At 47.8% G+C, this 138,312-nt stretch overlaps 9 protein-coding genes across 9 annotated transcripts in view; 4 read left to right on the top strand and 5 right to left on the bottom strand.

The window, feature by feature from the left end:
* Positions 1-13,331, bottom strand: part of DARS2 (aspartyl-tRNA synthetase 2, mitochondrial) — a 13,794-nt gene extending 463 nt beyond the window's left edge. The window contains exons 1-17 of the mRNA XM_062497622.1: positions 13,268-13,331; positions 12,097-12,196; positions 11,271-11,337; positions 10,902-11,003; positions 9,742-9,837; positions 8,990-9,113; positions 7,868-7,914; positions 7,075-7,181; positions 6,247-6,316; positions 5,510-5,689; positions 5,007-5,114; positions 3,811-3,873; positions 3,496-3,648; positions 2,443-2,661; positions 1,408-1,518; positions 1,113-1,188; positions 1-450 (exon numbers count right to left, since the gene is read on the bottom strand). The exon at positions 1-450 is cut by the window's left edge and continues 463 nt beyond it. Of these exons, the coding sequence (XP_062353606.1) occupies positions 263-450; positions 1,113-1,188; positions 1,408-1,518; positions 2,443-2,661; positions 3,496-3,648; positions 3,811-3,873; positions 5,007-5,114; positions 5,510-5,689; positions 6,247-6,316; positions 7,075-7,181; positions 7,868-7,914; positions 8,990-9,113; positions 9,742-9,837; positions 10,902-11,003; positions 11,271-11,337; positions 12,097-12,196; positions 13,268-13,331 (1,875 nt within the window). The 3' untranslated portion in view covers positions 1-262. The remainder of the gene's footprint in view (positions 451-1,112; positions 1,189-1,407; positions 1,519-2,442; positions 2,662-3,495; positions 3,649-3,810; positions 3,874-5,006; positions 5,115-5,509; positions 5,690-6,246; positions 6,317-7,074; positions 7,182-7,867; positions 7,915-8,989; positions 9,114-9,741; positions 9,838-10,901; positions 11,004-11,270; positions 11,338-12,096; positions 12,197-13,267) is intronic.
* Positions 13,332-13,508: 177 nt separating this feature from the next.
* CENPL (centromere protein L) lies at positions 13,509-17,367 on the top strand. The gene is made up of 4 exons (XM_062497465.1): positions 13,509-13,730; positions 13,826-14,077; positions 15,038-15,580; positions 16,463-17,367. The coding sequence occupies exons 1-4, from the start codon at positions 13,509-13,511 to the stop codon at positions 16,532-16,534; spliced, it is 1,089 nt and encodes a 362-aa protein (XP_062353449.1). The 3' UTR covers positions 16,535-17,367.
* Positions 17,368-20,103: 2,736 nt separating this feature from the next.
* Positions 20,104-42,869, bottom strand: KLHL20 (kelch like family member 20). The gene is made up of 11 exons (XM_062497108.1): positions 42,464-42,869; positions 35,455-36,028; positions 31,324-31,482; positions 30,211-30,305; positions 28,908-29,023; positions 27,927-28,110; positions 26,716-26,859; positions 26,366-26,499; positions 25,621-25,829; positions 23,021-23,127; positions 20,104-20,688 (listed from the first exon to the last, which is right to left on the bottom strand). Exons 1-11 carry the CDS (start codon positions 42,484-42,486, stop codon positions 20,604-20,606), a joined length of 1,830 nt encoding a protein of 609 aa, XP_062353092.1. The 5' UTR covers positions 42,487-42,869; the 3' UTR covers positions 20,104-20,603.
* A 7,577-nt stretch (positions 42,870-50,446) lies between these two features.
* On the bottom strand, positions 50,447-69,877 carry UCK2 (uridine-cytidine kinase 2). Its single transcript, XM_062497524.1, has 7 exons — positions 69,779-69,877; positions 59,914-60,073; positions 58,839-58,935; positions 57,882-58,024; positions 53,652-53,749; positions 51,705-51,753; positions 50,447-50,834 (listed from the first exon to the last, which is right to left on the bottom strand). Exons 1-7 carry the CDS (start codon positions 69,875-69,877, stop codon positions 50,695-50,697), a joined length of 786 nt encoding a protein of 261 aa, XP_062353508.1. The 3' UTR covers positions 50,447-50,694.
* A 5,322-nt stretch (positions 69,878-75,199) lies between these two features.
* On the top strand, positions 75,200-92,917 carry TMCO1 (transmembrane and coiled-coil domains 1). Its single transcript, XM_062497381.1, has 7 exons — positions 75,200-75,313; positions 76,062-76,139; positions 79,187-79,246; positions 83,190-83,236; positions 83,843-83,910; positions 87,047-87,191; positions 92,558-92,917. The coding sequence occupies exons 1-7, from the start codon at positions 75,244-75,246 to the stop codon at positions 92,654-92,656; spliced, it is 567 nt and encodes a 188-aa protein (XP_062353365.1). The 5' UTR covers positions 75,200-75,243; the 3' UTR covers positions 92,657-92,917.
* Positions 92,918-92,929: 12 nt separating this feature from the next.
* ALDH9A1 (aldehyde dehydrogenase 9 family member A1) lies at positions 92,930-100,356 on the top strand. The gene is made up of 11 exons (XM_062497380.1): positions 92,930-93,228; positions 93,807-93,952; positions 95,016-95,145; positions 95,423-95,557; positions 96,027-96,223; positions 97,001-97,141; positions 97,860-98,048; positions 98,951-99,038; positions 99,376-99,517; positions 100,021-100,133; positions 100,237-100,356. Exons 1-11 carry the CDS (start codon positions 93,039-93,041, stop codon positions 100,329-100,331), a joined length of 1,566 nt encoding a protein of 521 aa, XP_062353364.1. The 5' UTR covers positions 92,930-93,038; the 3' UTR covers positions 100,332-100,356.
* A 1,032-nt stretch (positions 100,357-101,388) lies between these two features.
* MGST3 (microsomal glutathione S-transferase 3) lies at positions 101,389-106,668 on the bottom strand. Its single transcript, XM_062497383.1, has 6 exons — positions 106,562-106,668; positions 104,211-104,334; positions 103,276-103,349; positions 102,589-102,646; positions 101,825-101,897; positions 101,389-101,525 (listed from the first exon to the last, which is right to left on the bottom strand). The coding sequence occupies exons 2-6, from the start codon at positions 104,325-104,327 to the stop codon at positions 101,404-101,406; spliced, it is 444 nt and encodes a 147-aa protein (XP_062353367.1). The 5' UTR covers positions 104,328-104,334; positions 106,562-106,668; the 3' UTR covers positions 101,389-101,403.
* Positions 106,669-107,517: 849 nt separating this feature from the next.
* LRRC52 (leucine rich repeat containing 52) lies at positions 107,518-110,742 on the bottom strand. Its single transcript, XM_062497765.1, has 2 exons — positions 110,109-110,742; positions 107,518-108,104 (listed from the first exon to the last, which is right to left on the bottom strand). Exons 1-2 carry the CDS (start codon positions 110,725-110,727, stop codon positions 107,857-107,859), a joined length of 867 nt encoding a protein of 288 aa, XP_062353749.1. The 5' UTR covers positions 110,728-110,742; the 3' UTR covers positions 107,518-107,856.
* A 1,264-nt stretch (positions 110,743-112,006) lies between these two features.
* NUF2 (NUF2 component of NDC80 kinetochore complex) lies at positions 112,007-123,377 on the top strand. Its single transcript, XM_062497303.1, has 13 exons — positions 112,007-112,129; positions 113,023-113,097; positions 113,960-114,036; positions 114,189-114,250; positions 115,159-115,256; positions 115,686-115,759; positions 116,842-116,938; positions 117,883-117,945; positions 118,623-118,760; positions 119,638-119,778; positions 120,567-120,742; positions 122,146-122,281; positions 122,517-123,377. Exons 1-13 carry the CDS (start codon positions 112,007-112,009, stop codon positions 122,664-122,666), a joined length of 1,410 nt encoding a protein of 469 aa, XP_062353287.1. The 3' UTR covers positions 122,667-123,377.
* The last annotated feature ends 14,935 nt before the right edge of the window (positions 123,378-138,312 follow it).

The following is a 138,312-nucleotide window of genomic DNA, read 5'->3' as shown; positions in this document are numbered from 1 at the left end:
AACAGTCTCAGTATCCTATGATAAAATTATGGTCTTTTCTATTGGCTTTTTGCATGTCCTTCCTATTACGTCCCAAAGGCGAATTCCCATCAGGAAGAGCCCTTATCTCCTTCCCACTCCATCCTGAAAGTGCCACAGTACAGTGGAGTTGGACTGTCCCCCACCCTGCCACAAGAGCTGATACTTTCTGGACTGAATCCCGGCCTTTAGGAGCTGTAACCACCTCTGGTTGATCAGATCAGTTTACATCACTGGCGCAAAGTCAGTTTTTCTTTGCCTCTTTTTCTTCAAGAGGCCAGGAAACCTGAATGTGATAAGGCTCTAGTTCTTCTGGAGTGACACAGTCTGGAGCATTGCCCATCAGGTCTCGTCCCCTGAAGGATTTTGGAAAGGCAATGACGTCCCGGATACTTGGAGCGTCAACAATGAGAGAGATCAGCCTGTCAAGTCCTACAAGCAGAAAACAAATCACTGAAACACTTGAGTTATGGTTCTTTATTACCTCCCCTGAGTCAGAAAAATCAGAAAGATTGAGGAGGTAATATCACTGAGCTTGAAGAAAAAGAGTCAAACAAATAAGGGAGAAAAAATATTAATCTTAGCTGGTAGCAGAGAAACAGATTTGCCTCGAGAGCAGAAATGTCTACCAAAATAAAGCTTTTCAATATTGCAGGAAGTTCTGTAACACATTAAGGGCTGCAGGACACAGACAGCAAACACAGCAGAACAAAACCTGGGCAGCTGAATGGCAGAACACTGGCAGGGCTCTGCTTTACAGCTCAGAGCTCTGCATCAAGCAGTTTGGAAGGATTACAACTGCTAAGAAGAATGCAAGAGGAACAAAAGCCTGTGGGTAACTGGACGGAAGAAAGCCAAACTGGAAGACCACAGGTTAAAATACCTTTGTTTTTTGTAGGCTTTTTTTATTTTGGTGGGTGTAGGGAGGGTGTTGTTGGTTGGTTGGATTTTTTCCCCCTCTTTCTTTAAACCACAAACTTGCATTGTTCTAGGGAAAAAATCAGACCCTGACATTTTCTGAATTAATGAGTAAAACTGGTGAGGAAGAAGGGAAGTGAGACATACCTGCACCTGCAGAGCTACAGGTCACTTACCTAAAGCAATTCCTCCATGAGGTGGAGCTCCAAATTCCAAAGCCTCAATCAGATGGGAAAGCACCTCAGAATCCTCCTGCAAAATTATATTAAGAGGTGACATTGGACAAGCAATGCTCTTCTTATTAGCATCACAAGATGAAGGTACAATGAAATCATCCATTGCTCAGGGCTAGGAGTTATGTCTCTAAGTGAGAAGCACATGAGTGTCTCTTTCACAATATGCAACTAATATTTCAACTAATTAGTGCTTTTAAATCTCCAAGAGAGCGTTAGAGGCATCTGTAGGTGTTACCTTCAGCACTTTCTCCAGCACAAAACGCTGTTGTTCTGCACTGTGAATTCTGATGGAGCCACCTCCAACCTCACTGCCATTCAGCACAAGGTCGTAGTGCTGGCTACGGACCTGCAGAGAGACAGGGACAGGCACCTTGGTGAGGCTGGGCCACAACTGCACCTAAGAACAACCTGCACAGAGACAGCAAAGACACTGGGAATGAAGCCATGGAACTCTGTAGAACTCCTCTCTCAGGGGTACATTGCAATTCAGGTACCAGTCCTGCTGGACTGCCTCTGACTAATGTGAGAGGAGAACAAATCCTTTTGAAAAGTTAACCAAACCTTGATGGGTCAGAATGTAAAATTTCTGTTTCCTATAAGCTCCTTTTGCTGGGGCACATGTGAATACTTGCTACCTGCAGTAATCAGGAAGCCATCTCTTCCAGACATGTACGTGGACAAGATCACAGAATCACACAATGGTTTGGGCTGGCAGGGACCTTAAAGATCCTCTGCTTCCAACCCTCTGCCATGGGCAAGGACACCTTCCACTATCCCAGGATGCCCCCAAGCCCCATCCAGCCTGTCTTTTAACATTGCCAGGGATGGGTGAGCCACAGCTGCTCTTGGCAATCCGTGCCAGGGCCTGGCAGGGAAGATTTTTTTCCTAATAACAATCAAAGTCTATCCTCTTTCAGTTTAAAAACATTTCCCCTTGTCCTGTCACTGCTTGGCCCTGCAAAATGTCCCTCTCCAGCTCTCTTGTAGCCTCTTTGGGCACTGGAAAGGACTCTAATTTTGCTCCTGAGCCTTCTCTTCTCCAGGACAAACAACCTCAGCTCCTTCAGCCTTTGTTCATAGTAGAAGTGCTCCAACCCTTTGATCATCTTAGCAGCCTCCTCTGGACTCATTCCAAGAGATCTACATCTTCCTTGTGCTGTCAGTCCCATGAAACAATATATCTTTTTACACTAAAGCCAGCTGCTGCTTGCCTGATTTTCCATGGGAGCAGCTGTAAAAGAGCCAGCATGGCAGGCATGAAGTTGGTTACCTTTGTGGGATCAGAATACAGGAGGCTGGCATCCGAAGGATGAGGGGCAGTGAAAGGGTGATGAGCAGATTCCAGTTCAGTGGGATTCTCAGCCTTGGGGAGGAAAAGGGGGAAATCCACCACCCAGAGGAAATGAAAGGCTGTGGGGTCACGGAGTGCCAGCCCAGCTGCCTCCAGGAGGTCGGCACTCAACAACCGCAGGGCTCCTAATGCAGAGCACTGCAACAGAGAAGGGAGAGACATGAGACAGGGTGATTTCACCATCAGAGAAGGAGTATTCCATAAAGGAAGTACCACAGACAGCACCAGCTGTAATGCTTTGTTGCCTTGAACACTTTTGCCTCATATCCTGAAACGTATCACCTTCCTGCCAAGGCATCAGCAGCACCAGGGCTTGACAAGGTATTAAGGAGCTGGACAAGTAAGGAGCTTGAAAGGCCATGTTTTTCCAGCTATTTCATTTTCAGAACTTGCTTAGACTAACCTCCAGCTCCACACATGTAGATTTACTGAGGGAGCATGTGTAAGATCCACACTTTGCAGACAGAGAAACAGAGGCACAGAAGAGAATACAACAAAACATTTTCACTTTGCTACTGAGCAAAGTGTGACACCTTACAATAAAACAATGCTTGGAAGACAGCATCTGCTGGCAAGAACAGAGAGAGGGTAGGGATAGAATCTCCCACCACTGCTGCTAAGAAGTCATGCAGTTATGGGAGACACAATTACCTAGTTGACCTCATTTTCCAATCTGTTTGATGCTTTAAAAATGAAGTTAAGAGAAAAGAAGGCACTGATTTGTTGCAGCAATTTTTATATTTCAGCCTTCATTTCAGTTACAAGCCCTGCCCAGAATTTGACTGGGGGCCATAAAAATAATAGGTACATTTCATGCTTTATTTGCTGTTGCTATAGCTGCTGTTCCAGAGAAACAGAAAATTACACGATGACCTATTTTAATAATAAGAAGAATCAGACTAAGGCCAGATAACATCAAAACCATTATCAGCAACATTCAGCTCACAGAGCCACCCAAGAAATGCCTCCTACCACTTGCTTGTGTCCTCCAGCTGCCAGCAGCACCACGTCATCCTCCTGCATGTTCAGAGCTTGGATAAGCTTTGACTGCTCCTTCTCACCAAGGAACTTGGTAAGCAGAGACTTCAAGCTCCCATCAGGTCTGCGGATAATTTCCATGATTTCCTGGAGAAAGGGAAGGGTATGTTCAGTGCAGTGCTGCCCCCTCTCGCCTTGAAGCATCCCATGCCCAGGCTCTGACTCGGCTATTTAAAACTGCTCTTCCTCTGCCTTTATCACACCTTGTCACTCACCCTTCCCAAAGCCTCAGGAAAGTTCCTGTCTCACCTGGTTAAACTGGGATTTTGCAGACTCTTTCAATGACTCCAAGTCTTTATTTGTAAGATGCCTCTGGGGAAAGAAAAAGAGAAGACACAGCAAAGATCAGCTTGGAAAACTTGACTAGATATCAAATCTACTGAATAAGCTGGTTCCAACTTCTCAATTCTTTTGTTTCTAGCTTAAATTCTTATGAGGGCTGTGGAACAGGCCAGGGTCCTTAGCACTGGGCTGGGTGTCTGCTCTGAGGGCTCCTTTCAGGAAGAGACCCCTCTAGATCTACGTTTTTCCCCTCCTCTCACAGATAAATCTATCTGGTCAGCAGGGTCAAACCACTGCCTGCAGCCTGCAGAAACGAGGTTACACCATCACACTGTGATTGGGGAATGCAGAGCTCAAACTGGAGGAAGGACAGAGGAAAAACAACTGGGCTGACTCCTGCATGCAAACCATGCAGTAAATGAGGACTTGCACCAAGATAGATGCCACTTTTGTGTTGCTCAAACACCTCTGTCCCCTCTCGTAAGAAGCCACTAACTTGCACTCTATAAAAGGAATGAAAGGAAATCCCAAGGGAAACCATGGCCACAAAGCCCTGTTCCCCAAATACAACTCATTATTTAGAGGATTTGATTTTTCCATACTACAAAGATGTCTACAGCCAGAATTAAATCTGTTTCCTTGCCAAAATGCAGGGCTGTGTCTAAAGTCTTCCACATCTATTGTCAGCCTTGGATTTGGTCCATGACATTCTCATTACAAGACACAAATTTTAGTGTCAGTGTTAGCTGGATGCAGCTAAAAGCAAACAGAAGGACATGGAACCACCTGACCCTTCTCTGCCTGTCCCAGAGCTGTGCCATGCCCAGCCCTATTTCAATCTCCCATCACCAGGCACAATTCATCATTGAGATGCACATCAAAAAGGTGATGAAAAGCAAGGTGAAACCCCAAGAGGGTTCCCTATCCTCATGGGATCTCGTAGCTCTATTGCTTTCCTCCTCTTCCTAAGGATAAAATATTCTTCCTGTTGCCATATCATTCCTACACCACTCAGCCCAAGCTGACATGGATTACAACCAATCCCAAATTCCCTTAAGAAACACCAGTAATAGCAAGGAACATTTCCATATCAACAAAGGAATTCAAACTGGCATTTTATTTATTCCACATAAGCCATAAACAGATGTAAGAGCATCACTTACCACTCCCTGAGGGATACAAATGGCTCTGATGGAGCCATGTGGGTAACTGAGGGCATTCTGCACAAAGTGAATGTTTGATCCTCGTAAAACATCACTGATATCCACGATCTGACAAAGGAGAGAGCACAGGTAAAAGCACTGCTAGTAGCAATACAAAGCAAAAATTCCTGCACCTGTCTTAACACCTTCAACACTATTCCCTTTTAGGAGCTTTTGCACTTGAAACAGTCAAGATGCATTGCTCCCTAATGCTACATCACTTCTAAAATAAACTTCTAAAAAAAAACATTTTTCAAAAGTTTTATTAGAACATACATTTTCCACAGACAACTGATCAAATCCTCTCTTCTTCAGCAGACTGCACAAAGCAGCAACAATGGGACAGGCACCCTGGGTAACTTACAGCACTCAAAACTGCAGCCAACCATGTATCCATGATCCAAAGGTTATTAAAAGACTAACTGAGGGGAAAAGCTGCAAGTTTCCAATGGGCAAACCCTCACCTTCATCCCAAAGCGAGTGTCTGGCTTATCAGTCCCATACTCAGCCAGTGCTTCCTCATATGTCATGGAAGGGAAAGGAGTCATAATGGAGCTTTTTTCCTCAGGCCAGGAATGTTGCAGAAGGCCTTCTATGAGCCTCTGGATCCCAGCTTGATCTACAAACGACATCTCTATATCTATCTTAAAACAGAGAATAAGGGGGGAATTCCACATTAGCTACAGGTTGTGCTTTCACGCTGCTACTTGTGAGTACAAAGCCAGCAAAACAAGGAACAACACACAAAATGACATCACAGCACGACTGCATTAGGCTGGGAATGTGCTTAGGATCATCCTCCAGGCTGATGACTCAGGCAACAGCCTCCTCAGAGAGTGAATGAGGTAACAATGACAAGGACACAACCTTGAGTGAACCAGGCTAACTCAGCCTGGGATTTCAAGGCTGAGGAATGGGATGTCTGACCTAGCAAGACAGGAGGAGAATGCATCATCAAAGTAAAATCACTGCTGCAACGAAACTCCCACATCTGCACCTGGGGCACTGCAGCCAGCCAAGGACAGGAACCATGCAGTCATCCCACACCAACTTCCAAGGGCTGTGCTGGTGAAACACACACCAAACAGCTCTGTACTTCCCCAGCAGCACCAGACTAGCACAGACGAAGCCTCCAGAAGGGAAAACAGCTATGAGCCATCTGGGTTGAGGAGCAGGGAGCAAGGCAGCAGGGGCTGCTTACCTGGGTGAATTCTGGCTGCCTGTCAGGCCGTGAACCCTCATCCCGGTAGCAGCGAGCGACCTGGAAGTACCTGCAGTGAGCAATTTAAAGTATCCTGAACTGAGCTGCGGCCGTAGAACTGATCATACAAAAGGTAAGGAAAAATGAAGCAAACCAGAGAATGTTCTGTTCCCACAGCAGATGATCTTTGCTCCCATCCCCTTCAAAAGAATGGAATTTTGAGTGGAAGGAACTCTATCAGCAGCCGTATCCATCTCCAGCCGTATCCTCCAGAGGCACATGGAGACTGCCAGCTGAGCTGTCCCCCAAGGGCAGCACACTCAACTCTTTACTTCACCTTCCACTCCACTCCAGGGCTCTCCAAAACTCTCAGACAAGACCTGGCCTGCAGTTCACCGTGTGAACAGTTGTCTGTCTCCCTGTCCATCCACTTGATTTGGAGAAGCAAGCCCAATTAAAAGCTTTGCACTTGGGCACCCTGACATGCTTTTTTCCTTGTCTCAGGTATGCTCAGCTGCCCAGCTTCACCTCAGTTAGTTGTGTGGGTTACTCCTGGAGCTGCTTTTATCACACATTAGATGTTCTGCCCTTCAGGCAGGCTCTGCTTCACATCAGGTTTACATTTAACACAGCAGTAAAGACTGCAGCTCTGCAGAAGGATACATTTCATCTGACTACAATATAAAGTCCCAAGTATCTGAGGATCCCTCTTCAAGACACAAATCCTTGGCATAAAGTTTTTTTCGGGGAAGTTTCTAGAACTTCACAGATAAAGTAATCAAACCCTAGACAGGACACGCAGAGAACAGGAGTCCAAGAAACACTTACCTGTCCAGGCCTCCAACCATGAGGAGCTGCTTGAACTGCTGAGGACTCTGTGGCAGAGAGTAGAACTTGCCAGCTTCCCTCGAAGGCACAAGGAACTCTTTGGCTCCCTGGCATTAGAAAGAAAATTTACAGAGTTCAGCAAGTAAGTGGCCCCAATTCCTGACAGACCAAACACTGGAAGTGCATGAGGAAAGGACCTATTTTCCCCATTATGAAATCCCACCTGTGAGGAAATGGCTGTTTGTACTTGACACTTAACATTTGTTAACCAACTTGGTCCAAAATATTCCAAAGGAGAATTCTCTACCTTCTTCTCTGAGAGACTAATGCATAACAGACCATCCAAGACTGGGGGTTTAAATGCAAGAACTCCAGGTTAGCTGCATCAACAATTCCTCAGCTACAGCTCTCTTCTCTCTGACTATTTTTGAAGTGAAAGAAAGGAATGTAAGATCAGAAATTAAATTTACTTGAGTATGACCTCTACAATAACCTATTAGTTAAGAGATAAATGCTGAAAAGACAATGCTTCAAAGTTTTTGGGTTCATAATCCCAGGACAGACTTGCATTCAACATGTGATCTACAAGGCAGAAGCTTATTTAGTTCAAAGGTTCAAAACTAGGACAGAAATTATCATCTCTCCCTCTACTTTTTAAGGATCTGTGGATGATATCAGAAGTTCCAGAAGCTGTTATTTAGCCAGGGAAAAGCAACGAAGGCTGAGTGGCAACTGGAAATGATTCAGCCTTGACTGTGCAACAACAGGAGGCCAAAAAGCATCACATACATACCCCTGGGGTTCTTTTAAACAGAGTTGGAGTTTCTACATCCACGAACCCTGGGAAACAAACACAGAATATGCTGAGAGGAGGGAGAACTAACATGACAGAGTAGGCTAGAGTAGGGTTAGTCAGCAAAATAGGTCATCCGGCACACCATGGAGCCTCTCCAAAACCAACACACTTTACTACTTCTAATAATTATTCCTGTAATGACAGATCTAAAGGCTCTGAGCTACTCTGATGTCCTGCCAGAACTGTTGATGACAAATGACTCCAAATATGCTGAAAATGTGTTAATTCTCTATCTATTCTGAACCAGGCACTGATTTTCCTAAGAGCACTTCCTGATTTTAAGAGAAGCAATAGCCCTCAACAAAATCCATCCCTTCAACATGCCTCAACTGGGTGACCAAAAGAGAGCAACTACCTGCTTAGAGTCTTTCCTCATTGGAAACAGCTAATTTGAAACAACTGGATTTCCAAGACCATGCCAAGAGATTTCAATACACTTTGTTCTTCACACCTGACAACATCCCACCGAAGACTCTACCACAAGCACACATATCCTTATTGAGACCAGTTTGGAGTAGCAAGTTGACTAGGAATCTCTGCCAGCACTAGGAAAAAGCAGCAGTGAGAACTGAAATGTTTGTTGCATCCTGTCCTCCCAATGCCTGAAGGGGGAAATTATGCCCTAAGCTTTAGCTTTCATATTTCCCAGATTCTGTACTGCATTAGTGTGCAACTCTGAACTTCATATAAAGCGTCAGCAAGTTCTCCTCACAGCTCAGTCACACAAAACAATCCTTTTCCAGCCCCACAACCAAGGACACCGCTGCAGCTTCAGCCCCAAAAAGTGCAACCAGCAGGGAATTGAGGAGAGCAATCTGGGAAGATGGGACTGCAGAACCTGGAGCTGGAATTTGACAATTAACCCAAATATGGAAATGGACCAAAACTTATACAAGTGTGAAAACTCGTGACCAGGATCCATCTTGGGTGGAGCCACAGCCGGGCTCTTGCACTGCCCAAGGTGAATCCTTTGAAGGGCTTTCAATAAATCCCTACTTTGCTCCTTCACCACTGGCTTCTGGGTAGCCTCTTCAGGCATCACTGCAAGCAGCCCCTCACCGTGGAGATTGCAGAGATACTCGCGCATCCTCATGACCACGCGAGACCTCAGCCGCAGGTTGGACTGCAGCCGGGAGCTGCGCAGGTCCAGGTACCGATACTGCATCCGCAGGGCCTCTGACTTCTGGGGAGGAGAGAGAAGCAGCATCAAGAGACACAATTCAAATTGCATGTGCAGTGAAAAAGGGAGAAGCTAAAAAGGGATGGTGTTCTGTCACCACAGCGCGCCCGTTACCCACAGCCTACGCAAATACGGCGATCACTTGAAATAAAAATCCAAACCGCCCGCAAAAGTTCCCATCCCTGGAAGCGTTCAAGGCCAGGTTGGATGAAACTCTGAGCAACCTGGTGCAGTGGGTGGCATCCCTATCAATGGCAGGGGGTTTGGAACAAGATGATCTTAAAGGTTCCTTCCAAGCCAAACCATTCTGTGATTCCCGGAGTCAAATAAAACAGCCTTATTTCACACTCAAAAAACACCAAATAGGCCCATTTCTTTCACTCTTTCCTCTACCATCAGTTCCTCCAGAAATCTGGAATCATTCAAGCCCTGTTTTCTGCTTAGCTCTAATTGGAAATAAATCCTCCCAGCAAACAAACAGCAGTCCTGTTTTAAATACTATCCTTCCTCCCAAGTGAAGTGGGGAGAACCAGACTCAACTCTCAGATGTTCTGCCATTACCCTGGGCAAATTCCCAATTTAATGAAAAACCACTACTTTGATAAGAAAAAGAAAAGAAAAATAAAGACACCTTGATAAAATCCTTGATTTCGAAAGGCAGCTTCTTGCAGGAGTTTAGGATCTCTGCAGTCTCTGCCTTCACTTCAATATCCCCTGTTGGCATTTTCTAGAAGAAAAAAGCAAGAAAAAAATTAAACTCAAAACAGTTGGTCAAAGGTAATTCACAGATGGTCAAAGAGAAACAAAGAAGCAATGTGATTACTCTCCCTGTCTTCTAACACAGTGCATAAATCAGAGAGCTTATCCCAAGGACAGATTTCTCCCAGATTTCCCTTCTGTTCAGAGAAACACAAGTCACCTCACCAAAGATGGCAGCTTCTTTCCCAAAAGCACATTGGTCTCTAAACACATTAGCCTCAGCAAAACCACAGTGGAGGTTTCAGTGAGCATGAGCAGCAGCAGCCCTTCATTATGAGTCAGAAAAGGCAAATTATGAGGAACTTCTCAGAACTTCCAGCTCTAAACACCAGTTCTCAGTACTGGTCTTCTTTTGACTCTGTCCCAAGGGAGGGCAGGCAGCTCCCTTCATGTAGCACTGAGGCACAGCAAAGTTCACTTGATCCTGCAGGACTCTTGCTATTTACCAGGGGAAAGGACACACAACCTCCCCACAAAACAAGAAATGAATAAAAGAAAAAGGCACTGCTTGAAGCCTGGATTTTAAGTGGACATCTACAAAACAGAGCAAAAAGGAGTTATGATCATAAATACAGTCCTATTTTTAGGCCTGCCAGTTACATGCACAATCCTGAAAGATCAATCTACAGCTGAATACAATGACAGCTGAGGAATGCAGAACACTAGAAAATTATTCAAACCCTGTTTCCTATACAAGGAGACCAGCAAAACCAATATCCAGGTCACCACATGATGTGGAACTTGAAATGACAATTATTTATTTTCAAGCAAAAGAGATTCCCACCACACTCTGAAAGCCTGAAAAAGCCAGCATTATCCTTGCCAAGGGCTGGGATCCAGTTTAATTTGTGGGTAATGTGCTTTGAGATCCTCCTGCTATCTGACACAGCATTTATTTTAGCTCACACTATCTGAAGATGGGCTGCCACACAACCAGAACCCACAGCAATGTTCTGACACCACAGCCCACCATCCAGGGTTGTTTCCTTCAAGGAATACAAGCCCTGAGAGCCCCCCCCACCCCATCCTCACCGGATTCTCCTGCCCCAGGGGCCGAGGGGACACTGTCCCAGTCACTCTCACCACAGACTCTACTGGGGCGTTGGACAGCAGCTCCTTCACGTGGGAATGTGCCTGCAGGGAGAGGACAAAGCCTCACAGAAATTCAAAGAACAAAACAAAGGCACTGTAGCCAAGCACTTCAATTCAAAATCATTCTTAAGGCAAGGGAAACAGCACTGACGTTTCTGTTGCAGTGTCAGGTCAAGGCTCTGACACTTCAATCTACTTGTGAGTCAGAGCACTCAGTTTGACAAAGTCCTTCCTTCTCTCTGTGGCTGCTGAAGCCAAGCTACCAAAGGAAAAATAAAAAACACAGACTCGTGTTTAGGTAGCACTTACCTCATCCTGAGGAATGATGACCTGGGTCAGTCCCTGGAAATCTCTCAAAACCAGAAACAGGCCTTGTCTGATCCATGAAAAGCACAAAAGGAAAAACAGGTTTGTTTGTTTTTTTTCACAAATTCAGCAGTTTCTACTTTTTAAAAGCATATGGCAACTGGCTACACTTTCAGTACCTGGCAACTCATCCCAAAGCACTTCCAAGTACTGACTTATAGACACTTTTCCCACACCTGAAGCTAACCTGAACAATTTATTTCACTTTGTGACCAGCCCCAGACAACATGCAAATAACCAGAAGAGGCAGGGCTTTAACGTGAGCTTTCATGCACACAGAGCAGGGATTCTGGACATGGACATGTGAATTTTCCTGCTGGGAAACACCATTCAGGTAAAAATAATTAAATGAGCAATAAAACTAAAATGCACGTGGAATAAAAACAACAACGAAATCCAATCATAAGTCAAGAAGGGGAACACTTGTCCCATAAAAAGTTCCACATAAACAATCCACACTGCCAGAACAATAAATCTTGATTGCTTCAAGCTGCAGCAGGGACAGATGCCATTGTGCTTTGTCCATCAAAAAACTGCCCAATGTGACATGCTCTGGTGTCTTGAAAAACAAGATCACTGCGATCACATTCCAATAATCCTAACTCCTTTTCCTGGGTCTCCAGCTACAGTTGCTCAAAGATTGCTCAGGACCTCCTAAAACCAAAAAAACCCAATGCAGACCATCCCCGGAGAGCAATGCTGGATGAAATACACCTTAGACTTGGTCTGACAAATAATCATCTCCATTTTTACTATGGTTTGCACTTACCTTTGATATTGAACCCATCCATACAAGGTCACCTTCTGTCCCACATGAGCAGAACGCAGCTCTCCACACGTGTTGGTCCGAGTCACAAAACTATTGAAGTCTTAAATTAAAAAAAAAAAAATATATATATATATATATAAAACCTCTTATTGCTTTTCCAGATGAGACAGAATAAATAATAGTTTTCCCTCCCAATACAATTTATACAGGTACAGAGAAGTTACTTGATATATAGATCTGCACTGAGATACTAAATCATAAACATGAAATGAAGCTAGCCCAAATGTATTTTAAACAGGGATTATTTATGTTTCTCAGTTAAAACTTTTCATAAAGACACTTGAACACAGCCTAGCTGCAAACTGTTGCCCTGCAAATTGCAGGAGCAAGAGAAGCAAAGGTCACAGATCAATCCTGAGGCACGCTGACAATGCCACATCTAAATCTAGAATCATTGAATAGAATCAAGGACCTTAAAGCTCATGTCCTTCCAGCTCCTGCCATGGGCAGGGACACTTTCCACTACGCCAGGCTGTTCAGAGTCCCATCCAGCCCGGCCTTGGACATCTCCAGGGATGGGGCAGCCACAGCTTCTCTCATCATCTGTGCCAGGACCTCAGCACCCTCACGGGCAAGAACTTCTTCCAATATCCAACCCAAACCTGCCCTCCTTCAGTTCAAAACCATTATTCCCCTCGTCCTGCCAAGCGCAGCTCCTGGTGGCAGAACAAGGCTTAATAAACCAGGAATTAAACGCACACGGAGGACACCAAATCCACCATGCAGGCAAAAATCGGACAAAAATCCTGCCTGAAACAACTGGGAAAAGGCCTGAGCCACGGGTACAGAAAGGTCTGCAGACACCCCCGAGTGCCTGTAGTCACTGCCCAAGTTATAGAACCAAGCACACCATTCACAGAGCTTCGGCTTGCGAGGAGAAGCCCGAAGGATACCATTACCCGGACACACAGAAATAACTCTATGAGCCGATCTTACTACCTTCATCGCAGTCTTTGGAATTAAGAGATTTTAGACAAGACACTTCATAAAGCGATACAGGGCAAATAACTTCCCGCAAACATGATGTGAATCGACTGCGTGGACTACCCCGGCCTGTACCCCAGGAGAAAAGGAGCCCAAACCTGGAGGGGGTGAGAGCAGCGCTCCTCACCTGGAGCCGCGCCGGCAGCGGCAGCCCGGTGCAGCGCCCGCACCAGCAGCCGGGGGAGCGCCATGCCCGGGGGAAGCAGCCGCCCCTCCGCCAGAAACGTGGCAGGAGCGCCACAAGCCCGCGGGAAGTGAAAAATAAGAACTCCGGAGGGGGAAAAGGTAATAAACCGCCTCGGCTGCCAACGTTTCCGTTTCCCCCCTCGCCCCCCCCCCCCCCCCCCCCCGGCCCGTCCGCCTCAAAGATGGCGGCGGGGCGCGGCCCCGCGCGGGGGCCGACGGGAGCCATGTTCGAACGGCGCCGGCGGGCCGCGGCCGCCATGGCGGAGGAGGCGCCGGAGGACGGCGCGGTGCGGACCCTGCCCAGCCTCAGGCAGCTCTCCCGAGCTCTGCCCTTCGGACGGAGTCACGGCCGCCTCGGCATCAGCCCCAGGGGCCGCCTCATCGTGCCGACGCCGTGCTCTCAGGTACGGCGGGGCCGCCTCGCCGTCCCCTCCCCGTCCCCTCAGCCGCGTTGAAGCGCGGGCTTCGACCTTATCCCTTCGGCTTTGTTTCCCCCTAGGAGAACGCGGATCCGCAGAAAACAGCGTTCCTGCTACACAAAGCCTGGACGCTGTACAGCGTGACCCCCCTGTACGGTTTCTGCCGCGGCCGCCTCAGGGACTACTCGCGGCTGCTGAGCGCCTTCGTCGCCGCCGAGAAGCAGAAGGGGCTGGCGGTGGAGGTGGGCGTCGAGCTGGACATCAAGGTGGCCCTGTCCAGCCTTGCCGAGCTCCGGGGCAGCGAGCTGGACCAGGCCGCCCTCCTCGTTCAGGTGAGGGAGCTGTTCTTGCTGTGGTCGAACGCTCTGCCTTGAAAGAAAAGCCTGAAATTAAACCCTAGCCGTACTGGAGCATCCACTCTGATTTAATTAAATTGAATCTTGTCTGTCTTTAACTGGAACAGAACATTCGTAATCTTAAGGTGTGCCAGGGGAAGGTTTAGTTTGGACATTAGGAAGAATTTCGTCACAGATAGGATGATTAGACATTGGGACTGGAAGATGGTGGAGTTGCCATCCCTGGAGGTGTTCAAGGAAGGACTGAATTTTAACACGGTTAAAACCCTGGTCTAATGATAGGGTGGTGTTTAGTTACAGGCTGGAGATTTGATGACCTTTGAGGTCTTTTTCAGCCTAATTGATTCTGTGATCCCCTAAGTAAAGCATGCACTAAATAGCATGCTTGAGTTCAACTTTTTAACAGCATCAGAGTACGACTATACAGAGTAATTTCTGTCTGATGTTTTGGTTCGGCAGTCAATTTACTGCCAGGACTTGGATGGCTTATTTATCTTCCTGGATAAAGCTGGCATAATCCCACTTCCTGGCCAGAGTCTGGTCTAATTAGTATTTCTGAAATGCTTTGCCTCAAGTGAAATGTGCAACTGAAATGTCAAGTTCATTGTGGCAATGGTTGTAGGATGTACCGTAGGAGTTTAGCAGCATAAACTCAGATCTCAGGACTGTTTTTAAGGAATTTAAAAGCACTTTTTCTGCTGTTTTCAACAGAATTGCATTCAACTTTAGGGATGTGATGGATAGACTGAATAACTATGTGTTTGACAGAAAACAGCATCGCACGCAGGGTCCTGAGGGGAAAAAAAAAAACAAACAAAAAAACCCTTCTACCAAAAATTTAAAACTTTAAATCAAAATCTGTTTTTAGCCAGTGAAGAAACAAAAAAGCTATACTTGTTCTCTGCAGCATTGAAATGCTTCTTCTCCCCAACCCAGCTCTCTTCGAGGTCAAAAGCTTCCTCCAGGAACTCTGAAGACAAGCTGGTGTGGTCGGGCTGGTTCTGCTCCATGTTTGGAGATGACCTTTCTGAGAATATGCCAGAGAACTTCACCTGCCTGCCCCTGTTCCTGACCCACGGGGCCGAGAGATACACGTCCTTGGTTGGAAGCTGGTTCCAGAAGACTTTTGACTGCTGCTTCCGCCGCCTGGCCATCAGCCCCCTGAACCTCAGCTGGATGGTGGCCATGTGGGCTGGCTGCAAGCTGGACAGAGCTGCCTCTGCTGTGGAACTCGTCTTCTCCATGCCCCGCCTGTCCCAGCCCCTGGATATTTCATATGCCATCCACCCAGAGGATGCCAAAGCTCTGTGGGACACGGTGCAAAAAACGCCAGGAGAGATCACCCAAAGGGAGGTGGATATCTTCATGGATTGCCTTTATGCCCATTTCCACAGGCACTTCAAGATTCACTTGTCAGCTGCGAAGCTCGTGAAGGTTTCCACAGGGGTTGCCTCGGCACACTGTGATGGGATTGTAAAGGTGAGGCCCCCAGGAGCAGGTTGTCCTAATGTTGGCCAAATGAAATAGCTGTACCTGAAGGTCTCACGTTTTGCATGATTTCCTGCAGGGAATTGTTAAACCCTCATAAGTCATACTTAGCTCTGGAGTTGGGGCAGCTGCCAGTACAGTATTTTACTACTACTGTGTTGCAGCAGAAGCTACTTGCCTGGGGCCAGAAATAGGTGTATTAGCTGTGGTATGAAGAGGAAAATGTCTTAGGCCGTTAAAAAAAATCTCCTTTTGGACTTAAAAAAATCCCAACCTTAAAAAAAAATTGACTAGCTTTCTAGTATTGTAGTTACTAAGACACAAGCAGAAGACTCCTTCACGTGTAAGTAACCCTTTTCATAAAGGTGCTGGTCTTTCTACAGAGGTATATCTAATATTCTTCAAACCAGGGAACGTTAATCCTTCAAGCAATACAGTATTTTTTTCTGAGTTTGTGTAGATGCAGTTGTTTAAATTTATCCTATGATGGGCCTCGGCACATTGTGTAAATGCAATTGTTCCAGTTTGCCCCATGATGAGGAGTACATTGCTTGTTTTTATCTGTAATAGCTTAAAACTGTCTGAAACAAGTTTTTCTGTTGGAGGCAAGTACACAAAGATACCGCAGGCTTTCTGAAGGATGCTCTTGTGGAATGTGTGTTATGTAAATTCAGTTATGGCTTTTCATAATGGGATAGAGTTCAAGTTATGTATAATCAGTGTGGGAAAAGTAGAGGTAGCTGAAAAGCAACAACAGAGCAGCTGAACAAACACACAGAACCCGTGGTAGTTTCCTTCCAACCAGGGCTTCGGGATGCAGAAATCTGGCAGCTGCAGTTGTTGCTCTGACAGGCTTTTTTCTCTTTCTTGCAGATTCTACACAGCCAATACCTGCCTGGAGTGCTGATGCTACTGACTGAACTTGCAGTCTCTCAGATACAGTGAGAGCCATTTCAGTAGCTCTTCATACTAAAAAGGCTTTCTGTTTGGACAATATGTGCTGAGAAATCACCAGGAAACTCACTCCTGCAGCGTCTTCTTTCATCTCATTCTGGCTGCCTAAAGTCAGACTGTAACTCCATGCTGTGTACAGCAAAGTCAAGCAGACATCTGGCCCTGAAGAAGAGCTGCAATGCAAACTTGTGACAGCTTCCTGAGCAGCTTTGTTTTCTCAGTCACTCATTTCATTTATGTGCAGATATCAGCTCAGAGACACACAGTGCAAATTCTGGATGCAACGTACTGACAGGTATTTCTGTTGTTTCAAAGTTGGTTTTCACTGGACAGCCTAAGCTACACAGATCTTGACCTCCACTCTTGGTCTAGTCTAAACGCAAAGTTCAGCACACCTGGTAAAGGGTGCATGCTCTACAATCCAGGACAGAAAACTCCAGGTTTTTAACTCCCTTTTTAGCTTGTTAAGAGTACTTGGTAATGGTGATGATGTTTATTTATCTTCCAGTTGGGCATGAGATTGGACACAAGGCACTTAGAGTGTTGGTCCTCTCAGGCAAGTTAATAGATAGGGAAGTGAGGTGTGAATAAGCTTGAGAGTTACTGGGCTTTGTCCTGATGTCTGTAATCTTGGATGTAATCCTGTGGGCCAGAGCCTCTCAGGGTTAGAGCTGTGTGCTGTAATTTGATGTTGGATCCCTCCCTTCTGGAGCAGGTAGGAGTTCAGAGGGACAGTTAAGGAGCAGAAAGTAGCACCTGCTAAGATGTTTTGTATAATAGTACTAAATAAAGAAAGTATTTTCCATTTTCTGTCTTAAGGAAAGACCACCTATGTCTAACTAAATGTATTCTTGCAGGAGGCTCATTTCCAACTACAGCTTACCTCACCACACCACCACTTGGTACTTATTAAATGCATCTTTGAGCAGCAAAATTCCAAGTCTCGTTTCTTGCTTCACACTTGTGCAGCATCTCTAGGAGCTGGTTTGTGCTATGACCTCCTCCTAAACAGGGATGCAAGTTGCCTTTCTTTTCCCAGTGTAAAACTACCTAACATGACATAACTGCATGCCTAGTTCCTAACCTATTTCCAGAGTTAAACAAAGAAACACACACTTGGTTTCAGATTCTTTACTAGTTGAAGATGGATTATTTTTGCATGTTAAGGTTGAAATCTGTTGTAACTTACCCTGGTACAAGCAGCTAAGTGATCTCCTAAAGGTCTTGGCAGCTTAGCAGCTACTTTAACGATCACTTCTGGTGCTAAACTTCCTTTTTTGAGATCTCTCAGACAAAGTTTGTTAGCTGGAGCCAGGAGAGTACTGGACAAAGGAGTACAAGGTCTGGAAATGACTGGCACCTCTATTTGGTTTGGAAATAGGACTGTTATATCCAGGGCTAAATTTTAAATCCATTCCTCTTTCCAACAAATTTGTATGAATCATCTCCAGAAGCCTAAATTCTTATAGCCTCTTTTAACCTCTTCCTTGTGCTGTCCTCATTGATAAATGCAGTTAAGTGAGCAGAGATAAGATTTAGCCAGATAGTACAGATGCTTCCTCCCAGAAAAAGCTGGTTCTGAGTGATGTGAAGGGTAATAAGAAACAGCAGAGTTTTAAGCCTCTCTTACTGCGATTTATCTGGAAAAAAAAAAAGCCCCTCCAGCATCTTTGTCCACATAAACCACAGAAAAACATTCCCCCCCCCCACTTTCAACCCCAAGGAACAAACCAAGAACAGCGTAGAAGAAATTTATTAAGATAGCACTATTTATACAAGTTACTCATGCTAGAAAAAAGCATAAATGATACATGTAAACATTTGTTTACAGAATACTTGTTTTCCTTGTAAAGGTGCAAATGATCTTCATATGTAAACACAAGAATACCGACCTTTAGGGGGAAAGGGGCTTTTAAAAAAGTCTAAAAGTTTTAATGTCCCGTTTATGACTGTAGTGTATTTTTTACTATATTCAAGCACGTTAAAGTCGTCATGAGTTACATGAATCAAACTGTGAAGTTAAAGAACTTTTTCATCTCATGAATTTACAGTCCTCTTTTTCAAAATCAAATTTAGTAAGGTCCACAGTTAGATGAGGTGCAAAAGGCCATTCTTCCATACTCAATAGAAAATACAGTACAAACAGAACTGTTAAGTCTTGAGTTCTTCCCTGCCCTCCCCCCAGTTACTCTCGTCCACAGTTACTCACAGTGCCAGCAAACAGCCCTTCCCCTCCAAACTCTTCAATGAGCCTCACACCTTTCCCTGCTCTACAAAAATCACCCAAAGAGAGGGCACTGTCCACGATGGTCAGGAATTCTACAGACACAGACATGAGGGCAGCTGAGGTGAGGCTGGTCTGAGCTTTTTTTCAGGAGTAAGGAGCTGGCTACGGGTCTGCCCTTCCAGTAAGAACAGGAGTGGGTGCCAGAATTAACAGGTGATACCTGCACCCTGCTTCAGTCAAGAACTGCTACCGAGCAGGCAACAGGAGGAAAAAGGCTTTTAGAAGTGAGCTAGAACTAGCTGGATTTAGGTTCTGTCAGTGGTTGCAGGACTAAGTACCAGTGTGGATGTAGCCAAACTGTATTCCACACCCATCTGCACTATTCCTGATTAACTGTTAGTGGTGGGTCCTTTGTAACAGCTTCCAGCTGGGTGCTGTGTTCTCCCTGTCCACACAAAGTGACAACTACACCCAGCCTAGGGGGGGTCATGTCTGCCAATGGGCCATCAAGGAGTCCCCAAAATATTCCATCATTCCATTGGGAAAGCCCTTGCCCAGGGGGAGGGACTCAACATTCCTACCTGGACTTTGAGGGTCTGTGAGCTGGGGGCTGGGGACTTGGCCACAACCACCACCACTAGAGAAGGACCAGGCCTTTCCACAACACCAGCTCTTCTGACAAGATCTCATCCATTACTCCAACAGGACTGCAACCACCATTTAATCAGGACTGGTTTTAAGACAGTCTTTCTTATTCATTGCATTTATTGTAATCTTTCTATTGAATTGTAACTCGACTTGAAATCTCTCACAAGGTAGTTGTGTGGGGTTAATTCCTCCCGCTGGTTTTCCTTCAAACCAGGATAGGTTCACACACAGGAGAGAGGAGAGAAAAGCTGAACTTTTGTAAATTAAAAAGGCATTGTCTGAAATCCTTTTCCTCTCGCCCTTTTTGGGCACTTCACTGATTCACTGATTCAGAGAGATGAGAGTTCCAGTTCTGAAGATATTCAGGACACCTATCCTCACAGCTCTCCTGCCCTCTAAGAGACCCCAAATCATACCACAACAGTGGGAACCACAGTAGCTGGCAGGACACGGCCCTGCCCAACCCACCAGCTGCTCGAAATACAAGTCACACATATACATATATATAATATATATATATATATATATATATATATATATATATATATATATGCACACACAGAGATGTGTATATAAAAAGCTGGAATCACCGCTGTAAGCGATACAAAGGAAATACATGATACAAATCAAATGAAAAAATAAATATACTCTGTGCACAGAAAAGCTTCTGTGCAAAGGTGGCACCTTGCAGGTCAAGTACTTTTTTTTTTTTTTTGAAGCTCTCTGTAAATAAGGCAAAAGCAATGTTTTCTGTATCATTTTTTCTCCTTCGCCCACCAAACAGCTGCCATATCCACTGCTCCCACAGCAGGAGGAAAAGCAGGAATCCCTCCTCCTGGCCAGACTCTCAGTACAGAGTGTAGGCTCTACATCAGCATCCTTTACGCTACAGTAACTGTTACAGTTTGGTTGATTCAAAAAATGTAGGACTATTTAGAAAAAATACGGACATAAGCAACACTTCTACTTTTGTCCAGTGGTTCCCTGGAGTCTGACAACGTGGTCTCCCGCTGGGCACACTCTCACAGAAGTCAATTTTTATAATTCCATAGAAAGAGTTCACCGGCAAAGAGTTACATTGGATCTAGACCGTGCATACTAGAGCTGCAAAGAGGTCCAGTGTCAACAAGTCTCTTCAGTTTTTTCTAGGAATGGGAAGGCAGGGGACTCCCTCCCTCTGGAAGCTTACCATATATGAGATTCACAGTGTGTCATTTTGATAACCCCCACGCCTCCGCCCAGCCGCCGGTAGTTCATCCCGCCGTACAACCTGCAGAGACAACATTCCAGGGTCACATCCTCCATGGAGACAACATTCCAGGGTCACATCCTCCATGGAGACAACGTTCCGGGGTCACATCCTCCATGGAGACACCAACCCTTGGCAGTTGCCATGGCAAAAACTGAACCATCCCATGTTATCACCACTAATGTCTGCTTAAAGTGCGCCCTGAAGAAGAAGCTGTGGAGCACCCACCTGACATGTTATAAATAACTATACAGTTGTTGGCTTTTGCATTTAGGTGCAAATTATTATTAATCACAACGATTTTGATATAGTACTGTTTGTAACCACTTTTAACTGCTTTAATATAGTCAGCTTTTGTAGCCAATGCACTGGGTAATAGTGTGATAAATATGTTATAGCTTAGGCATTCACAAAATAGTAAAATAGAGACTACTTAATGTCAAATGCTTTTATTTGTGTAACTGTCAATGGTAGGAATAACTCAGAATACTGTGTGAAATAGATATGTTGATTCAATGCACTTGTGGAGTATCTTATCTAAATGATAAGATAACATTGAAAAGAACCAGGAAAATAAACACCAAGAGAAAAAATGCAAGGGATTTACTACCAACCCTCCAGGTTATCAGGAAGTGTCAAACAACAGAACAGAGCCTTGAGAAGAAATAAAATGTATTAATTTCATCTGCAGTATGGCATAGAGACAAATCAAAGGTCCAGCCAAGAAAATAACTCCTGGAACATGTAAACTCACAGGAAGGTTGGAGTATGTATAATCCTCATGAATATGCAATTAACCAATGTAATGAAAAAGTATGTTAAGAAAATTGTTTCAAGCTTACCTGTGTGCCTCTAGCAATTTGCCAAGCACCCCAGTGCTGTGTACAGTCCCTTTTATCCTAATTAAACTTTTAAAAATTTTGAAGAGTGAGCCTTGCTTCTCACATTACACACTTCAAAAGTAAACAGCTGTACTTGCTCATGCCTTTCTCTCAGAACAGAAACTGCTGCTTGTTTTGACACCAAATTTCTGTTACCCAAATAAATACTTCCTGCTCCCTGTCTAGTAATGGGAAAGATAGAAAAAACTTTGTAGGCTGCAGCTGACCTTAGGCTACATTTTGGGTAACACAGGACTAGGCTTAGTCCTCACAATTCAACTAATTTAATTTGTATTTCTAAACCCCTGCATTCAGCTGATCCAACCAAGATAAAACACATCCCAAGCACCATCTGTTGACTGCAATGGTGTCTGCATTTCATAGGGATATCAGGTCCCTATGGACTCCAGCTGCATATTCCCTCTATGCTACTGGAGTCTGCTGTCAGGAACAGGAGAAGCAAGTTCTCCAAACAGCTTTGTTAAAGCCAACCTGCATCAGAATCGTTTCTCAGCCAATCTGCACAAATAAAAAATATCTTCAAGCTACAAAAGAAACAAAAGAAAGGGAAGATCACAGAAGCTGGTCACCTATATTGAGTTCAGTGGGGAAAAAAAACCCCACAAGCTAATAATAGCCTTGAATAACCTCCCAGACTGTGTGAATGCCTGCCAGGCAGTAACTCCTAACTCTGAACTGTCACAGGGACTAGCTGAAACCATTCCACTAAGGAATCTGATCAATGTACTGCTCTCTCCTCAACTGGTTTCCTCAGCAGTTCAAAAGATCCTGTGGATCCACGGCTCACCAAACCAGGGGAAATTCCTCCACGGCTGCTCACGACAGCCATTCTTATCAGTGAAGGGTTAAACTGTTACTAGTAAGAATAAGGACATTAATTTCTTTCTATTCCCCACCATTGCCAGACTACCACAGCAGCAAAAATAGCCACAGGAGCTTGATACTTTATGCTAATTGGGAATAAATACACAATTGTTTTCAACTACAGTTATGACTGGAAAGGCTATCTTTTCCCTCTTTCTTTTTTGCTCAGTGTATATTTTGATCAGCAATTTCATATTATTTGTCTCAGCTTGGTCATTATTCCAGTGGCAGAATTTTGCTGATTTAATAACATCGTGTGCTTGAAGTGTTTCAGCTCCTCCAAAAGGATTCAGAAATCACTGCCTCAGCTTGAAAGCAAGACATGATCAGGCCAAACTACCTGGTGGCTGTGAGTTCCTCCTGCTAAGGACAAGGTTCAGTTTTATCAGGAAGCAGGACAGACTCAGCCCAAAATTAACAGAAGGGGCACACCAGGATATTTTTCAAAATGTTAATTCTTTCTTGCAAGGCAAGAAGCCAGAATGGGAGTATTGTGATGGTTCTACCCCACACAACTTCTCTGTTATGGTGCCTGGGACAGCTCCAGCTGGATTTCACTGTTACACTGTCACACAAATTCAAGTTACCTCCACGTGTTAGCATCTGGATCAAACACCTCAATGGTCTTCAGGTACGTTGTGCCATCAAAGCCCCCCACTGCCATCAGCTGTCCATTCACCACGGCCAGGCCAACCTGCAAAATAGCCATCAGAAAACAGCTGCTTAGTTGGGGTGTCCTGAAAAGAAGGGTTAAAATGAAAATATTAATAAAACTATTTAATAACCAGGTTTGGTGAAAGGCAGTCTGCAGGAGAGGGTTGGGTTTTTTTCTTTAGGGCACAGCACGAATAAAATACCCAAAAAAATGAGACATGGAAAATTAAATATGTATCTCAGAATAGAGAAAGTCTCAAAGAAAAAGCAGAGGGTTCCCCTTATTGTCAGCTACAAGAAGCAGAACCATCTGAATGATGATAAATACATAAGAATCTAAACTTTTTTTATACAAAACTTTTGTTCTGGACTGAAATTCTTCCCCAAGAAGAATATTTACCAGCCCACAACACTTGGTTAAAGTAGCAGAACCACAGGGAAACCCCTGGTACCAAACCTCTCAGGCTGGGGCTTGGACCATCTGTAAGCACCTTGGCCTCCAGATTTTCTATTTAGCCTTTCTGTAGAAGCACAAAATCACTGAAACATCAAAAACATGATCACTTCCAGTAAAAAACATGAAGTATAACAGAGAAAAGGGAAAGTACAAAATGTAAAATGGTCCCTGTTTTGGCTTGGAGGAAGTCACAAGAGCTGCAGATACAGCTGCATGTGTTTAGCAGTTTCTATGGAAAGCAAATACAGAAGCAGCTGATAAAAAGCCAATGTCTAATGAGAAACTAAAGTGGACAGTGTTGGAAAAGTGGACAGCTCACTCTGTGCTTGAAGAACAAAAATAAGTATGTGTTCTCTGCCTCCAAAACCAGTGGTTGTTCAAACTGTGATTCATACCTGCCTCACTGGAACACCAACATACATAGAACTCATCCTGTCTTCACCACATAATCCAATATCTAATGATAAACATCCATATCATTTTTATCTCCCCAGCCACGATGACTACTGAAAACACTGCAGTAATCTGTTGTTCACAAGAGAGCACCACGATCAGCAGTTGCTGTCACTCACAGGATTCAGTGAGGAGAGGCAACAGCCTGAGTGAAAGAAAGCCCAGGATCCCTGTTCCCACACATGCCTCAGGGAATCTGCATCTAAACACATGCTAACCCAGTATCCCAGCTTTTTCCTTTGAGCAAGTGGGTGTTTTCACTTCCTAATTCATCCAGAGAGATCCAGGTACTAATTTGATAGCACTCTTTAATGGTATCTCATACCAAGAACAGCTATGTCACTAAGCTCCTCTGCTTCAGGCTTAGTTGACCCCATATTAGGGCCCAAAAATACTTCAAAACACCCTAAAATTAATCATTTCCCCGTCCTAAACAGCTGCATGTGGTGTGACTTGGCTATCTCTTCACTCTCTAGTCTTGCTAGAGAGCTTTTGTCCAACTTTTCCACTCACACTAAAGAGGTGAGGACGCAGAGGAAGCAGGAGAGCCCCGTGAGAAGACTGACACTTCACTGTGTGCCCTATCCACAACAAGAGTGACAATGCCACCCTGCCCTGTGCCCTCCCCACAAGCAGACTGACACTCTGCCCTGTGCTGTCCCCACATGGTGGCATGGATGAGCCCACCAAGCCCCACCTGATACCTAGAGAGGCTCCCTGGAACAGAGGCTAGACAGTGTTAAAGGAATCAAATGGGAATTGATTAAAAGGCCTTCAAAGGACATGCCTTGGGCAGTACAAGAGCCCAGCTGTGGCTCATCCAAGATGGACCCCAAGTCAGGAGTTTTCACACTTTTATAAGTTTTGGTCCATTTCCATATTGGGGTTAATTGTCCAATTACAGCTTCAGGTTATGAAGCCCCATCCTCCCAGATGGCTCATTTATTAATTCTTATCTATATTACAGTGAGTTCTACAGCACTTCTAGTTAAGAAGCTAGAAATGGCCATGTACCTCTCTCTCTACAAGGCCTTTTAAGGGCCAATCTGTTCAATTAAGAATTAACACCTAAATTATATTTATTTTTAACTCAATAACCAATCACCCGTGACCCGCAATGCAGATTTTTCTATCCAATTAAAGAAGATCCCACTTAGATCCATGACGAAGAAAGTGAAGAAAGAAACCTCCACCCCAAAACCTCTGTCTTGCTATATTCTAAAACCTTAAATTCCAAATCTTCTACCATGTGATATTACACAATTCTATTCAAACTACACACCGGTGATCCCAGTTCTATCACTTGATTTTGGAAGCCTTCCCCAGGGTCAAAAGCTTTCTCCTCAGGTCAAAAGCAGTATTTTCCTAGGGGTCAGTGTCTGTCTGCACAGAAAGTCTAAAATTCATTTTACAGGGTTCCAACAATTGCTCTCCTCAATTCCCTGCTGTTTACACTTTTTGGACCTGAAGCTGCAGCGGTATCCTTGGGCTGGAAAAGGATTGTTTTGTGTGACTGAGCTGTGAGGAAAACTTGCTAACGCTCTATATGAAGTCCAGAGTCACACACCAACACAGTACAGAATCTGGAAAACATAAAAGCTAAACGGAAGGCACGACACTCACCCCGCTCCGCCGGGACGTCATGGCCACCACGGGGGACCACTGGTTGGTGCGTGGGTTGTACCTCTCTGCACTGCTGAGCTCTGTGGTGTCATCCCTGCCTCCCACGGCGTAGATCATGTCCTGGTACACGGCACAGCCCAGGTGCTTCCTCCTCGTGCCCATGGGGGCTATCGTGTGCCAGCGGTTCTCCTGGGGGTTGTAGCGTTCCACTGAGGATGAAGGGAAGGTCTTTGGTCAGCAGGGTTGGCAGGTGGCGAGTAGAGCAGTTTTGGACCCAATTTCCACCCACCAAAAATGCCGTGAACCCATTTGTTCTCTCCTTTCTTCCAAAGAACTCTTGCTAGTCTCTCTTCTGTCTCCAAGATCAATCACACTCAGATCTTTACTCAATGCTACAAACTGACCTGCAGCAGTTTTAGCTTTGGCACTTTCCTTCCTACAGCAAAAACAGCTGCTGAAGGAATTAAAAAAAAAATGCTTGCAACTGCTATGCAAACGATCAAAGCCTTGTATTCAGGACATACTGCCAAATGAAGCGCTGAGAAAGTAAAAATATGACACACAACCAGGCAATGGAGGCTCACAGGTCTAGAGAGTGAGTTATTGTATGGCAAAATAATATTTAAAGAAGAAAAAATCCTCCACAAACTGATCACTAAGATACTCAAAAGTCATCTGGGGACATTACAGGCTCCCAGGACCAGGACAAACGGTGACTGGGATTAAGGGACAGCAAAAGGCATACCAGTATTGAGAGGAGATGTTCCATCAGAGCCTCCCACAGCATAGAGGAAGCCTCCCAGCACAGCCACTGCCACTCCCAGGCGCCTGGTGCTCATGGAAGCCACTCGAGTCCATTTGTTTTCTTTGGGATCATACCTGGCAAAAGAATAAACCGGAGCTGAGTGAAGTGCTGACACCTTCACAAAGAGGCAGGAAGATTTACTTTATTCTACCCCAAAAAAAATCCCTGTAAGATTTGTACAGATCCCATCTCCTCTCCAGCTTGTCTGCATCAGCTACACCCTCAAAGAAATCCTCTTTCTTGCTGTGCCCCATTTATTTTGTTTTTTTTTTTTTGTAATTGAGAAGTACCTCTCCACAATGTTGAGACAAGAGACACCATCCTGGCCACCCACAGCATAGAGGTAACCTCCAAGAACTGCTACTCCAACACTGGTCCTGCAGGTGCTGGTGGGAGCCACATCACTGCTCCACTGATTGGTCTTTGGATCATACCTCGAATAAAAAACAAAAACACACCAAACAGCACAAATTTAGGTCTGCTTCAGACTCTCCCATGCATGGGAGCTCTACTAAGGCTGTGAAAATTGCCTATCCTGAGCTGCAACTGCAACACTACTCTCTGTAAGCTGGATAAAAGGCCTGAAGTGATACAATGCATCCAGTACATGTTATTCCAGGGATGTTCAAACTGCAGGTTGGGGTGAATCAAGCTGAAGATCAAAGGTTCAGGTTCCTGAGAGAGACTGGCTGGCGTGTGGTAGCTTGCAGCAAAGAGCAGCAGCCAGAGTTAACTCTGCTCTGTTCCCTGCTGTTCACACAGGAACTGCTCAGCCAGCACTGGGACTTCCCAGATAAAATAGGGAGGAACAAGATGGACTTGGGAATCCGGAGACAAAGAAATACAGTGCATAGCAAGGAAGTGCAGGACGTGGGAGATACAACTCTAGGGTCATGATTTGGGAGGCTGGGAGCATTCAAGGTGGGAAGAAGGGGAGGCTGGAGGTGGGAGGAGGTATTTGTACAGCTCATTGGGTTTGTTACAGGGCCAAGATTTAGAGTAGCAGGAGAGCTTGAGTCATGTGGCTTTCAGGCATGGGAATTGCCCTATGCAGCTCCCAGAAACAGGAAGCTTGGTAAAACTTATTTGACTTTAATCTTTCACAGGCCTAAAACTGACCTATTTTCCTTCTTCTGTCTATGTGCCAAGGCTCCTTAGTTCTCAAGTTGCCACTTCACAATAAAATTCCAGGATCTTTCCTTAAGCATCTAAGAAATGCTCCCTGTAACCTCACCCTCCTCAACAACACTAAAAACAAACCCACAATTGCAAGGAAGGTTAACCAGGATCACCACTCCTTCCAACAATACACCCAGACCCATCTCCTTATTCCATCCTTTGGCTTGTCCCATTAAGCTGGGGATAAGGTGACACAAAGCATTTTGCACCAGGTGTGTGCCAGGCAGGAGGAAATGGCAAAATGAACTCACTCCTAATGGGCTGCACCCTGGTCTAAACACCCAGAGCTGAAATTCTGCACAGGCACCTTATGAAGACTTACCTTTCCACACTGTTAAGATAAGAAGAGCCGTCGTGGCCTCCCACAGCATAGAGGAGGTCATCCAGGACACTGACTCCAACACCACAGCGCCTCTTGCTCATGGAAGCCACCATCCTCCACTCGTTGGTCTGGGGGTCGTAGCGCTCCACGCTGGAAATCGCGTCCCCGCTGCACCAGCCCCCCACTGCAGCCAAACACCAAAAAGAGGGTCGTAAAAAACACTCTCCGAGCTCACAAACTGCCTGTGCTCCTGGCATAAATCGTCCCACTCAGACTCATCTCTAAGTCACTCCTTCTGAGGTTTGTAACTACAAAATAAAATGAGATTTTCAAGAGCGTGGACTGAAGCTTGGAAATGCTGTGGCATTCAGAGCACCAAAGAAAGCACATAAGAAAGCGTAAGTCAACTCAAACTTTCAAATATTAATGCACAGGTCACGTCAGAAATAGGTTGTGAAGACTTTATGGGAACACCACCACCAGAAAATCCTGCCTGAAGCCTCCTGGCCTAAGCCAGTGGGGAAAATACATAGAATCAGAATATCCTGAGTTGGAAGGATCAAAGTCCAACTCCTGGCCTTGCACAGGATAGTCCCAAGAATCCCACCATGTGCCTGCGAGCGTTGTCCAAACGCTTCTTGAGCTCTGTCAGGCTTGGTGCTGTGACCACCGCCTTGGGGAGGCAGTTCCAGTGCAGACTCTACTGCGGGTGAAGAACCTTCATTTCATATCCAACTTAAGCCTCCCCTGACACAGCTCCAGGCCATTCCCTCGGGTTCTATTGCTGGTTACCAGAGAGCTGAGATCAGTGCCTGCCCCTCCTCTCCCATTCACGAGGAAGCTGTAAACCGTGATGAGCTCTCCTCTCAGTCTCTTCCTCAGGCAGAACAGACCAAGTGACCTCAGCCCTCCTCATACAGCCCCTCTAGAGCCTCCACCATCTCCTGCTGACAGCACACACACACCTGCAGGGACACACACCTGCAAAGAGCACCTCTCCACAGCGGATGGGTTTGCGTGGCCTCGTTCGCGGTCCCTGCATCAGTGGCCGCTCTTGGGGCAGCAGCAGATAGTTTTTGGCTTCATCCACCAGATCCCTGTGCAAGACAGGAAATAATTAACCCCCAGAGCTCAGTTTCAGGAGAAGGAGCGAATCAGAACTGATGGGAAGAGCAGTCAGCACTAGTCAGGCAGCTCAGGTATTCACCAGTCACACCAGAAGAGCATGAACAGCTACGGTTAAACGCACGGTATCACCCAAATACTCCTCGGTTGTTTACAAGCCACTGACACAGTGACAGCAACAAACCAGCACCAGTGCTTGGCCAGAGTTAATAATAGATATAGCTTGCTATAAAAAGATTGATTTAAAAAAAATGACAAGAGATTTATCAGGCTTACTGTGCAGAAAAGAAAAACCCAGCCTGCCTCAAGCTAAAACTTAACTGTCAGTGGTTCTCTTCCCTCAGAAGACAACAGGAGTTGGAAAGCACACAAATACACAATACACACATGACCAATAGATGGAGATAGTACCCTTCTGATGAACATTTTCACCATCAGCTCTGGCCAGCTCACACTGTCCATACATTCATGACTTGCCACCTCGACTAATCCTAATATTCCAAACCCTTGAATAAAACAAAAAACAACAAAAAACCCTCCTTCCCTCTACAAATGTGGAATCCCCCAGGAGGAATGCTTATTCAGGAAGAGAACAATTTAGCCTATGCCCTGAACTTCTTTAAAATATGCATAAGATAAACCATGCACTTTGTGGATGATACAGAGCTCTGTAGAACCAGAAAGGTGAGACTCGTACCATAAGAGGAGGAAATTACAACTTCCCTGCATTATTCTTGTAGGAAAGAGCAGACACTAGTCTCAGATCTCAAAGTGCAGACATTCTACATAGAAAAACTACTTTAGATCCCACTGAGATCATCCTGAAAGCCATGCAAGAGCTAAGCTGCAATAAAAGGCCATGACTAGACAGGAAAAAAAAACAAAAAAGAAAATGAAAATCAATACACCGAAAGGTCTTTCACCAGCAGTCAAACTGCACACTCAAAGTTTGCTATTTCACTGAAAACTTGAAAGAACTAAATCACTTCCAGGGTGCACCAGTGACTATCAAGCAAACAGAAAACAGTTTTTCTTGCTTCTCCTATCCTCCCAGTTGCCAAAGACAAATCTGTGAGGCATCGCCCATTTACCGGTGACAAACGAGCATGGTTTCAGAGGACAGCATAATCCAATTCTGTAAACGGCTGAGGAGATTTACCTGCATTCCTCATCACTCTTAATGAGTGGATCAGAACCCACTGTACCCACAAGAAACTTGGGACTCAGCAGGGGCAGGCGGACGTGCTGCAGGACCTAAAATACAAACCAGAACACCTATGGTGAGACCACAGATACCCAGACAGATGGAAAACAACAGAATTTTAGTTAAATGCAGCTTGTCTCACAGCACATTTGCCTTTTCAATGTCCCAGTTTAGATACTCAGCAGAAAATCAGACTTTAGAAAGGGACAATCCACTGGATCTATTAACAGCTGAAAACCTTTAGAAAATGACAGATGACAAGACATCTGCCTGAACACTAATTAAGTTAGTGGTTTTATCAACCATTTAGCTCTCTTAAACCATCGCAGAGTAAAAGAACAATAAGAAACAACCTGTCTTCCACAAGGGTTTAGAATTTGAAGGCCCAAACACCCATAGACAGAGACAAACAGTTATAAAGGCATTAGAAGCTGCCTTGAGAAGAGCAGCTTTTTCCAGTTTGGTTTGTTTACTTAAAACCATTTTCAAAAGCTTTCCAGTAAATAAAGTTGCATTTAATGTCTCTTTCCAAAGCAGAAACAGCGAGGCAGGCAGATGCTCACCTCTTTTGATCAGCCAGCCTGAGACTTCAGAGGCTTTGGGCTGACAGCTTTGTCAGAATGGGTTCTGCTCCGTGAAATGCCTTGGCTTAGATGAAGCATCACATTCCAACAAAACCATTCTGACAAGCTCCATCGTAACATCATGAGGGCTGAGGCACAAATCAAGCAGCAGAGCTTAAAGAAGCACTGCAAAGCAAGACAAGCCTTGCCTTCTCCACTGTGGTTTTGATATGACTCTCCAAGCAGTGCAGGCAGGTTTGTCTGGACAGACTGCTGGAGAGAGCTCATTTGGCAAGCCCAACCTGCAAATAACCCAACAAATCTCCTAATGAAGGCTCTGGTCAGCCCAGATGAAGGGACAGTGCAAGCCACCTAAGACAGGTGGGAGTCAGAGAGAATTTCGGTGTCTTTATATCATTCACAAGTGCTGTGGCACCACGCTACCGTCCCGCATTCCTCTCCCCCTGGAAAAAGCAGCCTGGAAAGTCACTGTGCCCAAGATTACCTGTGGCAGCTGGGGTCTTCTCTCCTGGATGCTGTACTTCACCCAGGCCATCACGGCGTTGAACACCTGCTCTTCGCTGCGCACGTTTAACTCGTCACTGGATATGATGTCTATGAGCTGGTTGGCAGGAAGCAGCATGAACTCCTCACTCTCCATCACCTGGAAAAGACAGAATCAAAAAGCAAGGGAGTGAGGACAAAGCATCAGAGCCCTTCATCACTCCAGCGCTTCATGGATTGACCCAGTAAAAAGCAAAATCCCCATCAGTAGTAACACACGTGAAGGTTTTCTACACAGGGCAGAAGACAGCCCCCAGCAACACAAGACACTTCTAGATGGGCATGCCTCTTGCACCCTTTAACACTTTTAAAGGGTTAAACCACAGAAGGTACTGTTCAGGTTTCAAAATTCAGGAAAAACAAAGCTCTTCTTCAAAATCAGTCTCCTCGTTTGCCATGTCTAATACATAAAGCAGAAATAAAACCGTAATAAAAATGTGATTAAAAAGCAGCACTAGAGTGCAGAGATTCACAAACAAAGCAAAACAGAGCACAAAAATAAGAGTCTCAGACAAGTTACCAGAGGCACTGCAGAGAACACAGAAAGCCTGATTTGTGGCAGAACAGAAAATATTTCAGGAGACTCATCTGATCCTGCCTCTTTCATTTGCTCTAAATATACACATGGAGTATGCAGTAGTCGAGATGCACTAAAGAGGGAACCAGAGCCTCCAGAGCCCCTAAGGACTGATCTCTTGTGAAAGTCAAGCCACTGACAAACACATTAATTCCTTCAGCATCCAAGATAGCAACCAAGTTTCTCAGGAGGCCTTGGCTGCTGCTGGAGGACTGCTCACACAGCGTGAGTCAGTCAGACTGCCCTGGGAGCTCACACACCACCACAGCTCCTGCACAGACACCAGGTAGATGGGAAAGGTGCAAGAATCAAATTTAAAACTGTAGAAATGGCCTGACTGATAACTGCCAGCTCACCTTCCCTGCAAACACTCCCAGTCTGTAGCCTGCAATTTCCAAAAGGTACAGGGACAAAAAATAACTGAATGCTGGCTTGTCCTTATCATCAGCAGCCACAGTAGAATTGCTTTACTTATTTCAGGTTTTGCAGCATAAATTAAAGAAAACCACTCTTTGACACGATCATCTCAACAGCAGTCAGCTGTGCAGTCCTTTTAATTACCTGAAGAAGTTATTTAAGGGCACTGAACAAATATGCAGGGATTGCCAAGTTACTGACAAGGGAAAATATTGTTAAAAGAGAACTGAGCGGACAATGAGATCAGTTACCAGACTTGGTTCTTGGGCACCCTGAGCTTTTGGGGACAGTAAAGGCCACTACATGGTTGGCCCACACACTCCTTCAGCCTTTAAGTAGGAATTGGGTTGGTCATTAAAGATCTTTATCAGCTTTTTTCCATAGTCTCCCTTCCTCCTACAAAGCTTATGTGTAAACTTTAGTCTGATGGTTTTTAAATGCAGCTTCAGAGTCTGAAAACAGCAGCTGTGGAAATTCCTGAGTTAAAGACACTCATCCATTCTCTCCATTTGACCCCCAGGACACCCAGTTGCACTGATGGCCTCACAAAACTCAAAGCACTCAAAGCACTTCTTTAAACCAAATTATTACTACTGTGCCACTTGTTAGTTTACATAGTAAAACAAATCTTTATTTAAAATGCTTTGGCTTATTTTGGCTTAATTATCAGGACACTCATAATTACCTGACTAATATTAATGATCTGCTTGACTGACTTGCTTAGTGGACAAAAATTGGCTGGATTTCACTTCCTCTGCAGCATTCCTATACATCAGTGCTTTTATAAACAGAGAGAATTCATGTCAGATTATACAATTTTTGTCTGTTGACACAAGCACAAGTTGTCCACCCATAAATATAATTTTTCCCTTCACTCAAATGTTAATAGTTAAAAAAAAACCCCAAAATACAAAGGCTGTTCTTGTACGGTGGAGTTGTTAACAGAACCATTTCACATTACATGCACAAAATCCACTAGGGGTTACAGGCAACAAATTAAATTGGGAGGAATGGAAAAAAAATCGGAAAAACATTTTACCAAGAAGTTAATGATGTAATGCAGCAATACACATAAAAATTAATAGAAGCAGAGGTTAGCACAGCAGAAGACATGAAGCAACTCAAACTGCATTCAGAGTAACTGCATGGGTTGGCCTGGTGCCTGCTGCTTAACATCTCACATTGCCACCCAGGAAATTCCCAGCTCACGTTCCTTTCTGCCAGCTTGGAGGAATGATGCACAGGAAGGCAATTTTTTAATCAGTTTCCAACCTCCACAGTGGAGGATGGTTAAATAGACAAGTGCCTGGCTTCCCCCAGGGATCACCAATCCACTCTCCAGATGGAAAAATACTGCCAGAACAGAACACAATCCCAACCAGCAGCACCACTGACATTGTATGCAGAGAAATACTGGAAGCAAAAGAAGTGATTATTAAGGATGAAGAGCTGCAGAACTCCTGGGGCACTGAAATGGACACCAAAACCTGCCCAGGCCAAAGAAATAGTGCTCTAATCTCAGCCTCTGTTTTCCAGAGGCTGTGTTTAAGTTAAGTCAATTATAATTTGCATAATCTTCGAGGAAGAGTGTTCTCTTCTCTTTTGCCTTCATGTACTTTAGCAGGGATAAGGAAAACAAAGTTGTCTTCAAGGGACTGCAAAAGAAAAGAAGCCTGTAGCAAGCAGCTCTTAACAGCCAGCTGCATGTATTAGTGCTAAAACATTTTAAAACAAAACTGTCAAGCTGTTAAAACGTTATTTGGAAGCTTGTAAGCATGCCCTACTCATGTAATAACAAGATCAGTAAAACAACGAAGCACTGAAAATAAACAACCATCTGGATGGTATCTTGCTGCCCCCCCCCCCCCCCCCCCCCCAAAAAAAGGGAAAAAAAAACAACAGAAGAAGTGCAGAGCAAGCACAGAGCACATGAAGTGGCCAGCTAAAATGTAGAGGTTTGGGAAACCACCAAGTTACACAAAAAACAAACTCATCTTATTTGGATGCAAATTCTATTTGGTTAGAGAAGATGTATTAAATTGCAGCTTTTGGAGGAAACTGATGTTGTGTCTACAGTTAGACACCAAGAATTATCTTCACTGGGTCCAACGGCCATGTTCAGTTGTGTTGCTCCTGCTCAGATTTTTCTTCAGTACTACCTGACTGAAATTAATACAATTCCAATCTGCTTCTTGCATGTCAGAAAAAAAGAAATAGAAGAGAGACAAGGTGCCATCACTCAGAGCACTTCCATACTGCTGCTTCTCTAGGGAAACTAAATTAGCACCAGGAGTTCCAGGAGTTTCTCCCTTTGGAAAGGATCTCCCCGTAAAGATGGTGGCAAGAGATTTTTCTGCAGCAGTTCACTAAAGACCCACTCTTGTCTGACTATTGCTCACATAATCCTTAATTATTATGTTGATCCTTGCCTGAACCAGCTGCTGGCATTTTTTCCCCCAAAAAATAATCTAGGCACAATTAACAAAGGATGAGAAACTTGAGTTTATAAAGGTCAGCTACAATATTACACATCTGAATTACTTTCAGACAGCTTCTGCTGAATAATAGATGCAAAACTCTAGTTCTGCTACAACAAGGGATTTGAAGATTCCCCTGAGGCAGCCTCACACTTCCCCAAACACCCACTTTTCCAATCCCGGAGCGCAACATCAAATTTTTTGGGTTATACTGATGTGTTGTCCTTACTTTTAGCACCTGCCTCCCCTCCAACCATGCAGCATCCAGAATACTTCTGAAAGAGGAGTGGAATGTCAAACCATTGTGCAGGCACGACAGATTCAATGCCAAATCCAACTTCACCCACGACCTTGCCTCCCACATAGCACTTGACCACACATCTTTCAGGGAAGAAATGCTGTGTATCATACACAAACCACTGGTAAAACACAGGCCTGCCAGTCCTCTTCCCCACTTAACATCTGGCACCCATCACCACCAGGACACAGAGCAGCTGTAAAGGCAGAATTTAGAAAAAAGGACCAAACGAGAGCTGCCGAAAGCTCGCGCAGGCCACACCGACGCATTTCACATCACAGCTCCAGCACGCCAGCTCCTTACCTCCTGGAAGTTGTGCTGCGTGAATTTGTCAGCGATCCTCAGCAGTTCACGGCACGAGTGAGTGTCAGCAAAAGCCCGGATGCCCAGGCAATTGGAAGGGTCCAACTGTCTCTTGAGGAACTCGCAGCAGGCCTCCTGGATCTCGGCCAGTTGGAGAAGGCAAGCAGCTGGCAACAAGGTCTGGACATTCCCCTCTTCCACAGTGATCTGCGAGGTGTAGGCGAAGTCGATGAGCAGCTCCATGGCCCGCTCGTCGATGTCCCTGATCACCACCTCCGTCTGCCGCGACTCCGCCAGCTCCCCGGTGAACATGGCTCGGAAGTAGGGGCTGCAGGCCGACAGGATCACCCTGTGGGCGTAGATCTTCTTGGCCCCCACCACCAGCACCACATCGCAGAGCTCCCGGTGCTTCCTCAGCAGGTTGATGACCTCCAGGGTCTGCCGGGGGTGCTTGTCGGAGACGTAGGGCATGCGCGCGGGCTGCGGCACGCCTTCGGGCAGCTTGTTGGGGTCTCCGAGGGTGCAGCGGCTGGTCACGTCCATTCCGGTCTCTCCTGGGCGAGTGCTGGCACACCTGCAGCGCGGCAGATAAATAAAATACAGCACCATGGTCAGGGATCCCAGAGGCTCGCGCCGAGCCGCGCCAGCAGTGCCCTCAAGTCCGCGCCGGGACGTGAAAACAAGCACGTGACCACGTGAAAGAGGAACCCATCTCCAACCAAAGCTTGCTTAGAAGTAAACAAATGCCAACTGGCAGCAGGCTTCTATTTATTGCTATTTTTATACGCTTTCTATGACACATGGCTGTAATATCCAGCTACGCACACATATTTATGAGCTGAACCTCACCGTAGCCTTGTGTGGTAAAGGCACATTATCCCCATTTCACAGAGTGACTCAAAGCACAGATTAGCTGGCTTGCCAGCTGTCAAGGGCTGGAGTTTTTCTTTGACAGATCTGGAGATGGATTTCCATTGCAAAAAGTTCCAGCTCTGTGATTTAACCAAACTTCTCTGTTCTTCTACTTACCTTTTAAAGGTACCTTTTTCTATCTTTTACCTTTTAATGGGGTCATTCATCACTGTAATGTCAGAACACACTAAAGTGTCACACGGACTTCAGGAGCTCAAGATGGCCTGCAGACTACCACAAGCATCTTTCAGGTTCACAGAACACCCATTTTAATCATCACCTCTTCAATTATTTTTGAGTTATAGAGGCTCCTGACTCTAATCCACCCACCCTGACACGTGTCAAAAGAAGGTTAATCCTTCCCAAGAATGGCAGGAGGCAGGCAAAACCAAGCCAAACAGGAAAAAGATAAAACAAGTATCTACCACTATCAACCTACCAAAAAAGAAAGAACAGAAAGTCAGGAGGGTAACTTTAGAAGAGAAGAATCACTTAAGAATACATCAACTAAGTTACTGGCACACAGAGGAAACATAGTATCTTCCCAGTTCCACATGCAATTAAACAAAAAACAGGAAACTGCTGCATCTTCCCACATAAAGGGAAAACCATCACCTAGAGCAATTAAAGAACATTGAGCAAAATATCAGCATATTGATGGTTTATGGCCATTTGAGATGTACTGAAAGACCCAAAACATGCTGGCCACTACCAGTATTTCTCTGGTGCACTGGCATTTGTGAGCTGTCACTACCTCACTGTTCATATTAAAGAGTTAAAAAGAAATCAAGCTTGCCTTTGCAACGGCTCAATGTAATCTGCAGCAAACTTGAAGGAAAGGAAAAAAATAAGCCACATCCTTTCCCCTCATTATTATGTCAAATGCACTTCCTAAGCACTGGGAAACCAGTCTCGTGGCAGCAGTTCAAATTATTCACTTGCATCTTAGCCTGTTTTCCCATTCCCTCCACACCCTCTCCTTGATCATCATATTCAGATGTTTTAGACCATTACCTCTTCCTCCTATCTTAGTTACACAGATCCAGCTGGGGCTCCCCTCTGGATTTTGCTGCTTGCTCTTGCTCAGCCTCTGCACCTTCAATGCCTTGGGTTTCTATCCCTACTCCATCTTTTTTACATCCATCACCCTTCTGCTTTCCTGACACCTCTGAGAAACCCTTCTGCTGTTACACTGCCTCTCACTGTCCTCCACCCACTCCTGTCCCTCACAACCCAATCTCACCTTTGGAGGGTTTGACAATCATTCCCAAAGCTCTGCCAAGTTCCTCACAAACAATGCATAAACTAAACTTCTCTTGCAGCAATACACCGAAACCACAATTAATGGTACCCCTACAAAAACCCCGAGAAACCTCATCTGAAGATTAATTTACCTAATTGGCTTATTTTCACAGTCCTTAGCAGCCAAGGCCAGAAGGTAATTTAATCCCTCTACCAAAAGACAGGGAAAGGTGGTGACAAACATTCCCCTGCAGAGTTTGGCTCTTGCTAAGCATGCTGTCGATTTTATTGTGCATTAAGTGTTTTGAACTATGTCAAATCAACCCTTGGAAGGAAAAAGAAAAAACACAGTAAGAGCTCTTTGAAGACACATGCTAGCAACTACAGTTCTGGACAGTTTGTCTTAACCAGGCTGTCAGTCAAAGCACAGAAAAAGCATTCTTCAAATAAAAACTCATTTCATGTAACTGCAGCTCAGAAGAGATGGCGCACACCCAGGACAGGGCACCCTTTTGGAAAGCACACAACCCCTCTGTAGGTCTTCCTCAAAGACAACTCCCACTAAAAACAGCCTTAAAGCAAATCTCAGAGTGGCACAGGTTCTAAGCACAGACAGATAAGATTAAGGCCATGCTGCCAGAAGCAATGCACAATATTCCTGCCAATCCCACAGCCCAAGACTCCCTGCCAAGGCAGAGCAATGAGATGTACCATCTTCTGCCACGGGAATACTTGGCCAGATTTAGGCAGTAGCCTTTGCCTTCCCTAGCTAGGACAGAACAAGATTTTTCTGCCCAAACGAGGCCCTGCTGAACACATCTTTAACCCACTGAAAAGGCGCCTGGTTAGCAGGAGCTGAAGTTATTCCTGCATTGTTCCCACCAGCATTTATCTGAGAGCCTGCACTGTACCCAGCCTCCTTACTCCTGGGGAGAAAGTGCTGGTTAATGATTAAAGAAGACTGAATGGACGGGAAAAAGAGTAGCAACCAAACGATCTGAGTTCCTGATTCATCCATAACTTATCTCTGGGTGGTGCAGAAGCCAGTGATCCATTGGCTTAAGAATTTCCAAGATGGATCAACCCAGATGCTTGATGTGGAGCTCGGTGGGCTGCTGCTACACACAGGCACAGAAGTGTGAATTTAAAGGACACGTCTGCTGGCTTGTCTCTCCACGAGGATCATAATTCCACTGCATTATGTGTGCATTATGCATAAACATGCACAGAGAATGAAATGATGAGTCAGTAGCTTAGAGGTGTGAAAGACAGAAGGCAGCACTTGATTCTCACATGGCAGGAGAGCTGCCTCCCCCCACACAGAAGTCAGAGCTGCTTCTGAATAGCCGGGGTGATTAAGGAGGGCTGAGGATCCAGAGGAAATGTGCGTGTGCCCGGATAAAACATTCACACCCAGCTATGCAGATATTCTGGGATTAGCTTCCATTAAAATGCAGGGCTGGGGAAATCAGCAAATACAGTGGGATTAAGAAAGGGCTGACAAAGGATCAGTTTTTGTAGCACACTGCTGAGAAGTACAAATGGGAACACAGGCAGTCTGCAACACTAAGTCAGCTAAATAAACAGGCTGCTCTGCCTCCATTTTATTCCGTTATGCCAGTGCCCAAAACTTCATTCATTAACAGGGGCATCTATGAGACATCCATCCTTACAGCAGCTTCTCCCAAAGTTAAAAAAAAATACCTAATAACACACACCTAGGGGAAATTCTCTCCCATGCTGTCATAAGGGCATCTTAACTTACAAATCTGTGGTTTTTTAGGACAATGTGTGTTTTAGCACAAGGTTACAAACAGGCTTTAACATAATCCAGCAGAAAACAACAGGGTGACCTAAGGCTTATGAAACATGCATCTCAGGCTAAAAACATCAACTGAAATCCAAAAATCATACATTGCTTCAGTGGATTTCAGTAGCCAGAGATTGTAGTAGCAAATAAAAATAACAAACCAAATGGGTAGTGAATTCTGTCAATGCCTTGATTTCAAATGAAGAAATATTTCCTATACTCATTACAGAGCTGCAAGAACAAGGGCCATTGATTTGCCCCAGCTTTTGGCAACAGAAGTCACCACCACAACATGCCAACCAAGTGAATGGAAATGCTTTATTGTGGCATCAGTACGCTAGGAATTAAGTTAGCTAAAAGTCTGATTCTCAGGGAAAATACCATTGATTCATTTTCTTGCCTAGCTATCAAGGTTTCAGTAAGCTTTCTCAACAAAGACATGTAAACAAGTAGATAAACCTGGCTGAAATACTATTTTACATTACACAAAAGGAAAACAGCAACGATCTGGTGTATTTGCCCCTATTTACATTGCTTGGTTTGATTTTTTACTGACCAAGCCCAGAAAACTTAGTTTCACCCTGACTGAGGAAAAGAATCCCAGTCAGGCTGACTGAGGAAAATATCCCAGTCAGGGTGAAACTGAGGTTGCCCAGATTCTGAAAGAGGAGGTCCTGGAGTCTTCCAAAACCTCCCTGAGTCTTCTGCAGTTCATTTTGGGCAAGAACTATGTCCAGGTAGTTGGATAAGTTCCTGAGTGCACAATCAGGATCTGAAGCCTCCTTCCTCCTGCCGGGTCTGGCTGCTCAAGCCTGCTCTGATACAGCACTGCTGTAAGCTGGGCAAAGGCTGCCAGGAAAAAGCTGGGTGAGAAAGAGCTGGGAGAGCTTCCCCAGTTTGTATGGGAGCTGCTCAAGCCCTCATGCCTGAGCTAAGTTAAAGATGTGTCTGCATCTGACCGTACCCACATATTCTGAGCTGATTTCTCTGCTTCCTTCCTCATCCCTACCTGCCCGAGGAATCCAGGACTCCTGGGCCATCAGATCTGCTCTGCCCTCCTTGTCTGGATGCTGTGGGACTGTGCCCTTCACTGAGAGGCCCCTGCTGCCTTGTTTTTTCCCTTCAGCAAAGCCACATTCTCTTGCTTCTCCCTGAGAGTGAGCAAGAACAGCCTGCCCCAACCACCCCTTCATTCCTAATGCAGGGTAAATCCTGTTTGCAGCAGCAATTCGTGTTCCCTACTATAATCTTGACAGGAATAGCTGGAATTCCTTGTCTGTTCAAGCTGTTCCTCCTCCTCTCTGAATGCTGTACACATTTGATACCATCTCACTGTGTTTACTAACCCACTACTGGCCAAGCCCCACTCCCCTCTTTGTGCAGGACGTACCACAACCCTCATGTGGGGGTGTTAAATTGGCTTCAGAGCCCTGAGTAAAAGGATAAAAGAAAGTGCTCTGCCATCTGCTTAGCTGGAGTTCGTAGGAAGATCTGTGCCCAAAACCCAATCAGGAACCTTTCATCATTTTCTGCTAAGACAGGCAATAGGGAAAGAACAAACAGAAATTTTAACAACCCACACTGAGGCCCTTAAAACAGGCAAGTGTATTCAAGAACTGGAGTCCACAGCTCACAGCAGAGACGTGCTTGTCAGGCCAGGCTGCAGCAATAATAAAAAAACCTACACTTCTTCAGCTCTGTGCTGCTGCCCACCACAAAACCTAAAACTCTCTGAGTGGCAGACAGAAATTCCACAACAGCAAGTCCAAGGCCACATACCCACAAACAGACACAGGAACTCCAGTGTTTGAATTCTCTGCCTTGGGTTTATGTTGTTTAAGATTTAAACAATCTCCAAAGAAGAAGGCTACAATGAAAGAGAGCTCATCTGCTACTTAACCCATCTTGGAGGAAAAGGAATTCACTGTAACAGTCACATACAGCTCCTCATTGACCAAACCACATTCCTTATCTTGGCAAAAATGCAGCACAATACCCGGGCTGAGCGACGCCCCCACCCCTGCCTTGTCCCAGGTTCATCCACTGCTGAACTGCAGCAGCAGCACAGCAAATTAAATTTATTAAAATCCATTTAATTAAAACAACATCGTGCCATTCTTCAAGGGTTTAAGTGACTACTTACTTCTTGCCTCCTCACACAGAACCCAGGCTAATGGTTTCTGTGGCTAAAAATGCTCTATATATTCATCTATGGTTAAAAGCCTTGCCTTCTCTTACACGAGTGTTTACAGATTTACCCACAATAAAGTTTTCTTTCTTTCAACATCCCAAAGAGCACAAACAGACCAAACAAGCTGCCTGAGCTCTTTCCAGTTCCTTTAGAGGTGAAGAACTTCAGGCAATTTTGCTTCCACACAGCCTGTATCATGTACAGAAATGTATCTGCTGTTAAGTTTTGCTGTGGGGTTGCCATCAAGCAAGGAAAATCAACAAGAACTAGCAGGGAACCCTGTTTGCAAACCTGTCATTGTGCTGAATTACTGTGACAACTTTTTCTCTGTATGAGAGAGAATGTTTTCGACACAACCACAGCAAGACCTCCCCTGAATTAAACTTCAGCTGCATCTCCAGCTCATCAGAACTGAGGCAGCTGGCATCCACAATTAGAAAAGGAAATCTCCTTCTCACCCAAGACCTCACTAAATTCCTTTTGTTAAGGGGAAAAAAATGCCCCTTGGACATCAAGTTTAAATTTATTCCCAGACCGTTCATTTTCCACAGTTTGAATACCTAAGTAATTAAATACTGAATTTTTAAATATGACAGTAAATGGGGGAAGTGGAAAAGGGAATGGAGAATTACAGTAACTTGTCTTCCTGAAAGACATCTGGTCTTGTAAATACTGACAACTAAATACATTTAAGAAAGGACTAAAGAAGAATGATTTATTCCCAATTCCCCATAGCCAGGCTTTACAAATAAAACCAAAACCACACAACATTTTACAGTCCAGGCACGTACAAAACCAACTCACATGATTTATCTTGTTTGGGGAAGAGAAGAACAATTGTTTTTGTGCCTTACCTGCGCATTGGCTTTCCGTCCATGCACCGTGAAGAGAAACCTTCACCCTACACTTCAAGACCTGATCCAACAGGAAAAAAAAAAAAAAAGAAGAAGAAAAAAAAGGTGATTTCTGAATCAAAAGAACCTTCCTTCCCCTCTTCAGTCTCCCTCTAAGAGAACAGAGCTGCCCACGACCACGTACTAATATGCCTTTAAGCTCTTATCCAGTTATAAATTCACTAACAACACCTGGACTGCAGAGCATAAAGCAGAAGAAAACATCACCAACATTAAAAATATTTTCACCAGGGCTGCACAAAGATTCCTCACCAAACAGAACACACACATTATAAAATCAGCAAACTGCCTGCCTCCCTGAATCCTTAAAACTATTCCACCAAAGGGAAAAAAATCTGAAGTAACGGGGTGCTCACTCTCACTCCTTGCTCAGAGGCAGGAGGTATCTCTCCCTCACACATTTAGCAGAGATTTAAGGAAGGCTGGCACCTAATAAGCAGCACAGCGCTGCTCACCAGCTACACTGCAGAGCCAGAATTTGATAGAAGATAAAACTTGTGTCTGGAAATTGAAGATAACTGTGCCCCAGAGGTAAGAGGGATGCTAATAATGCTACTACATCTGCAAAGATGAATGATGCTGCCTGATGCTCACTACACTTCCACTCCAAACATTCATTTTCTGAGAGTAATAACAGTTGCAAACTGCACAGGCCCTTCATATTCAACCACTAACTTCTAATTCCAATGTAAATGAACCCTTTTTACAAGGGCATCACTTGCCCCAATTTAATTTTCGATAGCTATTTACGTAGGAATACATTTAATTCAATTACTATTCAAAGCCATAAGCTGAACTTTTTGTAAAAAAAATAAAAAATCTATTAAAAGAACAGAAAGGTGTTCTGCTTCCACACTGATAATCACAGGCTTCTAGCCCTCCAGAAACTGAGCGAGAAGCAGGAAACCACTGAACTATGGGAAAAGCAATGACAGAATGAGAATTAATTAAACATTAAAGTAAACTCAAGTAGCATTCAAAAGAGAGGGGGAAAAAGTGACATTTAGGAAGAATAAGGTCATTTTTGGAAGACTGAAACTGTCAGATTGGAGCCTTGCAACCAACAAGAAGCAAAATATTTTTGGCACAATTTACATTAAACTACAGAACTGTTATAGCTCTATTTGGCTACGTGAAGAAGAACCTCATTTTACACGCAGCACTCTCTAGGAGCATTATCCCAGACACACAAGCAGAGCTAGCTAATGAGGAATAAGCTCAGGCTTGCTGTCTGCCACACTTGCAAATTAGTCAGGTTCCTGCAAATAAAGAAACGCAATTCCGGCCGGTTAGGGCACCGCATACCAATCGGGAGGCGAGCTCTGGGCTCCCGGGATCCATCCCCGCATCCCGGGGCCGTCCCGTGTGTCCGCAGCGCCGAGCGGAGCGCTTCGCACATGCACGGCAATGTGGACGGGAGGCTATTCTTAGACCCCCCGACCGCATCAGATTTAATCCTCTTAAACCCACGTTAGAAGCCGGGGAGGAAGGGAAAACACACACACATGCATACACGTATAGGCAAAATAAAGGTATTTAAGCGGCGCTGTCCGCCGAGCAGCAACAGGCTGAGGGACGGCTCTGTCGGCAAAGCGCGGCCCCGGAGCCCGCGGCACAACTCGGCTCCTGCGGGACGGGAACCGCTCCCCTCCGCCGGGCCCGGCCCAAGGGCCACCCCGAACCGAGCCGAGCCGAGCCCAGCCCAGCCCAGCCCAGCCCAGCCCAGCCCAACCCGGGCAGGCCGCGGGCAGCGCTGCCCGGCCCGGCCCGCACCCCGCGGAGCCGCCTCACTCTCACTCACACTCGCACTCGCACTCGCTGACACCGGGCGCGGGCTCCGAGCCGCCGCCGCCGCCGCCGAGCCGCGGTCCCGCAGCGCCGCCCGAGCCCGTCCTCAGCCGCAGGAAGCGGCGCTGGCCCCGCCGCCGAGCCGCGCCCGCCCCTTCCGCCCCCGGAGCCGCCGCAGCGCGGCCCGGGCCCGCCGCGTCCCTCACGGTGCGGCCGTGGCCTGCAGCCGGCGGGGAGGCCCCCCCCAGCCCGGGGCCTGCGGCAGAATCGCAGTCGAGGGTGGGAAAGAGCTTTAAGTTGACGCCGAGTGCAGCCGTGCGCCCAGCAGCGCCGCTGGAAGCGCTAAACCCGCGCCGGGTCCAGGCGCCTCTTGAACAGCGCCGGGGATGGTGACTCCAGCACCTCCCTGGGCAGCCTGTTCCAATGCCTGACCACCCCGACAGTGATTTTTTTTTTTTTCTTTTGCTGATATTTAATCTGAATCTCCCCTGCCTCAGCTGGGCCATTTCCTCTTGTCCTCCCAGCAGAGACCGACCCCACCTGGCTGCAGCCTCCTGTCCTGTGTCCTGTGGCTGTGCAGGTACCACCCCCAGCTCCCTCAGCCGCTCCTCACGTGTTTCCTGAACCCTTCCTATGCCTTGTTGCCCTTCGCTGGACGCACTCCAGCACCTCAATGGCCTTTTTCAAGTGAGGAGTCCAGAACTGAACGCAGCACTCGAGGTGCAGCCTCACCAATGCCGAGTACAAGGGGATGATGACTTCCCTAGTCCCCCTGTCCCTCCATAATTCCAGATTAAGGGCACTTCCCATTCTCAATGAGTAATGCATTTCTCAGTGTGCCTGAACGTGGCACACGGTGTGATTCTGGGGCTGTCCTGTGCATGAGGAGACCTCATTAATGGGTATAAATATCCAAAGGGGAGATGCCGAGATGATGGAGCCAGGCTCTTAGTGGTGCCAACCACTGGGATGAGATACACGGGAGGTTCCACCTGAATAGAAGGAAGAACTCCTCTACTGTGCAGTGATCAAGCACTGGAACAGATTGCCCAGAGAAGCTGTGGAGCCTCCCTGGGCAGATATCCCAGACCTGCCTGCATACAAAGCAATGCCATGTTCTGAAACAGCCCTGCTTGAGCAGGGAGATGGACCCAGATGACCCTCTGTGCTCCCTTCCAACCCGACCCATTCTCTGATTCTGTGCAGGGCCAGGAGTTGAATTTGGATGATCCTTGGGGATCCATTCCAACTCAGGATATTCTATAATTCTGTGAATGTCTGGCTTTCCTCTTAACATGGGTGGCCATTTTGCCCATGTGTCCCTGTAAGGTGACAGTGCCTAGTGCCTGCCCATGGCCCACTGGGTTCCTTAGTCCTTAGAACCTCCAAGGCTGTGGGATCACACCTAGAAGAGGAGCAGATGTTTGGAAGTGGCTGGATAACAATGCCAACGGGAGTGTTTTCATCCAGACAGCAAATTCCCTCCAGGATGACAGCCAGTCACACGGTGCCTCAGCCCACCAAAGGCTTCTGTGGTAGGGGCTCCTCCACTGCCTATGCCTCTTCCTCTTGCCTGTCCCCTCTGCCACCTTCCCAAAGGTGTTCCCAGGGCCCACAGGCATCCCAAAGGCCAGAAATCTGTCTCCCTAAATCTGACAGTCAGAGCATGCCCACCTATCAGACATGTCTGTGAAACTCAGCAAAATCCCTGCTAGGAGCAGGTGACTTTTGGAATCTTCTTGCAAGATTCGTATCAAAAAAATATATTGTTCCTGTGGCACGTGTCCTTTTGGTACGAAGGGCATCCAGGGAAGGGGCAACACAGAAGGCAGGGGTGTCAGCCAGGCTGCTGTCTGTGAGCTTCCAGAATGTGTGTGTGCTCTGGGAGACATGGGAGAACTGGGGTGGGACAGAGCAGGCACTCCACAGGTGCCACATTCCAGGAGGATGCCATGGTTCCTGGGGCACAAAAAACCCCACCCCTTGTCATGGAGAGCATGGGGCTCTGACCTTCTCTACCTCTGGGCCAGCTTTGGGAGTACCTTGCCCAGGTGGGCATGTCCTGGCTGCTCTGCAGGGCCTGGAAAACTATGGGCATGCTGGGCCTGGCTCATATTGCCCTCAGCATCTGGAGAAATGTGTGGGAAAACCAGAGATGGGCGAGCAGTCTAAACCAGTCACACAGGAAGGGACAGCTTTGTGGGGTGCAGGTAAGGCCTGGCCCTGTCATTTCCAGGGATGGGGACAACCAGCTTCACATTCCATGAGGATGGACTGCCAGGCGAAGTGCACCTTCCCATGTCCCCAGCTGTATAAGATGAGGGTCAAAACCGTGGTGATGCTTGGGGCCACCAGGCTTTTCCATCACTTTTACCTGCAAGAGCTCCAGCACCAGCACTACCAGAGGAAAGTGGCTGAAGGAGTTTGGGAGTCTCCTTGAGGAGGGACACGGCTTAGAGCCAAACTCAGGAGAAAGGATAAAGCTTGCACCAGCTCCTCTCCCAGCTGAGAAATGTTTCAAATTTACAGACTGGCTGAGGTTGGAAAGCTCCCAGCGGCTCAGTTTGCCCAAGCCCATGCTCAGGTGAGGTTGTCTCAAGCCAGTTGCCCATGAACTTCTGCAATTTTGATATCTCCAGGAAAGAGACTCCACAAACCCTCTGAACAAGCTGTGCCAGCACTCCCTTACTCTCCCAGCAGATGTTTCCTGACGTTCAGAGGGAACCCCTTCTTTTTCAGGTTGTGTCCATGTCCAGCCAATGGCTCTGTCTTTTCACCCTCCCTCCTGCTATTTCTGTACATTAATAGGATTGCCCCTCAGCCTTCTCCAGTCTGAACAATCCCACATCTCTTTATCTTTCCCCATAGGACAGATCTTCCAATCTCTTCATCATCTTCACAACCCTTCCATGGACTTTTACCAGTAGTTCCTGTACTGGAGAGCCCAGAACTGGACACAGCATTCAGGTGTGGCTTCACCTGAGCAGAAGGGAAGGATCTCCCTAACCCAACACTTCCCCTAAAGCAGCCCAGGATACTACTAGCCCTCTGCTGTCTGCCTCCTGGACAACCAGGACCCTCACAACCTCTGTGCATTCCAAACATCCCAGCAAGTACTGGCACATGGGATCATTCCTCCCCAAGTGTGGCACTTTGCAATTCCCTTTGCTGAACATCAAAATGTTTCCGTCAGCCCATTTCTCCATCATGCAGACCTTCAGTGAAGATGTCAGATGGGCTGGAGCTGGTCACACAAGTTACTGGTCTTCCACCAGACCTCACACCACTGATCACCACACTCTGGGACCAGTCTTCCAGCCAGTTTTCCATCTACCTCTGGGTTTATCCATCAACACTATGAGGACACTACAAATCCTATCAAATGCCTCAACTCAAGCCAAGGTAGACAATGTGCCCTGCTCTTCCCTCACCCACCAAGCCAGTTTCTTCAGAGGGTTATCAGATCATTTAAGCCTCACTTCCCCTTTTTGCATCCATCAAGTGCTTTGCCACAAGCTTTGCTAAAAGCACTCCCCCCTTGCGTCACACCCCACTGGTGCTAACGCCACTCTCTGCCTGTGAGGTCTTTTGATGACTGTCATTTATTCAAGATACTTACTGGGAAGGGCTGAACTTGTCCACCTCTGCTGTTCTGAGAGCAGAGTGGTTTCACAACAGCACCCCAAGCCACACATGCACCAGGACTTGCTGAGTGAGTGTGACAGAATGATGTCTTGAGACATTTTGGGGTGCATGTGTGTGGAGGAAGGGGCAGGTCAGGCCTTGCCCTGGTGAGGTAATGCCCTGCTCTGCATATCCCCCATCCCTAGTTTGTATCCCAGCCCTGCAGTGGCTGCTAATTCCTGGCATGCCAGAGGCAATGCTCCACACCTGCCCCGGGAGCCCTAACCAAGCTCTCTAGTGGCCAAATGACTGGAAAACCCACCCGGGGCAAGGGCCCAGGAAGGCTAAGGAGTAGCTAAAGCTGAACTTGAAGTGAGCACAGGTCTTGACCCTATCTCCTCTTGGAGTTTTCATCAGATGAAACACCTCTGGAGCCCAGGAGGGAGTACCTGCATGTGTCATTTCCCTATCTTTTTCTTGCTTCCTTTTTCCTCTAATTCCCTCTTCTTGGAATTCATTAATAATTTAAAATGGAATGGGTTTAAAGTTTGCAAATTTGAATGGGCTAATTTAATGCTTCTAAATAAGTGCTGTAAACCTTTTGCTGAAGTTCTTTGATTTTCTAAATTTGCCAGCAAGGTCTTTTTGGTTGTTTTGACCTCTCTAGAGTATCTTGTATTTCTCCTGTGCATCTAATGCAGAACACATCAACAACCATCATCCATTTTAAAAGCCTTGTCAGGCAAGGTCTTTGGGCCTTACAGTGGGGGGGACCAGCCAAAAGCCAGAGCTGTTGCCTTCTTCTTCACCAAAGCACTGATCTGTGCTAGCAGCTTTGCTCCAGGTCTGGCTTAGACTCGCAGAACTAAGACAAGGTTGGCCAAGTCTGCTTCTGTCCTGGGACTGCAACCAGTACCATGCAGCACCAAACAGGAGACAACACCAGCAGCCATTTATTCTGTCTTTATTCACTGGGGAGAGGAGGCCAGTATTTTATCTTGTCTTCTGCATGAGCCCTGAGAAGTATCACCAGTTCTGCAGGGCTTTGGTCCCTCTTACCTACACAGAATCAGGCGGTGCCAGCCCTTGGTCATGGCAAAGCTGATGTGCCTGGAGGAGTGTTGGCAGACAGGGAGAGGGATAAAAGGCTGCCTCGTCTCAGAGCAAGAAGGAATGAGCCTGCCCCAGCAGCAGTCACTGGGGGGAGGTATTTCCTTTCTTGTTCTCTCCAAGATCAAAGCTTGTCCCAGCTCACATCAGGCTGGAAGCAATGGAGTATGGTCCATTAAACTCTTAACCACAGGGCAAAACCAGTTCTCTGGAAAGACAAAAAAACCATGAGGGAGCAAGGCTAAGGGTCTCTGCTCCAAGCTTTGTGGGATGCCTGTGAAATTTGGGGTTTGGTAGGGCAAGTCAGTCTTAGCAGCACTGGCCAAAAGGATCTTTGCTGGCTACCATCCCACCAAGCTCCTGCCCCACCTTGCAAGGGGTCTCTCCAGGCATCCCTAAAACTGCAGCACACCCCACCAGGCCCCTCTGGACATGGCTGCTGTAGCACCACCAGGGTGGTGAGGGGAGACCAACTCTCACCCTGGGCAAGAGAGGGCACTGCCTGGGCAGCCCCTGGGACAACAGACTGCAGAGACAGTGTCCTCCCCAGGACAGTGAAAGGGACACGGGATACTAAAAACAGGGAGCAGAGGATTGCTGGACAGCCAGTTTTACACTACCAGGATGGGACCTGTGGACATGCCACACAGGGATGCAAGGCAGTCCAAGGACCACTACACACTGCTGAGCCCTTCAGCAGTTCAGCAGCTGCCTTTCACCAGCCATTGCCCCATTCTTTTAGAAGAGGGTGGTTGTCCCTTAACCATACCTCATAAACCCCAAAATCCCCCATAAAAGTGCAAAACCGAGTGAGGAATGAGACATGCCTCTGACCTGCAAGCCAACCTCCAGGCAGGTCAGGCCAGGGTCAACTAACAGTGCCACCAGACACAGCCACTGAGCTCCAGAGGGGCTGAAGGTATCCCTGTGTTTCCCCCACACAAGCCAGGCACTGAGACTGCTAAAAAGGCCATGTTTATATGGCCACATACCCAGCACCACCTTCCAGAGCCTCGCTGGAATATGTGGCAGCAGCCCCACACCTGTGGTGGGAAGGGGTGTCAGGCACAGAATGGTATGCTGTTGAAAGGCTGAGACTTGGAGCTGCAGAGTCAGGGGGAGATACTCCGCATCATTCTCCCAGCTGCCAGAGGCATTGTGCAGCACCTGCCAGCCAAAACTAGGCTGCTTGGACCTGAACAGCAATGGTAGGAAGAGACAAACCCAGCCCAGGTGTAACACTCAGGCCACACTCAAGCTGCCACTGCCCTTCCCCAGGATGGACACCACAGTTTTTCCTTCCTTACCGCCTTTGAGGTGAAGATCCTGACACCAACACCTCCCAGTTCCAGTCCCTCCCAGCAACACTGAGCCTGGCAAGTAATTTTACGTTATTCTGCATTTACACAAAAATAGAGCAATTCTATATTTATAGAGATTTATAGCCGGTTCCGTGCTGGAGGAGTTATTGAGCAAGGCCAGGAGCTGAGGGTGGTCCGGGCTCCCGAGCAACCGGCTGCTTCTCATTCGGCAATTTGAACATACAAAATTAAAGGCATTCGTCTCCGTCTGGTTTCTTAAATAGATAAGGGGGGAACGAGTGAACAGTATGTACAGAGGGGCCGTGGTGGCCGTGGCCTCTGCCCGGGTCAGTGGGGCCGGCTGCTGGACTCTGAGGGCTGCCGCTGGCGCGGGGGAGTGTAGCCATTCAGGTACCCGTTGCTCTGGCGTTTGCTGAGTCCTCCGTTAAGAATGTCCTGGATGTGCTGCACTATCAGGTTTATGGCCACTGCGAGCAAAAGGGGGAGAGGCGGCGTTAGGAGGGCTGCAAATCCACCAGAGGCAAGGCAGGGCTGTGCCCCTGCTGTCCCTCCCACTGTTATTGATGCCTTGGGTTTTAGCTTTTATATTTTTCAGAATCTCTGCTGCTTAGCGTGTAACTCTGAAAGTTTATATTAGGTGTTAGTAAGGTCTCTTCACAGGGTGGTTGGACAAAACAATTCCTTTCTAGATAGAGGATCAAGGACAACTGGTACCCAAAATGCAGAAAGAACTGCGAGGGAAAGGGAGCAAGCCAGGGGGCTGAGACTTCACAGCCTGGGGCTGTGGTTGGATAATTGACCCCAATATGTAGATGAACCAAAACTCATAAAAGTGTAAAAACTCGTGACCAGAATCCATCTTGGATTTGATCTGGGTGCAGCCCCAGCCAGGCTCTTGCACTGCCCAAAGTGCATCCTTTCAATAAATACCTCTTGTATTCCTTTTGCTCTGTCTGGTCTTTGTTCCAGGTCAGCCTTTCCAGGCAACACTATCCCCTCCTATCCCCCTGGGACCTGATCCCTCTGCTCCTCAAGCGAGGATGGTCAGGCTGATGGTCTCCACCTGGCTAACCCATTTGTACATTGCCTTTTGAGTGGGATGAACCAAGAGTTGGCCTGGAGGCATTAGAGGAACACAAACTCCCAGTCACTAATGCTCCAAGCAGGAGCAAAGGGAACAGACTCATCTTGCACACCTGTGGTAACAGCACTCCCTCGGGTAGCAGTGGCCTGAGTCCCCTCTGTGGCAGGTTCTGCTACCTCCAACCGAACTCCACTGCAACAGCAATAGCCCAAAGCTGGCTGCTAGGGCAGAACAGCAGGGTCTGGGTGCTTACCTTCATTATCTGCTCCTCTGGGAATGATCACATCAGCGTATTTCTTGGTCTGGGAGGAGAGAGAGCACTGTGTTACAGGGAAAGTGGAGAGACAGCAGGCTGGGGCATTGTCCCTGCTCCCTGGGGCAGCTCCTTGCCCAAGCCAGACCCACTGGGAGCTATGTCATTGCTGATAGTATATTTTGGATGCTTTTATTTGTGTTCTGCTGTGTTTCAAGGGCCATGCTTTGTACCCTGACTCCATTTTCATGAGCTCATACAGAAGCCAGTGAGAGGCACCCTAAACAAAACCTGCAATTAAGAAGCCTCATAATCACACGACTCCAGCTGCTGATGCTCTTGGGAACATCACTCCCCCTGAATCCAATCCAGACTTGCTCCAAGGACATGAGCTGGCATGCCTGGGCACAGCCACGAGATCTGCCTGGGAAGGGGGGAGAATTCTCTACCACATCACTTGCAAAGAAGGTGTGATTCAGGACAGCAGTCCTGACCTAGTTTCCCCTTCAGGTGCCAGTCTCAGTTTCCTCCCTGTTTGTGTCATTTTACAGCTGACAGCCAAGCCCCACCGGGCCAGCTGGGGTGATGGATGTCACCTCACACCTCCAAGTGCTTCCAGACATATCAAAAGTCACCAGGATATGCTGGACTGTTTCCGTACTGGACCACTTGGCCCAGAGCTGCTTTAGGAGTCAAATTTAACAGCAACAGTGGGTGCTGAGCCTGCAGTTGCTCTGCAGTCGAGCCAACACCAGGTTGGAAGTGGGAGCAGACCATTGCAAACCTGTGGGTAGAAACAAGGCAGTTTTGTGCCCTTCTTGTTTCACACTTCATTCTCCTACAGTCTCTTCATCAGATAAGCCTGATGCAGCATCTGCTGCTTTGAAAAACTGTGGATTTATCTTGCTGGGGTGGGGACTTGCAAGAAGAGGAGCCTTGCAAGCTGGACCTGCCTCTCAGAAGAAGCTTTTCTGGGCTTTGGAATTGGTCCCCAGAGCCACAGCTAAGTGAGACTGAAAAAAGGGAGCTGTGCAAGAGCCAGGAAAAGACCTTGTAGCACAGAATCAGTCCCTCTTAAGGTAAGGGGCAGAGTTGACCAGAAAGACAGGCATAGAGATGCTCCTAAGGTGGGAGGCACAGTTTAATTCCTGACTGTGGTGCTGGCCAGCAGTTCCTAGGTTTCAGGATTCTGCTGGCTCACCTCCTTGAGAGTGAAAAAAACCAAAAAAAAGCCCCAAAAAACCACACACACACAAAAAAACCCTAACTCGTATAACTGCCATAACTATCACATCTGCTTGAGAAGCCTTGAGAACCAAGGCACAGGCTCCTCTTCATGAGAGCCAGGAAAGATGTAAAATGGCTGATCCTGCAAACATACTATTTCCATGCAATTCTGCAGTAAATACCCCACACACAGTCCCTGTCTGCCAGGGAGCCTTGCCTCTGCTATCAGCTCCCAAAGGAGCTTCCTTTCTCCAGGCAGGCCTTGTCACCCTGGCCACTCACCAGTCAGGAAATGCAACCTGCAAGGCCACATCCCATGGCACAGAAGCAAGAGGCTTCCCTGCTCTCCCAAGCATGAAGCCAGCAGCACTGCAGGGTGAAAAGGGCAGGCAGGACAGCCCAAAAGAGGAGGCAGACACAGCTAACACTGCCTGAGGGCAGCAACCTCCCATTCCCCAGCTAAACACAGCCAAGGATCTTCCCTCCCAGGCTGAGCTGCCCAGTGGTTTGTGAGCCCTTCACAGGGAGGGATTCCTCTGGCCACGCTGCCTTCCCAAAGGGAAGGGTGATGTCACCAGGAAGGCAGTGGCTGTATAAACAGTCCCCATCACACCCTGCCCTGGCCAGAGCCTGCAGAGAGGGAGCAAGGGCCAGGAGGCTGATCTGAGCTCTGGGTGCTCCTGTTCCAGCACTCACGCGGGTATCACTCCCCTGACTCACCGGCAAGCAGAACTCCTCAAAGGCAGGCTTGACGAAGGTGATGTACTGAGATAAGATCTGCTCCAGGTCCCTGCCTCGCTCGCTGATGTCTCGTAGCACTGAGGGGAAGGGGTTAGGCACAGTCAGGAGATGAGGCACAAATCTCTCCACCCCCTTTCCCTTCGGTACATACAGCCTTCAGCCAGTGACCCATATATTTTGTATTTGTACCTGATATCTCCGTTCCTGGACGCTGCTGTCCATGTGTCTGAGCACATCCCAGCCCAGCTCCATGCTTTTAACCTGCTTCCAAGTTTTCCTGGGAGCCAAGGGCTGGCTGACCTGACCAAGGGCTTTTCTTGGCCTTCCGCCTTTCTCAGCTCTGCAGGCACATTCCAGCCGTAACCAGTGCCAGCCCAGTCCTGAGTGCTCCCAGCCTCAGGCTTTGCCTCCCTCCTGTCACTCTGTCCTGCCTGAGTGGGCATTCTCTCACTCATCCTGGTGCAGAGGTGCTCAAAGAACAGAAAACCAGTGGGGTTCAGCCACACACGCAAACATTAAGGCACAGGCTAACTCAGATCTGCAAAGGTGAGGAGAATAAAACTCCCCCACCTGCACAGCTCTGCCAGGCTCCAAGCAGGAGAACCAGAGGCTGAGGAGGTGCTTGGGCAGATCAGCTCAGGAGGAAGCCTGAAGGCAGGAGAGCAAACTGGCCTCATGCTTGTTCTGCCACCCAGGCTTTTCACCCTGTTTGCATGAGCTGTTTGGGCCAGTGCCATCTCCAGTCTGAAGCCACTTCAGCGTGGACGAGTGCCCCAGTTCAGTTCGGCAGGAATTCAATCCACAAGGAAGAGCCAAAGCATCCCTGTGGCCGAGCAGACGGCTCTTGGCTGTCCTTGGGGGGCTGCTGGCTTTTCCCCAGCATGCAAGTGCCTGGCACTGGGTTTGGAATGAGCCTTCCCTCATATCCCAGGCAGAGCCAAGGCACAGCACTGCCCTGCCAGCCTGCGTGACCTGCTCGGCAGCCATTGCCTGTGTGCTCTCAGGGCCAGGACACTGCTGCTCTGGCACTGTCCCTGTGGCTCTGTTTGCCCTCGGCCAGCAGCTTCACAGCGTGGCCTTTCACAGCCCTGCATGGGGGAAGTGATGGGGAAAAAGGGCTGGCAGCAGGATGGGTGCCAGCTCCCTGCCTGCTCCAGGAACCAGGCTGATCCAGCCAGCTTCTCCAGAGAGCAGGAGTGAGCCCCAGTTTGAACAATACAGAAAAACAGGCAGAGAAAATATAACACTTTTGTTTCCCAGATCCCACACCTTATCTGTTGGGGTGCAGGGGCTGATCCTGACAGGACAAAGCTCTCCTGCCTCTTCCCAGAGCACACCGCAGCAGGATAATCACCCCACACACAAACACAAGTCAAACACCTGCTGTCTTGTACCTGGCCCCAAAGCAGCAGGTCCCAACAGCACAGGCTAAGGCCACACACACTGCTCAGAGAGGGATTGCTGGCAGGGCAGGCAAATATCCCAAGGACAGGTTGCAGAGGCCCATCTATCCAGGCTACAACAACAGGTCAGCATCCCTTTGAAGCCAGCAGCTCCAAAATCAAACTGGACCCAAAACATGCATGTGACACTGGACCTGGTTTACTTTTTAGGGAAACTGGCCAAGGACAGGGCAGTGAGGGAGCTTAGCCAGAATTAGGTCCCTGATCCCCATGGATCCCTGTTTGAGGTACCTAGCAGACCTTGCCCCTTGCACTCTGCTAGCACAATTTCTGGGGAGAGGTGCTGAGATGGGGATGGTGTGAGCTGCACATACTGAACCCCAGCACTACTGATTAACTGAGCTGTCAGCTGCACTTCCAGGAACATCATCTGCTGCTGCTGCCCAGCTGAAAACCCAATCGCTGCAACCCTTCTGGGACAGAAAGATGACTCAGGGCCACATCACAACACAAGATCCCTACTTTTGCTATGAGTTGCCTCCAGCTACGTTCCAGGGACATGATTATACCTTTGGCACCTCTCACACAGACTCTCCTTTCCCAGAAATGACAGGCAGACATACAGTAAATAGATTTGATGCTGCAGTGGTCCTACCAACTGCTGATGGCAGGGAAATGGCCAGATTCCCACCAGGAGAACAATGAGCTGCAGTAACCAGGAGACAGCAGCACCATCAGCAAAGCTGCCCTTTTGCAAGCGATTGATGGTGGGCGGGAGAAGTAGAAGCCTTAAAAGCAGCAGCGTGAGCACAGCAGTGACCCAAAAGCTCCACACTACACACCACCACCTCCTGTCCTGACTGACTACTGGGACAGATGGAGCCCAAGTCAGGGACTAAATTAACTCAGTGGACACAGAGAGATGTGTTACAGGGGTGATCCACAAAATAGGGGATTGACATAAGTGTGTTACACCAAAGGTGGGGAATGAGAATGGACTGGATAGTGTGGAACCTGAGCATGATTTCAGTGGTTTGGAATAAGGGGTAGAAAATGTGTTGGTTTTAGTTGGGATAGAGTTAATTTTCTTCACAGTGGCTGGTGTGGGGCTGTGTTTTGGATTTGTGCTGAAAACAGCGTAGATAACACAGGGATGTTTTTGTTATTGCTGAGCAGTGCTTACACAGATCCAAGGTCTCTGCTGCTCCTCACCCCACCCCACCGGTGGGGGGAGGGGACACAGCTGGGACAGCTGACCCCATCTGAACCCAAAGGATGTTCCACACCACATACATGATGATATAAAGCTGGGGGAAGAAGGAGGAAGGTGAGATATTCCAAGTGATGGTGTTTATCTTCCCACATAACCGTTACTCACAATGGAGCCCCGCTTTCCTGGGGATGGCTGAACACCTGCCTGCCCACGGGAAGTGGTGACAAATTCCTCATTTTGCTTGCCTTGTGGCTTTTGCTTTACTTATTAAACTATCTTTGTCTCAACCCAGAAGTTTTGTCACTCTTACCCTTCTGAACCTTTCTCACCAGGTGAGGTTGAGCAGGGAGCCGGTGGGGCTGAGTTGCTGGCTGGGGTCACACCACAATAGTGTCCTACTTCAAGGCTGGGTATGGCCCTGAGCCCCTGCACAGCAGAGTTTAAGGGATTAGGGCTCACCTTTTGGGATCCTGCAAGTGCCTATCTGTGACCTGCTACTGCATCTCCCTGCAAGGACAGCGCTGTCACCTCCCTGGATGAGTCATGCAAGAACAGTGGGCAGGGTCAAGAGGGATTGTAAAAAGGAGATGTTAATCACTGCTGATGACATCCCAGCAGCTGAGGAGGCTCTGCATGTGTGACAGCAGGAGGGCAGGCAAGACCAGCTCCACTGCAGAGTGGAACAGTCCCATCCATGCACACAACTGTCCCAGACTGACGCACTGAGAACACGCTTCCCTCGTCACAGCACAGTGCTCTGGAAGGGACTGCTCCTCTGAGTCATCTTCTGCATCCCCAGGCACCCTGTGGAGCCTGTCAGAACCAGGCAGGGGGAGGAATAGTTCAAACAGAAGTGAATTATGCCCCAAGAGTCTCCAAACGGTTTTTTAGTCACCCAGGAGGCTCTGCATCAGTGACCCCACCCCTCAAGGCTCCTTAGAAATGAAGGACACCTCGAGTCATGCAGGCTCTGCAGTGTGGGTGTCCCTCCCATGACCCCTCCCACAGCCAAGCCAGCAGGACGTGGGGAGTCCTGGAGAGGGACACTGGTTTCTAGGACTCCTTGCCCCCAAACCATCACCCCAGTGCCAGGTACCACACAAAGACTCCACACCGGGTACCACAGATGTACAACCGGACTCCCCGTCTGCACCACCCACGACCCAAATGCCATCCTCGGAGCACACGCACAGCCCAAGTCCTGGGTGGATCTATCAGGCACTGCCTTCTGACTGAACTGCCCAGATGCTCTGCCTTGCCCACTGCACCCTTCCCTGCTGGCATCTGCTGACTGGCAGCAGCTGCTGCTCAGCTGCTGGCACCGGGCTGGTACCACGGGGCCACGCGAGGACACTGCACACTCAGCAGTCATCAAAGGAGTAATCCCAGCCAAGGCAGCAAAAATCCCGCTGGATCCCAAGAAACACAGAGCAAGGTGCTCTCCCGCTGCCACAAGCTGCCCTAGTGACACTCTGCACTGCAGAGAAAAAGCTCCCCAGCTCTTTGCAGCTTTGTGCCAACTCCGGTCACTGTCACCTGCCTCCGTGACCAGCTGCCCAGATCAGTCAGAGGGGACTTCTGTCCCTGTCTCACCTCTGCGGGACAGCCGGGTGTCTGCGTCCGTGTCCACAAAGAGCTTCATGCGGAACAGGTCCCGCACCTCCTGGCTGTAGAAGGCCAGGATGCCTTCGAAGAGCACCACGTCGGCAGGGTACACGGTCACCGTCTCCTCTTTCCTGGCAGGGGCAAGCACAGTCAAAACCTGCTGTCTGGGGGAGGGTGGCGAACAAAAAGAGAGGTGGGGGGGAAACAGCGGTGCTCCTAAGCACTGCTCCAACCCTGGGACACCACTGCTGCACCAGGGGGGCGACCGAGGAGAGGGCAGACCTACCCCACCGCCGTGGAGGGAATCCAAGGCATACGTACGCTTCCTGGAAGGACAAACAGCAAAGCAGGAAGCACGCTAGCCCTTCTCCCCCTACCTCGGCCAGCTGCTGCTCACAAGGGTTATGTGCCAAGCCAGAAAGCCCAGGAAAGCCTGTGCATGGGAACCTGAACAGCCAGCTCTGCTTCCCTGGGGTGCAGGCAGCACTTCCCCGTGCTTTTGCAGGAAACTGAGCAGAGCCACGCCATCCACAACCAACACGGGCATGCCAAAACAAGCTGAAGGCATGCAAGGGGAGTGTTACCGGAGCAAGAACTGCTGTCCTCCTCCCTTCCTGGCACTGCCAGGGTGTTTGAGTACTTGTTAAAGCTGCAAACACCGAGTTTCTGGGGAGAGGAGGCGTGGATGGGGGAAGAGAAGGGAGGTCATAACCCCCCAGCACTGATGCCTGGATGTTTCTAGGTGGCTACACAGCTTTCCAAACCCTCAGCCTGTGCCTGTATCTGCCTAGGATGCTCTAACCCGGGGCTGGAGGAGTTAGGATGGAAACTCTGTGCTGTCAGGTTAGGCACACAAACAGAGGGCAGGAGTCTGGGAGGGCAGGGCAGCGTGCAGCACCACAGGAAGTTAGCAGAGGCACAGCAAGGCAGGAGCAGCTGTTAGACCTGGAGTGGGAGACAAAGTCATAGACAGGAATCTGGACCGTCTTCCCTTCTGTGATCTCTTTAAGCGTTTTCACGATCAGCTCGTTGTCAAAGGCATCTGAGGAGAGAGGAAACATTACCCAAGGCAGCTTTGCAACCTCTCCCACCCACCAGATGCTGAGCTTCGCCCAAGCCAGAGTTGTTGGCACCACGCACCAGGGACAGACACAAACTCACAGACTTGGGAGGAAAGCCCTGCACCTCCCCAGGGACGAGGCAGGGCCTAGCTCTGGCAGAGCCACGGGGCTCTGTGGCTCTGCACCAGCCTGGGATTTGGCCTGCAGAGATCAATACCGTCCTTGTACAGCAGTGCTGACAGCCCAAGCACAGGAAGGCATCTCCTCCAGGGCTCCGGCCCTTGGAGAGAGACTGGAGCAGTGTTTCCAGCAGCGAGCTGCCAGACAGACAGGGCTCTGTTTGCTCAGTGCTCGCTGCCTCTGGCCATTGTCCTCGTGGGGACGAAGGGACAGCAGCTCTGGAATTTCCCCAGCGAGCCCAGAGATGGTTCAAAGAGCGCCTGTTGTAGTTATGGGGCAGGGCCTTGGTGGAAGGGTTGGCAGAGCAGCTGCACAGCTGGTTCCTTCCTTGAATGAGGGACATGGAGCTGCTGGCTTCACGGACTCTGCCAGGCCAGATATCTCTGGGCTTGACTCGGCTGCACCAAAAACTAATCTGTTCCTTTGCAGCCTGCTCTAGGTGAAGGGTATTGGAACAATATGACCCTTAAGGTCCCTTCTAAACCAAGCTATTCAATGATTCTATGAAAACCTTGTTCAAACTTGGGGATGTTTTTGCAGGAAGAGGAGGGTCTTAAGGAGTTAGAGCAGGTTATAAACCCACATTCTCATCCCAAAAATTCCACCAAGAGAGATGGGGTGATCCCAGCCACCCTGCCAGCAATGCAACCAGCTCCACAAGAGCTTAACTAAGCCACCCGCTCCTGTCCCAGGAGGATTCAGAGCCTCAGTGTCCATGCAGGCTCTTTGCTGCTGCAACTGGGGGTCCCACTCCAGCCCATTCACCATTCTCCATTCACCTGGGTGGTCAAAATTGAACTGGCCTTTGAGTGCCTTGGATTTCTGCTCTGAGGTGAGGACCCGGTAGAAGCTGTCTTGGCTCACGATCACCACCTGCTTCTGGCGATAATCCACCTCGTTCTGGCCCAGCAGCTGGACAATCTTGGAGCACACTGATGACTGGGAAAGGAATAGCAAAGGAAGCACATCAGCAGCACGTAACACCTAAGTGGCACAGGGAGGATGTCCCAAGGTAACATCCCTACCTGCTTGCTGCATCTCCAGCCAAGAGTCTGTGGTTTTCCCAAAGCCACTGAGGGAAAAGTGCTCCAGAGGCATCACCATGGTACTCTTTAGTGTGACAGCAGCACCAAGTTTGCTGCCTGCCACCCTTTACCCCGCCCCTACAGCCTGCCCACAGTTCCTATTCTGGGCACAAGTGGCTGCAGAAAAACAGTTGGCACCTACCTGGGTTCAGCCACATGCCCAGGGGCCCCAGGCAATCCAGCCGGCCAGGCAGCTCCCTGTGGGCACTAGGGCTGAGCCTCCTCCCTGAGAAAGCAGTCTTGGCTCCCCCAGCTCTGCTCCAGTGCAGAAACCCCATCACAGCCCCAGGCAGTCCTCAGAGGGAGAGCAAACAAAGCCCAGGATGGGAAGACACAAGGAAGAGAGCTGTGGGACTTCACCAGGGAACCCTGCCACAGCTGCCAGGGCTGGGAGGAGCCAGCATATCCTGGTGCCTGTTGGCACAGCGAGGCTCAGGGCACTGCAGAGTCAGCGGCTGAGGAGCCACGTGGCCCCGCTGCCGAGTGCTGCTGGCACAGGGAGCGGGCACCTGGCACTCCACACGGAGCAGGCTGGGAGAGGGTGGCTGGCACCAGCTCTGCTGGCACCACGGCAGGCACCGGCTGCGTGGCCACCACTGCGACACGACCCAGAGCGCAGCTTGGGGGACCGCGCTCCCTGCACAAATCCCAAAGCCTGCTGCAGTCCCTTCTCCTTAGTCATGGGAGTCCTTGGCTGCCGTGCAATGCACGGGTGGTGACTGCATCGCTGCCTGGCAGCCAGCACTGCCCCAGCCAGTGAGAGCCAAGGCCAGGCTGGCTGGGGAGCAGCTCTGCTCCTGCCCCATGGCATCCACTGCCTGGGGCAAAGCAGCTGTTCCCGGTGCCAAAGGGAGCTGCTCTGACTCAGGGAATCACACAGGCTGCAGATGCCCAGCTAAGCTGCTCCTGGCCCTGCTCTGCTGAGCCCTGTGCCTTGCAAAGAGCAGCATGCTTGCCCAAACCTGCCTACCCCAGCCTGCCAGTGGCTCTTTCCATGCTCCCACCTCCCAGCTGGCTCAGCCATACCTGGCCGGCAACCTCCAGCTGCAGAGCTCAAGACAGCACTGGTGAGTGGGAACAAGGCAGGGAACACATGCCTGCCAGAGGAGGTCACGCCAACAGGCAGAGGGCAAGACTGCTTGCCTGAGAAGCTGGAAGATTTGACAGCACTCCCCTCTCCAGAGACCGTCTCTTCCCTCCAGGCCAGGCTGACCTGACTTGGCTGTGACCACCGGGCTGTGAGTCATGCCCAGCCTGGCTGGGGAGGCTCGCACACGGCTCTGCTGTGGAGAGAACCGGCTCCAGCTGACCCACAGCAGTCTGGGCAGCCCTGGGTACCAGTTCGGGTTTTGGGTCAGGGATGGGGTCTCCCGAGCATTCTACCTTCTTCTCCTGCCTTTCCCAGTGGACAGGTCATGCTTCCCAAGTCACGCTGGCAGCCCTGCCCTGCAGCAAGCTGCTCCCACCCAGAACAAAGCCCTGAAACTCTGTGCCAGTCACCTGCCCTTCTGCACACGCAGTCAAAGCCAGAGCCTGCTCTTCCTTTCCTCTGTTTTCCCAGTCCCCAAATCCTTCTCTGGCCTGCCTCAGCCCTACTGCTTATCCAGCTGTACCCCATAGGTTTTGCAAAACCAGGGTATGCTCAGTGCCTCTCTTCCACTTTCCCCGCCCACTCACTCCCCCAGACACCACTGTTTGCCTGTGCAGCAGGGCTCAGCCTTGGCTACAGCTGCTGAGGAAAACGAACTTCCCAGGCCCTTTGCCACTAGGAATAAACCACCTTTCAACACAGCCATCCAGACAGATTCCCCAGGTTCCACGTGGATCTGCACCAGAAACTGCTTTTGCCAGCCCAGGGGAGGGAGCAGAAAGAACTTCTTTCCTTCGAATCAGTGAAAGCAACACATGGATTTGCATTCACTCTCTTCCCTTGGACCTCAGCATGTGTATTGGCTATAAAATGATTTGAGAGCATCAGACTGGTGCCAGTCTTCCATCGGCCTTATGCACACTAATCTCTGGTCTATGGATTCTGGAAGGTGGAGAAGAGCCTCCACCAGCTCTGAAAATCACTCTCTAGCTCCATATCTCATAATTTGAGACACCTGATGGTGAGTAAAGCCCAAGGAGAAAGTACCCCAAAGCAGCTGGAGACAGGAACACATCCTCCCTCCAGGTTTCCAGATGAGGAACAGATTGTATCCCAGTTGCATTTGCCATTTGGGGAAGATGATGCCTCTCAGAAAAAGCAACCTGACAGACACAGTGGACCTTTCCCTTTTCCCTGGTGGGCTCTGCAGAGCTGGCAGAAGCGGTGGAGAAAGACAACCACGAGGACACCCTGCTCTCAGGACTGAGAGATGCTCAGTTTCAGCACCCCATACTGCCTGGGTGAGCAGAGATGTCACCTCCTGGCTCTGGGAAGAGGCATACTTGTCACCTTGGTCCTTCAGGTGTGGGCCAGGAGCTGTCTGACACCTGTATTAAGTGCAGCAGGACATAGGGACAGTGGGAGACAAGACACGTTCAGCTTGCCTTAGTCCATTCCAGGGCTGTGTTCAGCTTGCCTTAGTAGGGCAGTGAACTTCAGCAAGGTCCAAGAGAAGTTTTTTCCTTTTCACATTATCATTTGTGATAAGAACAACAGTGTCTCACGAGGGGCAGTCTCTGATGCCAATCTGATCAGCTCCTACAGCTGGACCTGCAGTTTTTCCCCTTGGCTGATAAACATCCACTGTTAAGGAGGAAGAAAAACCAGAAACATACAGCTTGGAAACTCCCCTACACAACAGGAACAGAAACTCCCAGCCTCAGGAAGCGTCCCTCCAAATAAATGACATATTCCCTGCTCCCTTTTCTCCCAAGGCAGCACGGCATACATGGGTGACTGAAAAGATCCATCATTAACTGGAAATCAGCACAGCCAGACCCACATATGCCCAGTAAGAGCAAGAACAGAGCATGACTCCACAGTACTGTGCCAGTGTGCACCAGTCTGGATGCAGGGGACACATACTGACAACATGCACTTAGCACCCACTTGAAGAGGCAGCCTGCACTTAGATTCCTTCTTTTGCCAATTCCAAACGGCTTCTCCCAGGGAAGAAGACAATTGCTTCTTTTCCAAGAAGCCCAGAGGACGACTTGAGAAAGGGGATGGGATCCCAGTACACAAGCTAGAGGATTTGAAGCCCATCACTAGCTATGCCTTACATGACACAACTCATATGCAGGAACGGGAGAGCTATGCCAGAGCTCCTTGTCTCTGTTCAGTCCCTTCTCCATATCCACCTCATCCTGGCACACCTTGCACAAGCCAAAGTGAACACTGCTGGTGATTCAGCTGCAGCAAACTCCCAGCAACAGGATGCTTTCTCAAGCAAAACTCTTCCCCTCCTCCAGAACTTGGTTAAAACTAAATATAGCCAGGACACAGCAGCCTCTGAGCCTCCGTGGTTGCCATGCAGACCTTTCCCATGGTAGCCACACAGAACTGAAGCAGGACTTTCCAAGCAAGTGGGCAGGGAGGGACCCTGGCTCCTGCCATGACTTCCCACACACTGCAGCGAGGGGAACTCGGCTCCAGGTTGGAGAAAACCCCTGGAGCTGCACTCCCCCAGGCTTTGTGCTCGAGCTGCTCTCTGGGAAAGCTGTGCAAACCAACCCACACCTCACAGCCCGTGGAGAGGAAAGTATCAGCACAGCAAAGCTCCAAGAGGTTATTCCTGAGCAGAAGCAGCTGCAGCTCCCCTTGCAGGACTCCTCCCCTGAACAAAGCACACAAACAGCCAGTGTTCAAGGAAGAAGTACAGCTTTATTCTGCTGGGAAGGGAAGATGCAGAGGGCACCTGGGGAAGAAACCCAACTTATTTTCCCAAAGTGAAAGAGGTGGTACACAGGGGAAGAAACTCAACAGATGACTATTTGGAGGCCTACCCCCGACATTTATTTGGAATATATTAATTACATATTTAATTCACATTCACTCGTGGCCTATAGCCAGCTGCTCAGATATTCTTCAGGAGTTGACTAATTCCCTGACATTATTATGCAGATTATCCCGCAATCCCTCTTGGGTAGCTCTGATCAGTGAATTATGACTTACAATTCAGACAGTGAATTACAACTTCCAATAGGTATTAAGGAGAAAGGTGATGGACAGTGCCACAGTCACCCACCAGGAACCACCACGAGAAGGGGCCAGGAAACAGCTGATGCCTCCAGCCCCAGGAGGGCAAGGCCTTTCCTGGGCTAGCAGGAACTCCTAAACCTTGTGCAGGTAGATATGCTAAAACCCATGTGCTAAAAGCAGTCTGTTCATTCCCAAGGAATCCAACATCACAGGGAGATGTTTGAGTTCCCATTCCAGCTGCAGGGAGGACCTCCCCTCTTCTCAGAGACTCTAGATGAGACACCCTGCAATTGACTTAGCCAGATCAAGTGATTCCAGCCCTAAAGAAACACTGAAGCTGCCAGATCCCTCAGAAGCAGGAAAAGGGTTGTGCCAAAAGCGTGGAAAGAGTGGCACAGTCTCCTACCAGCACTGCAGGCTGCTCACCCTGAGCCAAGCTGCTGCTCATGAGGACAGTCCTCCCCAAGAGAGCAATGCCCTTGGCCCACAGCACAACCAGGAGCAAGGGCAGACTGCAGCAGTCACATCCCACCAGGGAGAGGAGCTCAGAGGTTATCTCCAGGGACACCACTGCCATAACGCCCTTTCTCTAGGATCTGATTGTGAGCTGGCTTGGCAGGAGCTAGCGATGGCCCTGAATCTGCAGCAGCCTGGTTAGGGTGTCCTCATCACACCTTTGTGGATAAATCAGTCTCCCGTTTTGTGCTCTGACAGAATTTTCCCTCAGATCAAACCCAAGGAACCACTGTAATTATTTGCTTAATTTCTCTGCTGTCCTCTATAGCATGCTGCCCTTATCTCCAGCAGCACACAAGTTACAGATGTTGGTCTCTTCCTGAAAGTTATGGTAATTATAAAGTACCAGGAAGTGCTTGGACTGGGATGACACACAGAACAGACAGCAAACTGGGAAGGGTCCCAGAGCATCTATCAAATGCCTGTGACTGCAGACAGCCAGTTCGTGACCCACACCATCCTTTCCAGTCCTAATGGGAGCACACACATGTGGCAACACTAGCACTGGAAACTCACTATTCTTGAACCAAAAAGCCTGAGCCTCCACCCAGAGCATTCCCAGGCAGGTTCACCATCCTGCCTTTCCCTTTGTGAGCCACAGGCCAGCCAGAGCAGGAGTGGGATAGCCAGGCTTCTATTCACTCGCCCTGGGACACCGTGCATGTGATCAGCAATCCTGGGCTGGAGCATAAACAGGCACACACAGAGGCTCTAAACATAGATTACATGCAGGGAGGAAAACAAGCCCTCTAACACAATCCCTCCCAATCCTCTGGTTTTAGGCACAGGATATTTTTCTCGAGCCCCTGCTGCAAACTTCATAGCCCAGAGCTGGCTGAGCCCATGGGACTATGGTAAGCAGGCTCCATAATGAGCACATATTCCATCAGTAACAGGAAAGGGCTGACCCATCAAAACGTCCTGTGGATCAGTCCGATCAGGGCTGGCACAGAACAACGTTCTACTAGAAAGTTTGATGAGTCTCTAGCACACGTTGACACCAGTGTTTAACTAGTCAGACCTTGTGATGCAGGGCTCCTGCCAGCCACTAACCAACGTCACCAGGAAATGGTGCTGAACTGGCACAGGACTGCTGCAATTCCTGTTAGTCCCCCTCCCATGGGGGAGTCATTCCCGGATCTCCCCTAGGCTTCCCTGCCAGCCATCCGGGTGGTGACATTGTGGCAGTGACCCCCGGGCTGCTGTGGGGGACCTCAGCCCTCGCTGTGGTACAGGACTGAGCTCTGTCACAAAAAGAGGTTCCATGCAGAGATGGAACTGCCACTCCTTCCTAGGGGGCCAACACTGGCTGTCCCACCCTGGCTGGGCAATTCCAGCTTTCCGGCTGGCTCACTCTTCCAGCCTCAGCCAGCCTTCCCAGTGCTCCAAGTGCCTAGTGGAACAAATGAAGAGCACACCTGGCTGAACACAGGCTGCAATCTCGGTGCTCTGCAGGCTGGAAACTCTGAGGCTGCATGTCCAAACAGACATTGGGAACTTGATGAGCTAACTCAAGACCCAAATGATGTAACTACAGGGCCGCAGTGGCACCCATACTCAGCCCTCACTATAATCTGAGCGATCAGCAGCCAAACAAAGCTATCAGCCCCTTACAAATCTGTCTTTTCTTACAAGCTCCAGTTGGAAGGCAGCAATCAGCACTTCATTTTGCGTGGGGACAAAAATTAATGCTTCAGCCCAAGCTCAAAGAGCCCTCCCCATCCCTGCAGCCACCCCAGCACCAGATGCCACCGCTGCTGCTGGGAGCAAGCTGCTCCAAGCAGTGCTGGCAGAGCTGCAAGGTCCCAGCAGCTAAGCTGAAGTGAGGACACACAAAGAGCTTAAGGAGGTATCCCAACAGTTCCCAGCTCATCCCAGCAGGCAGTTTGCTGAACTTTCCTCCCGCCTGCAGCCTGGCTGCCTGCCTTGTACACTGCAGAGTCCTTGGTAGTCAGGAATGTCTCACAGGAGCAAGGGAAGAAGCTGTGAGCACAAAGGCCATGGGTGCAAGAAGGAAACGAGAGCTCTAGCAGAACACTTAAGAACAGACAGGGTGAAAGAAAATGCGACAACCAGCCTTGGGAATCATTCTGAGGGATGAGGCAGTTGCAGTTCTCTAAGGCTTGACACAGTATGGGGGTCTTAATGCCAAGTCATCTCCACCCCAGGAAACCACAGCCCACTTTGTCCAGACTGCACAGTGCCTGGATTTCAGGGGACACCTCTTTTTTTTGTGCAGAGCCTGTCCCAGCTGAGCTGACTCAAAATAGCCACTGTGCAGTCTGCACTGCCCTCACAGAGGCTGTGGCATCCCTGACTGCCCAGGACCTCTGCGGCTCCCCAGTCTTGCTCCCAACACAGTCCAGCTTTCTTTCCAGAGCCAAAAACCAGGAAAGCACTCAGGGTTCTACCCCTGTTGGAGTGGCCAAAGTTGCTCAAGCCTCTTTTGCTCACTAGGGAAGAGCACTCAGCCTTTGAACTTGAGTTCTCACAGACTTGAGGAACACCAGCCAAACAATCCCCAGCTCTTTGGGAAGGCCAGACACTTCCAACACCAGCTTCCCCAGGGCACCACACCACACAAGTTGTGGCAAGCTACAGAACACAATTCCATCCTTCCACAGCCTGACCACGCTGCTATACCAGGATGGATGGAGGTGACTCTGGAGCCTATTATCCCCATGTCAGACCCAAAAGCAGCAGTGGGAGGAGCTGTGGGGGGCCTTGGAAGGCAAATTCCCTCTTATCTTTGGGCTGGTGTGCTGCCAAAGGGGTGTGTTGTGACAACAACCCCCAATTGGTGTCAAGGCGAGTCAGACAGATTTGTCACTTTCCCAGTGGGAAAGGTGCCTGCTTCACCTTCCTGCTAGCACTCACTTTTCACCCACAGCCAGCACATCTGCAAGGTAGCCCCTGGGTTGGATTTCAGCTACAGGCAAACCCTTACCTAAGCAAACCACATCAGCCCCACTGCGGCATCCAGCACTGCCAGGCACTGTCACCCATCAGGTGAGGCACACAGGTGAGGGACGGCCCCCCACATCCCTGCCTTGCAGCTGCACCAAATGTGAATCTGAGGGGCCGTGGGTGCAAGCCCCAGGTCCTTCTTTCCTGTTACTTGGGGTTTTTTGCCAGCATATTTCTTGCAGCCTTTTCCCACCAACTTTGTAGTGATCTGCTGGATTCCCTTCAATGGGCAACACGGCACAGAGGTTTTCAGCAGTCACTGGAGGGGGGTGAAATCAAAGCTGAGAGACAGGAAAAGTTAGTACATCTCCCTTGCTAGAAAGGACCATTTCCCTATTTCTTTCCTAAGGCAGCCTACTGCTCTTGAGCATATTCACTTTGAAGTTGAGCACCACTGTGGTGCATTGTACTGTAATCACTGCTTTTACCTTGTGGGCCTGAGACACACTGTTCAGAGACATAACAGTTCAGCAGCGCCAGACACGATGTTATTGGGACAACTACAGAGAAGCAGACCCACGCATCAGAGAACAGACAAACCCAGCGTGTTTGAGTCACCAGGAGCTGTATTGCAAGAACAATCCAGCTTTGGTTCCCACCGGAGGAGATTGCATCCTCTCTCACCATCCCTCCCCTGTTACAGCTGGATTTTTCCCCCTTGCAGCAGCAACAGCAGTCCAAGAATCAATAGGGTACTCAGAGACACATGCTTAGAACACCAGGCTGAGGTACAGCAGTTGGGTTATGCCATCCTTCAAGAGAAGGAGGGATCTCCCTCTAAACACAGGTCAACCCGGAGATCTAAGGCTCATCCTTCCCCATGCCCAGCCCACATTCAGTTTTCTCAGCAAGAAATATTTCACAGGTATAGCTGCTTTCAAACCTATTCATCCTTTCCAAAATACAGGTAAGAATGTGCTGCCCTGCATGCCAGCGCTGATGAGCTGCGGAGCTGCTTTTACTGCTCTTAAAGATAGAGGAGAAAAAAAAAAAAGGCAATTTTCTTTTCCTATTAAGAAAGAAAGTGACCTAGCGAGGTTAAACGAATTCAGACGGACACACTGTAGGAAACAACGAGAATAAAAGGCTGAGGAGCCGTAAGGCAGCCCTGCGCTGCAGTTTGGGTGTAGCAGCCTGCCGGGAACACCCGCATTACCCCGGCGGGCGGCTGCCCGGTCCCCGCAGCCCTCGCCCCGCTCCGTTCCCACCTGACGCTGCCAAGGGCCAGCCCCTCCCGGCACAGCAGCCAGGAGGTCGTTCTGCCGCTGTGAGTCAGCATTTGCTGCAGAATTCCTGCTCCTGCTACCCTTAAGTTGGGCAGAGAAGGGCACCCCCCATGCACGACCAACATCATTGGGGGCGAGGGAAATTGAAAAACTGCATCGCCCCCCCCCCACCCCCCGAGGTGTTCTGCAGGGCGGGCAGCCCCGGGGGTCAGCGCAGGTGAAGGGAGACGGGAGAAGCGCTGACCACAGCCACAGGAAAGATTCTAGAGTGGAGATGCCGCCTCTACCCCGGCCGAGCTGGGGACACCCTTGCTCCGCGCAGCCCCCCTCTCCCCGGTGGCACAGAGGGACACAAGGTCCCGGCCCGAGAGAAGGAGCGAGTAAATCCCGCACCCACCCCGCAGCCCCTCCACGTGTCCGCGGGGCTCCTCCATCCGCCTCCCGGGCAGAGGCCTCGGTGGCCGCGCTACCCTCCGCCGGATCATCCATCCCCGGGCACCCGCGCGGCTGCGGCTCCATCCCCATCCCCGGCTTTGGCTCCATCCGCACCCCCAGCGCTCGGCCCGAGCCCGCGGCCCGGCCGCGGAGCAGCGCACGTGGCGGGGCGGCCGCTCGGACCCGCCGCGCTGCCATGTGGCCGCCGCGCCCGGTCTGGGGGGCCTGGACCGCCGCACGGAGCTGCCCCGGCCCCGGCGGGGCTCACCGCCGGACCCCGCACCTTGCCGCTGGCCGTGCCGCCGCTGACCCCGATGAGGAAGGGCTCTCCGCCGCTGGGCTGCCCCTGCTCCTCCAGCCGCTGCTCGCTGTCCCCCGCCATCCTCCCCGGCTCGTCGCCGCGCCTCCTCCGCCTTCGCTCGCCGTGCGGGGCCGGATTTATCTGATGAGTCAAGGGCCTTCCTCCCCGCCTGGTTCACATCCCCGGCGCTGCGGCTCCTTGCCAGGTGCTGCCGCAGCTGCACATGCTCCGGCCCAGCCCGCCGGCGGGCGGCACTGCGGCCACATGGGCCCGCACCGCGCTGCGCCCTCCCTCCCTCCCTCCCGCCCGCGGACAAAGGCGCTGCGGCCGCGCCGGCCGCCGGACCCCGCACCGGCTCCCTTCGCCTCTCTGCCCGCTCCGCTTCATCCCAGACAGCGCTGGGACCGCACCACGGTGGCCGCCGGCAGAACACCCGTTGTTTGTCTCCCACGCTGGAGGCCAAGGGCATCCTGGCTTGGATCTGCCACAGTGTGGCCAGCAGGACTAGGGCAGTGACTGTGCCCTGTGTGCTGGGCACTGGTGAGGCTGGGCTTTGAAAACTAGATTCAGTTTTGGGCCCTTCACGACGAGAAAGACATGGAGGGGCTGGAGCGTGGGCAGAGAAAGGCAGCAGAGCTGGGAAAGGGGCTGGAACACAAGGCTGGAGGGGCTCACACTGGAGAAAAGGAGGCTACGGGGAGCTTTATTGCTCTACACCTGAAAGGAGGTTATGGCCTGGTGAGGGTCTGCCTTTTTCTCCCATGTGGCAAGAGATAGGACAAGAGGAAATACCCTCAACTTATTCAAAGGTTTGTGTGGGTAGATTGGGTATTAGGAAAGACTTCTGCACCTAAAGGGTGCTCAGGCATTGGAACAGACTACCCAGACAAATGGTGGAATCACCATTCCTGGAAATGTTCAAGAGCCATGCAAATGTGGCACTTGGGGAAGCTGTTTCATGGTGAGCAGTGCTGGGTTGATGGTTGGCCTTGGTGATTTTGCAGGTCTTTCCTAACCCTAATGACTCTGTGATTCTCCCATCCCACCTGGGCCCTGGTCCTGCAAGCACTCATAAATTATTATTAATGACTCAAATCCAGTAATAAAAACTATGCTTATGTTTTTGGCAAATGGGACCTGTATGGGAAGAGCCATGAGCACACTGGAGGCCAGGATTCAAAGTCAAAATGACCTCAATAAAATAGAAAAGGGTTTGGCAATATGTAGGGTGCAAGTCCTTGCAGACAAATATGATAACGATCCGTGGCAACGTGAGATAGGAAACTAGCCGGGCCTTTTACAGATAAAGATCTGGTGTAGAGTGGATCAAAGAATCAGTTGGTGATACTGCTATGAAAAAGGCAAACATCCCATTGAGGCATATAAATATGCACAGGTATGGTGTTTTGAGAAAAGTGAGGCCTGGTGGAGAGATTCCACTCGGGAACAGCCCAGGGTCTGGCTTTGTAGGACTGCAGGACCCATCTGTATTTAGTCTGGAGAGAGTCTCTGCTGCGCTGTAAGGCTGTGGGGATACAATAACCATTTCCAAATACCTAAAAGGCTGCCACAAAGAGAAAGGGAGTAAGGTTTTTTTACAGGTAGGGATTAAAACAAAATGTTGCCAGCTCAACACTATAACGGGGACAAATCAGGGACATTTTCTAGGGTTGAAAATTATTAAATCCTAGGAAAGGTTGTTTAAAGAGAGTAAGGACTCTCCACTTTTAAATCTGAGGATTAAAAAACAAAGCAAAAAACAGTAGACATGGTCCTGTATGGAAAGTGTTCAGGAGTGCTGAAGCTGTTCTGGGGCAAGAGCCAACCCAAGCAGCGCCCCAAGGTTCCTCCCAGCCCTGTTCAGAGAGGACCAGAACTCTCCCTTAGGTTTCTAACTTCCTGCTTCAACACAGCAAAACAGGTGTGGAGATATTTGCCAGACAGGCCCCATGTCCCAGCCCTCATCATGCAGGATGTGAGAGAGGATCTCCTGGGAAGCCCTGACCCCTCTGTCTACTGCTCTCAACTCCCCTCCAGCAGTGCCATGGGAGAATGGCACTGCATGCAGCCACTGCCAGGGAAGGAAGAGCTATATATGGATGAGAACTTCCTGCAGGGATGAATTCCTGTGGATTCCCATGGCCCCATGCCAGTTTCCAAGCACTGACAATGGGCACAGCTCCTACGTACCCCACTGGGACCCAGGAGCTATTCACAGCTCTTCTTTCTTACTCCAACGCTGACACAGCTGGATCTGGATGGCAAAACCCCCTCAGGACAGTGAGAACTCCAGGTTACTGGGTTCTCCTCCTGCCTGCCCTCCGTGGTGCACTGCTTGGGGACAGTCCAAACCTTCTGCTGTGCTGCACCTGTTTCGGGCTGTGCTGGCTGTCTTGAGCTTCTCTGTAGGATGTCCATCATGGCAATTCACCTCCAGGTCCCCTTATCGCTGGACATGTGGCAGGAGCTGACACACCTGCAGGGGGAAGGAGAAGTAAATGCCTCTTGATGGGCCCTGGAGGGGTTTGAGCTAAGGGTATCCATGGCTTAATTATACAAGGAGAACTTGCAAAGGTCAGATAAACAACTCTTTCAAAACCAGGCCAGAGCTGTGAGCTAGAAGTGAACCAAATCCAAGTCCCAGTTAATTTCAGATGGCACCTTTCCTCAAAATGGAGAATTTTACACATCCTTTTACTGGCTGCTGATCACTAACACACTGTGCAAAGCAACTGAACCTTTTGTTCAGTTTAAGTTTGGAGACTTCAGTATATGAAGCCTACCGGGATTATGTGTCTCTCCAATCTGGTATCAAGGTTGCCTCCATAAATATTACCACTTTTATATCTAGAATGTTTGTAGACTACAGCAGCCCCTGACTCATGTAACCAGAGCGATGTATTATGCAAATGCCTTCCTTTTTCTCATATCCCAGGCTGGTAGATCAAATCTGACTGCACTCAACCCTCATCTCTCCTTTACTCGTTGATCAAAGCACAGAATGCTGTTTTGAAAAGGAAATGCCATTGAGGATAATATGCCGTGTGTTGTCTGAAAAAAGGATCTGCTGATAAGGATCCCCGTGTGATTCAAAGTGACAGGATGAAATTACAAAGAGCCTGTTGTCACCTCTACCTCCAGTTCAAAGCATAGACACTGCAGAGGAAAGAGGTTCCTGTCACTGACCATCTCCTCCTGGCCTTCATCTGCCAAAAAAACCCATTCAGTATCAATAAGTGATACCATCTGAATAATTTCCCTCAGCAGCATTAACAGAAACTATTTCAAAATACTGCTTTGATAGATGCTGATACATCTCATAGCCAGGAAAGTCAGGGAGCTCTAAAGAGAGGGAGAAATGATGGAGGATGGCATACAGCACAGGGTATTGCATAAGGTGGCACAAAACAATATAAAATCACAGAATGCACTGGGTTGGAAGGGGTCTTAAAGATCATCTCGTTCCAAGCCCCCTGCCGTGGGCAGGGACACCTACTATCCCAAGCCCTGTTCATCCTGACAATTCCAGGGATCCAGGGGCAGCCACAGCTTCTCTGGGCAGTCTGTGGCAGGGCCTCACCACCCTCACAGGGAAGAATTTCTTCTGTATATCACAAATCCTTACCCTATCACCAGCTGTCAACATTTTCCTGCTGCTCACCTCAAACTGAAATATCCACCCTCAGTCTTATCCCTGTCTCCCTGATGGCCTTGGGTCTCATTTTGCTGACATCGAGTTCTCAGTTCTGCCTTGATGTCGCAGGAAGCTCCCCTTGCCCGGACACGGTGCTGGGACTTTTCCTGCAGTAGCTGCACCTCTCAGTGACGTCTGGCTCAGCCACCTGCACACACGTGGCTCTCTGGTTTCCTCGTGTGCCTGTCCTGGGCTTGGAGAGGTTGTTTGCTGTCTGACCTCACACCCTCACTCGCTGCCTGCTCTGTCTTCTCCGAGCTAGAGTTCCTCACCCTCTTTCTGACTGGTGTGTTTAATTTAAGGGTGGTAGCATTTTTCCTTTCCCTGTTTTTCACTGAGCTCTGCCCGTGTAATCCCACAGTGCACTGCTGTCACCAACAGCAAACTCCTCTGTTACCTAAGGACAGGCACAAACCTGCCCTTCTCTGCCTGCCCTGTTTCCTTTTCTGTATTTCTGCTTTCTAGGTCTCCTCACCCCATTGCTGCCCGTGGATTTGGTCTAGTTCTGCTGCTCCAGGTGTGATCGCTGAAGCCTCAATAAAAGTCAATTTGTCTACCAAATCCTTGCCATTATTGCACTGTCCTCATTAATGCACTTCGTAGTCCCATCGCATCCGTGAGTATTTTACACACACGAGCAATGGGAGATGTAATTCTCTGTGAATCACAGAATGCTGCACTCCACAGCTGCCTCTACAAGGAGCCTGTGAGACAGGCAACAGCCCCTGGTAAAAGGCAGGCAGCAATACTCCTAAATATTTGATCCCAGAAAGTGCCTCCTGGTGAGATGCACTAACAAGGTATTCACAGACTCACAGAATCCTAGAACGGTTTGGGTTGAAAGCGACATTAAAGATCATCTCATCCCACCCCCCTGCCATGGACTGGGACACCTTCCACTAGACCAGTTTCTCCAAAACCTGTCCAAGTGGATCTTGAACTCTTCCGGCAAATTCTTCACACTACCGGCAAATTAACCCGGGGCAGAGTTGTAGAAACCAGGAAGGCTTCTCCAATCCAACCTTTTTGCGAGCAAACGCCTTGTGCATCTTCCCCGGCAAGGGGTCCAGGCACCACGTCTCGGCAAGGTACAGGGAGGGCAGACACCCATCCAGTGTCAAACTACACCAAGGGAGGTGTAGGTCGGACATTAGGATGAATTTCTTCACAGAAAGCGTGACTGGACATTGGAACGGGCTCCCCAGGGAGGCGATGGAATCATCGTCCCTGCAGCTGTTTAAGGAAAGACCGGGCATAGCACTTGGTGCCACGGTAGTGTTGGGTCCCACGTTGGACTCGGAATGATCGCGGAGGTCTTTTCCAACCTAACTGAATCTATGAACCCCTCCGCGAGCCTTGAGCCGGCCGCGGCCTCCCCACGGCCCGGTGTGCGGGACTCGAGCGGCCTGCGGCAGGACTTGGGTCCGCACCCCACCTTAACAACAACCCGGCCTCATCCCCTCTGAGGGGCGGTGCCTACAGCCACGATTGACAGCGTCATCGTCCAATCAGCGCAGAGCCCGCCGCGACTGTTGACGGATTGACAGCTGTTTCGTCCAGTTAGAGCAGTGCCCGCCGCTCCCTCCCCGCCCCTCGCCCTTCCCGCGGGTTCTCGCGCAGCCGGCGGCGCCCGCCGGAAGCGCAAGGTGGTCGCTTCCGGCCGTTGCTAGGTAACGGGGCGGGCAGCTTCCGGGTGGCAGGTGCGCTTCCGGGTGCGCGGCGGTGTTACCGGGTCGGGGGCGGCGGCACCACCATGAGCACCATGTTCGCCGACACCCTCCTCATCGTGTTCATCTCCGTCTGCACCGCGCTGCTGGCCGAGGGTGAGCCGTGGCTGTGTGTGGGGGGGGCGGCCGGCAACTCTCGGGACAGGGGGAAGGGCGGCGTTGGGGGCCCTGGGGAGGGGGGCTGTGAAACGGGGCTCGGGGTCATCTGAACCTCCTCACGGAGAGGGCAGTGCTGAATCCCCCCGGAACAGCGCTGAACTCTGGCACAAAACGCTGGGAATTGGGATTATTCCCTCCAGGGGCGAGGATGAAAAAGGACCTAGTGGTTTTCCCCCGTAGCTGTTTTGGGAAGGACGTGAAGAAATCGCCTGACCTTGCAGTGTTGGTGGTTTAAGCTGCTTGAAAAGGGTATTTTTATATTTCAGTTGTTGAAATAGGGGTGGCTTTTTAAAGAAGTGCTTGGATAGGTGTCTTTTGGGGTAGTCACAGGTCCCATTTCTGGCATCGTGCTGTATCCCCATATCCCCTTTATCCCTCCCCCCGCCCCCGTCCCGAAATCTTCATCCCACATCTGCAAAACAGGTTTATCAATACAAGTAACAACTTAAAACTTGTTTCACTTTTACACCTATAGGTCACTTCGTGGTTTATTTTACAGGTCCATTTTACTAGGAATTTGGAATGGGGTTTTGAAGAAAAGGGATGGGTTCTTTGTGCTCCCCTGGCTGTATTATAATGGGGTTTTGTAGACATAAAGTTTAATTTCTGCATGTGGATTTGCTCCCTCATCTCAGGATTATTGCAGGAGGTTTTTACTTCCCTCCTCACTGGCTGTTTGTTTCAGGAATAACCTGGGTGCTGGTTTATCGCACAGACAAATACAAGAGATTAAAGGCTGAAGTGGAAAAGCAGAGCAAGAAGTGTAAGTACTCACCTGGGGCTTTTTTCTGTCCTTAATTCTGCTCTTTTGTTGGAGGAAGCTCAGCCAAAGACCTCTTGCCTTGTCTAAGTTGCCCCTCTTGTCAATGGAGGACAGGAGGGAGTAAGAGATTGGTGCTGGAATTTTTTTTTTTTTTCTGCACGGGAGCAGCCAGTATCTGAAATAAATGTCTGAAATATATTCAAAGATGCAATTTCTGCCTTTCAGGGGTGAAGAGGAAAATTTGAGGTCTGTAGAAAGAAAGAACTGGAGTTGAATAAGGAATACTACGAGGAAAAAAGCATTTTATGTAAAGATTAAAAGTGGTGATTGATGGCAGGTGTTGAGTAAAGACAAAGCCGTCATAGAAAGGTCTGAGCAATCAGCTGATGTAAAACGAAAGTATCCTAATGTAAACTGGAAGCAAATAGGTTGGGAAATATTAGGAAATAAGTCCCAAGTTCATTCCACAGAGAGTAGGTCTGGGAGAGGGTAAACAAAGGATGAGGGAAGAAGGGAAAAGGGAGCTGAGGGTGAGCAGTCAGAAGATCTGCATCAGCTATTAAGAGAAATGGTAAACAGGAGGGAGCATGGAGTGTTTAAATGTATCAGAGGAGAAATTCTGACCTTTCAACTTCAGCTGTGTACATCCTACCCAAGTTACAGCGGTGACAAAGAGACAGCACACGGCAACTGGGGGCAAAATAGAGCTCGTTTTACCTTACAAATATCTCATTATGGTGTCAGTGCTCTTTAATGCATGAGAGAACAATATTGCCACATATTGCTCTTACCAGCCCAGCTTATTCCAGCCTTCCCCTGGGCAGTTTAAACTGAGGAGTTGAAGTATAGTCGTGTTGGTGTCACAGCTCTGACATTAAGGGCTTTTATCACCACAGCAGGAGCAGATGGGGATTGCATCTCTGCCTGCCTCACTTGAATCCCACTTGTCCTGTGTGTGGAGGGAATTAGCCCCAGAAGAGCAAGTTAGAGAAGAAGTTGAAACCCAGCTGCAAACTTAGTGTTTGTGCTGTTCAATTCCAAAAGCAGTTAGCAGGGCTTAATCTCTAGGGTTTAATGATTGCTGTAAGAGTTGAATGCTGTTTGCTTTTATAGCTCTCCTGGTATCTAGGCTATCATCTGTGAAGGGGGTGATGTGAGGATCGTGCATCTCAATTAGTTTTTGATCTCCTTGTCTGATTCCCCACCCCCCCCCCCAAAAAAAAAAAAAAAAGTAAAGCTGAATATGGAGTCAGTAAAAATTCAGCTTTGCTTTTTTTCCCTTCCCCTCTTGCACTGAGGACAGATGGCTGACCTGAGGGCTTAGGATTTTGCCAAGTGGACCACTTGAGCCACACCTTTCAACTGTTATCTAACACATCTGAAACAGGAAAAAACACATTTGAGACCTTAAAGCTCTCCCATGAGAGTCCTACCGATCTTTAGGATTTGCAAAAACAAAGGGGCTGGGTAGTGTGTTTGAGCAGACATTGTTACTCCTCAATTTCATCTCTTCCTGTCCCCTCCTTCCTAGGGAGAGGCTCAGCGTTGGCTGAGGCTGCTGCAGGGGTTGTTCTAGGTGAATGTAGGGGTATATCTACAAGGCTGAAGGCTGTCCTAGGAATTTCTGATGTGTTAATGTGGATGTTCCCACCGACAGTCCTGGAGTTCCTCAGGCTTGGCATGAGGCTTAATAACACTGTCTAGAATTTAGAGCTGGGGCTGTGGGGTTATGTGGACCAGGGCAGGGATGGACTGATGGGGTTTTCCCAGCTGAATTTGGCATAGGGAAGGCTATGGAGACAGTGTTCTGTGAGCCCTAGTACACTGTGTCATCTGACACCTCTCTCCAGTATTCCCGAGGGACACAAGCTCCTTGTTTTCTTCCTTGCCCACAGGAGATCCCCTTGTTCTTTGGGAAAAGCATTTGTGTTTCACTCCATTGCCATGGGGGGTTGATGTTGAGGTGACTTTTCTGGTCTGGTGTGATTTTTCTGGGGAGTTGTGACTGACTCACAGGCATTTCATAAGGCAGCTCTACAGATCCTGGTGTGGCTTGGAAGGTTGGCTGTCTTCATTTCCTCTGGGCTTTGAAATCAGGGTTGGAAGATCTGTGCTGAACTGGTACTTCCCGAGGGAGGGGAGCCCCAGCAGTCAGGTATCTGTGAGCTAACAGTGAGCCAAGGCTCTTTGTTGGTAGAGTAGAGATGGTACATGCAGTTTGCATAAATACAGAGAGTTTAAAGTAAAAAAGAGTTGCTCTCTGTTGTTAGATTGTGGTCATGCTTCATCATCCTTGCTTCCTGGAGTACTCTCATTATAGGTCTTGAATGAGAATATCTCTTGCTTCCTGGAAAAGCCCTTTCTGCTCTCCCAGAACCTCCTTTGCAGCTGAGCAGCACATTTACTGTGTTCCCATTTCCCTCTGCTGGCCTGCTTTGCTGCAGTGCTGATTGATGGCAGGTGCTGATTTGGGGTTGTAGTACCTTTGACCTCAGGCTTCTGCTTAAAAATATTGGAAATACTTCAGTACTAATGAATTGAAGAATGGAGAGGCTGTGGCTGCCTGCTTGGACATCATTTCCCCTGAGAATGGCTGCCTGTGAAGAAAGGATGTAGGAGAACAGACTTCCCTGTATTCTGCTTCCCACTGCAGATAATCAGGAGCAGAGCTTGCCACAAAGCTCTTTTCATTCCACTTGCTGAATCAAAAGTACTGTCTGATACTAGTGACAAATCAGCAAGGGTCACTTGAGCCAAAATTGTCCCCAGACTACTCAGTCCACAGTGTAATGGGCTCTTGACAGAGTTAAAAATTAACCATTCAAATATGTTTCCAGGGTTTTGAAACTTTTTTGTTGTAGTTTTAAGTGAATGCTGTAATCAGCCTTGGTGCTTGATAACTTACTAGTTGTGAATATGTTCTTAGTCCTCCTTGACTGCTTTTTGTGCCCCTGTTCTGCAGAGGAATAAAATGTTTTGTCTGGTGTGTGGAAAAGAAGTGGTTGTATCACTGTGTAGAAATGATGGAGTATCTTTTCCATTTGCAGTGGAAAAGAAGAAGGAAACGATAACTGAATCAGCAGGCCGACAGCAGAAAAAGAAGATAGGTAAGAGTGGTGCCTCAAGAATCATGGAAAGTTGAGAAACTGATGGAAGTGATTATCCTTTCCTTCCTGTCAAGGTTATTTATTCATTTGCCTTACTCTTCCAAGGCAGGAGATACCCAGCCTCCTGATGGTTTTGATCAAATGGGTGAATCACTGAGAAGAGCAGCACCTCTTTCTGAGCTCCCTGACTTTTTCTCCCATTTTAGCCTTGATATCCATGGCTGTTACAAGCTTCAGCTGTCAAAGCTCTTTGCTGCAGTGCATGGCAGCTTGCTGTAGCTACAGGACTGTAATTGTGATTTTGTTTTTTTTTTCCCCTTCATTTGAACACTTTAGAGCTGCAGATGTTCATGTTAACTGTAACTGTGCTTAGCTTAATTTCAGTTTTGATGAATCAGTTTTGCTCAGTTTTAAGCAGTGATTTATTTTTCCATTCTTTTTCATTGTCAGCAGGCAGAATTCTTTCTGGGTTAGGGTAAGTCTTTGAGTACTGAACTAAGCAAGAGCAGGGTGAAGGGATGTTTAAAGGTTTTAGGAGGATCTGCTATCTGCAGGGCTCACAACGTGCAGCAAAGCTCAGTAAAGTTATTGAAGAGATTGTGGCAGGAACACTTCTGAGAGCTCCTGGGAGTTGGTTTCCTCATTCCTCTGTAACACCAGGTAGCTGGATTAGTCATTTGATCTGTACAAAGCTTGGGAATTATAAACACATCTTCAAACAGTTCTTCCTAGGTAGAAAACCTGTTGTCCTTAGATTCCTGAAGGGACAGGAGCCAAAATGCTTCCTCTTGTGCATTTCAGTTCTTAATCTTGACGAATCCCTGCATGGGATGAACACTGCTTGGTGGATAAGGCAACTTTGAAAGTGACCATATGTGACAACTACAGATAACAATCAATTTAAAAAGTGTGGCAATTACTTTTTTTGCAGGGCACCATCCAAGCTGTGTTCCTAGTGGACAATATTTTACTTGTGCTTGGGCTAAACCAATAAACAGTAGAATCTGAGGACTTCAGATGCTCCACCAATTTTTATACACTGAAATAATCTTGTTTTGCAGATAAAAAAACAAAGCACAAAGGGACAAAGATCAGAACTTAGGAAACAACCACTGATTTATTTTGTTTGCTGTGATGCTTGCTGGCCAAGCCTAAGATTCTGACACTGATGTTTTTGGGTTTGTGGGGGTTTTTTGTTGTTTTTGTTGTTCTGTGGTTTTTGTTTTTTTTTTCCCACAAGTGCTGCATAACTTCAGTACTTCATTTATGTTCAGGCAAAGATGAATTCTTGGTGTTTCTGAAAAATGAAACCCTAAATGTCACACTGGACTTCTAGAAAATGACTCGCAGCTGTTAAATGGTTTTGAAATCTCTGATCTCAGTAACTTGTCAAGATGTCAAGGATGTCAAATCAATCTGTAAGATGGGGCATTGTTATCACAGCAAATCTACTTGTGCTGGAGTTCTTCCAAGTTCTACCATTTTAGTTAAGAAAAAGTAAATATTGAGCTGAGGCTTTATGGCGAAGTAACAGCTGTGGTACAGACCTGCCTCAGTTGCCATCTGTTCCGTGCACAGAATAAGACAGGAGGTGTGTGGATGGTATTACTTGGTTTCATAAGGGATGAATCATGCATGTGCACAGGGAGGTAGGGGGAATGTTGCTTGGGAAGGTTTAATTTGGTGTTTCCTACTTAAAAAACTATTTTTAGTTGTAAAATGAACTGATTGTCACATTGTGTCCAAATCACTTTGGGCACTGCTGGAACAGGACACCTTTAGCATTGGTGTAGCCTTCTGGTCTTTCAGTTTAAAGAGATGATTTTAAGGTTAGCTTAAACCTTGCTACTGCTTTCTATGTCCATGTGCTTCTGGAAAAGAAGACAGTGACATTCCCAGGAGTCCACACAAGTGCTGGATGGACAGCTAAGCTAAAACAAAATAAAAACCCCCAGTCCTGGGAAATCTCTTATCTCTGTATCCTCATGGTTTGTGTTTCAGTGAGCAGAGTAAGATGATTTTGGACTCCAGGGAGCTGATTGTTAACCCAGTCCTCTTTCTCTGTGCCTTTACCCAACTGTGAACTACCTAGCAAAGTGCTTAGCTGGCTATTTATGTGTGTTTTGGGCAGGAGTAGACCATTTATATAAGTTGGTAGATCACATGTTCATCTTAAATCTGTAGAAATAGTTGAGAGACAGGTCAGGTATATTGGGCAATCAGAGCTGTGTTCTTTCCTCTGTGTAACCTTTAGCCCACCTAAATAGATGCTTAGTTAACAGCAGAGGGGAAAAAACAAGTATTTGTGCCAAATGGGATTCCTGAAGAGCTGGCCTGAGGTTGCTGAAATGTCCCAGGACACACTTTCCACCTGGCTCAGGAAGCAGGTGTCTGAAAGGTTCCTGCCAGAGGGGATGGTTTGTAGTTAGGAGCAAGTGGGAGTAGCAAAGAGGCTTCTAAGGAATTGGGTGGGATCTTGCTGTTGCTTTCCATAACACTGACTGTGAGTCCCTGTGCTTAGCAGGGGCTTGGGAGAGAATTGAGTTCCTGAGCTGCAGGGTTCTTGTACTGGAGCTTCAGTGGGGACCCTTGACATCCCCATGCTGGATAGCCTTTGGCAGCCCTTCTGCATCCTCCCCTGATGCAGAGGCTACCCAGCACAGAGGCTAGACAGTGTTAAAGGAATAAAGTAGGGCTTTGTCAAAAGGCCTTCAAAGGATTCACCTTGGGCAGTGCAAGAGCCCGGCTGTGGCTCCACCCAAGATGGACTCAGAGTCAGGAGTTTTGACACTTTTATAAGTTTTGGTCCATTTCCATATTGGGGTTAATTGTCCAATTCCAGCTTCAGGTTCTGCAGTCCCATCTTCCCAGATTGCTCTCCTCATTTCCCTGCTGGTTGCACTTTTTGGGGCTGAAGCTGCAGTGGTGTCCTTGGTTGTGGGGCTGGAAAAGGATTGTTTTGTGTGACTGAGCTGTGAGGAGAACTTGCTGACACTTGATATGAAGTTCAGAGTTACACACTAATGCAGTACAGAATCTGGAAAGTATGAAAGCTAAAACTAAAGGCATCACCTGCTTTACTCATGCTGTTTTTTGGATATTCCTTCATTATCCACATCCTTACTTCAGCTGGCTGTTGCTTCCTAGCCCTGGCTACCCTTCTGGATCCTTGGTCTGGAAGGAGCACAAGGCATGACGGGGACATGGGACAGGAAAGGTGACAGGTAGTGGGTAATGCTGAAGGCCAGAGCAGTCTTCCAGTGAGGGACGTGGAAAATGCCCTCTTGAAAATCTGAGTATCTTTGAAGTCTGTGGTGATTTAAGGACAAACTAAATTTTCAGAGTATTTCCTGCAAAGCACAGTAATGCACTCATTACTGAATTTCACGTAGGAAATCTCTTTCTTCTTTGGAGAATCTCCTAGGTGTGAGAAGGGTGCAAAATTCATTACTAAGACCAGCAGGATTTTGGCATTGCTGGTGTGCAGCTCCCAGCTCTGTGCATGGTTTTCCCTTCTGAGACCTCCAGAAGGAAATCCTTACTTATTCAATGTATTTGTGATAGTGTGCAGCAAATTGATCACTGCTCCCTTTGGGAACTGTGGTAGAGGGGCACTGCTTTTGTTTCCTGGCAGCAGTGCTCATGCTCCTGTGTGAGTTGGTTGAGTTAGCAGATCTGACACTGGGTGCATTTCTTTCAAAAGTGCTGAATGGGTAATTCCAGCTGCCTCCTCTCTTTGTGCCTGACTTGCTGCATGTTGGTGTGGTGGAGAAGCAGTTGGCTAGGAACAGTTTTTCACTTTCTACTGTCAAAGAGAGCTGGAGTTGATTTTGGAAGTGTTATTTGTTTGGAGAGCCAAAGAGGTTAAGTTTTCCTGGAAATGAAAACACTCTGGTTTCTAGGTTGACTTAACTGATTATAACTGTTGTTTTTGTCTTTCCAGAGAGACAAGAAGAGAAACTGAAGAATAACAACAGGGACTTATCAATGGTATGAAAATTGAAAGCCTGTTCCTAACTGCTGAAGATTTCAATCAGTTTTCCAACAGAAAGACTTTTTTCAATTGGCAGACAAAGCTGCTTTTCCTCTGGAAAGGTCCTACTGGATTTTCTCTAATAACTACAGATTTTAGTATCAGCCACAGAGTTACTGCCTCATCTGATGCCAGACCTTAGCTATTTTCATCTTTATAAGTCTCCATGATGTTTTTCAAAGTAGAGTTAATTTTTCTGACTTCCTATAACTCTGGTCATAGTAATGATCCCCTGTTGGGAGTCCCCTGGGAATCCCCCTGATGGGTTTTATAGGCTTAAGGGTAAAAATAAACCAGCCTGTGCAGGGTGACAGGACAATTCTTGAACACTTTTTGGCTTCATCTCCCCAAAGCAGCACTTGCCATCAGTGGCCCACACTGCCTGCCTTCATACCCAGTCTCTTTGGGACTTTTCCAGTCACTTTTACAACCTCTCTGTCTCCTGGGTCACCCTTTTTCCCTGTTGATTTCAGTGAGCTGTACAAAGCCTGTTTTTAAGGGTGTGAGCTCATAACACCTCAGTGTGGGCTTGTTTTAAATATCTCCAACCATTTTGCTTGCAGGTTCGGATGAAATCCATGTTTGCCATCGGCTTCTGCTTCACTGCCTTGATGGGAATGTTCAACTCCATGTAAGTATCAATATCAACTTCCTGCATTTTTTTCTAAATTTTTCATGGTGAACATATTTTCCACCTTCCCTTCATCACTTGAAGTGTTAAGAGTGGCATTGTCCAGCCAAGAACCATAAATAAATAAATAAATAAATAAATAGATCCATATTTCTTATGAGGATGTGGTGGTTTGGTTGTCACATGCATATTCTGCTCAAGAGAGAACATTGAGTACTGAACACAAGCAAATTGAACAAATTACATTCAGTCTAGACACAGCTTTAATATCTTTTCTGCATAGGAACATCCTGATCAGGGCAAGTTTGGTGCACGTCAGGCAAACATCTTCAGTCTTCAGCTGCTTTGGCTTTGCTGTAGTGGTGTGACCAAAGAATGCTCTTGCAAACCGAACTGGGTCAGCTCCCTTCCCCTTAGAAATGAGCTGTAATTGCAGAGTTTGTTGTTGCCCTTCTTGAGGTAATCAGAGTCCAGATGTAAACAGGTCCAGGCATGGGCTCCAAGCTTCATTTGTTTTAAAAGTGACCTGGGATAGGTGTAGTTTAAAAAAACAGACAAGAAACCCCAAACTGGGTTGCGTGGTTATAGACAGCTTTGTTTCAGATATGCAAAGCCAAAGGGCTGTGTTTGGCTTTTAAAACTTGACTCACTTGAGATTTGAACTGTTGGCTGTTCAGTCTGAAGATGATATGAGTATTGTTAGGATAACCTTTAGGAGGTTGCTTGATATCTGGGCAATATCCTTGCCCTGCAAACAGGAATTTACAGGAATTCTTGGGCATGGAAGCCTTTGGCTTCTGTGCTGGCAGTCCCCAGGGTAGTCAGTTGTTATTTTTCTGGAGATGTGTGGGTGGATAAATTGCAAACATGGGGTAACATAATAACCGAAGTGCCACTGTGTGGATCCTTTATTTATTCAGCTTAGTCAGACTTCAGCACTGAGCGTTCTGAGCAGAGCAAAGCAACCCAGCACTGGAGGATTTTAAAATTTGCGTACAGTCTTAAGTCAGTGATGTCTCATTTCACTGCAACTCTGAGCAGGGCTGGAGGTGCATTGTGAGGACTGAGGGGTCTGAGGGGGCATTTGCAGGGTTGCACTTGAGACCTCCAAGTGCTTGCCTTGCTCTTTGGGTACAATACAAACACCAGCACCTGCCCCTAAAGCAAACTGAAAAACAAACTAAAAATGCTTTACCCCACTGTACCTACTTTCCTAGAGGGGGAAGAGGCAGTTGCTCTGAGTATTCTGTGACTAACAAGTACTACAGAGCTGTAAATTTATTAAGAATTTTAGGAAGGGATTGATTTGGGTTAAATTCTGTATGGCTCCTCCTTCCATAGATATTAACTTAGAAAAGACGTAAAAGAAACCAATAAACTTCTACCAAGTTTACTTGTCTTGTTCTTCTTTTGAGGATTCCTGCCCACAGAGACCATGCTACTGAACAAAGAATTGGTGTGAACCTTTGGGCATATCTTTTATTTAACTGCCTCTTTCTTTAGAGGGAATCTGAGCAGCAGGAGTAGAGGCACTGAGGGTGTGGTAGGAGAAAGAGGAAAAGGGTGGCTGACACCTGAAGTGGCCATGACCACCTTTGCTGCTTTTCCTGTTTTTGTATAAGTTCATGGCTGCTGGGAAAAAAGGAGAAGGAATTGTGTGGGAGCTGCACCCTTTGGAGAGGTACTTTGCAGATGTTGCTACTCTTAGCACCTCACCATTGCCATGTGCCCCCTTAGTCAAACTGGAAATCACTAGATGATTTCCTGCTGTCATTCCTGGAGTATCAGCAGTAGTGGGGCAGCAGGTTGAACTGTGATGGAAGGATGTGGAAGTGTCAGCAAGGCTGGTTTAAACCCAGAGAGCAGAATGCTGTGCCCAAGACAAACAGCTGAGTGACTGTTGTGGCTTAAAAGGTTCATTATGGCAGTGAGATCTGCAGTAGCAGTGGCCTCCAAGCCACCTGGGATTTCACCTGGGGCAGAAATTACCTTCAGTGTGTCTCAATTTTCTCTTGCCAGGAACTTTCATGCAATCACTTCCCTGCCTTACTCTAAGAGCTGTGTATTCTGGTACCTCTTGATAACTGTGAAAACCTGCTGGAATTAGAAGCAGGTACCTCAGGGTGCTACTGCTGAAGTACTTGTCATTCTCACAGCAGGAATAACGCAGAGTTTTAAGCCACTGGGGGATGTTCCAGGGAGATAAACATCCGTTCTGAGCTCTTTTGCCAAACTGCCTGTGAGATGTAAACAAAGTTGGCGTGTGTTTGAGCCGTGGCTGTGTGAATGCATCTCCACAGGAAAGAAGGCTCATTTAGGATCTCTTGAAACAAGAAACACCTGTTCGAAAATCAGCACATGCAGAGAAAATAACATCCAAATATGCACATGCTGATGAGGCATCATACACATCTACATCAAAAGATTGGGTCGACTGTCTGGCTTGGGAGAAATCTTTGCAAACTGGCCAAAATTCACACTCTGCCTGATGCCCTGGAATGTGGGCCTGGAGGGATTCCAGGAGCAGGACATGCCGCTCAGAATATGCGGCATCATCCTGCCTCTGCACTGCCTGCATCTCCACAGCTAATGCAGAGAAACTGGGCTATGAAGTGCTCTGTTGGTGGCTTTCTTGTGCATCCAGCTGCTCCAGGGAAGGAAAAGGTGTCTTTGATTTATGCTCTGGTTTAAAAATGCTGTTTTGCTGGAAGCAGAGGGTCTGTCTTGTTGCAGTAACTGCGGTACGGCAAGGTGACAGTTGTTCATCTTTTATTGAAATGCTGACTGTGTTCTGCTAAATCTGACTTTGAAATAAAGTGCACCAGAAAACTGAAAAACACCAAGATTTCATGAACCAGCAGCTTGTCCAGCTGATCACTTAAACCACTAGGAAACACTTTGACGATGGTAAAGCTGTTCCTGAGGGAAACCTACCCTGTGGAGGGCTTGGAGAGAGAGATGTCTTTATCCTCCTTGGTGTAGTGTATGGAGAGGGGCTGGAGATGGCAGCAAGGCCTTTTAGCCTTCCATGTGGTCTTACCTGCTCTGGTGGCCTGTTGATGATCCTCACTTGTTCTTTCTATATCCAAAAGCTCTTCTGCTGTCTCCATTGGTGATCCAGTGCTCTCTTTTCCAGATTTGACGGCCGAGTGGTGGCAAAGCTTCCGTTTATCCCCCTCTCATACATCCAAGGTCTCTCCCACCGCAACCTCCTGGGTGAGGATTACACTGACTGCTCCTTCATCTTCCTCTACATTCTCTGCACCATGTCAATCAGACAGGTGAGTCTGTTTTCCCTGAAGCAGGGAAAGCATATCCTCATCCAGGAGGAGGAGTATTGCACGTATAATCTTGGATCTGTTTGTGGTTTCTGTGTTTGTCTTCATTTCTGTGCCTCGTGTTCAAAGCAATTCTAGGCTGGGATCATTAAAATAGTTGCTGTCCTGGATGGGCCTGGAAGACTGGGCTGGAGACTTGCACCAGGGCTGTGGGACAGAGTTGGAAGAAATGGCTTCCTGACTTGTTTGACAACTTTGTCTATTGTCATACCAAGAGATTGTCTCTATAAGAAGCTGATCTAAATCCTTCTGCTTAGTTATTATGACTTTTACAGCAATATGTGCATCTTTACAGAGAGCAGCATCTTTAGAGGGAACTTCCTAGGTGGCTTACAGTTCTGTGAAAGTTTCATGAGTCCATAAAGCTGCAAGAAAAGTGAGGAAAGAGTTAAAACTGCTCTTTTGGGTTTGTCCTTCCTGTTTTTGCTGGCTGCCTTGTTTCTTTCAGAGTCTTAAGAACTGTATCTTTGGTGTCAGGTCTCTCCCAGCGTTAGAGATGTGACACAAGGGTTTGGTGTGGTAAGCCAAGACTAGGCTCCATAGAGCTCTGCAGCAAAGCTCCACAGTCCCATTTTTTGGAAGAGGGTATCAGTGAGGATAAGGGACCTGTTCAGGGAGGTTCACTGGCAGCTCAAGTGGCAGAATGGCTGGTGAGGACAAGAAGGCCTTCTCAGTGCAACAAGAGGTCTCTTATTTTCCACCTCCACCCACAGGGTTCTGGGGATAAGTTAATATACTCTGGATGAATGCTGGTGCAACTAGCTGCAAATTTTCTCTTCCATGTTTGTATTTCCCTTCTCTTTCACTTCCTGAGTTCTTGTTGCTTTTCTCTCTCTCTCTCACCTGTTGCTTTTCTTCAGGGGTGCCAAGGAAACTTGGACTAAGGGACTTAGACTTAAAACAGATCAGCAAAGGGAAATGGTGTGTAATTCCAGGAGTTGGGGTGAGCTTGATGGAGCAGCTCTATAACACAGAGTTCCTTTAGTCACAAAGGGCATGCTGGTGGATGGAATTCCCCTAGCCCTTTGCATTGGGTGTTTGTGCTGAAATGGATCCCAATCTGGTCCTGTGCAAAAGCAGATAATGAATTGTAGAATTAGTTATGCTGAAAGGATCACTTGGGTTTTCATCTGGATACCTCTCACTCTCAAGCAGGCCCAGCTTCACCAAAGGCCAGGCAGGGGCTTCCTCACTCTCTTTGCTGTCACTTCCCAGTGACTAGGGCAGGGTTTGCTGCTTTGAAAGCACTGAGAGCTCTTACTGAGCTCTTAGGATCACCTTCCAGAATTCTTGGCATGCTGTGGTCTGATGTTATTCCTTCAGGCAATCTTAGCTGGTGCTGCTTTGCCTTACCTCTTACATGGAAAGTCCTTTCTTTACAGTGTTGCAGATTATGATAGGAAGCTAAATGGCAACACCAGCAAGATTTTTCTGCACCATTGGGTTGATTGGGGAACTCTCTTGCTGAAAATTCCCTCATTTTTTGTCCAAAAATACAATCTCTGTGGTTAATTCTAATGCTGGGCATTTCCTGATGTTTTATATGGTGAAATTAGTGGGCAGCATGGACTGAGGGGCAGAAATGCCAAGCTCTTTGCAGTGGGTTGAGCTTTCCATAAAACTTCTGGGCAAAAATTGCCCTTGTGCTCAAGAGTTCCTGCTGATGTCCCTGTGGAGGAGAGGAGTGAGTTTATTGCTTTGGAGAAAGAAGGGTGTGAGACTGCAATCTCCACAGTGCTGCCTTATCTACGTGACCATGATTAACAATTCCTGCACTTCTCCAGCTGTCAGGCAGCTCAGTTTCTTCCTCCTTGCTACTTGAGGGAAGGGCAGGGACATCTTAGTTTGCACAAGAGATCAGAACTGAAGCTGTGATTGCTGCTGGCATCCTGCTCTTGGATTTATTGCTGTTTGAAAGAACCTAGGTGATAACAGCATTGGGAAGAGGACTTCAGAGCTGTGACAGGCTGGGGGAGAGGGCAAGAAAGTAATTAAGGGCTTAAAATTGTGCCAAAAACTTGAATTTGGTGCTTTCGGTAACCTTGGAGGTGAAGGCTTTGTGATCCTTTGTATTTCACTGTGTGCAGAAGGGGAAATCTTGCCAGGTTGGCTTCAAATCAGGTGCTGGCCCAGGGGAGGACAAGTGGTGTGGGAGTCAGTGTCTGGCTTGATGCTGCTGGCACAAGAGGAGGAGCAAATGTACCAAAAATCAGGGTAAAGGTTGTGAACAAACCAAGGAGACCATAGTCCCTCAATCTTTCCTTAAATCCTGGAGCTGCCTATGAAACCATCAAAGACAGGGAAGAGCTCTGTGGAGCTCAGAGGTAGAGCAGGAACTCGGGTGTGTGTGAAAAGGCAGCGACCTGGTGGGAAATGCAGGGGAGTTGTGGGGGTTGGAGACTGCCGGGGCGGTGATTGAAGTGACATTAGTGGGACAGGCAGGAGCAGCATCAGGGACTCTCTTCATGTGGGGGTGATAAACTCTTCAAACACTGACTGGGAAGCTTTGCTGCCTGTGACCTGGCCAGCATCTCCCAAAATAGTCACCTCACAGTGAGTAACTTCCTTTGCGCTGTTCCCAGCTCTCCCTGGCACGTAAATCCTGTCCCCTAGTTCCTCCTGCCTTCCTGTTTGGAGAGAGGAGGGTGGCTGGGAGAGGCCTTCCAAGGGTCCTTGAGCTGTTGGGTTTTCAGCTGGGAAAGTCTGCTGCTGGGCTGGGTGGGAGGTGCAGTGTCAGGGTTACATCCTCTGTCGCTGCTTCTGAGCTCCCAGGCTTCACCTGTGCTCTTTGGGAAGAGGGATACGCTGCTGTTCCTGGGCTGTTTGCTGCTCTTCACTTCCTTTTCACGTGCATCTGAACTGTAGATTAGGCTGCTTCTCACCAAAATGTGTTCTCAGTGGGAAGGGGAGCCAGCAATTATCCCTACTGCCAGGACTGTACTTTCCCACAGAGCTTGGTCTTAGGACAAGGAGCCACTTGCTGCCTCCTCTGAAGCCCCTTCTGGTTTGGAAGACCAAAGCAGGAGCAGCTCTTGTGCTTCCTGCAGTCATTTAAGGAAAGATCAGAAGAGCTCCGATGCGAGATTTGGATCCATAAGTCTTACTCTTCCCTCCCTACTCCTGAGGGTGATGGTTGAGCTTGTGTTGGAAGTGGACTGCAGATTTCCTTGTCCAAGGTGGCCCACGGCAAATGGAACAAGGTTTCTGCTGGACCTTGCCCTATCTTTGGTGTTTCCAGGTATAGATTTCGGGATTGCTGTCCAGCAAAATGTGCTTTAAGCTAGTGTGCAGTGCTTTCTGCCTTAAAGAGCAGGGAGGTCTATGTGTAGGGATAATGCTGGAAAGGGTCTGTAGTCTGGAATTCAGACAGATTGTCATCTCCCTTCCTCTTCAAGCAGTTGGAATAAACTTTAGCACCGCAGTTGTCTCTCTTTTTGCTAGAAGGAACGAGGAGGAGGAGGCAATGCAGGCTTCCTTGGTTCCATGGATGGCTGCTAGAATCTCTGCTCTGCGGGTGAGCCGGCAGGAAGCTGACAGGACGCCGCTCTGGTGGCTCTGCAGCACCCTCTGGTGTGCTTGGTCTGTCCCTTGACTGCTCCTTTCCTCCTTTCTGTCCACTAAGAGGAACCCACAGCAAGGAGTTAATGCTCTCATAAGTACATACTTGGCTGCTGAATATCAACCAGTGGCTAGTTTATGCATGCCAGGACTAAACCTGATGTAATTCCTCTTCAGTGTTCCTTGCGTGTGGGCTGAAACCTTCCTTTTCATAATTTCCAGCTAGAATGAATCCCAATTTTATTCTAGCTACTGTGGAATTACAAAACTATCTGCCTTTCATTTTTCTCTTCTCTCTCTCATTTTTTTTACATTTTCTTTTTTATTCTCCTTCCATGATAAAAAAGTTCAAGAGCTCTGTGACCTTGCAGTCTGACCTATCCTGACCGTTATTTTGGAGAGGACACTCAGGTTTTAAGAGAATCCTTCCTCCTTTTGTTGTCTCGATAGCCAGCACTCAGGTGGTGACATGAGGAGGACACAGCGGTTTTCTTCTTTGCCTTGTGTCTCAGATGTCCCTTTTTTTGCCAGCACTGCAGGAGCAGCATCTTGAGCTGGAGTTCCTTACATTGGAGGATGAAACTCAAAGGACTGATCGCTCTTTGTAGTTGAACTCTTGTGAAATTTAAAAGAAATTTCACAAAAATCAAGAAAAACATTCAAATTTAAATATTCTGCTGTGATTTTTTTGGCTTATGCCTGGCTCTGCTAATTAATTCTTCCCCTGTTTGTTGCTTTTCACTGAAGCACCCCGCTTGGATGCAGATGAGGTCATCCCAATAGTAGGTTTTGGGGTTTGCTCCATACGTCCTGTTATCCTGTATGTCTGCAGCACCCCATTGTTCTGTGTGCAGCACTGGCATTCATGTTAATTCTGGGACTAAGCTCCTGACTTGCACTTGGCACACACTCTGGTTGCCATGCTGCTGTCCCAAATTCCAGCTGCATTAGGAGACTCCAGCTCCCACGGCCACCACCAGCAGTGCTTTCTGGAATTTGGGAAAACTGAGGGCTGCAAGGGTATGCCCTTGAGCAGGCACTGGGAGCCTTCACTGCAGTTAGATAAAATACCACTGCAATTTAAATAGCTGAAAATGGGAAAGAATCCTCATCCAAAATATCGTGTGCAGAGATGGGGAAGAATGGCCCAGCCATTCTAGACTGGCTCCATGATGAGCTGTTTAGAACATTTAGGGAGAGAGGTTCAATATACAGTAGCCAAATGGATTAAGACTATGTGGGTGAGAACCTGAATCTGTTGAAACAAATGGTGAGGTTTTACTTGTGCTACTGGAGAGAGTCCAGTAGAGGCCACAGAGATGATTTGGGGTCTGGGACATCTCTAATGAGGAGAGACTACAGGAGCTGGGCCTGTTTAGTCCAAAGAGAAGACTGGGAAAGAATCTTGTCATATGAATGTCTCAGAGGTGGGTTTCAGTGGTACCCAGCAACAAAATGAGGAGCAGTGGCAACGAACTAAACAACAAGACGTTTCACCTCATCGTGAGAAAGAAATTCTTTGCAATGAGAGTAGCAGAGCACTGGAACAGCTGCCCAGGGAGGGTGTGGAGTCTCCCTGTCCAGAGACATTCCAAACCCACCTGGACATGTTCCTGTCACCTGCTCCAGGTGGCCCTGCCTTGGCTGGGGGTTGGACTGGATGTTGCTATTCCGTGAGCAGAGCCGGGATTTCTTCCTCTTCGTTTCCCTCACCATGGTCTGACCTCCCCTGCTCTTTGCTGTTCTTGCAGAACATCCAGAAGATGCTCGGCCTTGCTCCTTCCCGGGCTGCCACCAAGCAGGCAGGAGGCTTCCTTGGTCCCCCACCTCAGGCCGGGAAGTTCTCCTGAAGCACAGCCCTCGGGGAAAGCCTGAGCAGTGCAACAAGACTGCCTTGGGGAGGTAACGAGACAGGATTCTGCACCAGGCATCACCCGTCCAGAACCAGGCTATGCAGTGTTGAAATCATCATCCATTTGGACTATTCCACCAGCAGTTATTCGTTCATCCAACCAAGAAACTTCACTCGGAAGATAACGCGACCTTTGTTTCTGAGTAATAAACGGCACGGGCATGTTAATTTATGTTAACGGCGTCTCTTAATTGGGCGATGGGGAGCGGGCTCGGCCGCCTGGCAGCCGGAACGCCCCGGCCGGGGCGGGCCCTGACGGTGAAAAGGCGTCCGTGGGAGAGGCGGCGCCTCTGAGCCGCGGCGCCTGACGGGATCCGCCGATGTTGGCACATTCCCGGCTGCCGAGCCTCCTCCTCCTCCTCCCCCGGCTGCGCGCCCTCGCTCCCGGCCTCGCCATGAGCTCCGCCACCGGCACCGTCACCGTGCAGCAGCCGCTCAACTACCGCTCGGGCAGCCGCGTCCAGCCCGCCGACGGCGGGCAGCTGGAGGAGGTGTTCGAGCCGGCCACAGGTACCGGGGAACCTCCAGGGGCAGGGAGAGCAGAGCCTCTGTGCCTGCAGGGCCCCGTCTGCTCGGCTGAGCCCTGGGTGCCGCCTTGCGCGGGTGTCCTGCGCGCCCTGCTGCTGCTCGCCCATCGTCGTTCCTTATGTAGAAATCGGCTCTCGCTCTGTTAGGGGCAGTCTGACTTTTGACAAAAAAACCCCCACGATTTAAATACCTCTGTAATTGTGGTTATCGGTCTGTAGCGGTGCTCAGCGGAATCGCTTCTCGGCGTTTAACCGTCCTGAGGAATGTGTAACGAGAGTGCTGTAGAAGTGTAACAAACTCAACTGGGAAATCCAGGAATTTTGTAGCAACTGGAGCTAATTAGTAACCAGAACACGACTGTGGAGAGTGTCAGATCTTTTAATTCGGACCAGCTGAATTGCAGTGCCTCTTCTGTGGCTGATTACAAAGCAGTGGGTTTCACTGGGAAGTTCTGCACCTGGTTTAGGTGGCCTGACTGAAATTTGTGGAATTTGGTGCAAGATAAGCCCAAATTTTCTGAGATTTCCATCTCATTCATTCCCTGTTTAAAACGTACCCAGGTCGTGTGCTGTGCAAGCTGCCCTGCTCTGGGGAGAAGGAAGTTGATCTGGCTGTGCAAAGTGCCAAAGCTGCCTTTAAAATATGGAGTCAGATGTCGGGCATGGAGCGGTGCCGGGTGATGCTGGAGGCTGCCAGAATTATTCGGGTATGTTTTGGGGGGCAGAGGGTTGGTTCTGTCTCTGAGCTTCCTTGTGGGTTATTGTGGCTTTTGGGGGCTACAGCAGGACTTGAAGAGCTCCAGGAGTTGCTCAGGAGTTAAAACCCACCTTTGGCCAGAAGAGACAGTCTCAGGCAGGGCTTTGGTCTTATCACTGGAGTCAGCATCTGTGCCTGGAGCTTTGGCCTTATCACTGGATCCAAGGCCAATATGTGCTTTCTCAGCTTAATTCTGTTAGAAGACGTAAAACTGAAAACACCCATTTGGCATCTTGTGGGGTTTGTGGTTCTTTTAATAGCTCCAAAGATTAAATTTCACTGCACACAGTTTCAAAGCTGAAATTGCATAACTGGCATTGCTGAACTTTTGGCTTGTCGGAGGCTGTTGTTACATGACTGGAACATGTCCTGGCAATAAGAGAAAGTAGGAGTGCTGGTTTTTATGTATCAGATAATACACATGGGGGAGGATGCACATAAGCAAGGTTTAGCACAGACTCCTCTCTGAGATAACAGGTTCTTGGGCATCAGAGTTAATCTCCATCTAGGCACAGATCTGTAGGATCCCAGACTTTCTTTCCCCGTTGTGTATAAGTCATGAGAAAACTCTTCTTTATGCCAAACTTTTGCTTTTGCCAGACTTTCAGAGCAGGGTAATATTTCTGCCTGGGAGATGGACTGTTAAAGGATGGTTACCAGCTGCATTGCTTTGTCCCTCTTCACCGACCTCTGGTTCCACCCTGATCTTGCTGTTTGCTCTTCCCAGTTCACTTCTGCGAATTCTGATCGCTGCTTGCCAGCCGGCTTTTAAGTTCTTGTTTGTTCATCTTTTAGATAAACAGGGATGTTAAACAAGACTGGACCAGCAGTGAACCCCAGCAGCTCAGTCACCATGGGGAAACTGATAGGCAGCAGTTGGGAATGTCCCTTTTGGAGATGATCATTTCTCATGGCAGGATCTTGTCTGGGACTTGTGTGCTTGGGAAGCAGCTGTCTCCTTGTGGAGTTCTACTCTTCTCTAACATGTTATCTCTGTCCTGTGCCTCTCACAGGAGCAGAGAGATGAAATTGCCACCATGGAGACCATCAACAATGGGAAATCCATCTTTGAAGCCAGAGTGGACATCGACATATCCTGGCAGTGCCTGGAGTATTACGCAGGGCTGGCAGGATCTCTGGCGGGTGAGCGCATTACTGGAGTTTGCTCTTTGCTCTCTGTCCCACCTTCCCTGGTACCTCCAATGGCACAAAGCCATCTTTGCTGCTGATTTCCCTGAGAGATGGACCATTCCTTTTCCTGAAGACCTTGGAAGAATTCTGAGAGGTCTTTGCCTAGTGCTCTCTGGGGCACTCACACACTTTCTGTGAGCTTGCTGGGGTCAAACTGTGTCTCTGCTCCCACATCTGACCTCTGGGGGCTCTGATCAGACAAAAAGGAACTTTGCTCTTTTCTTTGCAGGTGAACACATCCAGCTTCCAGGGGGATCCTTTGGGTACACTCGGAGAGAACCACTTGGGGTGTGTGTTGGGATTGGAGCCTGGAATTACCCTTTCCAGATTGCCTGCTGGAAGTCTGGCCCGGCCTTGGCTTGTGGTAATGGAGCCTTTCTGCTCACATAAGTATCTCTTCAAAGCCAAGTGATCCTGTGGGGGAGAGTGATTTCTGGGATGAAGTCTATGATTGCCTTGAAGTGTTGAAGGATTAGCAGAATGTTCAGGCTGTTACTCTGGCAGAAAGGGAAGGGAAATGGAAGGAGGAACATGGCAGATGTCAAGAGGTTAGGAGTGCCTCCAGAAAAGCACTGATGGCTTGGCTTTGTACCAGATGGAGAAAGTCTTTGGAAATGTCTGCAGCACCCCCATCTCCCCCAGCTCTCTCCCCAGCAGGACGGGCACCCTTTTGCTAGTTGCAGCGATAAGCTGAAAGTGTTTCCTCCTCTTCTGAGAGAAACTTCCGGGATCTGTTGAGACAAACTCATGGTATGGGGTGGGGGTTGCTTTTGTTTCTTACCTGAAGCAGTTCGGGTGTTAACCCCACCTTGTCTGTGTCTGGGTTCCCTTAGGCAATGCGATGGTCTTCAAGCCTTCACCCTTCACCCCCATTTCTGCAGTGAGGTTGGCAGAGATCTTCACAGAGGCTGGAGTGCCCAAGGGGCTTTTCAATGTGGTGCAGGGTGGGGCTGCCACGGGCCAGTTCCTCTGCCACCACCCAGATGTGGCCAAAATCTCTTTCACTGGCAGTGTGCCAACTGGCATGAAGGTAAAGGCACCTTGAGATGAGGGGTCTGTAGTTGATACATCCTTGAGCTTTTCTCTGTGGGGCCTGTAGAGGAAGGGTGTGGGTCAGCATTTTTGGGCCTGAGCAAGGAGCTTGCAGCACATGCAGGGTCATGATGGGGATCCAGTTAACCTGCTGGGCATGGGCTTGGGAGAGAAACTCCTTGGTCAGCTTCACTTGCTTAGCCCCTGGTTGCAGTGCAGTCTCTGAGCTGCTCAGGTAGGTGTTGATGTCGTGAGGAGAGTATGTGAAACAGCAGCACAAGAAAATGTGTTTCTGGCTGCTATAAAGCACTAAAGCTGCATGCAACCTACTGTTTTTAAGTAAGAGTTCTGTGAGTTTCTCACCCTCAATCTATTATTACAAAACTAAAGAAAGACTTTTGGAAATAAATTCTGAGTTGATGAAGGGGAAATGTTGTCCATGAATTCTCCCTACATGTGCGTACCCATGAGTTGCAGTGACAGATGGCAGCTACAGCTGCCTGCAGCTTACACTGAGCACGAGATTTCCTGCAAATATCTTTCCAGATTTTGGATTTTGTTGGTTTTATCTGTAAGAAAACAACCCCCAAGCCCTCTGAGGCTGTCCTCAGTCTGAACTAACCACATCTAGGGAACCCAGCTTGCCCTTTGTGCTGTTTCTCTTGTTGGTGAATGGTCCTGCAGGAAGTCTCCCTTTTGGGTCTCTCTTGCCTCTCTCTACCAGCCTCCTGTTGGCCAGTGGGTCATTTATCTCTTGTGTCCTTGTTCCCCTCAGATCATGGAGATGGCAGCTAAAGGGATAAAGCCAGTCACCCTGGAGCTGGGGGGCAAATCCCCCCTTATCATCTTCTCAGATGCTGATCTGGAGAATGCTGTGAAGGGAGCCCTCATGGCCAACTTCCTTACTCAGGGTGAGGTGAGTGTCTGTGGGGCAGGAGTGCTGCTTCCCAGGGAGGCAGGGTGGGGCCAGCCTGTGACCTCCTGGAAGTGAGGGATGCCCTGAAGCTCCCACCTTGCCACACCTTTCCCTGTACAGTGTCAGAGGGGATGCCCTTGCAGGATTCAGGGCAGGGTGTCCCAGCAGCGTGTGCCTTAGCCACAGGACACACTGTTCTGTCCTTCCCAGACATGGAGCCTCCCTGTCACCAAGCACCCAGCTCAGCACAGCTGCTTCTGTGGCTCCAGTCTGGCACTCATGGCTCAGGAGAAGCTGTGCTGGTGTCCCTTTGAGGGGCAGCAGGTTCCAGTCTGGTGTGCTGAACCTGAGGATAGGGTTCTGTCCTTCCCCAGTTCAGGATATCCATCAGCGCTGGGGGTTTTGTGTAATCCTGCTGGCAAACTTGCTCAGTGGGGTCATTTCTGGAAATTCAGAAGTCAGCTCAAGGTCTCTGCTGCTGGTGACCTGATGGTGTTTTTGCCACCTGGTGGCATCAGAGCCACTGTGTCCAACAAGGGCTGTTCAGTGCAGTCAGGGCCCCAGGGTGATCTCCTTGCATCCCTTGTGCCTGGGGACAAGTTAGCTGTTGTAGCAGCTGTGGAGGGGCTTTTCTAAGAGCCTCTGGAGCAGGACCCAAGCAGGGAAGGACTGTGGAATGCTGCGTTTCCTATTCTGAGCTGCCTGTCCTGTGTCCCAGGTGTGCTGCAATGGCACCCGGGTGTTTGTGGAGAGGAAGATCCTGGATACCTTCACAAAGGAGGTGGTGAAACGCACCCAGAAAATCAAAATTGGAGACCCACTTCTGGAAGACACACGGATGGGAGCCCTCATCAACCGGCCCCACCTGAATCGTGTGCAGGGCTTTATCAAGCAGGCAAAGGAGCAGGTGAGATTGTGATGCTGCCTCATGACTGCTCTGAAATCTCTCCTGTTAGACAAACACACTGTCAACTCCTCTCCTGCCCTGTGCCTTCCTAGTTAAGCTGGTTTTTTTAGTTGTTTTTGGTTTATTCCGTGGTGTGTTGGACCACTAGATACAGAAGTCTGGGATCTGATGGGATGCATCCCAGGGTCCTCAGTGAATTGGCTGATGTAGTTGCTGAGCCATTTTCCATGATACTTGAAAAATCATGGCTGTCAGGTGAAGTCCCAAGTAATTGGAAAAGGAAAAATACACATTTTCAAAACCAGTGGACAGGAGGAGCCTGGGAATTACAGACCCATCTGTACAGCCTCACTGCTGTAACTGTGGAAAGATCATGGAACAGATCCTTCTAGAAGTTGTGTTAAGGCACGTGGAGGACAGGGAGGTGATTTGAGCAAAGTACAAGGTGCTACACCGGGGTCAGAGCCACCCCTGGAATCAATCCAGGCTGGGGGATGAACAGATGGAGCAGCCCTATGAGGAAGAACTTGGGAGTGCTGGTGGATGGGAGGCTGGACATGCCCCAGCTGTGTGTGCTGGCACCAAGAAGCCCCCCATGTCCTGGGCTGCATCCAAAGCAGTGTGGGCAGCAGGTGAGGGGGAATTCTGCCCCTCTGTCGTGCTCTGGTGAGACCACACTTCTCAGCACAAGAAAATCATGTGAGGAAAGGCTGAGAGTTGGGGTGGTTTAGCCTGGAGAGAAGGTGACTGGGAGCACCTGACTGCAGGATTCCAGGAGCTCATAAGAACGATGGGGACAAACTTTTTAGCAGGTCCTGCTGGGAGAGGCCAAGGGCCAGCCAGAGCTGGGCAGGATGTTCCTGGATGTGCCTGCATCCCTTCCTCTCTTGGCTCTTTTCCAGGGGGCAGAGGTGCTGTGTGGTGGGGACCTGTATGTGCCAGATGACCCAAAGCTGAAGAATGGCTACTACATGCGCCCCTGTGTGTTAGGTAGGATCCATCTCAGACATGGTACCATGGGTGCTGTGGGATTTCTCCTGAGAAAGCTGAGCTCATCTTTGTAACCTGGCTCTGTGATGTCCCCAGATGGGGGGATGTCTGGATGGGGGTCCTAGAGAGAGCTGAAGCTTTCAAGAACTGCATCCAGGGAAATCTGTGCTGCTGGAGGGCCTGGCAGGAATGGTGACATTGGTACTTTTGAGGTACAGGGTGTGCCTGGCTGCTCTGCCATGCTGCGTGCTGTCTCCAAGGCTGTGTGGGTTGCTGAATGCACAGGCTGTGCTGCTGCTCTTCCTCCTGAAGCACTTGTGCTCTGCCACACTTCCAGGGAACTGCAAGGATGACATGACGTGTGTGAAGGAAGAGATCTTTGGGCCTGTCATGGCCATCCTGCCCTTTGACACAGAGGAGGAGGTTGTGGAGAGAGCCAATGCCACCAAATTTGGCCTGGCAGGTGGTGTATTCACCAGGTATGACTGGGCAGTGCTGTGGAATCATTCTGGGGAGAGGAAATACTGCAGTGATTTGCTGCTCCTCTTGTAGTGCCTGGGCATGGGTATCCTCTTCCAGAAAAGCTGATGCAAGGAATTGCCTAAAAGGAAATTTGTAAATGACTGTACAGCTCCCATTTTTTTTTTCCTGAAGTGTTGGGTGGGCCCAGCTGTCCCTTGGGTTTCTCCCACCCTGCCTTGGCCTGCTGCCTGCCTTTCTGCACCTCCAGGATGCATCAGGAGCCTGCTGAGCTGCTGTTGGCTACTTGCCTCACTCCTTATTGCTGGTGTCCTTGTCCTGCCCCTCTTGAATCAAATGCACTTTGAGCAGTCTTGGGAACTGGTGCTGCCTCCTTTGAGCAGGCAAAGACAGAGTAGGGCATGTTGGACTCCAAAAAGCAGTGTGGCCTGCTGGCCTTTCTCCAGAGATTGTTGCCTGGCAGGAAAGGAAGGGATCCAACTGAGTTGCCCTCTTCCTGCAGGGATATCCAGAAGGCTCACAGGGTAGTGGCTGCTCTCAAGGCCGGGATGTGCTTCATCAACAACTACAACATCAGCCCTGTGGAGCTGCCTTTTGGAGGATACAAGTCCTCAGGTGAGCTCTGTGTGACCTCCCCTGGTATAGGCCAGCTCCAGGGGCTGCAAGTGGCTCCTGGCACTGCCTGGAGCTGTGTCCTTACTCCAGCTCTTCCCTGCAGGATTTGGCAGGGAGAACGGCCGGGCAGCCATCGAGTACTACTCGCAGCTGAAGACTGTCTGTGTGGAGATGGGTGATGTGGAGTCGGTGTTTTAGTGGCTCTGGGGCCTGCTCAGGGGAGCATCAGGCAGCTCTTTCCTGCCAGCCAGAGATGTGGATCATGTACACAGCACTAAAGTACCCTACAGTTGTCAGTGGGAGGAAGCAGAGCTGGAGCAGCATTTAGCCACCCTGCTCCTGAAGGGGGGGTTGTACACACAGGGCTCAGCTCCGACCTGGCTGGTGGACAATGGGAAGCTCGGAGCAGGAGGCACCAATCTGGCTTTGGGCAGCAGCTCCTGCAGCCACAGACGTGTTACCAGAGGCTTGTCAGTGGCCAAGGCCAGGCCCAGGCTTCCCAGGCTGTGTGCCTTGATTCCCATTGCCTTCCACCCTCCACCAACTTCAGTTCTGGCTTCTTAACAGGTAGGACCCTACTCAAAGCAGGTATAAGCTCTTGGACACAATGATATCCTGTAACTATCCTAACCCTGTCTCTTCTGTGACCACATAAAAGCCTTAAGTGTAGCATTGTTTATTCCCTCTAGACCCTTGGTAATCTCAAGTTTTGTTTTTTTCTATCTGTACCTTACTTACAAGTGCGACAAAACATTGTGGGGAGGTTTGGCTGATGCTGCCTGGGCCAGGCATGGTCCTGAGAATCACCTCCACAGCCGAGTGGTGGTGAGCTCTAGCACAGAACAGTGAAAGCTGTCTCCCTTCCTTCCTGTAAACTTCCTGTTCTTTATACATATGATGAAGCACTAACTTCAATTGTTTGTCTACATCTTTTTTTAGCAATCAAATAAATACTTACTCTGGAACAGCTTCTTAGAGTGACATGAATTGAGGGGTCCAGAAATGGGGCTGCTGCTGTATGGGTTAAATGAGGTGCAAGGTGGCTTTTGATCACTAAAATTATAAAAGCTAGAATGAACATTTCTGCCTGACAAAACCGGAGTGGTTCCAGCATTCTGCAGAGCTTCTTAAGAAAACCCTCAGTAACTGTAGAATGAAAATACAGAATGGACAACTTCCTTTATTGAGTAAGAAAAGGAAAAAAAAAAACAAAACAAACCAAAAACAGAGGAAGCCAAGTGTTCTAAAAGAAAACTGAAGAAAACTCTCTTTAGCTTCTGCAGCTGTGCTGGGAGACCCAGCCCAGGTGCTGGCAGGCTGAATAGATGCCTGTGCCTACCAACCCAAGGAGTGCCACAGAGCCAAGGGCCCCTCTCCTTCGGTTTTTGGGATCTGGAAAAAAAAAGCAGGATTTGTCAGTTCACTGAAAGGCTAGTCCAGCCTGGAAACTGAAGTGGAAACAAGAACTAAAGGGAAAGCCCCAGAGCTAAACAGCAGGCACCAGCTCAGGCCTCTTAGGGTAGGCATCCCTGCTGGATGACAGCTCTTCCCAAGAGCAGGAAGAGCATGCTGCAGTCTTGGCAGACCTGCACCCTTTCCTCCACAACTGGCTGTGAGCAAAGGGCCCTGAGGTCACTGTAGGAGAGCTGAGTCTCCAAGCACCCTGTGTGTGCTGCAGGGAACTGTCCTACCTCCTGTGTAGTAGCCATAGGCATAGAGGAGTCTCCCAACGATCCAGGCAATGCCAAGCCCTGTTGCAACTCTCTGCAGAGAAAGGAGAAGCATTAAAGGCTTTGCAGGCTTGAGCAAAGTCATGCAGGCAACCAGGTGCTCAATCTCATTTCACCCCTGGCCCGTTAGTGTGCACAAGTGAGGACCAGGACTGTGGAGGCTGCTGCTGCTGCAAACCCTGCTCCAAGCCCTACCTCCAGCAGGTGTTCCAAACTTGCACCTTGACTCTTAATTTAGAGCTTGCTCCAGTGTGACTCCCATTTGCCAGATGTGCCTATGCTGCTTCCTTCCCTCTTGGAAAAGGAGTCTGTCTTCAGGAAAGACCTAATTTGGCCTTTGATGGCAAAGACAGAGCTACTGGATTTGGCTTCTCCCCTGTGTCTGCCTCCTCCCAAGTTTTCTGCATCTTTCAGTTAAAAATAATCCAGGCTTTTCCTTACTTCCTTTAGCCGGGCTTAGAAAAACTGGGCTGAAGGGATTCTTCCCACTTTGACTGGAGGCTGTTTGTCTAACAAGGCATCTTTAGGGGAAGGAAAGGGCTCTAATTGCTGAAACAGCAGTAATGAGTTTATTACTTGTGATTCTCCTGCAGAAGACCTACAATTAAATTTTAAGAAGGGCTACTGCTGTTGAGTGTGATGTGGCTAGTCAAGGGGCTGTCTTGGCCTCCTGCCCCCTACTCTGCCCAGGGCAGGGAGCCAGAGCAGAGTTCTACATCACTTACCGGGTGGTAGATTCCACCAGTGCCTAAAAAGAACAGGAAGGCAGGGTAGACTTCCAATCTGAAAATGAAAGTGAGGAGGTTGTGGTTTTGCTCAGGTTGCTTGCAAAGAAAAAACTCAGAAGAGCAGAAACTGAAAATATCCCCTGCCAAGGGCATTTTGGGCTCTTTACAAGTCTGTGCTCAGTGCTGTGCCTGAGGAAAGGAGGGATCTTGGCACACACAGTTTTTGGAAGCTTCCTTCCAGCCTGTGCCTCTCTCCCAGGACACCCACCCACTCTTTCCATTTTGTTCCCTAAGCCACTCTAAACATTCCCCAGGAGCTGTGCTTCCCAGCACCCCTCTGATATGCTGTTGGAACCTGTCCTGAGGAGTTGGGTGGACTTTGGCCTCTCCCCAGGGAGAGCTAGGCAGCACAACAGATCAGCACCTTCTGGAAACGAGATTCCTCACATCTTAAGATCTACCCATGGAAGATCTGGTGGGAAGTTGGTGGGAACTGGGGAAGAGGAGACAGCTTCACAGCACTATCCCATGGTTTGAGGCATGGGATGGAGCAAGCATGACCTTCCTGCTAAGCACTGCAGGGCTGAGCCTGGATCAAAGCAGTGGCAGCAGCACCTCTGGAGCTGTGGGCCCTGCCCCTCAGCCCTGTGTGTTCTATGGCCCCTGTTCAAAAGCGTCACTCACGTGTTCTGGTGTGCACGCTGGATGCAGTTGAATATCTGCCCATGTTCAGGGTCTGTGCTGTACATGTTTGGGTACTGCCAAAAAAATAAACCAGCAGCAAAGCATCAGCAAGTGTGGCCTGCAGCTCCTCTCCCCAGGAGCCCAGGGTTGCCTGGGTGCTTGCAAAACCAACCTGCAGTGGCAGGTTAGAGCCTGTGCCTGCCCAGGGGCCCACAAAAGTTGTGTTCAAGGTCACTGCCTTCCTGGAGCTGCTGCCTGGCTGCAGAGGCTTCCCCAGGCCTCAAATCCAGCCCTCTGTGCACCACATGCACTGGGTACATTTGCTCCAATCCGTTCTGATGTAGCAGGAATGGGATCACCCCAACAGGCAGCTGGAGCTGTCCTCCTGCCTACCCCTGCTTGTCACTCCCATGAGTGGTGAAAGCAAAGGAACAGCGACTTGTGCTGAAGCCAAGCACCTCAGCAGCCACTTCATGCCATGGCCCTGACTCACAACTGTCCCCACCCAGCCCACAGCTCTGCCTGGCTCAAAGGATCCCCAATGGATGCTGCGGGAAGGTCACTTCAAAGATCTGTGACAGGGCTCACATGCTCCCCCTGAGTCTGAGAAACCTTCCTGTCACTTTTGTGCTAGTATGACCCCTTTTGCCCCAGTGCTGCACCAAGTCTTATTTGCAGGGGGAAAGGGCTGAGCACTTTCTTGCCTATCAGTGCTGCCAAGCTCAAAGCCACATGTTTTCAGCTTAATACCAAGCACCTGATGTCCCAAATCCCAAGTTCTTATACTTTCTGGAGAGCCATAGCAGCACCATCCCTTCTACATCTGTTTGGCAGGGCAGGAAATGTCAGCAAGTCACCCCAAACTGATCAAGGTGCCACCTAGCTTGTCAGCAGACTAGCTCCAACCTTGCCATCCCTTCAGCCTGAGCACTCACCTCCACATGGTACTTCTTGCGGGCCTTGCCCACCTTTATGGCGAGGTGCATGACCAGGACAAAGCTGGCAGCCCCGGTCAGCATGACGTAGCCATATTCCTTGGAGAGAACAGCCATCGTGGTGCTGCCAGAGAAAGGGAGCCGTGAATATTTTGGGGAAGTGGCAACACATGATATGCATGCATGGAAGAATTGCTGAGCTTGGACGCCAAGAGCTGCCAGCACAGGGACTGGCTGAAGTAATTTGCGCCTTTTGGAGCCTGCACAAACCAGGAGTTCTCTGCATAGTTCCTGTCAAGCAAGCCTTAAAATCACCTAAGCATTGGTGGGATGTGGTGTCTGGAGAACCTTAGTGCAGCCTGCGCAGAAACTCATGGGCCTTTCCAGCCCCAGAGCTAGGGGCCACCAAATGAAGTCAGTTTATTTCCAGCCTGTTCCCTAAGAGAGATGCTTCTTCATGCACTGGGAACCAGACCTGTGGAACTCCTTGTCAAGGGACATTATGAATTCAGTCAGTTCTCATAAATTCAACAGGAAACTGGGTGAGTTCTGGGAATAAGAGGTAAATTGGGAATTATAATAGGAGCTGGCTCAGAAATCCCCTGAGCTAGAAGGACCTGGGCTACATCAATGATTAATTTGTACTGCTAAGGTTATCCTTATATAAAATACTAATAAAACCCACCACCTCAGCAATGATAACTAAACTTCTGGATAAAGAGCCAGTGGCCAGATGACCGATGCTCAGCCCTGCAGCTCCCAGGATCCCTCTCAGAGTTACAAACTGGTGAACAGCTCCAACAACACACAGCTACTGGCATTTACAAACCTCTGCACCAGCGGCCCAGGCACACCAGGGCCCGCGTGGCTTTTGTTTAATGGTTTTGTGCTCCCTCAGGCAGGCCTGAGACAGAAGCATAGGGCAGAAGGTGCATCCTGCAGCCCCTGCCATGCTGCCCCACATTCCACATTCTTACTCTTTCCTGCTCACCAGCCCCCATAAGCCTGCCCTGCTCCACACAGAACACTCCAGCTCCCTCCTGGCTGCCAGAAAGCACAAGGGCCCCTCCCCACAACCATCTTGCACAACCCCGAACCTCAGATGCTTGTCTGGGTGACCCTGGGAGGTGCTGGATGACACAGCACAGCAGAAGACAGCAGAGACCTCCCTCCAGCACTGAGACAATTCTCCCAATCAAACCCCAGTTGGTGCCTGTCTCCAGATGGTGCCTCCACAATGTAGTGAGGTTTTGGCATCTCCTGCACTGACGCACCAGCACAATCTGCCAGTGTGGGGAAAAACAGGCCACCTCAGGGAACTGCTGCAAAGTCTTCCTCTTGCACCCTTCACAAAGGGATCTTTGGGGACTACGGGGGGTTTTATTTCTAATTTGCAAAGGAGTATCACTGATGGAGCAAGCTGCCTTTGTCCACAGCACAGTAAAGCGTGGTAAACAATTATCAGTAAGAATATTAAAACCCTGAAGTCATGAAGAAAAGTCAGCTGCATGCACCTGTAATTGAGGTTAGCACCTGACAGGTGACACACTGAAAATAGAACACGTAGAGCAGGTTGGTAGTCGCATTTCCCCCTTCAAATTACAAGGTTGTTGGAGAACCAGGCATTTTATCTTCCAGCACTAAATTATAATCTGGGGCTTTATCTTGGGAACAAAGAGCACGGCAAAGCATTAAACTGGGTGTGTCATAAAACTGCTACTCTTACACTACTGATATCAAAGTATACCTCAAGCCTTTGCTCTCGTAATTTGGAGCCATATAAAGCACTCCAAAGTCACCAGGACTCCCACGGTAGTTTCCGGCTTGTCGTGCCCAGGGCGTTTCAGCAACCTTTGCCCGCAGCTGCAAGAGCTTTGCTAACGGGCACCGTCGCGGTGCAAAAGACTCAATTTCTGCCTTTTACCCTGCGATGGTTCCGGCTGGAGCCACAGACACGAGATTTTGGAGCATGACACGGCATAGAGCGGCAGCAGAAAAAGGGTCATTTCCAACTCTGCCACAACACTGCAGCTGCTGTGAGTCAGCAAAGCACATTAAGGCTCCTCGAACGGACGCACGCGTGGATTCGGACTGGATTACCCGATGTAAGATCAGCCCTTGGAGCCAGAAGAGCCTTTTGCCGTCCCGGATTTCGCTCCCCGGGCCGGGCCGAACCCTGCCCGGCCAGGTGGAGCCAGGCACAGCCCCGCGCCCTGCTCGTCCCGCAGCCCCCTTCCCCCGGAGCCTCTCCCGGCTGGGAGATGCACACGGGGCTTCCTCCATTTTCTGTCGGGACGAGCTGAGTTAGCACGCCCTGGGATCATCCCCCTGCCCGCCGGCCCCGCACTCACCGTCAGCGCGGCGCGGAGCAGCTCGGGCGCTGCGGGACGGGGACGGAGCCGGGGACGGGAACGGGGACGGGAACGGGGGCGGCGGGACCGTCCCGCCCGCAGCACCGCCCGCAGGCGGGGCCGGGGCTCGGCCAGGCGCGATCAGTCTCACAGCTGCGAGAGAAGAGTGCGATAGGGATTGCTGAGCAGAGGGATTTGCCATGCCCGTGTCCCCCGGCAACTCTGCGGGTGTCTCCAGCACGCAGACATCCTTATCCTCATCCTTTCCCCCATACCCATTAGAGCTAAGAGCTCTCAGCTTTGATTCGCAGTCTACGGTTTAATGGCTCAAAGTTCGGTAATTCACACCGTGCTTGCTGAAATCTCCTGGTTTCCCCTGCAGTGTCGGCTGAAGCAGCCGGTGTTGCACACCTGGAGTTGCTGTGCTGGCTCATATAAGCAGATACTTCCCTGGGCAATTCCCAGCGCTGGTGGTAACAAGGATCTTGCATCTCCCTGTAGATGTAACTCTGGCACTTTGGTATGGACACACAGCCCATTTCCAAGAATATTTGGAGAGAGAGTAAACAATATTTTTACTTTGTAAAACATTCCAGTTTTAGGGTTATTTGACAGAAATGCAGAGCTGGACTTGCCTGTTCTGTAAATGCTCATACAACAGTGGAGGAGGCACAGGCAGTCTGGCTGTGCTGCAGGAGCACAGAGGGTTCTTTTACTGTCACCAGTGTAATGGGAAAGAAAGGAAGAACCAGCGGGATCCTGGGCTCCTAAAAGTCTTGGTTTAAATCTCTTTGCTTTTCCACAGCAGGAAGTTTTTGGATTCCCTGAGGCTCTAGCAATCTAGTAATTCCCTGGAGCTTCAGCTGTGTAGGCTGATCCCAGTAGGCCCTGCTGGGTTTCTTGGCCAGGAAGGGCCTGATGACCTCCTTGGCTACAGCACAGTGCCAGGACCTTTCCCACATTTCGATAGCTTTTCAAGTCAGTCCTTACATCCCTACTGTTCTGTGGTCTCCAGGCAGGGTAGAAGTGGAAATGCCTGGCACAGTGCACACCTCCCCAAAATAAATATTTTGCCAATATCCTGAGTCCTAGTGGCAGAAGACTGGGTATAGAGCAGCAAGTGAAAATGGAGCACGGACACTTCCTTCTCTTGCAGTTTTATTTCACTTCCCAAAAAAAAAAAAAAAAAAAAAACAAAAAAAACCAAAAAAAAAACCTAGGGTGGGACCACATTGGAAATCAGGCAGGAAGGGCCTGCCTTTGGTTCCCACAATGGGAGTTCAGAAAGACTGATCCTAAATGGCTGTGTCTTTCTCCTCTTCCTCTCCCTTTGAGGCATGGGCCTCGTAGATGACAGCGCAGATGCCAGCCAGCCAGGCTGCCATGGTGCCAGCAAGGAATATGCAGAAGCCAACAAAGCACAGAAAGACATAATCCTGCTTGTACAGCTGGGTCAGGCAGCTGAAGTGGAGCTGTGCCTCTGCTGCTGGCATCCTCAGGGCACGCAGGCCTGCTGGAGTATAGCAGGTGATGTTGTCAGCATCTGGAGAGAGATGAGTAGAAGCAGGTCTCTCTAGCCTGTATCATAATTTAATGAATAGGAATCCTGGTAGAAAATTATGGGAACACTTGCTAAAAGCCTGAAAAATAGCTGCAGATTTCATACACCCCCGTGGCTTGGGTAAAATCTGACAGCCAGACTCATGCCTAACCTGTGCTAAACCCTTGCCAAAGCACATTTCCCAGGTTGCCAGAATGTTTTTTGCAGTGTTGGCTCCATAGGATAATATTGCCCGCTGGATTATGCCACTGTGGCAAACTGCTGTCCCTGCCCTGCTCATCTCTGGTGATTGAGCACTTTCATCTTCATATAAGAGCACCTGTGTTTGTTGATTTTTAAATCTCAAACACCTTCTGAAGTGATACAGCCTAAATTATGCTGGAATAATGAGGCTGCTGTGCTTTTGACAATGAGGGTGGTTTGCAGTCAAGCACAGCCTTACCTGCTCTGTGAGGGAAGCAGAGGCAACTCATCAGGGATTCAGTTCCACTGAAATAACAACCATTCCCTGTCACATTGCAATATCTGCAGCGATAAAGCAGATGCTGCCTGCTCCCTCTCAAGTTAGTGAAGGATGAATGTGGTGTGGGGTGTGCCCTCAGCCGTGGCCCTCTCCTTCCTCTGCAGGTTTTGAACCCTGCAGACATGGTAACTGTGGGGGGCATGGGCTGGGCACTGCTTGATGGACAGGATGGAACAGCCTGCGGGAAAGGGAGCCACAGGCTGGGCACTGGGATGGAATGGGAGTGGTGGAGGGGAACAAAGTGTGGGGGATTTTTATTGCAAATACACTGTATTGTACATGACTGAATGATGTTGTTCATGCTGATCTTGCTCCAGGTCCTGAATAAAAGTGAAGAGCTTTTATTTCTCTGTTACCTAATTCCATCCAAACTTGGGCAGCTTTGTGTCAGCCCCCAGACTGAGCTCAAAACTCTGATGCACAGACATTTCTGAAGGTCCAGAGCCTTTCTAAAGCCTAAGCTGGAGGCTGCTTGCAGCAGATTCCAGGGCTCTTTGGTCTGGAACAACCCTCAGTTTAAGGCTGCCTTTCCTACTCCTCCCCTCCCCAACAGGCTGCAATGAGCTTTATTCTCCTGTTGCAGGGTTCAGTGGGTTATCTCCAGTCTCACTGCTGAGAGCTGTACTTTATTCCACTGTTCCATAATTGCCTGTATGTGGAAAAATACACCCTATATAGTCTATAAGGAGCTTACTACATCTAATAAAGACCCTGAGATCTTTAATTTAGTTCTGTCCTAACATCAGCTTCTAATTGCCCTTCCATTTTTTTCCTTGGGCTCTTTTATGGCCCTTTCTTATTTAGTGGACAGACTTTCTCAAACAATTTCTCTCTTGCAGCTCTCCCTCACCATTGTGCCCTGCACTACTGAAACCAAAGCTTTCCTTGTTCACGTGTGCTGTGCTGCATCTCTTTCTAGTCTGGAAAAATTAAGTCCATGTGCTGCAGCTGCAAAGCAAAACATCACCCTTGGGACAGTGTTTTTATGGGAAAGGGAACTGGTGATTACTCTGCCCCAGCTTCTCCAAGGCCCAGTTATAGAATCTCTCAGTATGATGGGCAGCAGAGGATTTTGGGGTGGAGACAAGGCAGGAAATTCAGAGCAATGATTTTCCTAGTGCACATCTCCCTGGAGCTGTGCTGGGCTCCTCATTCTTGGAGCTGCAGCCACGGGGTTCTGTACAGGCACAGGGACACTTGAGGCTGGATCCAGCTGTTTTAGGGAAGCAGCATTGTCCCAGCTACAGCCTACACCTCCCTGGCTGCCCGGGGGAAGTGAACAAGCAGGACTCGTCATGTGTGGAGTGTGTGTAACCCAGCTGTTTCCATCCCTGGTTTGTGTGACAGCAGAAAATGGCACCCACAGTTGACATGCAGTGGCACAGCCCTGTGAATTGAATTTTGAGAAAGGGAGCAGAGGGCTCTCTGTGTTCCATGCAGATCTGTGCTCACACAGCCCTCACCTGGAAAATGCACATTGCTTTCCAACATCCAGGTGATGAAGTCCAAAAAGGAACAGTTGCAGTGCCACAGGTTGTCACTGAGCCCCAGAAGCCTCAGGCTGGGCAAGCCCTGGACGGTGCTGGTGTCCAGGAAGCTTAAGCCTGTCCGGCTCACATCCAGGTGCCTTAGCCAGGTGTTGTTGGCAAAAGCATCCTTCTCGATGGCCATGAGGTTGGGATTGTCTGAGATCTTCAGCACCACCAGGCTGAGGAGGTGGGAGAAGGTGCTAAAGGAGACCTGTGTGAGGTTGTTGAAGCTGAGGTCCAGATAGACAAGCTTGGCCATGCCAATGAAAGTGAAATCCAGGTCGTCCCCCAAGAGGTTCTTTCTGCAGTCCAAGTAGACCAAATCAGCCAGGAAGCTCAATTCCACTGCCAGCAGGTACGAGATGTTGTTTGCTGCCAGAATCAGCTGCCTGGTGTCCAGAGGGATGCCCACAGGGAACTCCAGCAATTGCTGCCCTGTGCAGTTCACCTCCAGGTACTGACAGCTACACCTGCTCGGGCAGCTGATCCCCTCGGATGCCATCCCCAAAAGAAACACGAGGCTCAGGGACCATGGTGTACCTGAAGGAGACATGGTTGGAGACCTTCCAGGCCGCTTAGACCTTTGTGGACTGCAAGCAGCCCTATGGAAGCTGCAGTGCCCTTCCAGCCATGCCAAGGAAGTGTCCGGCTGCAAGGCTGTCGGGAAGCACTTTGTGTCCATGGCTCACCTGAGCCCTTGGCAGAGTGCCCAGCTGGAAACTGAGCCTGGCTTTTACATTGGCAAGTGTGGAACAGTGGCTGGAGCGTCTCTGTCTCACACTCGGTGCCAGGTGACACCTCCATGATATCAGTGGCTTGCCGAAGCTGCCTGTTTTCTGGGACAGTATTGTGAACTTGCTGACCTGCTTCCAGCTGAGTAGAGGTGCGGGAAGCTTTGCGTGGCACGGGAGCATTGGAACTTTCTGGGGAGAGTGTGAACAGCCCCAATTTTGTCAGAAATGGTGCCACACTGCAAGGGGTGGTAGTGGCTAGGCAAGAGTCCTGTGCAATGCTGGGCTGGCATTGTCTCCTTTCAGTAGCCAAGAGGTTTTATCCCATCTGGAGTAGTGTGCCAGGTCTGGGGATCTTGGCAGAAGGTGTGGAGATGTTGGGAGAGTGGGTCCAGAGGCCTTGAAGATGCTCAGAGAGCAACTCTGGTATGGCGACAGGCTGAGTTGGAGCTGCGCAGCTTGGAGAAGATTCTGGGGAAAATCTCATCTAAAAGGCTTTTGGAAAAGAAGAAGAGTGACTCCTTACACGGGCAGCTAATGAAAGAACAAGGAGGAATGGCTTTAAACTGACAGAGGGCAGGTTTAAAGTGGATGTTAAGGAGAAATTCTCTCCTGGAAAGGTGCCGAGGCAGAGGCTGCTCAGGGAAGCTGCGGCTGCCCCTGGATCCCTGGAAACGCCCAAGGCCAGTTTGGACAGGGCTTGGAGCAACCTGGGATAGCGGAAGGTGTCCCCGTTCACGTCATGGGAAAAACTAGGTGAGTTTAATGCTTCTTGCAGGGATTTTATGGCTCTTCCAGAAGCCGTGACGGCCACGCCTGAAGGAGCCGAAAGGACGCAGCTGCCTCACACCGCCCTCCCCCTCACGGCCAACGGCCGCGGCGGGGCGGGGCCTGACAAACCACGCCCACCAGCCACAGCGCGGCCGCCGATAGGGCCAGGAGAGGGCGGGAACGCGCCAAGCCCCTCCCCCAGATGGCGACGCGGCCTCTGATAGGTCAATGAGGGGGCGGGGGCGGGGCGCGGCGGATTCAAGCGGCGGGCGCGCAGCGGTGTCGCAGTTGTGTCTGCACCGCCGCCGTCTCCCCATCCCCATCGCCGCCATGGAGACCATGACCTTCCCCCGCTACAGCCCCGACGACATCATCAGCTACCTCCGCTCGCACATCCTGGAGGGCGCCGAGGCCCGGAACCTGGTCAAGGGCGACGTGTTCGGCAACCCCAGGGTGGGTGAGGGGGGCGCGGGGCGGCAGCGTGGCCTGCTCGCTCCCGTGTGGGACGGACTCGCTGCTCCCGCTCGAGGAACCGCGGGGTTGGGCGGAACGGGCTCGGGGTGGGCTCGGAGCAGTCTCGGGGCTCTCCTCGCCGCTCGGGCCTCGCCGGGAAGCGCGGTGGTGACACCAGCAGCACACGGCGTGTCTTTCCCAATTCTGTGGGAAATGGGTAAAAATAACCACGGTGTCTAGTTCCAACATTTTGCCGGATTCACTTAGTGCTTTTAAACCAAGCTCTGCTTTTAGACCCCTCCCTGCTTCACCCTCTTTCATTACTGGTCTTAGTGAGTGTCGTCGGCGGAAAAATAAAAAGTGGCTTTAAAGTGGAATTGAAGCCTCCGAGTGATTCCTGGTGCCGTTATCTCTTGTTTCAGCCTGTGGTGGGAGGGGTCTGGCCCTTCTTGTTTAAATGTTTTTTTAAAAGCAAAATTATAGTGCTATAAATGAAAAGCAGTTTGGCTTGTAAGAGTTTTTTTTCCTCTTCATTTTAATAATCTAGCGAAGGGCATTCGTTGCTACAGGATTATCATTTCTGTGACTTTGTTTTTTAGGTTTTTGGCATTGCTTGGTTTGGAAAGTGCTTAGCAAGCAGCGGTGTAAGAAAACCAATGCCTGGCATACACAGTGAGGGCTGTACCTGCCCGAGCTGACTGCTGCCCTTAAAACTCAATTATCAGCAAGTAATGCTTAAACTACAAAATGTTGGAAAGTTAAACCTGGTTGTTGTGGTGGCTCAGTGAAATCATGCGTTCATGATTTAAAAGCTGGATGCTTTCATGGCCTTGTCTGGGAGCCCTGAGTAATTAAACACATGGAATACTGATTCATGTCCTCTCTTCCTGCAGCTTGACATGTTAAACCTGATTTACCTGAGAGTCCTGGAGAAAGTGTGTGGGATCCAACTGGAGGGCCTCTACATGGTAGGGCTGCCTGTGGCGGGGTAATGGGATGTGAAAGGAAAAAAAAATATTGGACTCTACCTGTTCTTTGGGATCTTAAGGGTGTCAGAAATGTCTGTAAGGTCCAGGAGGGACTGGAGAAGCTTTTGGAAATCCATACTGGGCTCATGCCTTTGGCCACAGCTGGAGGAGGTTAGACTGATCTGGAGGGCATGTAACTGTTGCTTTTGATATTTGATAATCTCTACTCCTCCATTAACTGAGAAGAAAGTGAGGAGAGGCTGATACCTAAATTAACTAACAGTTAATTTATTTACTGTCTCTGTTAGGCGAGAACTGATCCTTGAATTTGAGAATAAATGATTTTGTCTCATGGCATTTCTGAATAAACTAAAAGGGAAGAGTATTATGTGCACAAGGTAACTCTGTTCTTCCCAGACAGTGGCATCAGCTGCCATGCTGTGCTGTGAGGTTTCAAATGTCAGAGAAAGGGGGCAGTGTACCACTATATTGTCCTCCTGACTTCTTAACGAAGCAGTTGAGTGTGTCAGTTTTAGGATGTTTAAAGAAGGAGCATCTTGCTGGTAGCTGTATAATGCAGAGACTGTTGTGTTGCACAGGTTATGAGCAAATTAAAACAGCGTTTATACTGAGTTCCTGTTGCTGCTTTAATTATTACTGTATTTTTGTCATTTCCAGCCAAAGTTGACCCTTAAAATAGTGTGTTGATTAACCTGATGACATTTTCCAGCCTTTAACATGCACTCCCCGTGGATGGGAAGATCATCCTCAGTGTTTTTAATCTTTATGCAGTGGAAAATGCTGCATAATTTTTGTTTTAAGTATTCTCTGCTTATGCACCAACTCTGTTTTTACTCTTTAGATGCCACTCAACGTTGATATAATGTACCCAGAGATCTATGAAGGCTTTCTACCTTTCTGCAACTTGTATATTCATATGTGAGTAGAAGATGCTCGTCTCATGCTTGTTAGGCAAATGCTCTGGGATGAGAGGACAAGATCTGTTTTGTAGCAGGGCAAGAACTGAGTCATGGTCACAAAACCTGAGCCACGGTCACTGCAGTTGAGGTTGTGTTCTGTTTTCCTTGCAGGGAGCACTTGCTGCCGATGTGCCGGATTAGTGACTTTCAAATCACTGATGTTTTAAGACCAAGTAAGCGAGCTCCTTGCAATCCTTGTGTTTGTTTGCTGGGGTGCTGGGTGTTGTTTGGTATTCCAGGCTCTTTTTCTCCTTGGGCACAGCCAGATAGGCATCTGGTGTGGAGAAGTGTCCTTGATTTCCTGCTGCTCTTCTGACCCTTAAACAGGTCTAGTTCTGGTTCCTAGTGAGCAGTTCTTATTCCTTATGGGGACTGGTGCAGGTCAGTAACTGAGGGCAGTTTTAAATGCATTCAGTCTGTTGAACTGCTGGTCTGGAGAAGGGTTGTGACATACTTAGAGCACTGTAATAATCGATGGTGATGAAAATTACCCTGACAGCTCTGGAATGCTTTAGGATTTCTTATGCTGATGCCTGTGCTCCTTTCAATACCCAATTGTGGTGATTCTGCCACAACACAGACAGCTTGGAAAAGGCTGCTCTGAAGAGCACTTTCACTTCTGGATCTGGCTTGTCTAAGAGATTCAAAGCTTTTGTAATCATCTTTCAGAAAGTTTGCTTGGAATAAAGCCAAAAAGTCCCTGCAGTTCAAATTGCTGCCTTCGGTTAGGCTGATAGCAACAGAGAGGTGCTCTCTTCAGAGCTGTAGTTCAGGATTGACACTTTTAACTCTCCAGCTTCTGTTTAAATGGGAGGCTGTGTTTTAACAGCCTTTTCTCCCAGCTGCCATTATTAATTTGTTAAATTACACAGAATTGCTAAGTGTTGGTAACCAGCTTGGTGCTGGTTTGTGTATAGTCAGAAAAGTCTTTCAGACTACAAGCTAAGTGGGGGAAGAACAAATTCGGATTGTTGGATTTGTAATTTCTGTCTCCTCTGAATTATGCTTGGCCCAACTTTTTCAAAGCGGTTGCAATGCTTTTGGAAACCAGCTCAGTGAGCTCTTGCAATTCCTGTTTCAGAGACAAAGAGGACTGTTCGCTTCTTGAGTGGCATCCTCAACTTTGTGAACTTCATGGAATTCCAGCATGAGGCCTACCTGGGGCTACAGCTGAGCTATGTAAGATTGAGTGCTGTTTTATTCCAGACATCTGTAAAAGTGTAATTGATGTTAACCTAGAACTGAGGTACATGAAGTTTGTGGTTTAACTTCAGGTTGATGTAAGATGTTGGGATGTGAAATGTAGCCAGGTAATCCAGGGAGGTACTGATTATTACTTAGGATATTGCTGAAAGGTGTTTTTTTTATTTTGTTTTGTTTTTTTGTTTTCTCCCAATAACTTCTTGGATACTTTAGCCTGGTAAGTGAAGGATTGACACCTTGTATCATTTTGAGAAAAATTGAGTGCAACAGTTACGGGTGGCTTCTGTTCTGAACGTCTCAGTAGTTCAGAGATGGTGCACTTCACGTGGAATAACAATAATCAAGGCTCTAATAGAAGCCCAGAGAGAAACCACACTTCTCTAAAATTAAATATTTAACTTGCAGAAATCAGCTATGGAGAGAGTCCAACACCTGGAGACTGTGAATCGGGAGGCAGTGCTGAAGCTGGAGAAACTGAAGTGAGTGCGAGGCGTAAGCACCATGAGAAGCACTGCTTGCCTTTCCTGTTCAGGGCTGGATCAGTGGGCCAGCTGTGTGATGCTCAACAAGTCAGAGTGCAGAGCCCCATTCTTGGGTCATAATAAATTGGTTCAATGCTGCAGGCTTAGGGAAGAGGGGCTGGACCCTTTGTGTTAGACCCTGGTGAGGCTATGCCCTGAGTGCTGCATCCAGTTCTGGGCCCCTCACTGCAAGAGGGACATTGAGTGTGTCCAGAAAAGGGCAATGAAGCTGGGAAGGGTCTGGAGCACAAGTCTGATCAGGGGCAGCTGAGGGAGCTGGGGGTGTTTATTCTGTGCTGGCAGAGAGGAAAAATACTTTTATAGTGTATGGTTGTGTTGAGCAAATCCTGTGGGGAACTAGGTTGAAACTTTTTGCTCTCAGTTAGCTTTCAGTGATGCGTCTTTATCCTTTAAAGAGCTGGAGGAAGTTCATCTTTAACTTAATAGATGAGTAAAGTTGTCTTCCTTAGCTATTTGACATGTTTGCCACGATCTCTGTTTCAGGCCATTTAGCCCTACTGCCTGTGTCTTTGCACCATTAAGTTTTGTTTTTGCCTGTGGATAATAGGATGAAGAAATGGCTGGTTTCCAAAAGAGCTTTCAAAACAATGTGTGTTTGTTTTTTGGTTTTTTTTCTGACAGCTGATCTTGGTGTGTGCTACACAAGGGGTTCTCTAGCTGGGATAGGTCTACACTAATATAATCTATTTATATGGCAGGTAATATGCAAATTTCATAAATGAAAGTCACCACCAGAATTGGTAGGAGTGTTGTAGTTTCATGCTTTGCTTCATACCATCTTTAAACTTAGTCCTCTATGTTTGTGCTGCTTCTTGCCAAGATAGCTCTTTAGATTATGCTTCAACTGCAAAATTTTACAAGCAAAGGAAAATAAAATGTATTCATTTGAGACTGTCTTGCTCTGACTACTAAAGTTACTGGCTGTAAACTCTGTGGAGACAGTGATTTTTTTAATCTACTGTACTCTGACTGGACTATAATGATGCAGAAATTGCCCAGTATCTTTATTTTTCCCTCAGCACGGTCCCAGTTGAACATGAGGCAGAGATCAAGCAGCTCACAGAGAACATTCGGGAGCTGGAGCAGCTGCTAAGGCAGGACTATCGTCGGAAACAAGTAGGATCTTGTTCTGTATTTCTCTGAAAAGCTGCTGTGTGTTCCTCACTTCTCTCGATTTCATTCCCTTCCCTCTAACTCAGTAGATAAAAGGGACTTTTCTGATTTTAAACAATGGCCGTTTTAGCAAAATGCTGTTGGATCCCTCTTTGTTTCACTGTAAGGAATGTGAAATGTGCTTTAAATCAGACTTGGGGAATACAAAAGTATACTTGACTCGTTTTTTTTTTTTTTTTTTTTTGAAATGCATTTCTCCAATGACTTGGGAGATGCACATCACAGTTCCAAACAGGAACACAGGGATGTTCCTCTTTGTTTTCCATTTGAATTCAAAGAATTGGAACTTGAGGTGAGACGTGGCAAGAAATGAGGCCTAAGAAAGGTCACCCAAGAGAATGCCTGGCAAAAAGAGTAGGGTTAATTGCAGGGCTAACTTTTCAGCAGTGGAAACTTGCCTCTCAGGGTCTCATAGATAACCTTTTTTAGCTCCTTTGGGAGAAAGAAAATAATAATCTGTGGTCAGATTTTTTTTGTTTTGCCAAGTCATGTCTCTATTATTAGCATTGTTAACCTTGTGCTTGACTATTATTTGGGACCTTATATTAAGTTATATTTTTCACTGAAGAACAGGGCTCCTGGCAAAGAAAGTTATAGGGGTATAATAACTGCCAGGGCCAATGAGAATATGTATGGCCAATCTCTTATCCCTATTCCCAGTTACTCACTGCTGGCTGCATCTCCAGTGCTTCCAGTGGCTTTGGTGACAATATTCTCCTTTCCTGTCTTCGAAATCTTACAGGCTGCAGTTTTGTCTGCTGGTTATGGCTCTCCAAAGGACCCATAAATGGGATTTCTCCTGTGGACAGATCTATGAGAGAAGGATAAGGCAGGTAGCAGCTGTAGAAATGCTTGTTGAAAGATTGGTGCTTTTTTTTTTTTTCCAGACAGCTTTGCAAGAAGTGATTTCTCAAAAGAAGGCGGATATTGCAGAGAGAACCCAAAAACTGGTGAGTACACCTCTGTGTGGGTGCTGGCTGCAGTTTCCATTTCAGATCAACTGAGAGCTATCTCTTTTTCTAGGATCAGATTATACTTGGAATTAAGTCACTAGAAATCTGGACCTGTGAGGTGCTGTGGTTTCACCTTGCATGCATAGAGTGGGCTAATGAGGCAAGACAGGAGGAAAGGAACAGGAGACTTGTTGCTCTTCTCCCAGGATGATAGACATGGCTCTGGAATGCTGCAGTCACTGCCTCAGTACCCCTGAGTCAGGAGTTGTGAGGGAGAGAGCTGCTGGCAATATGCCAGGCTGAATGGGGCTTGGAGCAACCAGGTCTAGTGGAAGGTGTCCCTGCCCATGGCAGAGGGTGGGAACGAGATGATCTTTGAGATCCTTTCCAACCCAAACCATCCCAGGATTAGCTGGCTGGTTCTCTGTGGAAAATATCAGTTAACTGCTGTTCTTGTGCACCCCTGTAAGCAAATCTGGGAAGCAAAATGGGCTGTTAATTGCTTTGATTTGGGATGTTAATGCTGTTTAGAAGAATTTATTTTTATAACTTCCTAATGAGGAATGACTACACACCAAAGAACCTGTCTAGATATAAGATCATGGCAAACTGCTACACAATTCCTCTTTGTTCATCTAATCACTAATATTGAAAGTGTTTGTCTCATTAACTAGAACGAGTATAAAGTGTCTATGACTGCTTTAAAAGAAGAACAAGAGCAGCTGAAATCCAAAATTGTGGACAGTCCAGAAGAATGGAAAAATTACAACGAGCTGATGAAAGAGACTATTAGGAAATTGAAGAGGTCTAAGGTGAGGTTTTCCTCTGTCCACACACAGAGGTATTCTGTTATAAAAAGCATGGACTGTCATAATCTAGACCTGCCTCTTGAATGATGGTGAAACACCAGCAGGATAGTGGTTAGTCTGAAATGAAATCACAGCCTCAGAGAAAACCAAAGATTTGTGGTAGAGGTGGTGGTTTATTTTTGATGGGCTATTTTTACCTTTTGAAAAGCAGCATTGCAGTCACTTGTAAAACCAAGTGTTGAACTCTTGAATCTATACCTGTTTGGCTGTTTGCTCTTGAGAGGAGACAGTATTTTGTCAGCTCCCAAATACCCTTGGATTTAGAACATGTGCTTCATAGTGCTCTTGTCATTCACTGTTTCTGGAATCGATTGCTGTCTTCACTAATATGCTGAACACTGTGTTCTCGCCTAGCTTCTTAGGTTTTTTTAAATTTTTTATTATAATATCCACTCACTTTTGTGGTTTGTTGTTGCTTACACATCAGTGTAGTTTGCATTTTGCCTCTGAAGGTGTTTTTTTGTTCCAAAGGTATAAACTTAATTGCTGTAATTTTAGGTACGAAGCTTTACATAACTCTGGTTTTACCAGTGTAGAATTTCTTTGCTGTACAGCTTTTTTTTTCTTTTCTGAAAGCTCTTGGAAAAAGCTGATTAATTCACACTGAAAACACTTGTGTGTCACCTTTATATCTGTGCTTCCAAATAAATGTCTTTTTAAAATTATTTTTTTATGAAGTGAAGAGCTCATTTCACTAGCTCTTAAATATTACTTCTAGAGCCTTTAAACAATTAGGGGAGAGTTCAAAGTTCAATGTGCTATAATTCTATATAAAAGCACTCTAAAGCTGTTTATTGACAGTCTCTTTCTTTCTTTAAAGCAAGAAGTTATTGAAAATTATGAAGGTTATAGAGATGTACTTGAGGTTCTGCCATCATGCCAAGTAGAATTGCAATTGTACCAAAAGAAAATGGAAATACAGGGAGAAAACGTGGAGAGACTGGCCAGTGTATCGTCAGAGGTTTGTATTACCCAAATTATATCCTGTTAGGGAGAATTTGATGTCTAAGCAATGTTCCCCTCTTTCCTCTTCACTGTGAAGAATGACATTTTGAAGTTTCCAAATTCCTTCTTAAAAATGTCAGTAAAACATTGCTGCTGCTTTGCTGAGTGGTGCTAGCTAATGTACTATGCACTAGCTATTGACCACTTTGAATAGTCAAAGCCTTTGTTGCCATAGAAACCTGACCTAAAATAGTTGGAACTGTCTTGGGGTTGTTGGTAGGAAATGATGGGAAAAGAAGAGTGAAATCGAGCTCCTTCTGCCTTGAGAGTGGAAACAAAGAACAAAAAATTGTTACTTCAGGAAGAGTAAAGTCTTGAGCACCTTTAACTTTATTAATATTACTAAGCCAGACATTCTCTGATGAAATGTTTGTCACAATGCAGTCCCTTGCTATTTGCTGCTAGGTTTTGGGAGAATACAGTTGTTAGGAGCAATTGAAAAATGGTATGGAGTCTTTTTGGGTGTTTGTATTGCATGTGTTCAAATTACCCTTGGCAAAAAGCTATAGCAGGAGTCACAGTCTCTTCTGCAAGTCATCCTAAGGGATGGTGTCTTGTCCATTTGGATGTACTGATAACCAGATAAAGACCAGTGAACTGGGAGAAGGAGTTGGCAATCAGATCTTCAAAAAGCAGACAGCTAGTTGTAATCTTAGCATGTTTGCAGGGTATGCTGTCTTGACAATCCCATCCCCCACCCATCCCCTCCCCAATTTAATTTATTTCTATACTTCTGTACTCTAGGCCAGAAATCTGGAGCACCAGCTTGAGAGTGCTCAGGTAGAGCTGAAAAAGGCCAAGACAGATGAAATGTCCCAAAAGAGAGCATTCACTGTGAAACAGGAGAAGTTTGCTACAGCTGAGATCCATCTGAAAAAGATCCGTGAAGATATTGAGCAGCACAAGTGCACAGTGCTCGAGTATGGAGGAGTTGATGTTTCTGCCTGGTGCTGCTTTATGTCTTTGTTATGTGCTGCCAAAGTTCATGTCTGCTACAAACACACAGTTTAGCAGTGAGGAGGAAATGAGCAGTGTGGGACAGCTCTGTATGAAGACCAGTAATGCTGCAGGCAGGGAGTTGGGGTCTCAAATCAATAATTGCAATGTGACTTGACAGCAATTCTTTTATTGGAGCACTAATTTAATTTATAATGCTTATTCTTGATTCTTTTATCTTCTTAAAGAGAATGTCACATTGGGATAATTTTCCAACTTATCAGACTTCAACAAAGCCCCATTTGCCTTTCATGAATTTTTCATAATTTCCCTTGCCACTTTTGCTCATTATCAGAGATGTTCAAGACCCATGGGGAAATGAGGCTCGCATCTCTGAGGAGCATTATCCTGACATGATGCTTCTAAAACAAAAGGAAAAGTGTCATTTGATCAAAGCCTCTCAGCCTCTCTTCCTTCCTCCAATATGCTGAAGGCAGCATCAAACTGCAGCCCTGGAAGGTCCTGGCTTCACTGTGAGCTTAGTGCTCAAGTGTTAGGGAGAAAATTTTAGAACTACTTTTCTTGTACACAGATAGATAGGAAAAGGAATGTGGAGCATTATTGGCTGTAATGGAAGGGAGCATCTTGTACATGGCTGAGAGAGTCAAGTAAGATTTAGTCACGCTTGAGGTTTGTGTGGTGTGCAGAATGGCACTTAGTGCACTGTGCCAGCTAAAGGAGATTATTTGGCAGTAAAATAGGTTGGACACTGGAAGGAATTTCTGGACAGAAAGTGTGATTAGACCTTGGAATGGGCTGCCCAGGGTGGTGTAGAGTCACTGCCCCTGGAGGTGTTTAAGTGCCATGGCCCAAGTGACAAGGGGGTGTTCATAGGTTGGGCTTGATCTCAAAGGTCTTTCCCAACTTAAATGATTCTCTGAAAAGTAGTTTTTTTATTTAGGAATGAAAACCATATAATTTAATACTCTTTTTGGGCAGAAGTTGCTGCCAGTTTCTGTTTTTAATGTGTCAGGTATTTCCCTCCAGTGATAAAATTAGAAGCTTTGATAAGCAAGAGGGGTGGAAGGGAGCTAACCTTGGTTGGAGAAAAGAGTTTTTGCTGGTGAATAAAAGAATGTGTCCTGACTGTTCCCCTTGAGGTAGGAAGGTCCATGTGGACTCTTGCTAAATGAGTTTCACTTGTACCTAAGTTGTTCTAGTTTAAAAATCACATTAATTTCCGAGAAAGTAAATTTATTATTATTGTTACTTCTGGAAGCTGCTGGTTTTATGCTTGTGCAATGCAAGCTTTGCTTACGGTGGGCTTCAGTTTAATCTGGAATGAGTCAAAAGGCTCAGTACTAACTTTTTTTTCTGTCACCTTTAGACATTTTAGCAAAGTCCAGGAGAAGAGGGAAGCTGTATATGACAAAGTTATGGCCATTCACAAGGAAATCAAACAGAAGAAGAGCAAAATTGAGCAACTGAAGGATGACGCTGAAGAAAAAGCAGCAAAGGCCAAGGTGAGGGGTTTTCTTACCCCACAAAGGAATCTTCTTACATTCCTGTTCTAGTGTGGACAGTGCAGTGATCCTCTAAACAGCCTCCCCTGTGTTTTGTGAGTGCTGCTTCTTAAGCCTTGGATGAGATACCCTTGAAATCATTTGAGTCCACCAGACCACTCACTTGACATTTGTGCTTGATAAAGATTTAACTTTGCTGATGGAATTTTTTTCCTTCTTTATTTTCTCATTACAGGAAATACACCTGAATTTGAAGGCTGTATTGGACAAGTGTCATGAATCTCTCCTTAAGGCAGTAAAGACTTCTGCAGCCTCAAGAGCAGAAAAATTTGATGAAATTAGGGGAGGGCTGTTCAGCATTCAGTCTTCTGGAAGTACTTCTTAAGCCTGTCTGAACTTGTGTTCCACTTTCACTGTGTCTGTGCTCATACCTGAGCTCAAAAGCTTCTGCTTTGCATGGGAGGGATGATAATTCCAGGCAAATCCAGCTTTCTCAAAAACCATGTCAGAACACATTTAGCTTTCCAGGCTAATCCTGGTGTCATGAGCTTGCTGATATGGATAAGAAAATGCTCAGTTTCTGTTGTTTCAGTCAGCACCTGGTCTTGGGGGTAATACTGCAAGTCTTGCTAACACCAAACTGCTCAACATTTTAGACAGAGCCCTGCCTCTGCAAACTTTAATCTGGGAACACCTGGAGCCTTGATCTGGCTTGAGTGTTCAATATAAGTCTGTAACAGGTGATGTTCCACCACCATTATAAAATTAAGGTGAAATCCTGAGAGAGAAGTAACATCTATCTAAATGCCAAATTACTGTCATCGTAAATATCTGTAAACACTCAGAAGTGTCACTTTAATATCACTTTAGTTAACAGTACACTCCCTCTCAATGGTTGAAATCATTGTGTCTGCTTTGTGGGGTACTGAACTCTCCTCTGTGTTCATTGGTCTGTGTTAGGATGCTCTTAAAAACTATAGATTGATGTTTTGTACCTTAACTTGTGATGGTGCTTGGTGTGCCACAGTGGTTTTCGTTATTTGGAAAATTGAAATGTTAATTTTTGCACTAGTTGATATAAAGATATTTAACCCTTTTTCTCTCAGGCATTTCCATTCCCCTAACTGACTTGGAAGAACATTTCAGTTGAAAAATTTTGCTTTGTACATTTGTAGGAATGTACAGTGAGCAGTCTTTTATGATGAAAGAAGGAGGATGATCCAAGCCATCTTTAAAATTTTAATTCTTCATCTCTTACCAGCTAGAGGTGCTAGCAAGTCAGTCAGGAAGAGAAGGTGCTTGTTCCTTCTGGAGCTCTTATGGAGGCATCTGTGCCATCTCCTTCCTTGTAAAGACTGGTTGGAGGCTGCACTCCCTAGCCTGGATATTGCAGCAGCTCTGGGGAAAGAGATTCCCAAAAACTTCCAATGGATACTGCAGTGGATTATTCCAATCAGCAGATCAAGGTTCTTAGGCTAGAAAGATGATGCTTGTGTATCCCAGTGATGAGGAATTTACAGGACAAAGAAGAAGTTGGAGTCTGGTTCCTGCTCTCAGAGATTTTGCCAGAGCAGCTGTTGGGTAAAATAAAAGGCTGCAATTCATGAAGAAAGAAAATCTCTGATTTCCAGCTTTTTGTATTTCCAATAGGTTCTTGTGCTTTCACAGTGCTTATTTGTGTAAAGTACTTATAAATAACACGTAACCAAGGTATGATTTATTTATAGAGATAATTGATTCCTAGGTGTGAATTGATTCCTACTGCTGCTTGTCAAAAACTTCTACCCACCTTGAACCATATGGCAAGGCAGTGGGGGGAGTTTAGTGTGGCCTGAGGAGCAGGGAAGGGAGAATGGCTTAGCTGAGGCAATACAGCTCCCTTTCCCTCAAGAGGGCAGTGTTAGTCAAAATTATCTTTCTTTTTGGTTGTTTGGTTTGGGTTTTTTCACTAATCTTTCTGCCTTAGCTGCTGTTTAAGGGTGTAGTTTTATTTATTTATTTATTTATTTCTTCTTTTTTTTTTTGCAAGCACTTCAGTATTTCCTATACAACATCAAGCTTGTAGCAAGTTTGCATTGTACTGCTTGGACTGGCCACACTTGTTTGAAACATGTGGAGTTACTAACAATAATCTGTAAGCAAGTTTTTAAATTCTGCAAGCAATAAAAATAATAGTGGCTGAGGTGGGAAATGGGTTGATTGTGACACCTTTTTCCCAGCGTAAGGGATGGAAGGAAACCTCTTTATCACACTTTTTACCTTTACCCCAGAGAGTGGCTAGAAAGATCTTCAGAGCTGTGTCTCAAAAGTCAGATTTCCTTTAGGTTTTGGGTGAGAGTAGGTGAGCCAGGTTTGTAGTTTCAAATACAAAGTGGAACGAGCTGGAAGAGGAGCTGGTGTGCCGGCCACTTGGTGGGGATGTTGCCACAGAGAGTGGCCCTGGATTCCTGTTCCATTCCTGCCACAGCTCTGCTGAGGAAGCCAAAGGAAAAGCTGCCTAATCTTCAGCTTCAGGATAACAGCTTTTCAGCTTGGCATTCCTATGTTCTAGGACTAGCCAGGACCAGGTAAGCTACAAGTTAAAACTTACTGACAGATGTTTCCATCTGAGATATGACCCTCAATGCTGCCAGAGTAGGAGCTACTCTTGGGAGCCTATTACCTGTTATTTGTGCAGGGGAATTAGGAGGGAGTGTGAGAGGCTCAAGTGTGTGTAAATCATGAGGTTGTGAGGTGCAGAGTAAAGGAATCTGGCAGATAAATGCTCCTGTGTGTCGAGGTCTCTTGTATCTAGGGTACATTTTAGAAAGATTCTCTTGATGTTTCCATCAGGCTCCTTAAAGGCAATCCTTATTACAATGCAGTAAAATTAAAAGGCTGGAGATACCTGGGAATAAAACCAAAGAAAACTTGGAGCTGAACATCCAAATTCTTGTTGCCTGTAAAATTCCTTTTTCCGAAGCTAAGAAGGGAAATGCTGTTTCTTGAGATGCTGTGAAGGGGAAACTGTGACAGGATAAAGTCACAGTTGCAGGAGTTCCTATGTCGTTTTTTATTGAAAAGTTTTATTGCCATGAGGCTTTTGCCCCTTTTTCCCCCAGGAGGAAAAGAGAGCAATGTGTTCAGGAGCTGAGTTTCTAATGGGTAGAACATTAAACAGTCCTTACTGCAAAGGGGTAGTCTGGAGGCTGGGACAGTGATATTGAGAAAGGCAATCACTGAAAAATGTGTTTGCAAAGAGAAATGGGCATTGGGGGGGGGGGGCGAAAAAAATCACTGGTTTTGCAAGCTGCAAGTCCATCTGGGGAGGACTGGGAAAGGCCTGTGTTTGTAGAAAATGAACAAACAAAAGGAGGGAAAACCCAGGTTATGTTGGGGTTTCCATAGCAACAGAATACTTTTCCTGGAAAATTCAGATGATGAGATCTAATCTATCTGCTATTTAACTCTTGCATGCAAAGGCCTCTTTCTTGACTTACCTGTCTCCTCCACAGCTCAGTCCCTGCTGACGGGTGTGCTGTCACTACACCACGGTGGTCTCCATGGGGAATGATATTCCTGAGACAAGGCTGCTCCTGTTCTGTTCCAAAGCACACAGAAAAGAAAGAGCTTTATGAGGCAGAGGCAGCTTTTGTGTGCAGGAAAGACTTACCAGGTGTGCTGATCCTGGGCGGCCTCTGCCTGAGGTCTGTGGAAGACTTAGTGACTGTTTGGAGAGTTCATCAAAGCAGCCTGACTTACAAATTTGTACCTGGTGTTCTGCTTGTTGAAAAGCCCTAGCTGTGGGGAATAGGAATCCTTGGTGGCAGGGGAGGTTTCTTGTGGAGGAGGGTAGAAGGGTGGCAGTTTTTGCATGACAAAAAGGACAAGTGAGAGAGTGGGCAGCACCACAAATGTTCGTGAGATGGCTACTGGTCTCAAATATGTAGAAAGGAACATCTGTTTTGGGGAGAGAAGTGGAGAGAGTGGATGTGAGACCCCACCCTGGTACATCAGAGAAGAAATGGATTCTGTTCCCTGCCTTCTGAGCAGGCTTTACAAGAGGGGCTGCCCTTGGAGGGGGGACATGGGATGGAAGGGGCAGAATTTTCTCAGTTTCTGGGCTCCCCTGCATGGAAAGTAGTCAGAGAGGGTGGGAAGAGAAGGCAGGGATCCCAAAGGGTGCTGAGTGTGCCATCATAGGATCAGGGAATGGTTTGGGTTGGAAGAGACCTAAAAGCTTATTTTGTTCAAACACCCCTGCCACAGGCAAAGACAATTCCCACTGCTCCAGGTTGCTCCAAGTCCCATCCAACCTGACCTTGGGCACTTCCAAGCTTTGTGGGCAACCTGTGCCAGGGCCTGCTCACCCTCCCAGGGAAGAATTTCTTCTGTCTGATGTGTTTGTTACAGCCTTGTAAGGGCCTGGCAGTGGCCAACCCCTGCAATATTCAGCAAAAGCAATATTCTGTCTAATTGGTGGGGTTTATGTTTGGTTTGTTTTTTTTTTTTATTTTTCCTCTCTGACTGTTGTTCTGTTATTAACCTGTTACTGCTTATTGAGCCCTGAAGATTTGTGAATAGAAAACAACCATCATTACAATATTTAAAAGAAACCAATTCAGGGTGTTCAAATAGTAATAATCCAGGTATGTGCCAATAAATAGGAAGCAGAGCTTTTAAAACCTCTTCACAAACCATCCCCTATCTTTAAACATTTATTATATTTCCTCTCATTTCTCCTGACAGCCACCTGTTCAACTTGTGACCTGTTTGTAAAAATCTGCACACCATCTATCAGAGGGATACACGCACTTACAAACTTCTGTTCTGTGGGCATTGAGTAAATTATTTCTTTAAGATCATATGGCAGATCTATAATTAATTAAACCCTCCATGATATTAGCGCAAAATAATTTAGCCTTTCTAAAAAGGTAAATGTAATTTGCCGATCTGGTATTTGGAAGAATGCTTTCCCCAAAATCAATTCCTTTAGTTTCCAGAGAATAGAAATGAGAAGCAATCTCATTTTAATTATATCTCTTTATTGCTAACAAAGGAATGATTTATGCAATTAAATTAACTGGCTAGAAAATTATTCTCAGCTGGGCTGTCCTAATTCTTTGCTTTCTGAATTGCAGGCTCTTACACTTCTCTATGTAGATTAATTTTTCTGATATGCAAACAATGCTCCTTGTGTTCATTTTTAACATTTTTTATTCACAGCTCCCCTTTTCTTAGTGTCAATGACATGAGTAATATTTGTGCACTGCTGGGCTCCGATTCAGGCCTTTTTTATGTAGAAAGATTGGGGGAAAAAAATCTTTTATTTTGAATCTCATTATTGCAGAGCAAGGTTTTGAAGTTTTCTTATCTATTGCTTAGAAACAGCAGCAGGAACATGGAGGGACTGCAAAGATGTCAAAGGATGCAAACTTTTGAAGGAAAATGTAGCAGCACTGAGGAGACAGGTGAATTTGCAGTTGGTGTTAAGAAAGCATTTTTAATGTATTTCTCTTAAACCTCCGTCTCCTTGAAGCCAGGCAAAAAGCTGAAATACAAGGGAGGAAAAAACTAAACAGATTTACATTGCACAGAGAATGAATTTGGGATTTTAGGGTTTTTTTTGTTGTTTGGGTTTTTTTTTTTTTTTCTCCTGCTTGGGATTACCTTGTAGTTGCTGGCCAGAATGTGAGCTAGAGATATTTGGGCTGAGGGGAAAATTACCATGTAACAACACATTGTGACCATGTGCCAACACAGCCTGACATCTTCTGAATGGGGCATTGGTGTAATCTGCTGCTCTAAAGCAGCAGTGAACATATTGCAGAGCACGTGTTGGCTCTGTCTGAGCTGTCCTGCCCTGTATCAGTGGAGATGTGTCAGCTGGTCAGGGTTTGCTGTGCTGGCACTCTGTGCTGCTGTCAGACGGCTCTAAACTGAGAGAAAGTAGGTTTAGGTTGGATGTTAGGAAGAAATTCCTCCCTGTGAGGGTGGGGAGGCTCTGGCACAGGTTGCCCAAAGAAGCTGTGGCTACCCCATACCTGGGAGTGTCCAAGGCCAAGCTGGACAGGGCTTGGAGCAACCTGGGACAGTGGGAGGTGTCCCTGCTCGTGGATAATCTTCCAGGTCCATTCCAACACAAAGCAGGGTGTGATTCTACGAAATGAAGTTAAAAACCAGAGATTTTTTTCTGGGTCCAAATGTGTTGGTTCGTGTTGAAAAGGTCTGTGCCATTGGGATTCTGAAGGCTTTAGAAATGCCAGACAGGAAGGATCAGGTTATTATCCCTTGGGTGGGACAAACATTTTGACCCTATCTCCTTGGACTGGGGATCAGCAAAAGGAATCTTTCCTGTGGGCTGCATGGCTGCTGGGTGAGTGAGGGAAGGGCCAGTTGGTGCAATGCCTCTATTGACTGCAGTTGTTATCCTTGAGGACACCACTGTAAAATCAGCATAAACTGAATTTGCTTAGCAAGTGGAATCACGCTTATTTATTGGAAGAACATTTCTCAAAGAACAGTTGCCCTTGGCTTACTGTCAAACAGTGATTTTTTTAAATTTTTTTTTTTTTTAATTAAAAAAAAATTCCCATAGTTCTGCAATTTCCCTACACTGAGTTCAGTTCTCCTGCATGAATATCTTGGCTTTTACAGGAAATAATCCCTTGCAATGCCTCAGGAAGATGCTCTGAGGTGTGAGTTTACCAGCAGTCTGCAGAGAAGGCTTTGAGTTCAATATTATCTATACAGCAGGAATGGTTAGAAATCAATAAGATGAAATTCATGACAAATGCTACCTTTAGGGAGGAAACATCTGATTAAAAAAATGAGAAACAGCTGCCTAGGCAAGCAGTACTGCAGGGAAGGGTTTGGCTTCAGAGTGAATCACAGATAAGTGAGTCAGTGATGTGCCTTTAAACAGAAATCTTGTTCCTGGAAGCATTAATAGGAATGTCAGGAGCAAATTGTGGGGTCGGGGCAGAGATATGACTGCTCTGTGCTGCCTGGTGAAGGCTGGCAGAACATATCCAGCCTTGCAGCTTGCATTTCAAAAGCCAAGAATGGGGAAAGAGCTGGGAAATCATGATCTGGGGGCTTAAGTAATGACAAGCCTTACAGAGGGAGAAAATTAAAATTCACTAGCAGCAGGAGAGAATGAAGCTGATACCAAGAAAACCTTAACCCAGACCTTCAATCCTCACCTACCAGCCCACCTGGAAAAGACCTGGAACTGTCTGTGTGTGCCCTTTGGGCCCCAAACTCCACCTGCTTTTACTCTTAACTCCTGTTTCCTGCTACCTTTTTCGTTCTGCTTTGGCAGCAAATTCCAGGGGGGGCTGGCACTGAGAGCTTTTTCCTGGCTATGGCCAGGGGAAAGGTTGCATTTCTCAGTGCCAGAAATTCTCCAATTCTTTTGGAACAAGCAGTGTGTGTGAGGAGTAGTGTAAGCAAAAAGATGTACTTGTAGTGGAAAGGAAGGAAAGATGAGGAAGGAAAAGAAACGAAAATAAGAAAAATCCCCAACAACAACCAACCACAACTGGAAAAATATCCAAACAAAAAATAAAAATCAACACCCCCCTAATGAAATCAGAAACTGTCTCCCTTCATAGAGTTGATGGTAAGGTGATGCTTCCTTGCCATCTGGGATCAGGTCCCTTGCAAAGGGCACACTGGGACCTCCAGCACAGTTTAAATGGTGGGCAGTGTAAGCTGGCAGTGAAAGTTTTGAGGATCTGCTCTGTTACAGTCTGAATTCTGGACTTCTGTTCCTTAACAAAGGAAATAAGAGTGAGTTCCCTCCACATCCTTTAATAGAATTAATCACCTCTCCATGGACCATTTCCCAAATGTGCCAGGATTTAATTTCACAGCGAGTGCTATCCAGATGAAAAGCTGCCTTTGGTGACGTGGGGAATCTCTTCTCTGCGAAGTCCATCACTTTTACAGGTGGCTGGTTCTCCCTGTGAGAAGATCCCTGTGCCTTGCTTGCTGATTTATCCTTGCCAAGGCAGCTGCCTGGGAATGGCCTTCCTCTCTGGGATGAGGGTTTAGGGCCTGGTGAAGCTCCTGTAGATCTATTCTCTGCAGGTGCTTTTCTTCCACATGAGATGCTGCTGAGACAGCAGGAAAACAAAACTAGGTGGAATGTGAGAGCCTTGTGCTTTTGCCCACTTTCCTTAAAATGGGAGATAATCACTAGAAAGCCCCATTTTGCTCTTGATTAATTCTTCACTGTTTTGTTTTGTCCAGAGTGTTGTTTTTAAAATCTGATATTTCTGCTCTTATTCCTGCTGAGGTTCTCACAAAGCAGGACCCAGCACAAAGAAGTTTGGACTTGAAATATTTCAATAAAGCCAATTTAAATTTGTTTCATTGTGCAACATAAAAAATTTAATGAACACTACAAGTTAAGCAAACAGTTAATATTTTATTTTGAATAGCGTACTTTTGTTTATATTGGATTCTAGATTATCAGAGTGCTGAAATCAGAGGTTAATCTGGTTCACTGCACTGAAAGAGATGCAAGTGCTAGAAAGATTTCTGTTGACCTTGTATCTTCATTTCTCCTGACTTTTCATTTCTAGTCTTTCCCATTTCCCAGTAAATTACTGAGAGATAGCTCCTAGCTGTGTCTTACAAGCAGCAGAAGAAATGAAGCAGTGTAAAATATAGATAATATAGACTGAGCAGCACTACGTGCAATTAGAGCTGTGCACGCCTGTGCTTTCTGTCTCATTGCATTTCAGAGAGAAAAACTGGGGTAGAACCCTGTTTCTCTGGCCTTTTAGAGCCTTTTTTTTTTGTTGTCGAGATCTGTTTTGGGTGAGCTCCTGAAAAGTCCATTCCCTTCTTCTTTGAAAATCAGTGTGGCCACTGTGCCCAAACTGACAATAACTGCTCTGTGTGAAGACTGGTACTCAGAGACAAAAGCCAAACGTTCCAGTGAAGGTATTTGAATATCCCCAGGCTCTTGTCAGCATCCTCCAGCACACAGCTTGTCCTTCTGTCCTGGTGCTCCCTCCCTCCTGGGATGCTCTGTCCTGCACACTGGTCCCACTGTCCATCCCTTAAGGATGTGTCATCATCACCTGGGCTTTGTTCTGCTGATCACCAGGCCCAAACTGTTTTCTGCCCACCCTGAATCTTCTTTTCCCCTTTTCACCCAGATGAACTCTTCCTACAGAAATCTCAGTGTCCAGAGCTGTCTCAGCAAGAGACTTGGCTGATATAAAGGGCTTCAGCAAAATGTTGAATATGCAAATAATAATAATAATTAATGCTAGTAAGAACAGGAGCAGCCTGGGATTTCTTTATTTTTTTAGATTCCTCTGTCCTTTGCAGATGCCGCTTTAATGCAAATCAAACTTTGCGGATTGTGTTACCTATTGAAAAATAGTTTCAATTAGAAATTCAATTACACTGTCTTGGGGGGGATGGAACTGACAGTTTCTTTGAATTTTGCACGTTATAGAGGGCTCCAAAGTGCCATAAATCTGCTAATTGATTTCTGTACCTGTAATGTTTGATTAGGTGTATTTTATTGTCTTCTTGGTTTTAATTAACCCCAGGCTTGTCAAAAAGCTTCCACTGACAAAGGATATATGATGAACTGAGATAAACTCTATTAACAGAGGCTGACTTTTGTCAGTAATTGCTATCGTGCCTGAGAGTTATTAGAAATGATCACACACAAAGAAACTGTACTTTTGGTAACAACTTTTATGGGCTGTTATAAATCTGTTGATTGCCCCCTACATGCAGGAGACAAGCAACTGTGAATGACAAGGGGGTCCGAAGGAAAATCAATCATTTTCTGGATTTCTTATAAATATTTAGAGTGACAAAACGGGAAGAGTTATGAAGTTTCAGAGTTATGAAGCACATTTTTTCCCAGTGCTGAAAATGGGATGGATGCTACTGTACCCATACCTGTCCCCATCAGAGAGCAGGAGGGCTCTGGGGACAAGGGCATGACCACCTCTGGCTGTGGTGAAGCAGAACATTCTTACCTTGGTGGGGAGCTCTGAAAGGCTGAAGTGATGCTGAGATTTTTGCTCTGGGCCTTTGGTTGGAGTTGAAGGTTGCCTTGGGGGGCAGGACCACATCACTTTTGTTTGGGGACAGGGACAGGAGTGAGGGGGTGGTGATGGGCAGGTTTTGCCCAAGAAGAAATTTGTGTATTTACTGATGCTCTGTGCTCTTTGTGTTAGAAGTGTTTGACCTAGAAATAGCTGGCAGACCTGGCAAACCATCTCTTGGACAAAACGGGAGGGAAGGGTTTAATATCCCTATTTTTACTGATATATCCCCCTGTAAGGACTTTTTTTTATGTAGGATCTTTAGATAGAAATCTATCTAAAAATACACAGAAGTCTGTGCATAAACACTTTTGGGTGAACTGCAGCTTCATCTGTTGGAGGTCTCTGTCTTTGAGTTCTGGAGCTCTGTGTGAATGGGGTGTGGATGTAGGTGCAGTCCTGAGAACACAAATGGGATTATACTGAGCAGGAGCAAAGCCACACAAAGCTGTGGAAAAGGGGACAGACTGTGCAAATTTTTTGGTTAAAGTTAATATGAATACTTCCTACAAACACCCATACATTCATTTATAGGTAAGGTGATGTTTATAAATGTTTTGGGTTTTTAAAAGATATATATCTATATCTAGGGTGAGCACACAAATCCCTCAGGAGCTATAGACATCTATTCTCTGTTTTCTGCCAACTTCTGTCCAAGCTTTGGACGCTCTTGGCCGCAGCAATTTAAAGTTGCTTAATAGCTCCTCTGTCTTGCTCAAAACAGTTATTTTTAGCTTGATTTTTTTTTTAAATCTACAGCTGAGAGGGTATTTTGAACTGACCTTCATTTTCTTTCCTGCTTTTTCTGAGAATTATCCAAATGACTTGCAGTAGCATGAGTAGCCATGGAGAAAGGGGGAGCAGAGTGGAGCATTCCCACATAGAGGACACTGCAGTCCTAAAAGCTGCTTTACCTAAGAGCATTAGGATATTCAGCTTGTTCTTAATATTCTGGGGTGCTCATAAAATACCTCTGGAGCTTGCAAGGTGTGAGATTCTCATTTTGCTGTCTTAGTTTAGCCCAAAATAGATTTTTTAACAGTGCTTGGGGCTTTTTGGAGAAGGGTAGAAGGGTTTGTGTGGGTTTGTTGGGGTGGGGAGGCACAGCTGGAAGTGCTGCCGTGGCCATAAGCATTCTTCTGTTCCCAGGGAGAGGGATCCATTTATTCTGCTGACCCTCAGAGGGTCTAGAAACCACGTTCTGCTTGAATCCCAGTTTCTGTGGATTGCTGCCATGCAGGACACACAGGGCAGGTGGTCTTTGATCGAACTGTTGGAATGAGAGCTGTCACTGATTTCTGCTGAAATTTCTGATTTCCTCCTGACAGAGGATCTGTAGTGCTAGACCCCTGGCATGGCACAGGTGGGATTTTCTATGGGATCCTCTGCTGCTGCAGGTGGGGAACTCTCACAGCTGTGAGCTGAGGTCTGCCTTGGTGTTTTGTGAAGAATTAGAAGAGTCCTGGACATCCCAGATCTTGGGATGTGGCAGTGTGAGTTGAGAGCAGCAGGGGAGAGAGAGCCGAGAGCTAAGGATGCTCTATTTCGAGGAGCTGAGGCAGATCCTTCAGCCTTGGTTTATTGGGAGCGGTCCTGCAGGCTGGAGAGCTCAAACCGACGTGTTGTCTGTGGCATCCTAGTGCTGTGTCATGGAATTTCTGCTGTCCCACCACCCCCATTAACGCCCCCAGCCCACAGGGACACTTGGTAGGTTTAGCAGCTGAACCTTCCTTTTGGCTTGCCTTGGTTACACGGCTCTGTTCCAGAGATTCCATGCAGGTCTCGTGTGTGAGAGAGAGTGCACATATATCTATATTCCCTCTCGGGGCACGCTGAAAACAATCCATTTAGAAACCAGGTGTCCTTGTCTCTCTTGGCATCTGGTTAAATATCAGCCAAGTAGGAAAAGGTAAATCCTAGGATGCTTTAACAACTGCCGGGGCCGTGGAGCGCTGGGCTCCATCTGATGGGATTTGAAGGTCACGGCGGCTGCCCGCGTGTGAAAGATGTGTCCTGATTCCCCACAGATAAAGCGGAGCCGAGGGATCTGTCTGAAGGCGTCCCCAAAGCGAGCGCCCCGGAGGCACCCGCGCTTCAGGCTGCCGGGAGCAGAGGTCGCTGTTGAACTGGAAATGAGCCCTGAGCCTCTCCAGGGCCACCTTCCCTCTCCATTGTGTCCAGCCCTGTGACGCCTCGGGCTGCTGGATGAAAATCCTCAGCCCCTTTTAGGAATCCCCATCAAATCCCACAGGTCCGAACTTGCTGCAAGTTGCCCAGGTGAATTCACGTCTTACTGCCAGCATTCCTTAGTGCTTGGAAACCCCTCGGAATTTAACTTCTCCGGAGAAAAAAATCAAATGAGAGCTCCCAGCAGAGGCTGTGGATGCTTGTGCCTTTCTTCAAGAGGATGATCAGAAACCTTTGCTGCTGCCACAGCTGTCCCATCCTGCCAACCTGGGGAGCAAAGAGGCTGTGCTTCGCATCACTCCACTGATTCAGTATTCACAGCAGCCTGAGATCCAGCAGTTTGTTCTCAATTGGTTTATTACAGTCAATACTTATTATTTATAGATATGAAAGAGACAAGATCTGAGCCTTTTGATGTTGTAAATCGATACAGATCTGTTCACTCCCCGAAACTGCAGGGCCACAAATCCTTAGTTAAAACTTCAAGCTCTTGCCTAGACCTGTAAAATTAATGTGGAAACCTTTGTCTTGGCAGAAACAGGACTGCCATTAATCTCCAAATCCTAGAGTTCCTGCAGAAGGCACTCTTTGGCTGGCAAGGTTGGTGTGGTGTGGTTATTTTGGCAAATGCACACAGCCAGGACGGTCTCATGGAGAAGTATCTGTATTTGTGTGGACCCATTTAGCTGCTCTTTGCTTGGGAGAAGAACTCTGTGCTCAAAGCAGTGGGAGTGCAGGAAACACCGTGGTGTCTAAATAACTTGTAATGCTACTGCACAAAAGGTCTGAGTTAATGATCCAGTTGATTTACAAGTCAACTGCATGACAATAGAAATTAATATTCGCTGATGGGTCAAACTGAGAGACTCTGAATTATTTTTTTCCCTCTCTAATGGTTCCGTGTCAGATCTGTGTGTGAGTTCACACACCTGGGCATGGATCAGAGGCTGTCTGGGGATAAAGGAGCATTTGATGAACTTTTGGATTCCCCTGAAAAATGCAGTGTAAGAAATCTCGTGTGAAACTCTCCCGGTGCTGGTGCTGTTCTGAAAATGTGTTCTAGTGTCAATGATGAGTAGGTGGGAAAGGAGATCCCTGATCAAATGTGGTTTTGTTTAGGAGGCAAAGTACAAGTAGCTGAGGCCAGATTCTGCTCTCTTTGGCTTCTGATTTATATTCAGCTAAACTTGCATCATTGTAAAATCACAGTGAGAGAAAAACTGTGGTTATTAGGGGAAGAAAGTGGCACTTACCTTTAAATTGGCTGATTTGTAGTTAAAAATGGGTTGTTCAGTGGAAGCTGCTGGCTGTGACATGTCCCTAGCACCTGGGTGACTTTAGTCAGTCCAGCCCAGCCCCAGGAAAAAAAAAAACCCATAAAAGCAGAGATGTCCAATGTGCTGGGCTGTGCCTGAGGGGAGAGGCTGCATGGACAGTTTCCCATCAGCCTTGGGCCATGTGGGGAATGAGGACTTTCAGGAACTGTGAGATCAGAGCATCATTATGATTGGAGAAAGCCTCTAAGGCCACATCCAACCACTCACCCAGCACTAAACTAGTATTGCACTCACGCAGTTTTTGTTTGTTTGTTTTTTATTCAGGGTTGGCAATTCCATCACTTCCCTGGGCTGCCTGTTTCAGTACCTGACCACCCTGTGGGTGAAAAAGTTTTTCCTAATATGCAACCTAAATCTCCTCAGGTGTGACTCAGGATCTCCTCTCCTCCTATTGCTTGTTCTCGGGGGAAGAGACCAATCCCCACCTGGCCACAGCCTCCTTTCAGGTGGTTGGTGAGAGTGAAAAGGTCCCCCCTGAGCCCCCCCAGCTGCTCCTGGTGCTCCAGCCCCTTCCCCTTCTCTGGACACGCTCCAGCCCCTCCGTGTCCTTCTTGCAGTGAGGGGTCCAGGATTTGAGGTATGAATCTGGACACAGGATTTGAGGTATGACCTCAGCAGTGCCCAGCACAGGGGGCAGTCACTGCCCTGGGCCTGCTGGTCACACTATGGCTGCAGTCCTGCTCCCTTGGCCACCTGGGCACACCTGGGCTCTGCCAAAGACAGCACTTCCAGGTCCTTTCCAGCCACTCTGCCTGCAGCACTGCAGGGGTTGTTGAACCAGAGGGCTGCACCATCCTTTGTCCCTCCTTGCACTGAATGTCTTTTTGTCAGAGAAAACAGGGAGAGAAGCTTGTTTGAGTTCTTTGTTCTGCTGCTCAGCACTGGCAGAGACTGGATGCAAATAATTCTTCAAAGAGGTGTAAAATACAGAGCTCCTGGCCCTGCTTTCTGCTCTCCAAGGCCCAGCAAGGTCTGTGACATCCCCAGGCTCTCCCTTGCCTCTGGCTTCTCTTGCAGAGCCAGTACTTAGCAAAACTCCTGTAACAGCCTCTATGCTCTTAACCCAATTTCCTTCCAAACCATCATGTGCTGTGAGCTTTGGGAGGGATTGAGAACATGAGGAGGCTGCTCTTTTAACTCCCACGGAAAGGAGGAAAAGTGGCATTCTGAGTGCCTGCAGGCAAGGAATAGAGGACTCTCATATGGGTTTTGGGGCAGGAAAACCTCACCACACTGAAACCTGCCTCCCCCAGCAAGCAGTTTTCCTAATCAGAGAAAATGTGAGGGAAGCCTCACTTGCTCTTTTGCTGTCACGTTGGGTGATGCTCTGAGATGCCTCTGGAACTTGTGAAGAAATGAGAACACGCAGAGGGTGATGATCTCCCGAGAAGAACCAGATGTTGCAGAGATGGAGCTGAGCCTCCTGCTGAGTAACCACTTCCCTCCCTGCCAGTGGGAGACCTATCCCAGCTTTTAGGGGGGCTTTTGAAGGGTGCTGAGCCAGCCAGGTGCTGTCTTCTGAATCACTACTGTGGCATGTGATTGGAGTTAGTGTTTAATTGGGCAGCTAAAGCCCTTAGATTGGGAAAGGTAAGAAAAGCTTCAGATGCTGGGTCAGAGAGACCCTCCTGGCAGTCACACTGGGAAGCTGGTGGTCCTAGAATTAGGCTTGGAGGCTCTACATGTGACAGGACTAACCTTTTCAGGACTGGAACCCTCCTTTCCTGATGGTTTAGTGCCAGTTGGTGTGTGCTGTCCCTCAGTCTGGATGAGCATGTGAGGCTCTGGTAGCTGCCACATGGACCTCAGCCCTGCCTGGGCCAGCAAAGGGAGCAGTGTCGGGTGGCCAGAATGCCTCCATATGGGTGAGAAAGTAGAGTCTGTCTCCATAGCTCTGGGTGGATTTTGTGCAGTGAAGCTGTAACACCAGAAGGTAGTATTTCATGTGATTGTACAGAAGGTCAGTGCCCAGCGCATAAACAGATTAAAACTGGAGGTATTTTTTCATCTGGGACACCTGATCTCGTATCCTGGGGATTTTGTAGCCTTGTGCAGGGGGTGTTGCATCACAGCACCAGGGCAATGAGGGAAATGTGCTCTGTCTCCTGCTTCGGAGGTCTAGGAGCTGTTCTGCATTTAGAGAGTGCCTGAGATCCCTTGTTACATCTGTGGTTGAAGGACGAAGTGCAGTGATGGAAAGAGTTCTGAGATGCAGGATTCAGAGGTCAGTTAGTGAATGAGCAGGAATAAGAAAATGGAGGTTGAAAAAGAGTCAAAGATATTTACAGCCTGCATGGCCTTCCCTCTCCTGGTGCTTTATTTTTAATGGCTTGCTGCTTTTACCTCTCTTTGTTTAATGAATATATTGCTGAGTTATTGGAAGCGCAAACTGCATCCAAAAGCAGGACACTCAGGGTTTATTATATTCATATAACTCAAAAAG

This window comes from Cinclus cinclus, chromosome 8, assembly GCF_963662255.1.
Source record: "Cinclus cinclus chromosome 8, bCinCin1.1, whole genome shotgun sequence".
NCBI lineage: Eukaryota > Metazoa > Chordata > Aves > Passeriformes > Cinclidae > Cinclus > Cinclus cinclus.
This window is presented reverse-complemented; position numbering and strand designations above follow the sequence as displayed.

What these genes read in the sequence shown, in the direction of transcription:
- LRRC52 (XM_062497765.1), bottom strand. Translation starts at nt 110,727, where the DNA reads ATGTCTCCTTCAGGTACACCATGGTCCCTGAGCCTCGTGTTTCTTTTG. An exon ending in AAGCAATGTGCATTTTCCAG is followed by an intron (nt 108,105 to 110,108) that starts GTGAGGGCTGTG and finishes ATCTCTCTCCAG; the next exon opens with ATGCTGACAACATCACCTGC.
- MGST3 (XM_062497383.1), bottom strand. Translation starts at nt 104,327, where the DNA reads ATGGCTGTTCTCTCCAAGGAATATGGCTACGTCATGCTGACCGGGGCT. An exon ending in GCAAGAAGTACCATGTGGAG is followed by an intron (nt 103,350 to 104,210) that starts GTGAGTGCTCAG and finishes TTTTTTTGGCAG; the next exon opens with TACCCAAACATGTACAGCAC. An exon ending in CTATGGCTACTACACAGGAG is followed by an intron (nt 101,526 to 101,824) that starts GTAGGACAGTTC and finishes TTTTTTTTCCAG; the next exon opens with ATCCCAAAAACCGAAGGAGA.
- KLHL20 (XM_062497108.1), bottom strand. Translation starts at nt 42,486, where the DNA reads ATGGACGGAAAGCCAATGCGCAG. An exon ending in AAGAGTGATGAGGAATGCAG is followed by an intron (nt 29,024 to 30,210) that starts GTAAATCTCCTC and finishes TGTCTTGCACAG; the next exon opens with GGATCTGGTGGATGAAGCCA. An exon ending in TGGAGAGGTGCTCTTTGCAG is followed by an intron (nt 28,111 to 28,907) that starts GTGTGTGTCCCT and finishes GTTTGGCTGCAG; the next exon opens with TGGGGGGCTGGTGCAGCGGG.
- TMCO1 (XM_062497381.1), top strand. Translation starts at nt 75,244, where the DNA reads ATGAGCACCATGTTCGCCGACACCCTCCTCATCGTGTTCATCTCCGTC. An exon ending in ACAGCAGAAAAAGAAGATAG is followed by an intron (nt 79,247 to 83,189) that starts GTAAGAGTGGTG and finishes TTGTCTTTCCAG; the next exon opens with AGAGACAAGAAGAGAAACTG. An exon ending in ACAACAGGGACTTATCAATG is followed by an intron (nt 83,237 to 83,842) that starts GTATGAAAATTG and finishes TTTTGCTTGCAG; the next exon opens with GTTCGGATGAAATCCATGTT.
- NUF2 (XM_062497303.1), top strand. Translation starts at nt 112,007, where the DNA reads ATGGAGACCATGACCTTCCCCCGCTACAGCCCCGACGACATCATCAGC. An exon ending in AACTGGAGGGCCTCTACATG is followed by an intron (nt 113,098 to 113,959) that starts GTAGGGCTGCCT and finishes TTTACTCTTTAG; the next exon opens with ATGCCACTCAACGTTGATAT. An exon ending in GGAAATTGAAGAGGTCTAAG is followed by an intron (nt 118,761 to 119,637) that starts GTGAGGTTTTCC and finishes CTTTCTTTAAAG; the next exon opens with CAAGAAGTTATTGAAAATTA.
- UCK2 (XM_062497524.1), bottom strand. Translation starts at nt 69,877, where the DNA reads ATGGCGGGGGACAGCGAGCAGCGGCTGGAGGAGCAGGGGCAGCCCAGC. An exon ending in GTTCAATTTTGACCACCCAG is followed by an intron (nt 58,936 to 59,913) that starts GTGAATGGAGAA and finishes CTCTCTCCTCAG; the next exon opens with ATGCCTTTGACAACGAGCTG. An exon ending in CACCCGGCTGTCCCGCAGAG is followed by an intron (nt 53,750 to 57,881) that starts GTGAGACAGGGA and finishes CCTTCCCCTCAG; the next exon opens with TGCTACGAGACATCAGCGAG.
- ALDH9A1 (XM_062497380.1), top strand. Translation starts at nt 93,039, where the DNA reads ATGTTGGCACATTCCCGGCTGCCGAGCCTCCTCCTCCTCCTCCCCCGG. An exon ending in GGTGTTCGAGCCGGCCACAG is followed by an intron (nt 93,229 to 93,806) that starts GTACCGGGGAAC and finishes AAACGTACCCAG; the next exon opens with GTCGTGTGCTGTGCAAGCTG. An exon ending in TGGCCCGGCCTTGGCTTGTG is followed by an intron (nt 95,558 to 96,026) that starts GTAATGGAGCCT and finishes GGGTTCCCTTAG; the next exon opens with GCAATGCGATGGTCTTCAAG.
- CENPL (XM_062497465.1), top strand. Translation starts at nt 13,509, where the DNA reads ATGGCGGCGGGGCGCGGCCCCGCGCGGGGGCCGACGGGAGCCATGTTC. An exon ending in TGCCGACGCCGTGCTCTCAG is followed by an intron (nt 13,731 to 13,825) that starts GTACGGCGGGGC and finishes GTTTCCCCCTAG; the next exon opens with GAGAACGCGGATCCGCAGAA. An exon ending in AGGCCGCCCTCCTCGTTCAG is followed by an intron (nt 14,078 to 15,037) that starts GTGAGGGAGCTG and finishes TCCCCAACCCAG; the next exon opens with CTCTCTTCGAGGTCAAAAGC.